The 140,462-nt window shown below is 46.3% G+C and overlaps 2 protein-coding genes across 2 annotated transcripts in view; one reads left to right on the forward strand and one right to left on the reverse strand.

The window, feature by feature from the left end:
* LOC138353186 (uncharacterized) overlaps positions 1–944 on the reverse strand; it is a 61,635-nt gene extending 60,691 nt beyond the window's left edge. Inside the window, exon 1 of the mRNA XM_069306059.1 lies at positions 870–944. Coding sequence (XP_069162160.1) covers positions 870–944 — 75 coding nt within the window. The remainder of the gene's footprint in view (positions 1–869) is intronic.
* A 16,959-nt stretch (positions 945–17,903) lies between these two features.
* Positions 17,904–120,769, forward strand: LOC123770668 (Krueppel-like factor 13). The gene is made up of 3 exons (XM_045762734.2): positions 17,904–18,780; positions 115,411–115,561; positions 117,137–120,769. The coding sequence occupies exons 1-3, from the start codon at positions 18,045–18,047 to the stop codon at positions 117,270–117,272; spliced, it is 1,023 nt and encodes a 340-aa protein (XP_045618690.2). The 5' UTR covers positions 17,904–18,044; the 3' UTR covers positions 117,273–120,769.
* The last annotated feature ends 19,693 nt before the right edge of the window (positions 120,770–140,462 follow it).

Genomic DNA, 140,462 nt, shown 5'->3' on the forward strand with positions numbered 1-140,462 from the left:
TAATGGAAACAAACACCCAAACAATAATTGCCACACTTGTATAACAACCATGTGTATGTATTCGGTGATAAACCATTAATGCTTATCCTACACACATAATTGTGTATCAGTGTACTATAGGTTGATGTAACATTATTATTTTATTACAATATGGCACACAAACGGAATCTAGAAACAACTTTATCAACATTTTCAACTTTTTTTTTTATTGCACAGGTTGTGATACACATCAAATATTCTGCTGAGTGTAGCCAAACATGAAGTGTTTTCAGCCTGTCTCACAACAGAGAATCTATTGGCAAATCAGAACTTAAAACAACTTCACCATGATCAGATGAAAATGTTGCAACAATAATCCATAGAAACAGCCTTATAACAGTACAATTTCTCAAGTTGTAAGATCATAACAGCAACAAATATTAACAATAAGACTGTGTCTGGAAATGTATTATGTTCAAGGTGTCTAGTCTGTTGAAAGAGAATTACCTCATTTAATTAAATCCAAACTTATATTTTTTTAATTAACCAGAATAAAAAAAACGACAAAACAAAAGATTTTAATATCTCAACATAAAAGGTCATTAAAATAACACACGACATCAATGATTTCCGAGAAATATGACATCCGCTTCTCAACTTTCTAAAAGGCAGCAGCCACAGCATTGTTGTCTAACCAAACTACGGTACAATTTGTAACCAGCTGTAACTCCCAGGGAGAGGTGAGTGTGCTGGTGAGAGCGGCAGGGAGAGTAAGAGTGACTGGCTGGTGAGGAAGACGAGAGTGAGAGGAAGAGAGAGAGAGGGAGAGAATAACCCCAGACCAAGCTGCTGTTGACACATAAACATGTGTCCTACTCCTCTGTACTTACCACCATCCCTTCTTTCACGATGCGACGAGATCTGATAATCGTCCCGGCAACTCTGTTCTTCATCTTGATCACCATGTGAACGGTATACGCGGGAACTCACTTAGGAATCAACAAATCACTCCACATATTTACCACACTATGACCGCCATACTTGTTGTGCTCTGACGTCACACACACATTGCCAGCAGTTTCAAATATAATATGAAATTTACCTTTATTACCGGGCTTCCTAAATCAACAAAAAGATATGTCAAAATTAATTTAAAACCCCCAACCTTAACAGGTGATCAATTGAATGCATTCCTTTACTAGGCGAACATTAAAACACAAAATAACACGTTTCGATTAGCAACTTGATGACGTCGTCGACATCCGAAGGCTGGTTGGCCTGGGAATTGATTCGCTTTAAGTCGCGATATATTGAAGCAATTCTTTGCCAACAGATGTTTATGATATTCTAATATATATTACAACTTTCTAAATACAACTCTAAATAAATTATACTCAAGCAAGAAGTAACTTTTTAAACTTATTAATAAGTGGTCGAGCCTACTTCAAAAAAAAAGGAAGCCGAATTATTTTAATTCATTGTGTCGGGGAGCAAGCGACGGTCTCGCTTTATGCAGGTCGGCGTTCAATCCCCGACCGTCCAGGTGGTTGGGCACTATTCCTTCCCCCGTCTCACCCCAAATCCTGATTGATTGATTGAGTAATGAAGATTAAGTCACACTGGATGTGGCACGGGCATTAATAGCCCGTAAGTGGTAGATTTTTTTTGGTTGAATGTATACTTTATTTATTTATTTATTTATACAAGACATTACGGGCTCACCATAGCCCGTGCTGCATGGACACTTCGTCCTGAGTAGCTAAATCTCCAACAACAACAACATTATACAAGAGTTCTTACATTCTTGTACAGCCACTAACATAGCGTTTCGGGCAGGTCCTTAATCCTATGTTCCCTGGAATACGACCCGCCAAATCGTTTAACAACCAGGTACCCATTTTACTGTTGAGTTAACCAGAGGCTACAGTTAGGGATTGACGCCCAGTAAATCCTCCCCCGGCCAGGATATGAACCCAGGACAAAGGGCGCGCGAAACGCCAGGCGAGTGTCAACCACTACACCACGGGAACTGCTAAAAAAATATACTGTGTTGAGGTCACATTGAAATTGTGAGTCTTTATTACTATGTGGCGGCTATCGCGGGGGAGGATACTGCTTGACAGTATTTATGAGGGTGTCCAGCTGCTGGACACTTCTGAGGCTGTCCAGCTGCTGGACACTTCTGAGGGTGTCCAGCTGCTGGACACTTCTGAGGGCTGTCCAGCTGCTGGACACTTCTGAGGCTGTCCAGCTGCTGGACACTTCTGAGGCTGTCCAGCTGCTGGACACTTCTGAGGCTGTCCAGCTGCTGGACACTTTTTGACCAGAAGAGTGGCAGTGTTGATGGTTACTGCAAGAATTAGGGACACTTAAAGCTCTTTTAATGTCGTTGGTTACTTCACTTTCCAGGAGATAGTGAAGTAGTGACTTGTGTGGCAGAAGATGCATTCCCAGTCTTTGTGGTGTGTGTTACTAGGCGTGTGCTACTTGTGGGTGTTAAGGAACAAGCCCGGGGGGGGGGGGGGAGGGGTAAATATTCTGGATAAAATCTAAACAATCCACCAGAGATAAATATATCTTTGATATCCCCAGAGTCAGACTAAATCTGTTCAAACACTCCATGTAAATAAAAGGACCCAGTCTATGGCACACACTCCCTGATGAATTCAAAAATTGTCCCACCTTTGCTAAGTTCAAAAGTAAAAACCAAAAAGTACCTAATTTCATCCTCATATCTTCCTACCTTGTGCTACAAACTCACACTGTGTCTTGTACTTCCCACTTACCACAATATTAGTACTTAAGATATATATCTTCGCCAGGGTAATCATCCTGTCAAAATATATATTGTAGTTATTTGTTGATATAAAACCTTGCTACAATGTATCTTTACATCTTGATATGCTAGATTAGGGGACCTGTCCCGAAACGTTGTGCGTGTTAGTGGCTTTGCATGAATGTACAAATATCAATGTTATGTATTCTCACGAACCCATTGTTCCCCCTTGTAAATAAACTATTAGTATTATTATTATTATTATTATTATTAATAGTAGTGGCACAAGTATTTTTGTTAATGTTTAATATCAATGTATCATATCAACACTTCTTATATAAATCCACTTTATATCTAAATTCAAGTATTTCAGCTGAGGCAGCCTCAAAATATACTGGATACCAAGCACGTGTCAGTCAACACCTGTTGTACATTATATCAACACCTGTGGCAACAGGTGTTGTGGTGTCTGCTCTACTCTCACCCATCCCAGGCGTAAAAATCCGAAATACTACAACATAACCGAACACATCTTCAACTATTCTACGCCACCCTAACCTAACCTTATACACATTAACCTCATGTTACTTAATGTACTCAACTTACCCTACCATAATCTACCCTAACCTATCTGAACTGCGACTACCTCCCAAACATACTTCGACTCACACACTCAGTCTCTACTAAACCTCACACTATCCATAGAACAGCAACACTTTGCTGCCACCATCAACACAACTCATCTTTGCCATCCTGAGTCCATTTCCCTCATGTTTATTTTTCTCATTACTCCTCACACAAACAGAAGCCATCGATAACTTCCAACATCTGGCCAATCATGACCATTGATGTGGCACCGTGAGTGCCTCGTCTTACAACATCACCACTCGTTTTGTTGTTGATTTTATTTAGCAAAACTTATGTATACACAGTGTGAAAAAAATTAGTTAGTAGTTAGTAACAGTTGATTGATTGACAGTTGAGAGGCGGGTCGAAAGAGAAGAGCTCAACCCCATCAAACACTAGCTAGGTGAATACAACTAGGTGAATACAGCAATGTGCTGCTTCCCTATTCTGTATAAAATATTACACAGTGTAGATCAAGAACTAGCTGTAGGTTCAACTATTATTCCCATCTCAGAGGACGGTTAGTCATACATGGAATAAGGGGAGAAGATACCAGCCTCAATACAAAAAAACTATGACCAAAAATCAGGTGAGAACATAAAACGTAATGCTGATCTCTTAGCCTCCACTAGCAAAATCTGGGAACAGCACAAGAATATCTTCCAATATTCCTGAGTGTATGAAGTAATTACAGAGCTCAAAGTACCTCATACCATTTGGTCTAAAGTCCCTTATAACAGGGCAATCACAGATATAGTGTTGGAGAGTATGTCCCAGCTCTTGTTCACATAGTTTACCATTGGAATGTTCACCATTGGGGGATTCATTACCTGCAGTCACCTGCCATAGATATCGATATCCCAGCCTAATTCTGGCAACTAAAATGGCACACTGGCTAGTAGATGTTTTATGGTGCCCGTACATATAAGTCTCAGTTCTAAACATGTCATAGCTCTTTATACTCGTGCTTTCTGGCCTCTGAGTATCAGTAGCTGCTCTTATGTCTTACCTAATTATCTGAAATATTGCGGCTTTTACAACAGATTGGAATGCTCATCTCCAACTCAATTTCAGGCTTATCACATGTAATTTTAGCTGCCTTGTCTGTGTCGTCATGCTGGACAGAACATCTGTGAGATGGTATCAGCACAAATGAGACTCTGAAACTCTTGCGCTTTGCATTAATATTATTGTTTATAATGGATGTTGCAATATTCCTAGTTTCTATTTTGCATGTTGGATTTTTAAGGTCCTGAAGAGCTGACTTTCCACCCGTGCAGTCATCGGGAGGAAACACCTTCATGCAAACGTATCGCGAAGTGTAGAAGATACAGGTCCAGGTAATGTACTTTTATTTTCTGTTTATTCTAGCTTTAATTCGTATGCAATTTGCTTATTGTTATTGTGAATACAAAGTGCTTAACTATATGTATATATATATATATATATATATATATATATATATATATATATATATATATATATATATATATATATATATATATATATATATATATATATATATATATATATATATATATATATATATATATACACACACACATATACAGGTAACTCCCCATGCAGGTGACTGTTCACCTAGCAGTAAGTATGTACCCAGGACTTAGGCAACCGTTGTGGGGTTGCATCTTGGGGAAGGCCCCACGTTAACCTTTCTTTCTATGGGTAATTCAGTAAGCCTAACAAGTTTCCTGTGCCCGTGTATGGGAAGGGAAGGGGGCTATCAAGGGGGGAACGCCAAGCCATTACGAATATATAGCACTGGGAAGGGGTCAGGATAAGGATTTGGGATGGGACGGGGGGCGGGAGGGGGAGTAGAAAGCTATATGAGATTCCAGGCTCGATTCCCGGTCTGGACAGAAATGGTTAGATAAGTTTCCTCTCACCAGTACTGCCTGAGTCCTCCTGGCAGTAAATAGGTCGCTAGGAGTGAGGCAACTTTTGTAGGGTTGCATCCTGGGGAGTCAGTAAGTCAACCTTTTGAGGACCTCGATACAGGCCTGAAGTATAAATATACAATTAAAAGTACACAGGCTTCCTGTCCCCGATAAAGCGAATTAAACGTTTAAGTATTAATGCTATTTATAATAGTTAGCCATAGTTGTTGCAGCCTGTTATGAAAGAAAATGGTTAATTTTAAACGCTAACTATAATAAATATGCAGCAAATCCACAAGGGCCGTGATGAGGGAGTTCGAACTTACGTCCAGGATGATCCCAGATGCGCCTTAGTCATCCTCTTTATTTGATGTATCACGCTATTGCGATTTCTGTGTATTGAAGTAATTGCGAAGAGGGAGAACAGCTTGTTCATAGAACCTGGATGCATGAGGGAATTGTGAAAAATCTCAGTTTGTGTCTCGGAGAGGCTGCGGTGTGAGGGCATTAGTACTCCTTGTTGCAATTCTTTTTTCATGTCGTGGCGTAATCGACTAAGGTGTGTCTGGGATCATCCTGGACGTAAGTTCGAACCCTCATCACGACCCTTATGGATTTGTTCATTTGATGTATCACGCTATTGTGATTTCTGTGTGTAGACAGCAGTTCTAATTTGAGCATTACTGAAATTTCCGATGTAAGGGACAGGAAGCCTGTATTGTTCTCTACTAGCAGCTTATTGTTTGATCAAAACTAAAATATATATGCAGGTATAGGTAAATTTAGGACTGGACTTTGGACCCATACTTTGCTGTATGTAGTTGTATTGTCTTTAGGGTGTAGGGTATAGGGTGCATTCCCGCCCACAGGATGGGTATAGGGTGCATTAACGCCCACAGGATGGGTATAGGGTGCATTCCCGCCCATAGAATGGGTATGGGATGCAAGATATAGGGTTGCTAAATAGGGTGCATAGCCAAGAAAAGCACAGGAACGTAGTATACCATACAAATTAAATAGATCGAATACTAATGACCCGAGATGGATAACAAAGGATCTGAAGAACCTTATAGGTAGAAAGAGAGCTTGGTACAAAAGGATTAAGAATGGGGAAGTCGGTTTAAAACAGGAATTTGTACAACTGGTTAGAAATGTTAAAAAAAAAAAGAGATGAGGGCAAAAAGAAACTATGAAGTTCGCATAGCAGGGTAAGCAAAGGCAAATCATTTTTTTTTTTTTAGTTATATCGAACAAAGATTAGGGAAAGGATAGGTTCATTAAAAACTGAGATAAGTCAGATAAAGGATAATGACGAAGAGATGAGTAGTATTTTTAATAGATATTTTATCTCTGTATTTACTAAAAAGGAACTTCACTCTGCCTTCAGCCGAACAAGTCTATGTGGGTGGGGACGAGGACAGGTTGGCTAGTTTAGCAGTTACCAGGGAGGATGTTATTAAACAAATAGTGAAACTCAAACTAAACAATTACCCAGGGCCTGACGAAGTATTTACCAGGGTGCTGAAGGAATGCAAAGAGGAGCTTTGCGAACCATTGTCTACCATATTTAATAAATCATTAGAGTCAGGCAGAGTGCCAGAGTCATGGAAGGTTGCTAATGTGGTACCAATTTTTAAGAAAGAAGCTAGATCACTTGCGTCAAACTATCGGCCAATTAGCCTAACGTCTATTGTGGAAAAGTTACTTGAATCGATAATTGCAAATACCATTCGTCTTCATATTGAAAAGCATAAATTCATAAATGATTCACAACATGGTTTTACAAATGGCCGTTCATGTTTAACAAATTTGCTATCATTTTACTCCAGCATAGTTGAGGGGTGTACCGTAGGGTGTACCATAGGTGGTGCAAGCACTAGGGTGTACCATAGGTGGTGCAGGCACTAGGGTGTACCATAGATGGTGCAGGCACTAGGGTGTACCATAGGTGGTGCAGGCACTAGGGTGTACCATAGATGGTGCAGGCACTAGGGTGTACCATAGATGGTGCAGGCACTAGGGTGTACCATAGGTGGTGCAGTCACTAGGGTGTACCATAGATGGTGCAGGCACTAGGGTGTACCATAGATGGTGCAGGCACTAGGGTGTACCATAGATGGTGCAGGCACTAGGGTGTACCATAGATGGTGCAGGCACTAGGGTGTACCATAGGTGGTGCAGGCACTAGGGTGTAACCTTCCACCCCCCCCCCCCCCCGGCCCACTGGTGGGTGTGGGATTAGTAAATTAAACTGAGTAACTGGACCACCTCAGATGTAACTTGCTCAACCTAAAGACTAGTGTGATCCAGTTCTTGAACCAATTGTGCGGAACAGAAGTGGTTGGGCGCATTTCTTATCACCTCATGCCATCTGTTCACCTAGTAGTAAACAGATACCCAAGAGTTACTCACCTTTTTGTCGGTTTGCATCTTGGGGAGGGTCAGTACTTCCACCTTGGAGAGACCTCGAAATAAACTTTGTTTTTTTTATTAACACATGAGGTACATCTGCATTAGTGCAGCTGCCCTAGACTATATGAAGTGGAGTACAGCGTGTCAAAAGAGCTAACTAGGTGATGCTAAAAAATCCCCATCACACAGGATGGTTAGTCATACAGAGGCATGTGATAAGCAGTCTGCACTGGCAGACTCCGGATGCATTTTGAGGATATCATCAACACAAGAGTGAATAAGGTAGCAGTGGTAATACAAGTCCCCATCTCGCAGGATTTATTTATTTATTTATGCATATACAAGAATGTACATAAGGAATGTGAGGATACAAATATGGTAATTACAGTCTTGTAAAGCCACTAGCACGCGCAGCGTTTCGGGCAGGTCCTTAATCTAAGAAAATTTTAAGGAGGTAAATACTTGCAAAATTTATAGACAAAAAAATGATAACAGTTACATGGCATAAAAAAAAAGAGAAAATTGTAGGTAGAGTATATTAAAGCACATAGGTAGCTAAGATTGATTGCAATGACAGCTTGAATGGTAGTTGACAAAAATTGGTAGGCACAATACAGCAGAAACAATATAAGATTGATTGCAATGACAGCTTGAATGGTATTTGACAAAAATTGGTAGGCACAATACAGCAGAAACAATATAAGATTGATTGCAATGACAGCTTGAATGGTAGTTGACAAAAATTGGTAGTCACAATACAGCATATGGCTAGCACATAGAAGAAGACAGCAATGAACACAATGATAAGGTTGTTTGATATTACATAAAAATTAGGAGATTGGGTAACACCAGGTACAGAGCAAATTTAAAGCTCAGTGTAGGAAACTAAGAAGATGAAGTTAGGTTAGGATGGTTAGTCATACAGGGCCATATGTTTAGTAGCCTGCACTGGCAAATTTTGGGTACACTGTGAGGATATCTTCAAGAATACGATAATGAATAAAGTAATTGCAAAGCTCCAGGTACCTTAAAATTATAGTCACTGGCTGCCAGTCCCCCGACAATATGAATTAAAATTATTACAAAGATTACTGATATATTCATTAAACTAACTAGCTAATCAAGACTAATTTATTTACCAATATGAATGGTGGACTTCAGTTCCTAAACTCATTATGTCTCTTAACATTGTGCATTCCCGCCCACAGGATGGGTATAGGGGTGCATTCCCGCCCACAGGATGGGTATAGGGGTGCATTCCCGCCCACAGGATGGGTATAGGGGTGCATTCCCGCCCACAGGATGGGTATAGGGTGCATTCCCGTCGACAGGATGGGTATGGGATGCAAAATATAAATCAATTAGCACCACCTACACCTCCATATCCTTAAGAAAGTCGGCTGGGTTGTTCATCCTGTCTTGTACCTAGACACAGCTCGAACTCAAGTGGCCAGACTTTCAAACATTTACTATTTAATTAATATTTACTAATATATTTCTCAATCCTGATATGTTATTGTGGGTACAAAGGTAATATTTTAAGGATAGTATTTATATGTGAGAATATTGTATTTTCCTAACTCAAACAATATAAGAAAAGCGAAAATGCACATATTTCTGATGTTTCTCACGTGGGTTCAGACTATGAGAATTATCGAGGGGATGTTTATCTCTCATACTGGTGATGCTGCGTCTTCACTGCTCAGCCACCAGTCACTTCCGGTAACTGAGCACAACGATACGATAACATTAGTGTTATGTATAGACGAGCAGGCACTAGCCTAGCCTTAGTGTGTTATGTATAGACAAGCAGGCACTAGCCTAGCCTTAGTGTGTTATGTATAGACGAGCAGGCACTAGCCTAGCCTTAGTGTGTTATGTATAGACAAGCAGGCACTAGCCTAGCCTTAGTGTGTTATGTATAGACAAGCAGGTACTACTAGCCTAGTCTTAGTGTGTTATGTATAGACGAGCAGGCACTAGCCTAGCCTTAGTGTGTTATGTATAGACAAGCAGGCACTAGCCTAGCCTTAGTGTGTTATGTATAGACAAGCAGGCACTAGCCTAGCCTTAGTGTGTTATGTATAGACAAGCAGGCACTAGCCTAGCCTTAGTGTGTTATGTATAGACAAGCAGGCACTAGCCTAGCCTTAGTGTGTTATGTATAGACAAGCAGGCACTAGCCTAGCCTTAGTGTGTTATGTATAGACGAGCAGGCACTAGCCTAGTCTTAGTGTGTTATGTATAGACGAGCAGGCACTAGCCTAGCCTTAGTGTGTTATGTATAGACGAGCAGGCACTAGCCTAGTCTTAGTGTGTTATGTATAGACGAGCAGGCACTAGCCTAGCCTTAGTGTGTTATGTATAGACGAGCAGGCACTAGCCTAGTCTTAGTGTGTTATGTATAGACGAGCAGGCACTAGCCTAGCCTTAGTGTGTTATGTATAGACGAGCAGGCACTAGCCTAGTCTTAGTGTGTTATGTATAGACGAGCAGGCACTAGCCTAGCCTTAGTGTGTTATGTATAGACGAGCAGGCACTAGCCTAGTCTTAGTGTGTTATGTATAGACGAGCAGGCACTAGCCTAGCCTTAGTGTGTTATGTATAGACAAGTAGGCACTAGCCTAGCCTTAGTGTGTTATGTGTAAACAAGGGGGGTACTAGCCTAGCCTTATTGTAGACAATCATGAGAGTAAAGTTTTTCCACAATATAATCAATTGTTTCAACATTCATTCGTGACTCACAAGCGTAAGACTAACCAGTCATGTGTCCGCGGATACCCTTCAAACCACGAACAATATGGATGGCGCATTTATGCGCGTACAAAGAATGTCCTCGTGCTGCAGCCCCCCTGCAGAGCGTCTCCGGGGGACCCTCCCTATACACACAGGGCTGGGCCTGCTCGGCGCGCCCCAGGGCCCGCTGGGGTCCCGCTCGGGGTGCCCCCAGAGAGTGCCCTCGCGGGAATGTATAATTTAATTCATTTACATACACCAAACTTTGTCAAATAAATAACTCACTGCACTTTTTGTAAATATTTCAATAAACAAAAAGTTCCCTTGATCCAGGTAGCTCCACCAACGCCTGAAAATTACATTAATCCTCTCTATTTACACTATAATCATACAACCTTTAGTAAATGTAAATACATATTTCCGGTAGTGTTATATACCAGAATATATTTTATTTATAAGATTTGTTCTAATTATTATAGTCGCCGCATGATTGTAATTGCTTGAGGCAAGAAAATCATCTCCCTGTCAAGTGGGCCCGTCGGGAGACCGTGACGTCATCATGGCGGACACGCGCTCCCTGGTGGATTTTAAATGCCCAGAGTGGTTACTACTCTCACCTTTTGAACCTATTCACACATTTAAAAACATAACATGAACGTACGTAATTTATTTATTTATTTATATGTACATAGAAGAAAGTACATTGGGTTTGTGAGGGTACATAGCATGATGTTTACATTCTTGTAGAGTCACGGGGGAGACATCTCCCGTCACGCAGGGTGCAGTCGCACCTCCACAGATCTCCAGTATCAGCTCTTGATACTGGTAATGGCTCAAAAGGGCCACCACTTACGGGCTATTCATGCCCGTACCACCTTTTGGGTGGCTTAATCTTTATCTATCAATCAATCAATCACAACCCCCAGAGTCATCTTGTCGTCAGTCTGCTGCAGCGACCTCACCAATTATGGGGAGGACCGTGTTTCCGGAATACCTCAAAAAGTTGGACAAGTGGATTGAAGCTCTAGAAAAGTTAGCTATGGCAAACAGATAAGGTGTAGTGGGGAGTGTATTGGGGGAGGGGGGGGGGGCATAAAGTAAGGAAGAGGATGGAGTCTCACGGATGGAAGAGTCTCAGGAAAATGAATTCTCCGGCCAGTGTGGTGGAAAATGGTGAAACAAAAGCTCAGGAAAAATGGTTTACAGTAATACAGGTTGAAGACATAGGTAAGAATAGCATTAGCTGTGACTGTATCGGGTGTACAGGAGTTGAGCAAGAAGCAGTTACAGTGTGGGGCGTCTGGGTCCAAGGCGCTAGTGCTTCTTAAGGGGGCGTCAGGTTCCAAAAATGCAATAAATGAAAACTCGTTCGATTTCAATCAAACTTTTTTGACAAGTTCTATACGAAAAGTGTTTCATCTGGTCCAAGTTTCAGCATCGTAGCATAAATAGGAAGGGAGAAAAAAAATATTGAAGTAGTTGTGAAAATTATGCCAAAATGGTCAAAATCGATTATCAATCAAAAGTGTCAACTGAAATCATAACTATCAGACAGCGGTAACTTGAACAGTCGGACAACTCCCCATGGACGGAAATGGAGGGAAAAATTACTAAATTTACATTCATTTCATGTTTGTGTTAATTGTTTCTTTGGCAATGCAATGTAGTCTTGATAGACATCATATTTTGTAACATGAGAACTTAAGGATATTATTATACTCTAACATACGTTATTCATTTCTTCCCACCTGTTGAAGTGAGAGGATTAATTCATTAGCTCCATTGCCTCTCATTAATCTAATCGCCGAAGCTTCATTTATATCTGAAATTCTATCCCCAATACTCTATCAGTTCAATCATATCCTCATTATCTCAATCATAATATTTCTTTGGCATTCCCAGATTATTCTCATGGCTTCATTTTGTACCACTGGGTACACCACTGGGGGTTTGGGGCTCGACCCAACCACAGAGGAGAGAGGGAGGGGAGCCAAGGGGAGTAGTCAGGAGGGTCAGAGGAGGAGTAAGGTCAGGAGCCCAATGCAGCGGGGGCTACAGAGCCCGGTCTTCCAACACGGTCTGATTCCGGGGGCTAGGTCGCCCACTCCACGAGCCTGAGAAGGGATTAGAACAACAGAATTCGACATAAAACTTGAGTCAGACATTCATTCACGGAATGTGCACCCATACCCACCATGGAGCCACAGTTAGAGGCAGGACTCCCAACAAGAAGCTATCGCCGATCATGTCAAGGCCCCCTAGGAGTGCGTCGTGAGTATACACCCCACGAACACTACCTTAAGAACCGTTAGTCCTTCGAGATCGGGTTCAGTGAAGAAAGGAGGATTGACAACAAAAGGGTCCCCTCGCTCTCGACGTCGTGTACTGCAATTCTACAGGTGCAAGAGTATGCCTCCTCAAACACCCGGGCGTCAAAATAGAAGAAGTCCAAAAGAATAATCAAAACTAGCAAAAGGTTGAGAGGAAGCGACAAGTAAATAGGAGAAGAGGGGAAGAGAAAAACAAAACATAAGGAAAAGAAAAAGCAATCCAGCATAATTGGAGATTTTTTTTTTGAAAGGATATTCCTGCGTGGGCCCTAAGCCTCTGACTGGCCCACTAAGTGTTGCTTGTTTCTGTTTTACTTGGGCAGTTACTGTTGTTTTACTAGGTTACAATTGGAGAAGACAGCAGCAGGAGCATAAGGCCACAAAAGGACAGAGGACTGTCCCCATGGAGCATCACACTCCGGCAGCCGACCACCAAGCCCCATCCGGCGTGGAGGGGGAGCCCCTCTGAAAGATCATTTACATATATCAGAAACTGGATAGGTCCGAGTACAGAGCCCTGTGGGACCCCACTGGTGACCACGCTAATCTGAGGTCCCACCCCTCACTGTAACTCTCTGCTTCCTATTGCTTAGGTACTCCCATATCCACTGGAGCACTTTACCTGTTGTTCCTGCCTGTTTCTTCAACTTACATACTTGCCTCTTATGGGGGACTGTGCAAAAGGCTTTCAGACAGTCCAAGAAAATGCAGTCTGTCCAACCTTCTTCTTGCTTAATCCTTTGTCACCTGATCGTAGAATTCTATTAAACCATGTGAGGCAAGATTTACCCTCCCTGAACCCATGTTGGTGGTTTGTCATGAAGTCCCTTCGCTCCAAATGTGATACTAGGTGATATTCTGTGACTAAAAGTGCTCTGCAGTCCTTAAATAACCCATCACAATGTATGTCTGAAGTAGCTTGTAATATTAAATGGAATGGGATTTTTGCCAATGATAATAACTATTGTATAATATTTGTGTGGATCCCATCCCATGTTGGAAAACATGACTTTGTAGATCGATTGGCCAATGAGGCTTGCAGGAAAGAAAACATTGATTATGACTTTGGACTATCTAATGCAAATATTAGAAACATACAAATTAAATAAATTAATTCAGATTTAGAAGAACTAAGAAATGCCCAGAGACCTGACAGCTGCAGTATTAAAAGCTCTGACAACCTTTGTAATAATAGGTATTTGTATGGTCAGCACAGTAACCGGACCAGGCAATGTGATCTAGTCAATGCGCGAATTCGCCATGGCTATAGACACATCTGGCAGGTTAGTGAGGCTGAGCCACTAAAGGAATATTCAGATTGTAAACTCTGTGATAAACCTTTAATGCACTCACCTAGAACACTATATTGTTGAATGTGAAATCCGTGAAAGATTTCAAACCTCCTGGCCTCTTGTACCACCAACTGTGTAACTATTTTATTGACTCAAGTGTACTGGACGACATCCTAACAATTTATCCAAAATTTGCTTGTCCATTTTAAAGAATGAAGAACAATTTTTATTTATATTACTTCTAAGCTGCATCACTTATGAACCCATCCCTGCCCTTGTGTGGCAGTGCACAGTAGAAAGTTGTTTTCACATATTCATACATTAAAATATTGATTGTAACCATGATATATATATATATGTGCTCCAGTCTACAGTTTAGACCTATTGTCCTGTGTTTAACGCACAGTCCTGCATGACAGTGAATACCATCATTATCCTCACTTTAATAAGACTTAATTGAAATCCTCAGATTAGGCAAAATTGTAATTTTGTCATTTTTTGTCACTTTATTTTGTCAATAAAGATATTTATAATAATAATAACTAGGTTTTTTCTCGCGATCTTCTCCATCACCTTGTATGGTATACAAGTTAAGGACACTGGCCTTAACTCCATACACAGTTTCAAATGTATATATGATAGAGCACAGTAGGCTCAGGAATCTGTACACCAGATTGATTGACAGTTGAGAGGCGGGACCAAAGAGCCAGAGCTCAACCCTCACAAGCACAGCTACGTGAGTACAACTAGGGTGAGTACACCATAAGCATTTATCTATTATAGTAAAGAGTCTCACGCTCTCTGGGTGCAACACAATCTATGAAATATTTATGTTCCTCACATTTGGGTTTTCATTGAAGCCGGCGTTGTCCCCCAACACACACCGCGCGCCACACACAGCTGTGACGCCCATACACGCTTGGCTCTGGTAGTGCAGACGAGCTAAAACCGTGACACTCCATCACAGAAGCTGGATAATTTGGGACCTGAACACCGCAGAAAAGCTGAACAAAGCCGTCGACTCAACAGGTTCACTGTCTCGCTCACTCACTCTGTAGACGCGTCGGCAGAAACTAATTTTATTCTTACTAAGAACTCCCTGGAACACCGCCCGTGAACTTGGGAGCGAGAAATAGGCAGCGTGGAAGGGTTATGGCAAAGCGTGAAGGCAATGGGAAAATATGCAACAATAGGGAGGGCCAGACCCAGGCTAATGGGTAGGTTCATCAGAGATCAACTCCTGTCATAAGCAAAGATTCGCAAGCCCTGGTGTTGCCTGCTTGTATTTGAGTAAATATTGGCACTAAAGAGGCACACAGGGTTAATATTAAACCTGTAGAGGCACACAGGGTTAATATTAAACCTGTAGAGGCACACAGGGTTAATATTAAACCTGTAGAGGCACACAGGGTTAATATTAAACCTGTAGAGGCACACAGGGTTAATATTAAACCTGTAGAGGCACACAGGGTTAATATTAAACCTGTAGAGGCACACAGGGTTAATATTAAACCTGTAGAGGCACACAGGGTTAATATTAAACCTGTAGAGGCACACATGGTTAATATTAATCCTGTAGAGGCACACAGGGTTAATATTAAACCTGTAGAGGCACACAGGGTTAATATTAAACCTGTAGAGGCACACAGGGTTAATATTAAACCTGTAGAGGCACACAGGGTTAATATTAAACCTGTAGAGGCACACATGGTTAATATTAATCCTGTAGAGGCACACAGGGTTAATATTAAACCTGTAGAGGCACACAGGGTTAATATTAAACCTGTAGAGGCACACAGGGTTAATATTAAACCTGTAGAGGCACACAGGGTTAATATTAAACCTGTAGAGGCACACATGGTTAATATTAAACCTGTAGAGGCACACAGGGTTAATATTAATCCTGTAGAGGCACACAGGGTTAATATTAATCCTGTAGAGGCACACAGGGTTAATATTAAACCTGTAGAGGCACACAGGGTTAATATTAAACCTGTAGAGGCACACAGGGTTAATATTAAACCTGTAGAGGCACACAGGGTTAATATTAAACCTTTAGAGGCACACAGGGTTAATATTAAACCTGAAGATCACCTCCTGTTAAGCCTGGGCACCTGGTCGTCCTGTATGCCCTCCTCCTGTTAAGCCTGGGCACCTGGTCGTCCTGTATGCCCTCCTCCTGTTAAGCCTGGGCACCTGGTCGTCCTGTATGCCCTCCTCCTGTTAAGCCTGGGCACCTGGTCGTCCTCGTAACATGAGTATGCAGCAGTTCGAGCTGCACCTTAGTAACATTTATACGGGTTACCTTAAGGTACTCATCGTTAACCTTGGTGCTATGCAGCTTTCAGACTGTGTGCGTGTTGCATTGCTCTCAACAAGTGCAGTCTTCACACTTGGATATCACAGTGATTCTTCTTCGCCCAAGTACCCTGGTAGTCGCTGATCCTTCGTTTAAAGTATGCCTGTTAAACCTTGGCCTTTAATCAAAGGGCACTTGGTAAATCTTGTATAAGTTATCTCAAGGTACTCTTGGTAAACCATGTATAGGTTTTTTTTGCAGCGTCCCAACACTTTTGTAGCGTCCCAACACTTTTGCAGCATCCCAACATTTTCGGAGCATCCCAACACTTTTGTAGCATCCCAACATTTTTGCAGCGTCCCAACATCTTTGCAGCATCAACATTTTCACAGCGTCCCAACATTTTCACAGCATCCCAACATTTTTGCAGCGTCAGACATTGTCTTATGGGTGGAGGGAGTGGTGGAAGAACCCGCAGATAGGTGGAGGGAGAGCCAGCTAGGTGGGTGGAGGGAGAGCCAACAGGTGGGTGGAGGGTGAGCCAGCAGATGGGTGGAGGAAGAGCCAGCAGGTGGGTGGAGGGAGAGCCAGCAGGTGGGTGGAGGGAGAGCCAGCAGGTGGGTGGAGGGAGAGCCATCAGGTGGGTGGAGGGCAGAGGAATGATGCTGGTGATGGTGGTGATGGTGGTGGTGGTGGTGGCAGGCCGTCCACTTCCTGGCCTGGGGCAGGCGTGAGATAGATGGCTACAGGCCACCGACCTGCTGTGTCCCACACTTGCATGGGGTGTCCAGCTTGGGTAACTGAGGTAAGCTTACCCACTACCTTACTAAAGATGTGAACCTCTACCCCTGACTGCATATATGACCAAGACTTCTCTCTCTGTCTCTCCTGCACGGCTTTCTCCTGGCAAATATCACGGCGGTCTTGCAACACACACCGCCTACGAGCTTTGAGGATGAAGAGGAAAGTTAGGATGCAGTTTGGAGAATCCCAAGTATAAAGGAAGTGTTGAGTGGAAATCCCGTGCGCTGTGAAGCAGGTTGGTGGTGGCAACACGTGGCCTTGCCCTGACCCTCCCACCCCGCCCGGCGCCCATCACCTCCTCCTCACAAGGACTCCTGGACCACGTTGTCCGCGCCAGGACAACCGCACTCCTTCCCCCTCTAACTATATCACTTCTCAGTCCCTATGCTTGGCAGCTGGGCCGTGGCATTTCTGCTCCTTAGACGATGATAGTATTTCATGGATAGAAGGGTAAGTTTCGTGTGCCCACGGCCTGCTTTCGTTTCACTTAGGCAAAGTACGTTGTGAAATAAAGTTCACTAGTGGGGTATTTATTATAAGTATTGTTTGCTAATTGATTGACTTAACTAATGCACAAATTTGAGAATCATGATTACGTTAAACGTGTTTACAGTGCATATTATTAATAATGGCAAAATGGTGCGAATAGTATCTGGAAAAATCATATTAAAAAGGTAGTTGGAAGGTGGAGGGAGGCGGCCACATGGTGCGTGGCGAGGAATCAGCTGATGGCGGCGAGCGGTAGCATAGCACGTGAGGAGCCAGTTCAGTGCCGACCATCAAGGAGGAAGGCCGCGCTGGTCCTCTCATACTTCCAGTGTGACCTGTAATATTTTTTCTTGTGGTGATTGCGAATTATTTGACTGACTTTGTACATTATTAGTGATCACAATGGCGAGCTTAACACTCGAGGAAGATTTAAATGCAGCAGCATGCTTAGTTGCCATGAAGGGGGGTCGTAGGCTGAACCCATGGGCGGCTCCAGACACCCACAGTCAACGCCCACGCCTTCAAGTAAAAACTAATCTACCGCTGCAGAACTCGTACCACGACCTACCACCCACCCACACCCCGGCCTCCAGCCCCGAGCACTCACCTTGCGTTGAATACACACATCACACCCTGCCCCTTTCTCCCGCCCACCATATGTATCAGCCGCCCACTCCGCCCACTCCTCCATCGCCTCCCACGTCCAACCTGGAGGACCACTCGTACTGCCCCTCCATGGACGCCACAGACCCAACACCCGACAACTCTGTGTACCTGATTGCCAGCATCCTTGCCGACCTCAAGCGCGTACCGCAAGATCGGTTCGAGGTGCGAGAGAAGGACTTTTCGCCGACGATACAGGACCTTCAGACGCCCGCACACACTCCCCCACAGACACAAGAGCTCCCACTCGACTTCAGCAGAAGAGGAGTAAGAGCACCAGAGGCAGCAACCCCAGCACGGACGTCAAAAGGCGCGGGTGGGAGGCGTGGGCGTGGTCGGGCCACCCAGCACAGAGATAAGGATGATAAGCGCGCCCATCCGTGCAACTTCCGCGCCCACCCGTGCACCTTTCCCGGCTGTGACAAGATATACGGAAAATCCTCGCATCTCAAGGCCCATCTCAGGACACACACAGGTGGGTGATAGGTGTAAGCGTTCGTATGGTTACTTGCTCTTTCTTTATTCCTTGATCGCCACTGTCTTTAAAGTTATGATAATAGCAAACCGTGATGGATTATCTTGTCGATACTAGACGACCGTGACCGAGTAAAAGTGCATAAATGATGGCACTGAAACAACTGGACCTCTGATAATGGCATACGGATGATTTAGGTGACTGCGTACACGTACACTAGAGGATTCGTATGCAGATCCGGAGCCAAACCCCAACGCATGCTAACTATTGAGACTAAGAGAAACATGAAGTCTTGCGTGGAAATGCTAAACGTTTACGAGATATAAACAAATAAAAATGAGTGGACCAAATGAGCAATGTGCGTTACTCTGGTCAAGAAACGTGTGACAGAAGGTGTTGTAACGGTACAGACCAAGAAAGTACCGGATATAGCGGGTGTAGGGTGCTACAGATTTTTAAATCCGTTTCTCAGTGATTGTGGTGGTGTTGGGAGGGTGTTCCCGGGCAGCTGGGTGACGGGCTGGTGAAAGCTGGCAGCTGCTCCCCCACCTGCCGCACCTCATACGCCACTACTCTCCTTCATGCTTCGCGCTTTGTAACTGAAGAAACACAAATTATATGTGTGTGTGTGTGTATATGTGAGTGTATGTGTGTGAGAGAGAGAGGGAGAGGGGGGGGGTTAAAATTAAGGCAACGCCTAATGTGTAAATATGTGTTAGAAATATCACGATGATCTTGCGTTATGGTTGAGCGTGTGAGGTGGTTAGCGGGATGATGGTGGAGTGACTTAGGATTTCTGGGGCTGGCTGGGCTCGTGGTCCCCCTGGATGCCTGGCCGCGACCACGCTGGGCCCTTCACCTGGTCCTGCACAACCGCACTAGTTCTCACAGCTACAATCTTTCTGTGAGGTGTGCAAATGGTGCTCCTGCGGTTATGGGTTGTGATGACCGCAGAGCTGGAGGCTTGCTGTGTCAGGTATCTCCACTACCTAGTGTGGTGGTGAGTGCAAGCTGTCACTCTGGTGTAAGGGTGGGGTGGGCGAAGTGTGGGCGTGCCAGGCGGTGGTTGCGGTGCCACGCCCACCAGCTGACGCAGCAGGCGGTGGTTAGTCGATACGGGAAGTCTTGGTTGAAGGTGCCTACGCCCGGGGCAGCCTCCCTCCCCTGGGCGGATATTGCACCTGAATCAATACTGCCTTACAGGGGAATAATATGGTGACGGGAGGCAGAGGAGGCGTGTGGGAGGTCGCCAACTTGTTGACACGGTGGAGGGCGTGTGCTGCTGGCCCCGCGCCAAGGTTGCCTGCTGCTGCTGCTGCCGCTGCGCTGCCCTGCAACTTGCAAGGCCGATCACCTGCCCGCGCCCCCACCTCTCCTCCTGACCCTCCCCACTCCGTTTATCTCGTGCGCCACGCGCAATTATGATTAAAATTGTGAATGTTTACCCTCACAGGTAGTGTGAATGGTCATATGTATGTGATGGCTGAAGCAGTATTGATCAGCAGCGTTAGTAGTGCTGGGCTGCCACTGCCCCTCGCATGTAACGTAACAGATAAAACTACCTTTTTACGAGGTAGCGAGGAAAATCCGAACAGGTTGTGTATGGCGTGATTCCTCACTGGCCCATAGGTGGCGGTGAGGCTGGTTGATGCGTGGTGAGGGGCGGGGCTGGTGGTGGTGAGGAGTGTATGCTGGTAATACCTCACACGCCCACTGTCTCCGCCACACTCATCACCCAACGCACTCTTAATGACGTATGTTGGCACAGTTTTGTGTGTGCATTGTAGCCTATAGTTATGATCCATTTTCATGAGAGCTGTTGCAAGATATACTTAGGGTTGCGCATAGGATACAATGTGATGAACATGGAGATTGTACCCCAGTACGGAATCACTTGTAGTCGCCTAACTGTGCTTGTGGAAGTTGAGCTTCGGCTCTTTGCTCCCGCCTCTCAATTGTCAACTAGTGGGAGGGGGGGAGGGGGGTTCCTGAGCCTATTGGGCTCTATCTTTGAAACTGTGTATGGAGTCTGCCTCCACTACATTACATTTTTATATACATTGTTTATACCAACAACTGTAGCGCTTCCTGAGGAAGAGGAGAATTCCTAATGCATTCCATTTAATAACTACTCTTGACACAAAGAAATCTTTCTAATGTCTCTATGGCCCCTTATATGAGAACCACCCATGCTAAATAATGTCTTTATCTTCCCTATCAATTCCACTGAGAATTTGTATGTGGTAATCATGTCTCCCCAAACTCTTTTGTCTCCTAGTGACATGAGATGCTGTGCACGGCCACTTAGGTGAGGCAGACTGGTTACTACTGATGTCTTTATTGCCAGCTATTTATTACACTGACCGCACTATTACGAGCCGAAGGTGTATTGCAAGGCTGAGTGAGGCGCGGGTCCACATGTGTGGGTGTGGCAGTGCCAAGTATTGCCTACTTTAGGTAACTACCAACACTTGAAGGAGTGTGACAAGACCGCAGTGTTGAGGTGGGAGTAGTGTATTGGTGTGTACTGGCAAGTTGCCGTGCCGGAGTTGTATATTGGAGGTGGGCGTGGTGAGGCGGTATATTGGAGGTGGGCGTGGTGAGGCAGTATATTGGAGGTGAGCGTGGTGGGGCGGTATATTGGAGGTGGGCGTGGTGGGGCGGTATATTGGAGGTGGGCGTGGTGGGGCGGTATAGTGGAGGTGAGCGTGGTGGGGCGGTATAGTGGAGGTGAGCGTGGTGGGGCGGTATACTGGAGGTGGGCGTGGTGGGGCGGTATAGTGGAGGTGGGTGTAGGTTTGTATAGTATAGGTGGTCATGGGTTGAGTAGAGAAGGTAGGCGTGGCTGAGTTGAATTCTGCGGGTGGGCGTGGCATGGGTGAAAGTGAAGGTGGGCGTGTCTGAGTTGAATATTGGAGGCTGGTTTAGCAGGGGTGGGTCTGAAGATGATGGGTGTGGCAAAGGAGTGTTGATGGTGGTGGTGGTGGGTGTGGCTTTGACTGTTCTTTAGCTATTGCCAGCGAGACGCGTGAGACCCGCATGATGCAGATGGGTGGGAGATTGAAGTGATGGATATTCTCCCAAAGTTGTTCGTGAACTCGTGTTTTCGGAGTTTTTGGGATGTATTCCGTTGTGGGGTGAGGGGCGTGGTTCGTGTAGGGTGACAGGCGTGGTTCGTGTGGGGTGACGGGCGTGGTCCGTGTGGGGTGACGGGCGTGGTCCGTGTGGGGTGACGGGCGTGGTCCGTGTGGGGTGACGGGCGTGGTCCGTGTGGGTGAAGGGGCGTGGATGGAAGTGGAGGCGGTGGTGGGTGGTCGATACCTGGCTTGCATCACAAGCACTGTTGAAACATTGACGGCGCCCTGGGGTTGGCGAGGGAGCAGGTGGCCTACAGGCAGCTGGGATCACCGAACCCTCACAACCCTATCCCCAATACCCTAGTAGGCTACCCCACGCGAAGAAATAAGTAATAAACATTGTGTCCTGCACCGCGTAAAGCATTCCGACCGATCGACCATTCTGACGTCAACAGTCATTCATGACTGCTTGTGCTACATCGGTAGCCCAATGTTTTAATTAGTTCTGGGAACGTGGCAGACTACATATATGAGCCGCTTACGGATGTTGTTGGAGGGGCGTGGCCACCTTGTCTGCTTGCTGCCTGGAGACGCATCATAAGTCTGCCGTGTGGTCTAAGTATTGATGATGTTGGTTGTCGTGGCTACCGTGTCTCACTTCCTGTGTAGCCACCTTCACCGTTGGTGTACCTGACACGTGCGAGTAGTTGAGTGATGGCACGTGCATGCAGGTGTCGCACGAAAACTTACCGGGACACTTTATACATTGTTTCTATCACGGAGACATTTGTGTGAAGTATAGATACGGACCTAAAACTCAATTGTTTTCACTTTCAAGGTAAAACAAAGCTTGGAACAATTTTTTTTTTTACCATGTCCACTTGACACAGTTGGGTCTTACTGTCGTTTTGGTACGAATAATGAGATAAACAACCCAACAAATATTCTTCCAATGAGTAGGGAGGGAACGTTGTTATACCACACGCTTTAGCAACCTGTTCATATATACGTGTGACGCTGCCCAAGAAATTAGTTACTTCGTGCAAAATTGAAGCAAATTCTAGGAAGGTCATGTGTATAAATATGGTGTGACTATATATTTGCTTTATGCTGGTGGTAAGTGTACCAGCAAGAGGGTGTGTGGAGTGGGGGAGGCTGGGAGGTGAGGTGCAGCCAACCCAGCCTCACGGTGAGGTTTCTCAAAAACTAGTCAGCAGCAGCAGCAGCGCCCTTCACCTTTCCTGGGCGGTAGCAAGGCCACACCTTGTGTCCAGGCGCCTGCATGTGCCCATTGTTATTTATGAACATCTGTTATTTACTGTTATTTATTAACATCTGTTACTTATTAACATCTATTATTTATGAAAATCTGTTATTGATTAACATCTGTTATTTATGAACATCTGTTATTTATGTAAGCAGGTAACAAGATCGGTCTATTATTTCTCTTAAGTAAAAGAGAATAAAACAGTTTTTCAAAGAGGTGAAGAAAGGTATTGCATCTTATATTTTAAACTTTGGGTGTCCGGCGCCGGATGGTCTGGGCCTGATATTCTTGCTCATGACTGTTGAAGATGGGGGAGAGCGAGGCAGGCGTGGTGGCCAGTTCCCACGGGTGGCTGTGGTGCTGGGCGGGGGATGAGTGACGACAACAAGGCCTGCACCATTACCCGGTGGCGGAGGGCCCGGATGCTTGGAGACTGGCTGGCCCTCACGGCTGCGTCCTTGTCCACACCTGCACCCGTGCTCTGCCTCAACTCTCGCTCTCTTCACCATGCACCCTCCTCTCTTCCTCTCCCTTGTATAAGAGTGATCTCACAGTTGAAAGACCTGCCTCTAGTGGGTTAGTTTAAACACTGGGCCGTAAGAAGTATCAACTATGACCTGTCCCCAAGTCTTACCATCCATAAGGAGGGGATGCATATCACAATGTGATGGCTCCTACAGGTGGTTATAGCGCTATGAGTTTGTAGTTTAGTGGGCGTATATCTGGGTGCATGTGTCCGGCAGGGACGCCCCGCCAGCTGCTCCCACAGGAAATGCTTTGTCGTCCCTCGGCCTCCATGTGGCGGCCTCCTGGGTGGGCGTGGGCGGTCCGGGAGGCAAGAGTGGTAAGGGTGGGAGGGAGGCTGGAGACCCCCTGCTGCGGAAACGGAGGCTAGGCAACTTGACTATCGTATACATATAGGCCTGGGTGAGAATTGTATCAACAAGGGAGCAGCAGTAGGCTTTCCTTGTAGTCTGGGGTCCCTTGTCACCGTCAGTACGCATGTTAGTGGGGTGTTGCATCCATCATTATTGTCAGCCTCTCATTTTAAATATCTGTATTATTGTCGTATGTTTAATCTTGCCATTGGGAACGACTACGTACTTACTTACTTATCGCTTACGTAATAAGCAATGTGTGGCTGTACCTATAGAAATGGTGTATCGTACCTAGTAAAGCTCTTATAAAGCAGTATCTTGCACTGTCGCTGAGTCCTTTCACTGCCGAGATGGGAATGGAAGGGAACATGGCGTGAGAAAAATTCCGAGAGGGAGTGAGCGCGCGCACAGGAGCCAGATACCGTGGCGGTAGATAGTCCTTCGTACATGCTTACAGACACACCACTACTCTCATAATAATACCGATTTTGTTGTGCTTGCTTTCAAGTGCAAAAAATGCCGTCTCTACTAGAGTGACACAAGGTATCTTTCCCTACACATTGTCTTCCAAATGTGTCCTAGGTATAAAGGATACATGTTGAAATATGGACTTTGGGTTCACTTAGTGACTGGAGGCAGGTGCGTATACTGAGTGGTGGGTGCCCCTCCACCCCATCCCCCTCACCACCGCTACACCCAACTCGTGCCGTCAAGGTTCCCGCATGTGCTGCTGACCCACTTAGTGCGCCGCTACTGCCGCTGCCTACTCGCTCACTCTCTCTACTGTATACCTCGCTACCTGGCCTCTCTACACCCTCTTACTGGCGAATACGGAACCAGTAGTAGTTTTTATGTTCCACTACCGGTTATATATATGCTCAGTTTCTTGTCTCCACGCCCACTCTTTGTTATATACACGCCCCACTGCTCTCCGTCTCCACGCCCATGCTGACTGACTGCAAATTACACCCGTCCACGCCCACCGTCACACGTCAGCTGCCTCTGTATAGAGCTGGAGCCGAGAAGCTTTCACTATTAATGTTTCATGAGTTAGTTGTGTGAGCATCCTTTGGTACACATGTTTCTGACGCCGCTAGCGACTGGTGTTGTGTGTTGTACCGCCCATGTTAGCCGCGCCCTCAAGCGATACCTTATCATTTTCTCTGAGTTTATTTATAGGCTTTCAAATATTTCGGTGTCCGTGTGCTATTTAGAGAACGTAATAACGATCAAGACATAAGTTGAATGCCTACCTACCCAAAAATGTATTCATACTTTAATACTAAGGGATAATACATGTTGTTTGGTGTAAAAACTATACTAAAACAAATTTATTAATAGGTGCATTTAGCCTCGCCCATTCGTTTAATTTACTGTTAGCAAGAATGGTTAAAGAAATTGACTAATATTTGGAAAGTAATTTTTCTTGGTAAACAGATGGTACAGGAACAGGCTACTCTGACTCCTGTTACCAGGCTAAAGCTCTCTGTTCTCATAGCTTATGGTGAGCCTTACTCTACTAGTTTCCCAGGAATGTCACCTGTCAATCGGTTGATAACCAGGTACCCAAGTACAGCAGGGCAAGGGCGAACGGTTACGGATTGGTGCCAAGTCAATCCTCTAGCCAGGACTCTACCCCGAACTAAATCGTTCGCGAGGTGTGAGGAGAGAAGAGTTGCTTTATAACCCAACCCATCGTTCAAACATCAGCAATATGTATGTACATACAGCAACTATTTGGTTGAACGAAACCAATCCGTACTGATGGACTAAAAAAAAAGTTCGCAGTATAGCACATATATGTACTATATTAGGCCGAGGATTGCTTGGACATGTCAGGTTAGGTATTTTATTTACATTTACATTTTTCAGAATGTGTTTGTGCCAATTCAGCAATATAAAACGTGACCTTTTTGGGGGATCAACAGTACGTATTGGCACGTTTGACCAAATAGTTGCTCTAAGTGTTATCATTTTAGGAGGATTGGAAATTAGATCTACACCAAATACGCCAACCACCACCACCGCTCCACATTTCCTTAACACTTCCTCTTTCATCACCTACCAGTACCACCTTACCTCTGCTATAACCTTCTACCGCAATCACTTGCCACATTACGGGCTATTCATGCCCGTGCCACCTCTTGGGTGGCTTAATCTTCCTCAATCAATAAATCATAAGGACACGGGAGACACACGGGTTCACTATAGCCTGTGCTACATGGACATCTTGTTCTGAGTAACTAAATCTAAAACACCACCACCACCCCAGAGACACTTAAAGATGTTACACGACCAAACATCACATTCACTCCAAACCTCGACCACCTACGGCTACCTACTCATGGTCGTGCCACCTCTAGGTGGCTTAATCTTCATCAATCACTCACCACAACCTCCATCGCTCAACACCTCCACTATCACCACCACTGCAACACCAACATTTCTGATTATATATATATATATCCTATCCTATATAATATAATATATATATATATATATATATATATATATATATATATATTATTTATATATTATTATTATATATATAAAACTCACCCCAGAAGGATTCAAACCCAGACAGCCAGGGGCTCCATGCACCTTAGGGTGTCCAGTACTTTCACCACTAAGCCACAACGACTGCTAAAAGAATTGGAAGTCGTAAGACCCTTTACCAAAGTGATACTACTGTTTTGTAAATATGCGCATCATAGTGCAAACATTGATGTACTAAGTAATTAGATAGTAGAATTTTGTACTATTCACTTTATAGTCCGAAAAAATTAAGCTAAAAAAACAAACTTAAATATTCCTAGGCCTAGTATAGCACACACACATGTACTATAATAGGCCTCAGATAGCGTGTATCACACCTAGAAAGGTCAGGTTAGGTTAGGTTAGGTCAGGTTAGATAAGTTTAGTTTGTTTTTGCAACATCGGTAGAAAACAAAATCCGGGTTGTCTAAATTTAATAGTACCAACTTCTACTTTCTAATTGCGTTGTGCGTCGGTATATGTACCATAGTCCTCATCCTTCCTATAAGTACTATCAAAACAGGAGGATGGGCTGTGTATATATACATACATTCATACATACCTACACACACACACATACACTACACACACACACACACACACACACACACACACGGGGCCTCGTAGGTGGAAGGTGGAAGGGGCCTCGTAGCCTGGTGGATAGCGCGCAGGATTCGTAATTCTGTGGCGCGGGTTCGATTCCCGCACGAGGCAGAAACAAATGGGCAAAGTTTCTTTCACCCTGAATGCCCCTGTTACCTAGCAGCAAATAGGTACCTGGGAGTTAGTCAGCTGTCACGGGCTGCTTCCTGGGGTGTGTGTGTGTGTGGTGTGGGAAAAAAAAAAAAGTAGTTAGTAAAACAGTTGATTGACAGTTGAGAGGCGGGTCGAAAGAGCAAAGCTCAACCCCCGTAAAAACACAACTAGTAAACACACACACACACATACACACACACAGATATTAGAAAACTTTGTTAGTGTTAAATTGAATGTATTAGGAAGTGATGTGGTGGAGGCAGACTCCATACACAGTTTCAAGTGTAGATATGATAAGAGCCCAGTAGGCTCAGAAACCAGTACATCAGTTGATTGACAGTTGAGAGGCGGGACCAAAGAGCCAGAGCTCAACCCCCACAAGCACAACTAGGTGAGTACACCATTCCCAGACGTCCGCTGGCCATCTGGCATAATCTGATTATTATAGTTTTTGTGTAGGTCTGTATTATAGTGGGTCGAGTAAGTAGAGATGCTCACCTTTTGGAAATTCTGCAGTAGAATGTTGCATTATTGTCGACAATTACGATAAAATTGATTGTAAGTGATGGACTGCACAATGAAATCACAATACCGTGATGTATCTATGAGAACTAACTTGCAAAAATGTGTGACGATTGTGAGAACAAACTCGGTAAAGAATTCTGGGGCGTATATCATACTGTACCTTCTGATACTTCTAAATAAAATTTTAAATCTAGTTTGTATGAAGTGTGCAATAATTTGATGATATTACATGAACACTGCATTGGGTATACAGTATTTGAGCATTTCTGTGTATGAATACGGTAGCCTAAACCCAGCCAGATTATCTCCAGGCTAGGATACGGGCTGAGGATACACCCAACAACAGTAGGCCAGAGCGTGAAGGAGGATGACTGTTGACTTCTGTGTTACTGTCATGTTTTGGCTGACCAAAACATGGTTTTGTGTGTCACCCAGAAATAGTATCTTAGCTTAAAATGCTGTGTAATGTATTCATATACGTTACTATGTGGATCAAGTTTCTGAAATCACCTGGAACGTAGGATAATAGGTTTATAACGTTCGCTTGTTGATGTGGGGTGGCTGGTCATATGAGGGATGTAGGCCAGGGTCTTGCTAGTGGCCCTCACCTCACTCCGGGCCCTCCAGTGAGCTCTCCGCCTGTCACTACATGATTGCTTGAGTCAGTGTGTCACCTTCCTCTAACATCACCAAGGGCATGACTGCCACGCCCCTTTGCCTTGGCCACGGCGTCTCCACCAAAGGACCAGCTCCTTGTTTTTCTTATAGTAACACATTTAGGTACATCTGTATTTGTGTTGCTGCCCTAGACAATATGAATGCGGAGTACATAGTGTGTCAAGAGCTAGTTACGTGATGCTAAAAGATCCCGCATCACACAAGATGATTAGTCATACAGGGTCATGTGATCAATAGTCTGCACTGGCAAACTTTGGATGCAGCGCCTTCTGTCGCCATATTTGTCCCTGTCATCTGTGACCCATCCGTGTCACTCACTAAAAGACGAAAGTCATTTTGATGTCTTAGAGATATCTTCAGTTTCATTTATGAACAATTGCTAAAGTGAATGCTTAGTAAATCTGAGATGCACAACTTCCACCAGAAATATACAACGTATTGCTAGGATACAGTTAGGTCTTCGAGAGGGAAGCCCTAGCCCTGCTGGCTGGACTAGAGTAGCCAAGTTGTAATAGTAATGTTGACTTAAGAGCGCGCCAGCAGCAACAGCTTGGCTCATCAAGGAAAAGTGGAACAGCTCGCGAATCCGGCAAGAGGAAAATCTCTGTTAGTAAATATTTGGTAGTTACCTGAAGCGTTCTCCTTTATATAGAGTTAACCTGAGCGTGTAGTGGGCTCTACCAGAGCGTAGTCTATCTACCCTGTGCTGTTATATCGCCAGGTGTAGCTGTGATAGATTATTTCATTTTCATATTGGGGCCACCTGGCTGGAGCGGCTGTGGTTGGCGCACTATACTCGGTCACAATGTTATAATGCTCTTAAGTTCCTTGTTCAACCATGGTCTGAGCCGATGAATTTGTTTTTGACGGACTTTACAGTGTATTGTATTTGTGGTAGCGAGCTGAACGGCCAACAAATTTGGCCGTTCCCTACATATTGCTGACCTTAGATGTTCAAATTTGTATTTTAAACAATTATTTTTAAACGCTGATATTTTGTTCCAAGAACTGTCCATAGGCTACAATCCATGCTCTTATCAATGTGATTTTTTTTTTTTTTGGTGCGGATAGGTTGCGGGACCAGTTTTTGTTTGAACCCTGCTTGGTTATACACTATACTGGTAGTTAGGTGGTATGCGGTTGTTACTGGGCACATTACCATAACAAGCCAGTCTCTCGGGTATTTCTGAAAGGTTTGTCGTGGAGTATTATGGAACTGGTAGCACAGTCTTGCCGGGGAAATCATGACTGATGTCACCTACTTGTAGTAATGGGTACACGGCAGCTTCTAACATAATGCACATTAATAACTTCAGTTCATAGTCTTCAACGAATGAAATATAGTAAACAAGAATTATATATCGAACTCAACGTGTCAAATAGTACTTAACACATCAGACATTGTACTCATAATTAACACTAGATAAAATAGATCAGCCATAGGCTAGTACTGATTGCTAGTATTAGATACAGTAGCCATCATAGATTATCAGTAGGTATTTAAAGGGATGAGAATGGGTGTTATCAGCCTACCAGAGGAGATGCCATGTCTGCCTGCCTGCTTGTCTAGTGGGAGGTAATAGGTAGCAGGAGGGGGTGAGGGCTCAACGCACACTTCCCCACCACCACTACCGCCAGCAGTAACACGATCGCCAGGATGGGGGGTAAGTGAGGCTAAACTGCCACTCCCCCCTCCCACAAACCCCAACCTGCTCCCACTCTTACTCATGCATTCCCTAACTCTTCCTCTCTCCCTTCCCGCCCCCTCCTCGCTCCTTCCCTAGGCCAATCCCGCCCCCTCCTCGCTCCTTCCCTAGGCCAATCCCGCCCCCTCCTCGCTCCTTCCCTAGGCCAATCCCGCCCCCTCCTCGCTCCTTCCCTAGGCCAATCCCACCCCCTCCTCGCTCCTTCCCTAGGCCAATCCCGCCCCCTCCTCGCTCCTTCCCTAGGCCAATCCCACCCCCTCCTCGCTCCTTCCCTAGGCCAATCCCACCCCCTCCTCGCTCCTTCCCTAGGCCAATCCCGCCCCCTCCTCGCTCCTTCCCTAGGCCAATCCCACCCCCTCCAAATCCCTTTCGTGCTCCCTTCCCCCCTCCTCGTCCCCCTCTCAACACCCTTTCTCCCTCCTTTGCCCCCCTACCTCTCCATTGCTCATTATGGCCCAAGCTGGAAAATAATGTAACTTCGATCCTCGTTTAAACTTTCTTGATCATCTATTTCCGCATTTCTTTATTGATTTTTTCTATTGTTCTAAGTAACGAATGTTATTTTGGGTCTGGAGGACGACGCCGTGTGACGCTCCAACTCTTCGTTACCTCGGTTTGCTTCTAACACGTCTGCTGGAAATTGGGTAACGTCTGCTGGAAATTGTAACGCGTCGGGTTACAATGTCAAGCAAACGTTACCTGTTGGAACGTTTGTTTGATTCACTTCTAACATGTTTGCCGGATGAACAAATCCACAAGGGCCGTGACGAGGATTCGAACCTGCGTCCGGGAGTATCCCAGGTTCGAATCCTCGTCACGGCCCTTGTGGATTTGTTCATTTGATGCATCACGTTAGTGTGATCTCTGTGTGATGTTTGTCGGATGTTATAACTGCATTTATTCCTCTAGCTACAAATGTCAGTTTGTTACTTAAGAGCGTGACTTACTTAAGAGCGTGACTTACTTAAGAGCGTGACTTACTTAAGAGCGTGACGTTCAGTTTACACAGTTAAAACACGGATTTTGTTTTATAAATGTCAAGGAAGTAATTTAGACAATGAAAACTCGTGGAAAAATTATCCAAATATTAGGCCACGGAAAATAGGCTCTCGTCGTAAGGGGAGGCTAAAGTCATCTTACAAAAGATAAATATGTTTTTCTCCTATTGTCTTTGCTAATGTATTCTTTATTTGGCGTGTCCACTTTCACCTTTCCAGTCTTTTCGTTGTTAACATTTGAAGAGAGATTTGTTTAAGAACTTTGTAACCTATATAATGATGATAATCTCTATTACGAAGAATGTGTGTTCAAAGGCCATAAAAGCAATGTACAAGTGTAGGAACAGGAGTTACATATACTAATGAAGCCACTATTACGCAAAGCCTTTCGGGCAAAAACATCTTTTCTTTTGGCTTTTATACTCGCCTTTCCTTCATTGTCTTCCCTCCCACCTCAATTCTTCTTGTCTCGTATCGGTAAGAATTGTCGGCGGGATTCGAACTGGGCACACATTGATGCGTGAAACTTCTCGTTATTATCAGCCAGACATCTTGATCTGATGTCTGTATGCTGGTGTATCTGGGCCGGCGTGTGGCATGTTGGGTTATCAAGTTGTGATAACATGTGTGTTTGAGGAACACTATAATAGCGTAATCTATTGATTACTGTCGAGTGTGTGCGAGTTAAAATGTATAAGCAACCCGTACGCTATACATCGTCATGTATACTGAATAATACAATCTACTTAAGCAATGTTAGCAGCAAGCTGTGCGTGTGTGTGCATCTTGAGGTAGTTGTGGTCACTCGTCCAGCCCTCGGTGATGTTTACGGGGAGAATAGATGTTCCTCGTGTGTGTTTATCAATCACTGTCAGCTCTTTAATGTTTGTGGACAGAGATCTAGCTCTTGGGCCCTGCCGCTAGCTCAGAGAACAATAATCTGGTGTTACTACCAATGATATTCTGAGAGTATTTAGATTTAGTTTTAAAACTCTGGACGTAGCTAAGATTATAATAAAACAAAGTATTGGACTTTACAGGAAGTCTGTTGACCCCTTGAGAGGCAGCTTACTGTTAGCCCTTCATATTAATCCTGTGATTGAAACTTTCCAGTGTGTGTGTTTCAGTGTTGTTGCTTGATCTTGTTCCACACATCTGCGACCGTATTTCCAAACCAGTTTTCACTTTCTTTTTCACGTTGAGACTTTCAAAATAAATCTATTGTTTAGTGTTTAACTTGAATTGTTATTTTTAGACGTTATTTACATATAAATCCTATTATCAACTTGTACACTTTAGTCGTAGTGACTGAAGAAAAAGGTGCCTTGGACTTCCTTTGTCATCCTTATCTATAATATCTAGATAATTTACATCATTCTAAAGTATATCCAAAACTGTACTGAGAAGCATAAGCTAATACAGGTGCAAGAAGCTTATTTAGCTTTTTTTTTAATTACTGCTCGCTATGAATCCTAGTGCCCTATTGATCTTATTTTGAACATTTACGCATTATCTTCTTAATTTTAATTCCTATTAGATGTAATTATGAGAGATCTTTTTCACAATTTGTTTTCGCAATTGTATTGTTGCATATCTTAGCTGATATCTGTCACGACCCTTGAGACTAAATAATGTTCTTCTCCCCACAGTGTAAAGAACAAATAAAAATCTGCCATGCCAATAGGTGTCTAGGGGTATAATTAATCACTATAAAAACGGGAGAACAATATATATTGCTAAGGGTGACAACTTAACAACAATTAAATAAATAGTAGCCAGAAATATTTATCAGCATGTAATACTATAGAATGCAAGTAATTATTTGAGACCTGAGCACTATCACCAGAATATGGAGTAAGCCATAAATACACTAAAATCGTCTATCCAGATAAATTAATATTTATATGGGCTTAAAATAACAAAAACCAAGAACTTAGCTTAAACACAACTGCACTCGACCGCAGCTGCCACTCTACTGCCCAGGACGTGGTTCGCAGGCCCAACGTCGACTAACCGTCTACCCAAACACCAATTAATGTTCGCATGAACATTGTGAACATTCTATTTACAAAGGTCAGCCCTAAACTCCAACATTATTAACTAAGAGTTGTAATTACTGGTCTCACATTCCTTGAAATATTACGGCTACCAAATATGTGAATAAATAAATATAAAACTATAGGCAATTGATTTGCCAACAATCGCCCTGGCCATTCCCAAATATTGTCAACCGCCCACACGGCTAATTTCACGTGACATCCACCACCAAAACAACCCTTACACACACTACCCAGCTATCTATGTTATATATATATATATAATGTATATATATCTATATACACAAATCTTATACAACTGACAGCAATATTTACGTAGAGAAAACAATAACATAATACGAGGTTCGGGAGAATTGGCAGAATCGTAATAAGATTCGCGACAATATCCTGCATTTGTTTTCCTAGAACCCTAATTGTGTTAAAAATCACCATGTCCTGGTCAGCAATGAACTGAATGGCCTGTCAATCAGTCTGTTTAAAATAAATGTTTAAATCCTGAAACTTACGGGCTATTCATGCCCGTGCTACCCCATGGGTAGCCTAATCTTCATCAATCAAATCCTGAAACGTTTTAGCATATTTATCTGAATTTATTACCAGCCCTATCTTAGTGTCTTAGAAATAGCCTAAGCTACTCTGTCCCTTTGAGATGTATTTTATTGTCTAAATAAACGTACTTAAACTAACATATATCAGAATCACGAATACAGTATAATGTATTGCATTGATTATTCTCTCTTGTTTCCCGCGGACACGTTCCATACTTCCTTATTGTCTTCCTTCAGTTCTTTCTTCTCTCTCCCTCAGTTCTCTACTTCCTGTATTGGAGGACTTGATATAGTTGCCGCGTTGTGGTAGCGGGTGTTTAAGGTTGAGTGCAAGAGCTGTAACTTGTCTGTGGTAGTGGGATTGTGGCGGTGTCGTAGGGAAGTTGGGAGTAGGTTGTGGGAGAAACAGCATTGTTATGTGTGTTATCGTGTGGATCTATCTACCTGTCAGTCCCACCTGACCTCCTCTAATTATTCCCAGGACGCAACCTAATGTTAGAATTAATTCATCAACACAATTGTTTCGCTATTTTATGTAACCTGGGATAGTGGTGTCTGCCTTCCACTCATATCTTTCACCATTTTAATTTCTCTGCCGTCCTCTTTTCATCAGGTATCTTAACTTCTCCCCATTTGTGTATTCTCCTCTTCAATTCTCTTGGTAGTCAAGGTAGTCACTCGTAGCCTTGATTAGGGTGTTGACGGAGGTAGTGTGGTGGGTGGAGGCCAGCTAGGCAAGGACCCGGGTGTGTAGCCAGGCGCCCCTGGGGCGGGTGTTGACGGAGGTAGTGTGGTGTGTGGAGGCCAGCTAGGCAAGGACCCGGGAGTGTAGCCAGGCGCCCTGGGACGGGTGTTGACGGAGGTAGAGTGGTGGGTGGAGGCCAGCTAGGCAAGGACCCGGGAGTGTAGCCAGGCGCCCTGGGACGGGTGTTGACGGAGGTAGAGTGGTGGGTGGAGGCCAGCTAGGCAAGGACCCGGGAGTGTAGCCAGGCGCCCTGGGACGGGTGTTGACGGAGGTAGAGTGGTGGGTGGAGGCCAGCTAGGCAAGGACCCGGGTGTGTAGCCAGGCGCCCTGGGGCGGGTGTTGACGGAGGTAGAGTGGTGGGTGGAGGCCAGCTAGGCAAGGACCCGGGTGTGTAGCCAGGCGCCCTGGGGCGGGTGTTGACGGAGGTAGAGTGGTGGGTGGAGGCCAGCTAGGCAAGGACCCGGGTGTGTAGCCAGGCGCCCTGGAGCATGCACCTTGCGGCCCGGCCCCTCTTGTCTTACCTGCTCTCTCCCCACCTACTTCATGGGCTTGTGTTTGTGTGGTGGCGTGCATGTATTGTGGACTTGTTCCAGTCATCTACGACTCTATTGTCCAACAATTGTTTCAACACTCATATCTCCATTGTTAATGCATTTTATACATTTGTATTCTTCCGTCACAGGCCTAAGTTAGAGATTAACTGACAATTTACGTTGACTTTTTAAAGAGAAGTTGCCCATTTTGTATATTGTGACAAGTGAGGTCTTACTGGCACAAGGTCAAATTGTAGGTTATGTGTGTTCCAATATGTGGCACCACGTGTGTATTGTGGGTTGGTGTGGCACCACGCGTGTATTGTGGGTTTGTGTGGCACCACGTGTGTATTGTGGGTTTGTGTGGCACCACGTGTGTATTGTGGGTTTGTGTGGCACCACGTGTGTATTGTGGGTTTGTGTGGCACCACACGTGTATTGTGGGTTTGTGTGGCACCACACGTGTATAGTGGTAGTGTAGCATAGAACCTTGTGGATGATGGTACCATTTCCTTGGCGGAATGTTCCAGTAGCGAGTCGTGGTAATGGTACCAGGAGCCAAGAGACGAGAACACTTCCGGTAGTGATGAGTGTCATGGTAATGATACCATGGTATCTGATGAGCCCGATATATAAACGGGCTTGCCAGAGGAGTGGTGGTGGTTGAGGAAGGAGGGGGACAAGGTGATAGTTGGTGGTGGTGGTGGTGGGGGGGGGGGCGGTGTTGGACACGTGGGTCGGTGGGGGTTGGTTATGGGGGTGGAGTGGTAGTGGTAGTTAAGGCTTTGTGGGATGAGGCGGGTTTAATCCGAGGTGTTCATAGCCTTGTCCCCCCCCCCACCACCTCACTCCAAGCCGTTTTGTCCTTGTTCTGTTGGGTTCAGTTGTCGAGATGTGTTGTATCGAGTACATCTTCAGAAGGACACACTCCTTCTGAAGATGTATTAATATACGAAAGTACTTAAGGAAATTCCTGTTTCAATTTTCCTCCGTGGTCTGACACTGTCACATTTTTAATCGCGTTTATTTTCGTGATATACACACATCGAGTGTGTATATAGCAGTGTGGTTGTAGCAGCGGAGGGCACGAGGTCGGCCCTGGAATACTGTAGGGGTGGGTGGGCGGAGGGGGGGGGGGGGAGGTACCACCAACTTAGTGGGCGTATTAGGTGACAGGTCGCTAACCGCCCACCAGGCCACCAGGCCACCACAAACCCGCCATCCCCAGGGAAGTTCTGGTAGTCGACTCAGGTGGTGAAGGCAGAGCTTTATTTTTATTATGATTAATGATACAAAAACCGTGCTTACTTTTAGAGTGGGTGGTGGGTGTTGGGGGGGGGGGGGCAAGGAGCGGACAGAAAGGCAGAACAAATCTTTGTATGTGGGAGTGTGTCGGGGAGGTGACCTCGCGGAGGGTGTTGGGGCTGCTGGCCGCCCTGGTGCGCCAGGAGCAGTGTTTGCCGGATCTCACTATCACCGCGGGCCTTGTTGTCCTCTGCTCCCTCCCACCTGCACATGGCCTGGCGCCCACCTTTTTGACCACAGCTTGCGTAACACCATCCCACCACCTCCCCATGGCCCACCACCTCCCCACGGCCCACCACCTTCCCATGGCCCACCACCTCCCCACGGCCCACCACCTTCCCATGGCCCACCACCTCTCCACGGCCCACCACGTTCCCATAGCCCATCACCTCCATTAGTCCATCCACGCCTGCTTGTCCACCACCTGTTCAGGACCAGTCATGGCCTGCCAACATAAAGTCTACACTTCCCTACCGCCGGGCCATACCCTCTCTTCACCCCCAAGTTGACCCCAGCTTCCCTTGCCGTACCCACCTGTGAGGTGTAATTACCGCGTCAGGTAAGAACTATGGCTAGGAGGCTGGGCCATAGTTATTTCTACAACTCTTTCTCTCATAGTCAGTGATAGGTAAGCACTCAGGAAGCAGCACATGCAACACCGGCCCCTTCAGGCAGTGTCATTGTGTTGAGGGACAAGTGGCTTGCTTGTGACACTAAACCCATTTACGTTGGCTGTGGCCAGTGTCTATCGTTTGTAGTCTTTGTGAGGCTTATTCACCACCACAACGACCTCTACCACCGCCACACTATCATTAGCCACTCCTACCACACTCCCATACACCCCTTAACGCCACCTTGCCCCGCCCACTACCCACGAAGACAAAGAACCCGTACGAATGTTCACACCTATGTTTGTATCATCTATATCCATCTTTTAGACTCCTTCGCTGCTCACTCCCTCGCCCGCTCATTCATTAGCCACAAAGAGTCAAGGGTAAGAGCAGCAGAACGGGGCAATAAAAGTTATGTTAGTGCTTGTACTGGCAGTGTGTGGTTGGCGGGAGAGTTGGGCCGAGGCTTCAGTAAAAGGCGGGAATCTCACCCCAGTTGACGTCAATAAACTCTTTACGTCTCTTTGTTTTTGTTGTTTTAGGCTCGAATTTTGGCGGTGTGCGAGTGTCTGAGGTTATGGTGGGTGTGGTGTAGGTGTGGCTGGTGTGGTGTAGGTGTGGCTAGGTGTGGTGTAGGTGTGGTTGGTGTGGTGTAGGTGTGGTTGGTGTCAGTACCAGAGCTGCCGCGGCAGGGCTAAGAGGTGTTGGGTCGGCCAGCAGCAACAGCAAGGCTAGAGCACATGGCTGATGCTTCCTCGTCAGCTGATCTCCCTTACCCCCCCCCCCTCTCCTCACCCCTTACCACCATCTCCCCTCACCCCTCACCACCATCTCCCCTCATCCCCCGCTACCACCCTTCTCCCACATCCCTCTCTCACCCCCTCCCTCAGTCTCTCCCTCTCACGTAACATTAGATACACAGGATTTTCGCTCCTGTAACAATACGCTTGACTGTTCTTGCTAAGCACAGCTAATCGTCCGGTAATCTGATTTTGATGTTTTTTTTTGAGGGGGAGGGTAAGAATATATTGATCTGGCTTTAATAATATATCTGTGGGGGGGGGGGCTTTTGTTTTGAAATCATTAGTTCCGGAGAATATATCCACAGTGTGATGCTTGATGGAGCGAGTGAATATTGGCCGTAGCGATGACGACAAAAGGCTTGGTGGTGGGAGGAAATAGGGTTGATATTAATGGGGCGAGCGACAGTGGCGGTGACGTTGGAGGCAGTGGTAATAGCTAGGTCAGTGGAGTTAGTGACAGTGATGCTGGAGGTGGGGTTGATGGAGGTACATCAGCTGTGCTGGCTGAATCTGTGATCGATATGTTGCGTGTAACATTGGTTCTTGCTTCATCCCCCTCAGTTTGATACACGCCCTTCTCTTTCCCATTCTCTCTCTCTCTCTCTCTCTCTTTAAATATTTTGCATGTCATCTTGATATTTAATCTTTTCTTTTAAGCAAACGTTGTTGGCATGGCCATTGGTCTATGTGGGCGTGGTTAATCTGTGTGTGTCATATGTGCTCTAGTCATTGGTAATGTATGTGTGCACTGAGTGATATTTAAAGACACGTACATAGATGATGATGATGATGAAGTGTACATAGTCCGCTCAGCCACCCGTCCACTGCTCTTGAGGTCTACATACATGTCAAGAGATGTGTGGGAGGTTGATCCCGATACTGGGCTGTGTATTGTTGGAACTCTTGGTATGACCTGAGGCTTGGGGGGGTGGGGGTGAGGACACCATCTGGGGGTGGGGGTCGCGGTCACCCTTACAAGCAGAACCATAAAACCGGCGCTGCTTACATAGATGGTGCGACCCACCTTAAAGGCCAGGAAAACAAAGTGCCCAGAGGTGGTGGAGCAACCAGTGCTCCTAATAGAACGTTGTATTATGACGTATACAAATCGTCGTACTAGGAAATGGTAGCGGCTCGCGGAATTGACGTATTGTCCCGTTTTCTGTGACGTGCCCAGACTTGGCTGAAGCATGTTCAAGTAGTCTTCCTTGTCTTGGGTGTCGTTGTTTATCATATCTTGGTGACAGTGGGGAAGGATTATAGTACTTATCTAACACTGACTACGGAGAAGTGAGCTCTAGTATTTTATATTCCGCAACCCAATGGAGCCGGTCGGCCGAGCTGACAGCACACTGGACTTGTGATCCTGTGGTCCTGTGTTCTATCCCAGGCGCCGGCGAGAAACAATGGGCAGAGTTTCTTTCATCCTATGCCCCTGTTACCTAGCAGTAAAATAGGTACCTGGGTGTTAGTCAGCTGTCACGGGCTGCTTCCTGGGGGTGGAGGCCTGGTCGAGGACCGGGCCGCGGGGACACTAAAGCCCCGAAATCATCTCAAGATAACCTAGGCTGGTTGGGTTGAGGTAGGAGGCCTGGTCGAGGACCGGACCGTGGGGTCGCTAAGCCCCGTAACCACCTCAAGGTAACCCATCTTTGCTGCTGAGTTTTTTTGTTTTTTGGTATATTGCCTTAAGGTGCCTTAATTGACTACTTCCTTCTGTGCATTCCACCTCTCGTACCGACCACCCGTACAGGCATCGAGTATTTCCTTACATTTCTTCACTTGCAGTTCTCATACACTTTTATCCTCGCGTCTTAATTTCTCTCAGTTTAAACAGGCTCTCAGTATCTAGTATGTTGTGATCATGTTCCCCGTTGATCTGGGGCGTGAGGTCTAGTTCTCTCCGCTCCCAGTACCAGCTGTGTTGCACCTGGCGCGCTTTATTTGGATTGTAATGGGATTCGAGTTCACTGTTGTGTTCGGCCTTGACATTGTGGAGGCGTCTTCCTCAACTTCTTCCACTACCTTAGGGAGCCGGTCGGCCGAGCGGACAGCACGCTGGACTGTGATCCTGTGGTCCCGGGTTCAATCCCGGGCGCCGGCGAGACACAATGGGCAGAGTTTCTTTCACCCTATGCCCCTGTTACCTAGCAGTAAATAGGTACCTGGGTGTTAGTCAGCTGTCACGGGCTGCTTCCTGGGGGTGGAGGCCTGGTCGAGGACCGGGCCGCGGGGACACTAAAAGCCCCGAAATCATCTCAAGATAACCTCAAGATAACCTTCCACTTGGTGTCCACGTGTACAGGGTACTGGTGTCTGGCGTTGATGGGTGCGTGGAGGAGTGTCGTGAGTGCGCGTGTGGTGGAGTGCGTGTGTGGGGGAGTGCCAGATGGTGGTGGTGGGGGGATGGGGGCTGCAGGGGAGGCGCTCTGTGAGGTACAACTTGGCCACAATAAGACCCCGTCCCCAACTGAGTGCCCCGCCTCCCTCCACCCTCGTTGCTATCCCTTCTACCCCTCCCCCCCCTTTTTCCACCTCGTCCCTAGCCCAAGACAATGAAGAATGATTGATGCAACTTGCAATTAATGGGTTGCCACGGATTGTAAGTTTCAATTCGGGCCTTAATACAATCAATACTCATCATCAGGGATGTGTATGTGTGTGCGCTGAAATCTCTGAAACCCTCATTTTGTTCAAACACACTTTGGAACTGATTATCTTGTATTTCACACATTTCTTTTTCATTCTTAGTAGTCCTGTTCCCCGTTCTCAATCTTTTGGATGTTATCCTTTACACGCAGCTGGATTTTAATGACTTTATAGAGAAGTTCAGGATCTGTTTTACATTTGTCCGCTATACCTTGTTCAAAGTTCCTTTCTGTCTCTCTTCTCACTGCTCTGTAATTGTTTCTTGCTTATTGGTAATGCTGGTGTGTGTGTGTGTGTGTGTATTCACCTAGTTGTGCTTGCGGGGGTTGAGCTCTGCTCTTTCGGCCCGCCTCTCAACTGTCAATCAACTGTTTCTAACTACTACTATTTTTTTCACGTCACACGCACACACACCAGGAAGCAGTCCGTGACAGCTGACTAACTCCCAGGTACCTATTTTACTGCTAGGTAACAGGGACATAGGATGAAAGAACCTCTGCCCAATGTTTCTCGCCGGCTCCCGGGATCGAACCCTCGACCACAGGATCATATACCCAGCGTGCTGTCAGCTCGGGGGCCGGCCCTGTGTGTGTGTGTTTACTAGTTGTGTTTTTACGGGGGTTGAGCTCTGCTCTTTCGGCCCGCCTCTCAACTGTCAATCAACTGTTTACTAACTACTATTTATTTATTTATTTTTTTTTTTCCCCACACCACACACACACACCCCCCAGGAAGCAGCCCGTGACAGCTGACTAACTCCCAGGTACCTATTTACTGCTAGGTAACAGGGGCATTCAGGGTGAGAGAAACTTTGCCCATTTGTTTCTGCCTCGTGCGGGAATCGAACCCGCGCCACAGAATTACGAATCCTGCGCGCTATCCACCAGGCTACGAGGCCCCTACGAGGTTATGTACTCACCTAGTTGTACTCACCTAGTTGTGTTTGCGGGGGTTGAGCTCTGGCTCTTTTGTCCCGCCTCTCAACCGTCAATCAACAGGTGTACAGATTCATGAGCCTATCGGGCTCTGTCATATCTACCCTTGAAACTGTGTATGGAGTCAGCCTCCATCACATCACTTCCTAATGCATTCCATTTGTCAACCACTCTGACACTAAAAAAGTTCTTTCTAATATCTCTGTGGCTCATTTGGGTACTCAGTTTCCACCTGTGTCCCCTTGTGCGTGTTCCCCTTGTGTTAAATAGACTGTCTTTATCTACCCTTGTGTGTGTGTGTGTGTGTGTGTGTGTGTGTGTGTGTGTGTGTGTGTGTGTGTGTGTGGACTAGATCGGTGCCCGAGCTTATATAGAAGGACGTAAGACTGACGTGTATCCATTACCGCCATATTCTTGGAGAGAGAGAAGTGCAGGCAGAGTGTGAGGACCCTGGCTGGGTGCCAGCATTATAGAGGCACACACACACACACACACACACACACACACACACACACACACACACACACACACACTGTACACTCACCTGTGAGTGTGTGAGGAGTAACGGCCACTCGAGGCCTCAACACTCTCCATTACCTATACACCAAGGCACCCTGCTTGTGGTTGATCTTAGGGTCATCAGTGTCTTGTCCACGTTTATACTTCACTCGGAGTATCCCGAACATTACTAATGACTTATTAAACTTACATAAATGGCTGTAGTCGTTATAAAAGGTGTTTGTGCTAGAGGATAAGTGTGTGGTGGAGCGGCCTTCTCTCTCCCTCCTCGTGCCGGCATTATACAACACAACTCTCAAGGTTTCTAATGGTTTGGGACGGGTGCGGGTTGTCTACTGCTCAGCTGGTGGGTGTTGCCCCCCGGGGGTAGTGGTCCCTCGTGGTCCCTCCCTGTTGTTTGTGTCCCCGTGGTGCTGCTGTCCTAGTGGCGCCTGTGTCCTGGACACCCTCCTACTCTTGGTGTAGTGGCACCTGTGTCCTGGACACCCTCCTACTCTTGGTGTAGTGGCACCTGTGTCCTGGACACCCTCCCACTCTTGGTGTAGTGGCGCCTGTGTCCTGGACACCCTCCCACTCTTGGTGTAGTGGCGCCTGTGTCCTGGACACCCTCCCACTCTTGGTGTAGTGGCGCCTGTGTCCTGGACACCCTCCTACTCTTGGTGTAGTGGCACCTGTGTCCTGGACACCCTCCCACTCTTGGTGTAGTGGCGCCTGTGTCCTGGACACCCTCCCACTCTTGGTGTAGTGGCGCCTGTGTCCTGGACACCCTCCCACTCTTGGTGTAGTGGCGCCTGTGTCCTGGACACCCTCCCACTCTTGTCCTAGAGAGCTTGGTACCGATGCCCAAGATAGTGTTATTGTCCAGGTGGGCGAGGGGGGGGGCTGTGCAGGTAGGTGTGGGTGGTCAGTCCGTCCTCCTAAGGTTTCCCCAACGTCAAAAAACTGTTAATATAAAGTGTCGTCTCCTAACCTGCCAGAGGACCCAAAACAGAAAACGGGTCAGTACGTCACTTTCGCCAGCCGCTTCCATTTTCTAGTACGACAATTTTTGGCTTTATGTAACGCATACGAGCGAAATGCGACGTTTAAGAGGACAGGTTGAGGTGTGTTGCCACAGTCTTCTGGCCCGCTGTCAGTTCCTCTTCTCCTTCCTCTTTTTTTCTTCCTACCTCTCTCTCTTCTTTACGAAGCAGGTGATCTGCGGGTCGTGTAGGAAGGAAGCGTGGCCTCGGGCCGGGCTTGGGGAGTAGAGGAACTCCCAGAACCCCATCCAGCAGGTATCAGGGCTTGGGGAGTAGAGGAACTCCCAGAACCCCATCCAGCAGGTATCAGGGCTTGGGGAGTAGAGGAACTCCCAGAACCCCATCCAGCAGGTATCAGGGCTTGGGGAGTAGAGGAACTCCCAGAACCCCATCCAGCAGGTATCAGGGCTTGGGGAGTAGAGGAACTCCCAGAACCCCATCCAGCAGGTATCAGGGCTTGGGGAGTAGAGGAACTCCCAGAACCCCATCCAGCAGGTATCAGGGCTTGGGGAGTAGAGGAACTCCCAGAACCCCATCCAGCAGGTATCAGGGCTTGGGGAGTAGAGGAACTCCCAGAACCCCATCCAGCAGGTATCAGGGCTTGAGGAGTAGAGGAACTCCCAGAACCCCATCCAGCAGGTATCAGGGCTTGGGGAGTAGAGGAACTCCCAGAACCCCATCCAGCAAGTATCAGGGCTTGGGGAGTAGAGGAACTCCCAGAACCCCATCCAGCAGGTATCAGGGCTTGGGGAGTAGAGGAACTCCCAGAACCCCATCCAGCAAGTATCAGGGCTTGGGGAGTAGAGGAACTCCCAGAACCCCATCCAGCAGGTATCAGGGCTTGAGGAGTAGAGGAACTCCCAGAACCCCATCCAGCAAGTATCAGGGCTTGGGGAGTAGAGGAACTCCCAGAACCCCATCCAGCAAGTATCAGGGCTTGAGGAGTAAAGGAACTCCCAGAACCCCATCCAGCAGGTATCAAGCAGGAGCAAACATGTCCATGTTTTCTCTCTGCTGCTGAAGGGCGTTATGGGTGTAATGTTGGCACCGAGAGGCTCGTCTAACTGTCCCCCGACCTCCTCGTGTCCTCTCACCTTTGGGTTTGATCCACCCTGCTGTTTGATTAGTATATTCCTGTTTGCTCCAGTAGATAACGTAGTTAAACCATTGTACATCTGTTGGAATACAGTGTCATCCACACTTCCGTGAAAATAAACATTCCATTCACCAAGACTCTTTAAGTCATAGATTCTCTCCTTATTAAGACTACTCAATAGCTCGGTCGATAGAGCTTCGGCCTCGCACACGTGGGGTCCACGGTTCGAGTCTCCTAGAGCCCAGGTCAATGGACTCTGCATATTAGAGCGTCTATATAATTATCAAATTTCATATCTGTTTGAACCAGTAGATCACTTCTCTGTAAATCATTGCACATTTACTTAGTCATGCTATGGCTGGAGTCATTCATGTTGAGTCACACTTGCCTACTTAAGTCAATCTTCTTGCTTGGGAGGAAATGTATATGTTTATCTCTCAGAATGTTTGGTAATATGTTTATTGTTTGTGATGTGTGTCTATGTATGTATTAACACGATGTACTGAATGGGGTGAGAATAGCTTCAGCTACCTCATCCCTTTGTGTGTATTTTACCTCAATAAACTTATTTCAATTTCTTGCTTGGTCCACAACACATTTGTATGTGAGGCTTGTCCCACTCGCTAACTTACAATGCCCTATCACTTTATATTGGGCGGTTTCCTTTCATAAGGCCGGATGGCGCCCTTCCCTACTAGCAAAGTCCTATTACTGAGATGAAAAGTTGCCGTCGACGTCTTCATGACGTGGCGACGACGCTGTTATCTTGTCCAGGTGATATCCTCTCCAGCAGCGATAGCGTCCCCTCATTACAGCATGAAGGATGATATCGTATAGATCCACAGCTAGTTATAAGTTCATTTAATATCCCTATCTCTCAAGAATCAAATAAAAACAGGGGGATGTAGACTAGCCTGCATTTGCAAAATTCGGTCGTGTATGAGAATATTTGTATAATATACGCGAGTGAATGAAATAATTACAAAGCTCAAAGTATCTGCCGTATCCTGCTGCACATGCGAGGCGGCTCTTAAGTTCAAGGTCTGGACGGTGGGCAGTAACTTGACACGTTGTGTGTTTATTGACGTGGCTGATGAGAGCCCTTCTGGGCTCCTCTCCGCCCGATCACAGTCTATGTGCTCCCACTCACTGTTGTCCTTCCCTGCTCCCTGGTTCCGGCTCTTTGACGGGTCCTGGCGCTGGTCTGTTCCGGCTCTTTGGCGGGTCCGGGCGTTGGTCTGTTCCGGCTCTTTGACGGGTCCGGGCGTTGGTCTGTTCCGGCTCTTTGGCGGGTCCTGGCGCTGGTCTGTTCCGGCTCTTTGGCGGGTCCGGGCGTTGGTCTGTTCCGGCTCTTTGGCGGGTCCTGGCGCTGGTCTGTTCCGGCTCTTTGGCGGGTCCGGGCGTTGGTCTGTTCTGGCTCTTTGACGGGTCCTGGCGTTGGTCTGTTCCGGCTCTTTGGCGGGTCCGGGCGTTGGTCTGTTCCGGCTCTTTGGCGGGTCCGGGCGTTGGTCTGTTCCGGCTCTTTGGCGGGTCCTGCCGTTGGTCTGTTCTGGCTCTTTGACGGGTCCTGGCGTTGATCTGTTCCGGCTCTTTGGCGGGTCCTGGCGTTGATCTGTTCCGGCTCTTTGGCGGGTCCTGGCGTTGATCTGTTCCGGCTCTTTGGCGGGTCCTGGATGTTTTGAACCTGGCGTTGTCTTGCTCTGACTATTGGACTGGTTTCGGATGCAGTTGAACGCTGGGCTGTTCCGGTTAAGTTGTCATGACTCTGTTTTGCCGGAAGTGGTGTTTATTTTGCAAGTCAAGTCAAGGTTTTCTCGTCTTCAAAAGTACAGCAATATTTTTGCCACTTAGCTATATATATACTTTTTTTAATTTTATGGGGAATTGGTGCCTTGTTGCCTCAATGATGCTGGCCGGCCACCTGTTCCACTGTGTGTGTGTGTGTGTGTGTGTGTGTGTGTGTGTGTGTGTGTGTGTGTGTGTGTGTGTGTGTGTGTGTGTGTGTGTGTGTGTGTGTGTGTGTGTGTGCTGAACTAGATGTGAGAGGTAGGGACCATTGTTGTTGTGTAGTGGTGCCGGAGACGTCTCCAGTAGCATTGTCCGCCTGTCAGCCTCTCTGGTTATCTCCTCCCGCCCGTCTCCTCCTATCACGCACTCTCCCGCTACGCTGCTCCTGCTGCCTCGTGGCTCCACCGGGTTCGTCTTGTTCTACCTTGCTTCACACCCCCGTGTCCCAAGACCAAGCATGTCGTCAGTGTTGCTGTGTAAGTCATCGCCGTGCTCCTCTTCTCTGTCTTCGGCCATTCTTCTATAACTGTATGTGCACAACGCCTCTTGAGAGCTGCTGCTACAACGGACACATTCAGAGGATATTAATTTACTTTAAATCTGAAATGAAACAGGAGGGATGGGGTGGGGGGAGGGATGGGGATAAAGAGAGATCTGAATAAATGGGAACGTTTGGTCGGGCATAACAGTGCGCAGCTCCCAGTAAAAATGTTGTTATTGTCGCTTATCTGATAGCATCCCTGTACTCACCTAGTTGTGCTTGCGGGGGCTGCGCTCTGCTCTTTCAGCCCGCCTCTCTACTGTCAATCAATCAATTGTTAACTTTTTTCCACACACACACACACACCAGAAAGCAGCCCATAACAGCTGTCTAACTCACGGGTACCAATTTACTGCTAGGTAACAGGGGCATCAGGGTGAAAGAAACTTCGCATTTTGTTTCTGCCATCACCGGGGATCGAACCCGAACCCTAGGATTACGAGTCCAGAGTGCTGTCCACTCAGCTATCAGGCCCAAGAGCCCTGTGGGGCTTTAGTTAGGTGGGAGTTGACACTTGTCCCAGCGAGTGTGGACACGTGGTTATCTTGAGATGGTTTCGGGGCTTAGCGTCCCCGCGGCCCGTTCGTCGACCAAGCCTCCTGGTTGCTGGACTGGTCAAGCAGGCTGTTGGAGGAGGCTGCTCGCAGCCTGACGTATGAGCCTGTGATGTTAGTGAGAAACACAGTTGGTTCACATTGGTGGAGGCACCGGAGATGGAGGGAGCTTCCTGTATGAGATACCTGGTTGGTTGATACCTGGTTGATGGGGTTCTGGGAGTTCTTCTACTCCCCAAGCCCGGCCCGAGGCCAGGCTCGACTTGTGAGAGTTTGGTCCACCAGGCTGTTGCTTGGAGCGGCCCGCAGGCCCACATACCCACCACAGCCCGGTTGGTCCGGCACTCCTTGGAGGAATAAATCTAGTTTCCTCTTGAAAATGTCCACTGTTGTTCCGGCAATATTTCTTATGCTTGCTGGGAGGACGTTGAACAACCGCGGACCTCTGATGTTTATACAGTGTTCTCTGATTGTGCCTATGGCACCTCTGCTCTTCATTGGTTCTATTCTACATTTTCTTCCATGTCGTTCACTCCAGTACGTTGTTATTTTACTGTGTAGATTTGGTACTTGACCCTCCAGTATCTTCCAGGTGTATATTATTTGATATCTCTCTCGTCTTCTTTCTAGTGAGTACATTTGGAGGGCTTTGAGACGATCCCAATAATTTAGGTGCTTTATTGCGTCTATGCGTGCCGTATATGTTCTCTGTATTCCCTCTATTTCAGCAATCTCTCCTGCTTTGAAGGGGGAAGTGAGTACTGAGCAGTACTCAAGACGGGACAACACAAGTGCCTTGAAGAGTACAACCATTGTGATGGGATCCCTGGATTTGAAAGTTCTCGTAATCCATCCTATCATTTTTCTGGCTGTCGCAATATTTGCTTGGTTATGCTCCTTAAACGTTAGGTCGTCCGACATTATTATTCCCAAATCCTTTACATGCTGTTTTCCTACTATGGGTACATTTGATTGTGTTTTGTACTCTGTATTATGTTTAAGGTCCTCATTTTTACCGTACCTGAGTACCTGGAATTTATCACTGTTAAACATCATGTTATTTTCTGATGCCCAGTCGAAAACTTTATTAATATCAGCTTGAAGTTTTTCAATGTCCTCAGCCGAGGTAATTTTCATACTGATTTTTGTGTCATCTGCAAAGGATGATACGAAGCTGTGACTTGTATTTTTGTCTATATCTGATATGAGAATAAGGAAAAGCAGTGGTGCAAGGACTGTACCCTGAGGTACAGAGCTTTTCACTGCAGTTGGACTAGATTTTATATGGTTGACAGTTACTCGCTGAGTCCTGTTTGACAGAAAACTGAGTATCCAGCGTCCTACTTTACCGGTTATTCCCATTGACTTCATTTTGTGTGCTATCACGCCATGGTCACATTTATCGAAGGCCTTTGCGAAGTCCGTGTATATCACATCAGCATTCTGTTTCTCTTCTAATGCCTCAGTGACTTTGTCGTAGTGCTCAAGTAGCTGTGAGAGGCACGATCTTCCCGCTCGAAATCCATGTTGGCCTGGGTTATGAAGGTCATTGGTCTCCGTGAAATTGGTGACCTGACTCCTAATCACTCTCTCAAATACTTTTATGATGTGCGATGTTAGTGCAACTGGTCTATAATTTTTTGCCAATGCTTTGCTCCCTCCCTTGTGTAGAGGGGCTATGTCTGCTACTTTAAGTGCATCTGGTATCTCCCCCGTGTCCAAGCTCTTCCTCCACACTATACTGAGTGCCTGTGCTACCGGCACTTTGCATTTCTTTATAAATATTGAATTCCATGAGTCTGGACCTGGGGCCGAGTGCATGGGCATGTTTTCAATTTCTTTTTCAAAATTTAGTGCGCTCGTGTTTATATCAGTTATATTTACCGGGGTTTGAATATCCCGCATAAAGAAAATGTCTGGATCTTCCACCTTCATGTTGTTTATTGGAGTGCTAAACATGTCCTCATACTGCTTTTTTAGGATTTCACTAATTTCTTTGTCATCCTCCGTGTATGAACCTTCACTTGTACGAATAGGTCCAATACTGGCAGTGGTTTTTGCTTTTGATTTCGCATATGAGAAGAAATATTTTGGATTTTTCTTTATTTCCTGAATTGCTTTCTGTTCTAACTGCCTTTCTTCAGTTTCATATGAGTGTTTCAATTTCCGCTCGATTTCTTCAATCTCCCTATTTAAATTATTCCTTCTTTGACGGGAAATTCGTGTCTGCATAAGCAGTTCCGTTATTTTTTTCCTGCGTTTATAGTGTCGTCTGCGTTCTCTTTCTACGTTAGATCTCTTTCTGGCTTTCCTCAAAGGAACATGTTTCAGACAGACTTGATACGCTTCTGAAGTAAGTTTTTCTATTCCTTCTGTAGGACTTGTATTATTTAGAACAGTTCCCCATGGAATGTTTGTAAGTTCCCTGTTTATTATCTCCCAGTCTATCCTTTTATTATTAAAATTGAATTTACTGAATAGCCCCTCTCGCTTTATCAACGTTTTAGGTCTATTCTGAGTATTGATGGTCGTTTGCACTTCAATGAGTTTGTGATCTGAGTATGTGGTATCTGATATCGTAATGTCAATGTCTCTCTGATGAGAGAGCCCAGAGAGACGGGCGCGTAAAAGACAACATTCCTGCCCGAGTGAATGACCTGAGGAACCACCTGAGTGGTAATCTTGGGTCAGGGGGCCGAACTGTACTTCACAGATTAGGTTCATTGCATTGCACTTTCCAATCTGTTTCATTACACTTGATCGTCATTGATGTACTGTATTTATGACGCGTTACAAATACAATGCTATGATAACAAACATTATGATAACATAGTAATAACGAGTGCTTAAGGTGGTGACCAAAAACAACAACATTGCATCTTGAATGACGTGTGAGGAGTGATCAACTGGAGTGATTTAAATCACCTCGACTCCTCCCCCTCCCCCCCTCAGTCAGCCCCTTGGGCGATAGGTTTAAATGAAGTAATGGAAGGTGTGTTTACCGGCCGGGACCACGTGTTGAGGCTGCTGGCCGGAGTCTCGCCTCTCTGGCCTCGCGCCACACGGCCCAGAATGCCGTCACTCCGTCCTCCCACACCCGCGTGACTTCGTGGAACTCGGCCAAGTTTTATTTGATTTTTTTATTATTTCATATCTTTGACGTTTCCTAATGGTATGTCATGGTTAGTTATTTGTGTAATTTGTTATTATCGCAATAGTGGCCTACAGGAACAGTTTCGTTCAGTGTTTATTTGGTGTAGATTTATGTTTGGAGCGGCCGGTGGGACAATGGTGGAGTGGACCCGCCTCCGTCACCACCACCACCACCCTTGCTGCCCGTGCTGAGGCTTGCCTGCCCCTGCTTGCCTGCCCCTGCTTACCTGCCCCTGCTTACTTGCCCCTGCTTGCCTGCCCCTGCTTACCAGCCCCTGCTTGCCTGTCCCGGCTTGCTTGCCCCTGCTTGCCTGCCCCTGCTTACTTGCCCCTGCTTACTTGCCCCTGCTTGCCTGCCCCTGCTTGCCTGTCCCGGCTTGCTTGCCCCTGCTTGCCTGCCCCTGCTTACTTGCCCCTGCTTACTTGCCCCTGCTTGCCTACCCCTGCTTACCAGCCCCTGCTTGCCTGTCCCGGCTTGCTTGCCCCTGCTTGCCTGCCTCTGCTTGCTTGCCTGCCCCCTGCTTACTTGCCCCTGCTTGCCTGCCCCTGCTTACCAGCCCCTGCTTGCCTGTCCCTGCTTGCCTGCCCCTGCTTACCTGCCACTGCTTGGCTGCCTCTGCTTGCCTGCCACTGTTTACCTATTAGTGACTACTTGAGAGTGAAATTTAACATTTTTTGACAACTTTCTCAACGCTGGAGTTGTTTGTCGTAGGGTTGATAAGTTGTAGATTAGATGGCGGTAAGTAAGTAATTATCAAAAGATTAGATGGAAGCGGCTTAAACAAGTTTCTGCAGTACATTCCACTCAATCACCCGTCCAGGTTAGGAATGTTTTCTTACATTCCTTCGCTCATTTGCGCTTCTAACTTCATTTGACGTTTTCATGTCCTATGTTTCTCTCAGTTATGATTTCCCAGAACCAGGCTTGGTGTTCCCTGCTGCAGGAGGTGGTGTAGAGCAGGGTGAGGGCTGGCCACGGGGAGGCCAGCAGGTGTTCCCTGCTGCAGGTGGTGGTGTAGAGCAGGGTGAGGGCTGGCCACGGGGAGGCCAGCAGGTGTTCCCTGCTGCAGGTGGTGGTGTAGAGCAGGGTGAGGGCTGGCCACGGGGAGGCCAGCAGGTGTTCCCTGCTGCAGGTGGTGGTGTAGAGCAGGGTGAGGGCTGGCCACGGGGAGGCCAGCAGGTGTTCCCTGCTGCAGGTGGTGGTGTAGAGCAGGGTGAGGGCTGGCCACGGGGAGGCCAGCAGGTGTTCCCTGCTGCAGGTGGTGGTGTAGAGCAGGGTGAGGGCTGGCCACGGGGAGGCCAGCAGGTGTTCCCTGCTGCAGGTGGTGGTGTAGAGCAGGGTGAGGGCTGGCCACGGGGAGGCCAGCAGGTGTTCCCTGCTGCAGGTGGTGGTGTAGAGCAGGGTGAGGGCTGGCCACGGGGAGGCCAGCAGGTGTTCCCTGCTGCAGGAGGTGGTGTAGAGCAGGGTGAGGGCTGGCCACGGGGAGGCCAGCAGGTTAGTGTAAGGGCTCTAGTGTGGCGCAGGTAGCCTAGTGACTCCTGGAAATGTTTTTATAACAGGATAGTAATTCAAGAGGGACATGAAGTAACTTGGCGTGTAAAGTAAAACTTTAATAAAGTGATATATATATACAGAGGCGTTGCCGTTAGGAGAGCAAAGGTTACTAAATGGGTTTTCGTACTATGGCTCGGCTGGTCTCGGTTATCCTTTTCTGGTGGTACATAGGTCTTCCACCTTGGTGCCTTCTTTGGATATCTTACTTCATTATCCCTTTGTTTGGTGTTAGTGCACCAGGTAGTTGTGTGTCAATGGCTTTGTTGTGGCGTCTTGTCTACACATCATCATATGAAAAGATTTTCTTTTCATATCAAATGAGAGACTATTCAAATGTTCACTGATTGAAGTTTCAATGTTTTTTAAGGCTTAAGAAGGATATACATGGGAGGGGGGATGGATCTTTGACAACTGCTTCCTATCCCCGCCAAGGCCACTAGAGATGGCGGCCCTCATGTAAAGAAGGATTTTTGCTGGTGGCGGGAGAAGCATTTCCCGAGTTGGTAGTGATAGTGGGGTGTGCTGGGGGGTGAGGGACCTACCTGTGACTGCGGGAAAGCGAGGCCTAGCTCTTTATGCTCCACCTCCAGCCTTGCTGTCAACCTCTTCCGTTATAATTTAACTTTTTCGACGTAAGAATTCGTTGTCGTATCTGGCCTTAAGTTGTGGATGGAGGTGGCTTCTGCTGTTCCAGCTTCATCTGCGGTTTCAACTGCCGCTTATGTCGTCTTGCTCTATTTTTTGTTAATATAAAGAGGCTGTCCTTGTGCACCCTGTCTGCTCTGTCCTTGTGCATCATGTCTGCTCTGTCGTTGTCCACATTGTCTGCTCCCCACAATAAAGTGTTATCATGTCCACTCCGTTCCTCCTCTGCTATAGTGTTGTTAGGTGTAGTTCCCTTGGCCAGTGTTTGTGTTGTCATGCGACTGTCCATCACACCAACCATTCTCTCTCTCGTGACCCAGATGACGGAAGCAGAGTCTAAACCCTGCTCAAAATTTTTCCGACGTATTCTTTGATGGTACATGATAGTGCTCCACTTGTCTACAACTCTTGGGAACGGTAGCTACGTATTAACTTGCAAAATCAAAATATGTCAAATCTTAGATTCTCATCCTGATCCTAAATCATGATTTGATATTTCAAATTTTTTTTTATATTATTTTGATCCGCTCTTATGTACATTTGTACATAAACAGTGTACAACAGTGTATCTTTCAGTGTTCTTAATATATCGTGATAAGTTAGCTGATGTGGGGGGTTAACTTTGATGTCCTCCTTGGTATAATTTGAAGATAATTTATGCCCATTTTGTAGTATGTGACAAAACTTTCCCACCAGAATCTGAGTAATGTCTGACGGAATACCTTACACATGCGGGGTAACCATGGGACGGCCAGTCATTACAAATTTTAGATATATAGTTGAAAAATTGGGATATCTGTAGGTGATTTCCATATTTTGTAGCCTAGTTTAATTTCGTAGTCTAATATTAGTTTTTATATTTTCATTGGGAAGTCTCTCTCCATAATTGTTTATTCTTGGTGTGTGTGTACTCACCTAGTAGTGCTTGCGGGGGTTGAGCTCTGGCTCTTTAGGCCCGCCTCTTACCTTTCAATCAATCAACACATACCCCAGGAAGCAGCCCGTAGCCGCTGTCTATCTCCCAGGTACCTATGTACTGCTAGGTTAATAGGGCCATCAGGGTGAAAGAAACTCTGCCCATTTGTTTCTGCCTCCGCCAGGGATCAATCTCCGGACCCCTAGGACTACGAATCCCGAGAGCTGTTCACCCAGCCGTCAGGCCCCGTCTGGTGTACCCTCATGTGTACTAACCTAGTTGTGTTTCCGGGAGTTGAGCTCTGGCTCTTTGGTCCCGCCTCTCAACCGTCAATCAACAGGTGTACATGTGTGTGTGGTGGGGGGGGGGGGGCTGGTGTGCGCCGTGCGGAGTGAAACAGTGAAGATGGGGAGGGGGGGGGAGGTTGAGAGGAGTGCAGCAGTATACACAGAAGGCTTCCTGGAGTGGTACACCACACACGGGGGCTTCCTGGAGTGTTACACCACATACGGGGGCTTCCTGGAGTGTTACACCACACACGGGGGGCTTCCTGGAGTGTTACACCACATACGGGGACTTCCTGGAGTGTTACACCACACACGGGGGGCTTCCTGGAGTGGTACACCACACACGGGGGCTTCCTGGAGTGGTACACCACACACGGGGGGCTTCCTGGAGTGTTACACCACACACGGGGGCTTCCTGGAGTGGTACACCACACACGGGGGCTTCCTGGAGTGTTACACCACACACGGGGGGCTTCCTGGAGTGTTACACCACACACACAGGAGGCTTCCTGGAGTGTTACACCACACACGGGGGCTTCCTGGAGTGTTACACCACACACTGGGGGCTTCCTGGAGTGCTTCCTAGAGGGTGTCGCCGTCGGGGCGACGTGAGCTGCTCTCTCACTACCAAAAAGCGTGTCGATTCAAGCAACAACTAGCGTGTACTTTCACACCACGCCCACTGTGCGTGTACAGTGGGCGTGGTGGGTGGTGGCGTGTACTGTGGGCGTGGTGGGTGGTGGCGTGTACAGTGGGCGTGGTGGGTGGTGGCGTGTACAGTGGGCGTGGTGGGTGGTAGCGTGTACTGTGGGCGTGGTGGGTGGTGGCGTGTACTGTGGGCGTGGTGGCGTGTACAGTGGGCGTGGTGGGTGGCGGCAACCTTTTTCAGTCATAAACAGGGGGTGTGGCGGGTGCATGGAATGGACTTTGGGTCTTTGTGTGGAAGACGGGCTTCAGTCAGTGTTCATTTTGGCTTCAGAAGCTTGTAACGTGAGTGATGGTTGGTGACAATATGCGATTACTGCAATGGTTATTATTGCAGTGATGGGCTACACATGTTTGTACTCTGGCCAGGTGTTGAGGCAACACATGTCTAACACCTTTGTTGGTGGCTGCACACGCGCGCGCGCGCACACACACACACACACACACACACACACACACACACACACACACACACACACACACACACACACACACACACACACACAGAGTAGTTACCAAATGGAATGCATTAGGCAGTGATGTGGTGGAGGCTGACTCCATACACAGATTCAAATGTAGATATGATAGAGCCCAGTAGGCTCAGGAATCTGTTCATCGGTAAATTGACGGTTGAGAGCCGGTTACCTTGTGATGTTTTCGGGGCTCAACGTTCCCGCGGCCCGGTCCTCGACCAGACCTCCTTTTTGTTACCCCCCCCCCCCAAGGAAAGAGCCCGTAGCAGCTGCCTAACTCCCAGATAATTGCCCATTTGTTTCCGCCTCCGCCGGGGATCGAACCCAGAACGTTAGGACTACGAGTCCCGGGCGCTGTCCACTCAGAGTATGTCAATATACTCAGCGAGGAAGTGGACTCCTGTCGCCATCTTCGCACAAGAAGGACAATTACTCAAAACAAGATGTCCAGGTGCACCATCTGGACACACCTGTACAGGAGTGTCTTTGAGATTCAGATGGTTACTCGACTTTACAGGTTCACACCAGGTAAGTGTATGGTAATGAGGAGTGAGAAGACGCCATGATGCCTCATAAGGAGGAAAAGTGTCCACTCATAACTGGGGAAGACAAGGTATACACACACACAACAATGCGAGGCTTGTCTCAGCCCCGCGGGTGAAGAGTAAACAAGGCTGGCAAACAGGAGTAACTTTCAGGAATTTAGAGAAGACATTCAGGTCTATATTACCTATGCGAACCTATTGTTTTAGGCCTATGCAGCTGTGGTATGGAGCTCCTGTGTTAAATACAACATGACCAAACTGGCAGGTCACAGATATGAGAGAAGACTGGCGTAATCTACCAGGAAAAGCCGAGTTAGATAGAGACGGGAAGTGGAGACATGATTACGACGTATTACATCCTAGGACGTATTGAAGTAGAGATAGAGACAATTCTTATGGATACAAGGAAACATTTACCGGGTAGTGACACATAGTAGTGAATAAATTGGCTTAAAGGAGACGGCAGTTCCGGTTAATACCGTAATAATAAGTCAAGAGGTATTTCATTAAAGGACAAACGGAAAGCCGGGTCCAGGAGCTGACGCTCGGTTCAACAGTCACCATTAGGTTTGTACACAGGTTTTGGCATTTGTTCACACGTCCGTCTGACTTTCTCCCTCCTCGCGTGTACTGGTGGCCTCTTGTTGAGGCCCTCCCCGCGTGTACTGGTGGCCTCTTGTGGTACCTCTCTTGTGGTGCCCTCCCCGCGTGTACTGGTGGCCTCTTGTGGTGCCCCTCTTGTGGTGCCCTCCCCGCGTGTACTGGTGGCCTCTTGTGGTGCCCCTCTTGTGGTGCCCTCCCCGCCTCTCACGCCTACACCATCTCGGCCGTGTCTCCGGCGCGGGCGGGCGCACTCGCACACGCCCGCACGTACACACAAAATAGTAGTTAGTAAACAGTTGACAGTCGAGAGGCGGGCCGAAAGAGCAAAGCTCAACCCCCGCAAACACAACTAGGTGAATACACACACACGCGCATACGCACACACGCACACACGTGTGCGAACACGTGTGGGGAACACGCACAAGGGGAACACGCACAAGGGGACACAGGTGGAAACTGAGTGCCCAAATGAGCCACAGAGATATTAGAAAGAACTTTTTTAGTGTCAGAGTGGTTGACAAATGGAATGCATTAGGAAGTGATGTGGTGGAGGCTGACTCCATACACAGTTTCAAGTGTAGATATGACAGAGCCCGATAGGCTCAGGAATCTGTACACCTGTTGATTGACGGTTGAGAGGCGGGACCAAAGAGCCAGAGCTCAACCCCCGCAAACACAACTAGGTGAGTACAACTAGGTGAGTACACGCACACGCACACACCGTTACCCTTTTGAGAGGCCCACATCAAAAGGATATGATCAGCGCCATATGCTAGACTGGCCAACACAAGAACTGCCCTTAGAAACTTGTGTAAGGAATCGTTTAGAACCTTGTATACCACTTATGTCAAACCAATCCTGGAGTCCATACCTAGTTAAGCACAAGACAAAGTTAGCGAAGAATCAAAGGTTTGCCACCAGACTAGTCCCGGAGCTGAGAGGTATAAGATACAAGGAAAGGCTAAAGGAGCTGAACCTCACATCTCCGGAAAGCAGAAGAGTAAAGGGAGACATGATAATCACCTACAAAATTCTCAGGGGAATTGACAGGGTGGACATGACAAACTCTTGTCATTCAACTTAGTTCCCAAATGAGCCACAGAGACATTAGAAATAATTTTTTTTCAGTGTCAGAGTAGTTAACAAATGGACTGCATTAATTAGTGATGTGGTGGAGGCTGACTCCATACACAGTTTCAAGTAGATATGATAGAGCCCAGTAGGCTCAGGAATCTGTACACCAGTTGATTGACAGTTGAGAAGCAAGACCAAAGAGTCAGAGCTCAACCCCCGCAAGCCCCTCAACCCCATTTGCAACCTCAAGCTCAACCCCCTCACCTAGTAACCTAGGTGACTAGGTGAGTACACACACCCCTTCCACAGTCACATCTCACCTACGCACGTAACCACACTTGTACACAGCACCCCGTTTCACGTTCACGGAACTATTAATCACGTACAGAGAGCAACGCAATTACAAACCAGTGTGACTTAAAAGAATGGTTGCTAGAATTCAGTCCCAACAATTGTAAGATAATGAAGATTATGCAGCACCGGCCTGAAATTCGCACCTTGTGAAGCACCAAAATTGAAAACAGTACAAAGGTTTGCAACAAGATTGGTGTCAGAACTAAGAGGACTAAGCTACAAGGAAACTAGATGTTATAAGAAGGAGAGGAGGGACAGAGGAGTCATTATCGCGACATACAAGATACTGAGAGGAAGCCACTTGGTGGATAACGACGCATCTTTAACATTAGAGAAAGTAAGACAGGAGAACATTCGTAGAAACTGGAACCCTGGTACCCTGTAGACGGGTGGTACAAGAGGGTACGGTACCCTGTAGACGGGTGGTACAAGAGGGTACGGTACCCTTTTGTACCACCCGTTCAGGGGTGCAATGGAAGAAGTTATGGAAGCCTCCTCCATCACATTAAGGCAACTTACGACAAAGAATTCGAACGTCAAGATAGTTCATGACAACAGATACAAGGGTAGGCTAGGCTAGGCATAGAGAACTAGCCCTTCCCTGTTGGCGCTGGCACGTAGGTACACACACACACACACCTTGTGCATGCTAGCCTTGTTCGTCAGACACTCCGCGTGTATAATACCAGAGTGTTCACACATACGGTGTACACCTCAAGGTGGAACACACGGTGCTCACCACTCAGAATTTCTTCCCTTCTCTCTCTCTCTCTCTTCTCAAAGTTGTCTTAAGGTGGTGTAACCTCTCGCTGTGGTGGTGGTGTAACCTCTCACTGTGGTGGTGGTGTAACCTCTCACTGTGGTGGTGGTGTAGCCTCTCACTGTGGTGGTGGTGTAACCTCTCACTGTGGTGGTGGTGTAACCTCTCGCTGTGGTGGTGGTGTAACCTCTCACTGTGGTGGTGGTGTAACCTCTCACTGTGGTGGTGGTGTAACCTCTCGCTGTGGTGGTGGTGTAACCTCTCGCTGTGGTGGTGGTGGTGTAGCCTCTCACTGTGGTGGTGGTGGTGTAACCTCTCACTGTGGTGGTGGTGTAACCTCTCGCTGTGGTGGTGGTGTAACCTCTCACTGTGGTGGTGGTGGTGTAACCTCTCACTGTGGTGGTGGTGTAACCTCTCACTGTGGTGGTGGTGTAACCTCTCGTTGTGGTGGTGGTGTAACCTCTCACTGTGGTGGTGGTGGTGGTGTAACCTCTCACTGTGGTGGTGGTGGTGGTGTAACCTCTCACTGTGGTGGTGGTGTAACCTCTCGCTGTGGTGGTGGTGTAACCTCTCACTGTGGTGGTGGTGGTGTAACCTCTCGTTGTGGTGGTGGTGTAACCTCTCGCTGTGGTGGTGGTGGTGTAGCCTCTCACTGTGGTGGTGGTGGTGTAACCTCTCACTGTGGTGGTGGTGTAACCTCTCGCTGTGGTGGTGGTGTAACCTCTCGCTGTGGTGGTGGTGGTGTAGCCTCTCACTGTGGTGGTGGTGGTGTAACCTCTCACTGTGGTGGTGGTGTAACCTCTCGCTGTGATGGTGGTGTAACCTCTCGCTGTGGTGGTGGTGGTGTAACCTCTCGCTGTGGTGGTGGTGTAACCTCTCGCTGTGGTGGTGGTGGTGTAACCTCTCGCTGTGGTGGTGGTGGTGTAACCTCTCACTGTGGTGGTGGTGTAACCTCTCACTGTGGTGGTGGTGTAACCTCTCACTGTGGTGGTGGTGTAACCTCTCACTGTGGTGGTGGTGTAACCTCTCACTGTGGTGGTGGTGTAACCTCTCACTGTGGTGGTGGTGTAACCTCTCACTGTGGTGGTGGTGTAACCTCTCACTGTGGTGGTGGTGTAACCTCTCACTGTGGTGGTGGTGTAACCTCTCACTGTGGTGGTGGTGTAACCTCTCACTGTGGTGGTGGTGTAACCTCTCACTGTGGTGGTGGTGTAACCTCTCACTGTGGTGGTGGTGTAACCTCTCGCTGTGGTGGTGGTGTAACCTCTCGCTGTGGTGGTGGTGGTGTAACCTCTCGCTGTGGTGGTGGTGTAACCTCTCACTGTGGTGGTGGTGTAACCTCTCACTGTGGTGGTGGTGTAACCTCTCACTGTGGTGGTGGTGTAACCTCTCGCTGTGGTGGTGGTGTAACCTCTCGCTGTGGTGGTGGTGTAACCTCTCACTGTGGTGGTGGTGTAACCTCTCACTGTGGTGGTGGTGTAACCTCTCACTGTGGTGGTGGTGTAGCCTCTCACTGTGGTGGTGGTGTAACCTCTCACTGTGGTGGTGGTGTAACCTCTCACTGTGGTGGTGTAACCTCTCGCTGTGGTGGTGGTGTAACCTCTCACTGTGGTGGTGGTGTAATCTCTCACTGTGGTGGTGGTGTAACCTCTCACTGTGGTGGTGGTGGTGTAACCTCTCACTGTGGTGGTGGTGGTGTAACCTCTCACTGTGGTGGTGGTGTAATCCCTCACTGCCCAAAATGCTATGCGTGTTAATGGATTTACATGAATGTAAAAATACTTGTCTTATGTAACCTCACCAACCCATTGAACCTTCTTGCAGTTAAATTATTATTACTAAGACGGCGGTGTAATCCCCCACTAAGACGGCGGTGTAATCCCTTACTAAGACGGCGGTGTAATCCCTTCCTAAGACGGCGGTGTAATCCCTTACTAAGACGGCGGTGTAATCCCTTCCTAAGACGGCGGTGTAATCCCCCGCTAAGACGGCGGTGTAATCCCCCACTAAGACGGCGGTGTAATCCCCCACTAAGACGGCGGTGTAATCCCCCGCTAAGACTGCGGTGTAATCCCCCACTAAGACTGCGGTGTAATCCTCCACTAAGACTGCAGTGTAATCCCCCACTAAGACGGCGGTGTAATCCCCCACTAAGACTGCGGTGTAATCCTTCACTAAGACTGCAGTGTAATCCCCCACTAAGACGGCGGTGTAATCCCTCACTAAGACGGCGGTGTAATCCCTCACTAAGATGCTCGTACAGCCTTCATGTGCAAATATAGTTAGAAGAGACCTTGGTATTACGGGTGTGGAGCGGCCGCCACAATACAGTAGTGGGTGTAGCGGTACACTGAAGGTTACAGTGAGTGTGTGCCCGCTCCGGGTGATGTTGGTCTCCCTCTCACGCTACTGTGGGGGTGCTGGGAGCAGTGTGGGGGTGCTGGGAGCAGTGTGGGGGGTGCTGGGAGCAGTGTGTGCTGGGAGCAGTGTGTGCTGGGAGCAGTGTGTGCTGGGAGCAGTGTGTGCTGGGAGCAGTGTGGGGGGTGCTGGGGGCAGTGTGGGGGTGCTGGGAGCAGTGTGGGGGTGCTGGGAGCATTGTGGGGGTGCTGGGAGCATTGTGGGGGTGCTGGGAGCAGTGTGGGGGTGCTGGGAGCAGTGTGGGGGTGCTAGGAGCAGTGTGGGGGCGCTGGGAGCAGTGTGGGGGGTGCTGGGAGCAGTGTATGGATGGCTGAAACTGTGAGGTTAGATTAACTTGAGATAATTTCGGGGCTTAGCGTCCCCGAGGCCCGGTCCTCGACCAAGCTTCTTTTTTCTTGCACATCCCCAGGAAGCAGCACGTAGCAGCTGTCTAACTCCCAGGTACCTATATACTGCTAGGTAACAGGGGCATCAGGGTGAAAGAAACTGCCCATTTGTTTCCGCCTCCACCGGGGATCGAACCCGGAACCTCAGGATTACGAATCGCAAGCGCTGTCCACCCAGCTGTCAGTCCCCTCTAGATAGATAGACCAGTATGAAGTAGACATTTGTATTATTGAATTTAAACAATCCGGAGAGGTTATATATATATATATATATATATATATATATATATATATATATATATATATATATATATATATATATATTTATGTGTGTGTGGTGTGTGTGTGGTGTGTGTGTGTGTGTGTGTGTGTGTGTGTGTGTGTGTGTGTGTGTGTGTGTGTGTGTGTGTGTGTGTGGTGTGTGTGTGTGGTGTGTGTGTGTGTGTGTGTGTGTGTGGTGTGTGTGTGTGTGTGTGTGGTGTGTGTGTGTGTGTGTGTGTGTGTGGTGTGTGTGTGTGTGTGTGGTGTGTGTGTGTGGTGTGTGTGTGTGTGTGTGTGTGTGTGTGTGTGTGTGTGTGTGTGTGTGTGTGTGTGTGGTGTGTGTGTGTGGTGTGTGTGTGGTGTGTGTGTGTGGTGTGTGTGTGGTGTGTGTGTGTGGTGTGTGTGTGTGGTGTGTGTGTGGTGTGTGTGTGTGTGGTGTGTGTGTGGTGTGTGTGTGTGGTGTGTGTGTGTGGTGTGTGTGTGGTGTGTGTGTGTGTGGGGGGGGGGGGATATGACTGACCTGGTCAGAATGGTACTTGACCTTTACTTACTGTGGGACGATTAGAATTGACCTGATTGATGGCGTGGTTCTTGTACCATGGTTCACCCTTCACTCTTGTGTTGTGACACACCTGGGGGAGTGGTACAGTGTTGTGACACACCTGGGGGAGTGGTGGACCTTCACTCTTGTGTTGTGACACACCTGGGGGAGTGGTACAGTGTTGTGACACACCTGGGGAGTGGTACAGTGTTGTGACACACCTGGGGGAGTGGTGGACCTTCACTCTTGTGTTGTGACACACCTGGGGGAGTGGTACAGTGTTGTGACACACCTGGGGGAGTGGTACAGTGTTGTGACACACCTGGGGGAGTGGTACAGTGTTGTGACACACCTGGGGGAGTGGTACAGTGTTGTGACACACCTGGGGGAGTGGTACAGTGTTGTGACACACCTGGGGGAGTGGTACAGTGTTGTGACACACCTGGGGGAGTGGTACAGTGTTGTGACACACCTGGGGGAGTGGTACAGTGTTGTGACACACCTGGGGGAGTGGTACAGTGTTGTGACACACCTGGGGGAGTGGTACAGTGTTGTGACACACCTGGGGGAGTGGTGGACCTTCACTCTTGTGTTGTGACACACCTGGGGAACTGGTACAGTGTTGTGACACACCTGGGGGAGTGGTACAGTGTTGTGACACACCTGGGGGAGTGGTACAGTGTTGTGACACACCTGGGGGAGTGGTACAGTGTTGTGACACACCTGGGGGAGTGGTACAGTGTTGTGACACACCTGGGGGAGTGGTACAGTGTTGTGACACACCTGGGGGAGTGGTACAGTGTTGTGACACACCTGGGGGAGTGGTACAGTGTTGTGACACACCTGGGGGAGTGGTACAGTGTTGTGACACACCTGGGGGAGTGGTACAGTGTTGTGACACACCTGGGGGAGTGGTACAGTGTTGTGACACACCTGGGGGAGTGGTACAGTGTTGTGACACACCTGGGGGAGTGGTACAGTGTTGTGACACACCTGGGGGAGTGGTACAGTGTTGTGACACACCTGGGGGAGTGGTACAGTGTTGTGACACACCTGGGGGAGTGGTACAGTGTTGTGACACACCTGGGGGAGTGGTACAGTGTTGTGACACACCTGGGGGAGTGGTACAGTGTTGTGACACACCTGGGGGAGTGGTACAGTGTTGTGACACACCTGGGGGAGTGGTACAGTGTTGTGACACACCTGGGGGAGTGGTACAGTGTTGTGACACACCTGGGGAGTGGTACAGTGTTGTGACACACCTGGGGGGTGGTACAGTGTTGTGACACACCTGGGGAGTGGTACAGTGTTGTGACACACCTGGGGAGTGGTACAGTGTTGTGACACACCTGGGGGAGTGGTACAGTGTTGTGACACACCTGGGGAGTGGTACAGTGTTGACACCCGTTTTTATTACTTTGTATTTGGACTTTGGTTTGTACAGCCACTGATAGATCCTTCAGGTTGTGAAGGTGTTCTGTACGCGTACTGTAGCTTCCTTGTGCTTCACCGTGTCGTGTTGTGACGAGCGGAAGGGAATGGAACTCTCTCAGGGGAAAGCGTCATGCCATTACCACTATATAAGCACTTGGAAAGGATTTGGAGAAGGTTTTGAGAGGGGACTTAGGAGTGGTGCCCAACCACTTGGGGACGGTCGGGTGATTGAACGCCGACCTGCCTGACGCGAGATTGTCGCTCTACCGTCCAGCCCAAGTGCCGAGAGGAAGAGACGGCGGAAAAAACACTATTGAGTGTGATCGTGGCTGTGTGCCACCGTTTAGGAGGTTAGGGTCAAGGTGTGTGGGTGTAGGAGGAGTGGGGGAGTAGTGGCAGTGGGGCAAGGCCACACGCGCGCACACACACACACACACACACACACACACACACACACACACACACACACACACACACACACACCTACCTGGGCCTGGTAGGCTGGTGGATAACGTGCAGGACTCGTAATTCTGTGGCGCGGGTTCGATTCTTGCACCTGGCAGAAACAAATGGGCAAAGTTTCTTTCACCCTGAATGCCCCTGTTACCTAGCAGTAAATAGGTACCTGGGAGTTAGTCAGCTGTCACGGGCTGCTTCCTGGGGTGTGTGTTGTGTGGAAAAAAGTAATTAGTAAACAGTTGATTGACAGTTGAGAGGCGGGCCGAAAGAGCAAAGCTCAACCCCCGCAAACAACTAGGTGAATACACACACACACACACACACACACACACACACACACACACACACACACACACACACACACACACACACACACACACACACACACACACACCATTATCTGGCCAGTGTTTACCCTTCACCCCTGCCACAACTCACTGTTTACGTCCACTCCTGGCTTACTGCTTCCTCTTCTCCCTGCCTTGACCCCCCTGCTTTGGCACCCCCCTGCCTTGACCCCCCCCTGCCTTGGCACCCCCCTGCTTTGGCACCCCCCTGCCTTGGCACCCCCCCCCCTGCCTCACTGTTGTGTCTGCTCCACCAATTACATATTTTCACTATATCTCGTGTACAGGTGTGGTGGAGGATTGGCAGGTGTGGCTGGAGTGTACTCACCTAGTTGTGCTTACGGGGGTTGAACTCTGCTCTTTCGGCCCGCCTCTCAACTTTCAATCAACCGTTCCTAACTACCATTACATTTTTTTCTTTTCACCACACCACACACACACACCCCAGGAAGCAGCCCATGACAGCTGACTAACTCCCAGGTACCTATTTACTGCTAGGCAACAGGGACATTAGGGGTGAAAGAAACTCTGCCCATTGTTTCTCGCCGGCGCCCGGAATCGAACCCGGGACCACAGGATCACGCGTCCAGCGTGCTGACCACTCAGCCACCGGGCCGAGCATGGACGACACAGGAGCATGGGTGCTGGTCGTGACACCCTTGAGGTCTCAGAGCATCAATATACCATATCTTGCAATGTTTATAAATACATTCCTGGTTGTAGATCTGTGTGTCAGGTAGTGAACAGGTTAATATCTAACCTGGTAGGCCTAAGTACCGAGGGCAGCATACCGTATGGTGTTGCCAGTATGTTGTACACTTTCTTCACCTTCCTTCAGGCTCAAGTTCAAGTCCGTTTATTGAGACGATAAAATACATCTGCAAGGTATAGAGTAGCTTAGGTTACTTCTTCCCTCCTCCTTGAGGCTTCCCTTTAATATCTGGAGACGCGTTTATGGTCCACTCACAGCCTCGCCAAGTCCACTACGGGCTCACCATAGCCCGTGCTACTTGTAAATTATTGTTCCCAGTAGCTGGATCTAAAACAACAGCAGCCGCCTTTATGGTGTTTGAGCTGAAACGTGAAATACTTAAAGTTTGTGACGAGAAGTGAGCGCCGGGAACCAAAATATTTGGTGAGGAACAACAGGCTGGAACTTACTTATTTATATATACAAAATATCTTACATTCTTGTACAGCCACTGACACACACATGAGCAACAGAGATATTAGAAAGAACTTTTTCAGTGTCAGAGTGGTTGACAAATGGAATGCATTAGGCAGTGATGTGGTGGAGGCTGACTCCATACACAGTTTCAGGTGTAGATATGATAGAGCCCAATAGGCTCAGGAACCTGTACACCTGTTGATTGACGGTTGAGAGGCGGGACCAAAGAGCCAGAGCTCAACCCCCGCAAGCACAACTAGGTGAGTACTAGGTGAGTACATAGCGTTTTGGGCAGGTTCTTAATTCTAATTATCCCCTGGAATACGACCCGCCAAATCGTTTTAACAACCAGGTGCCCATTCACTGCTGGGTGAACAGCGGCGTACAGGTAAGGATTGGTGTCCAGTCAATCCCCCTCGACCAGGATACGAACCCAGGTCAAAGTGCTGGTGAAGCGTCGGGGGAGTGTTTTTACCAGTGCGCCACGGGGGACTGCAGAGAGCTTATGAACTGATGCTCAACCTTGGCTTGGTAACTCGATGAGTACACAGTTCCTTCAAGTGTGCATCGAGGCTGTGTAAAAAGTTGAGGGGAGCAAGTGTTGAGCAGCTCAAGGGCACGGTGGGTGGGTGGGGGAGGCGGCTCCAAGGTGAGGGCGGCCTAGCCACACTACCACACGGTACAAGAGGGTGAGGGGCGGCCTAGCCACACTACTACATGGTACAAGAGGGTGAGGGGCGGCCTAGCCACACTACCACACGGTACAAGAGGGTGAGGGGCGGCCTAGCCACACCACAACATGGTACAAGAGGGTGAGGGGCGGCCTAGCCACACTACAACATGGTACAAGAGGGCGAGGGGCGGCCTAGCCACACTACCACATGGTGCAAGAGGGCGAGGGGCGGCCTAGCCACACTACAACATGGTACAAGAGGGCGAGGGGCGGCCTAGCCACACTACAACACGGTACAAGAGGGTGAGGGGCGGCCTAGCCACACTACAACACGGTACAAGAGGGTGAGGGGCGGCCTAGCCACACTACAACACGGTACAAGAGGGTGAGGGGCGGCCTAGCCACACTACAACATGGTACAAGGGGGTGAGGGGCGGCCTAGCCACACTACAACACGGTACAAGAGGGTGAGGGGCGGCCTAGCCTCGCCTGGCTAGGCCCGTCGGCATTTGACGAGGTGAGCAGTGAGTGTTGGTGGGAGAGAGAGAGGAGGAGGTGCACCTGTAAACGTCTCTGCCTCACCCTTCCATCACCTCTACCCTCAACTGTCATTCCTCACCCCTTCCCTTCACCTGCACCCCCAGAGTATACCTGCACTTGAGCGCCTGCTCTACACCCCAGAGTATACCTGCACTAGAGCGCTTGCTCTACACCCCAGAGTATACCTGCACTAGAGCGCTTGCTCTACACCCCAGAGTATACCTGCACTTGAGCGCCTGCTCTACACAAAGCAACACTTACACACATGGAGGCTTGCGAGTAACTAAAAGTTTACCTCCTGCACAAACGAGAGACTATAATATTGGTACACAAACGAGAGACTATAATATTGGTACACGAACGAGAGACTATAATATTGGTACACAAACGAGAGACTATAATATTGGTACACAAACGAGAGACTATAATATTGGAGCACAAACGAGAGACTATAATATTGGAGCACAAACGAGAGACTATAATATTGGTACACAAACGAGAGACTATAATATTGGAGCACAAAACAGCAGGTGACGACGTATACCATTACTATGGGCAGGTGTGGAGTCTTGAGACGAGGGGGGGGGGTGAGGTAAGATAACAGAGGTTTAGTGTGAGGCTGGAAGACAAGAGATGCGCCCCAGCTATCTCCGGGTCAGCTGGTGGGGTTCCCACCTAACCCACTGATATCCTCACTGGTTATCTCTCCCGCCATCACGCCGCTCAACATTGTCTCTCTTGTTTTTTTTATGTCAGAAACGAAATCTCTTTTATGCAAGCATTTCAACATGTAATTATATCATCCGGGTTCGTCTGTACTTATAGAGTTTTTCCATTGCAGGTGAGATTGACCGAGAGCTGCAGCGTGAACCTGGTAGGTAATACAAATTGTGTATGAATACAGTGTATATGTACGTATATATATATACATACATGTGGACATATAAAAGTGAGGAGATGGAGGAAAGGAAGGTCAGACAGTATAGTTTTGGGTGAGAAAAGGAGGGTTAGTGTGAGGGGGGGTGGGGTGGCCTTAATCCTCCTGAGGTAGTGAGCGTCCTCTTGAGAGGGGACTGTTAGGTGTAGGGGGAGTAGTGCCATGTTCAGGGGGGCAGTGCCATGTTCAGGGGGCCGTGCCAGGTGCAGGGGGGGGCAGTGCCACGTGCTGGGGACAGGCAGCAGGATCAATCTTCGTCCTCGTCCTCTGCTAATATTCATGTTGGTTTTGGGTTTTGTGACGGGATAGATTGTATAAGCGGGGGGGGGGGGGATGGCCTCCTGATACGGGGGGGGGGGAATTGAGTTGTTTACCCCCCCCCCCCCCCATGTGGGCTTCAATATCACTACGCCGTCACAGGCCTACTGCCAAAGTGACGTGTGACAGGAAGGTGGTGTAGGTGTGGTGGTGGTCACGTTGGTACAACGTCACCAACTTGTTACGTTGTCTTCCGACGTCACTTGGTTGTCACATTGTGTTCCCTTGCAGGGCTAACAACCTCTCAAGTGCGTGGTGCCCACACCCACTTAACAATCTGCCTTACTGCCAATCATCGTGTGTTATTCAAACACTTAGAAGACGTAATTAATTATGCACCTTGCAGTAAGTCACAAGGAACCCGGAGATAGCAGTAACGCGGCACGCACCCACCTTGTAGAACCAGGCACCAAGCGTGTAGACGTAGCCTCACATTGTTGTCCTGCCATATACTATTGCCAATTATACATAATTGCCATATACAATTGCCCGGCCAGAAACTTGTCTAAACAACTGAAAAATGCCCACGAGCATAATTTTAATTTTTGTTTTTCCTCGTTGGTGATATTATATATATATATATATATATATATATATATATATATATATATATATATATATATATATATATATATATATATATATGCATGTCTCATTGAATATGACAGCATATTCCGTATTTACTATTTTCTGATTAATGGCGTCTATCCCTCTTACTAATGAGTAAGAGTTCCTCTTACGTCTATCCCTCTTACTTACAACCCTCTTCTTGCATCAGGGTTGAGCTGGAAGAGGAGTTCCCCAAAAGTCATGTTGTTTTCAGGGTGAAGAAAAGAATTGAATAACTGAAGAATATATTACACTTATTATAAGTTCGTACAACGTTTCGAACCTCTATGGTTCATTCTCAAGTGAAAAGACATTACAGAAATCATTAAATTTATACCAGTGCGAGGTCTGGTGATAAAACAAGTGGAATAAAGGAACATGCAAGGGGATAAGGCCCTCTTGTGACTAGTAGATATAATATTGTGACATTGTTTACATGCCAACCTTAAGACATCAGTAGAAACAATATAAGCACAAGTATTGACCACTGTGGTCAATATATTGTGGTCACAACACTCCCCAGCTGACCCGTCTGGGGAGTGTTGTGACCACAACAAGGAGTGGAAAATAATAATAATGTTGTGAGAGAGTGTGTGAGGGAGGTTATTTGTTGTGGTTGTTAAGGTAAGTGTGTGGTGCTTCTGCTCACTGATTGTAGGTCTGCTTCCTCCACACCTGCCACGGTAACCACACCCACCATACCTGCTCCTCCACGCCTGCCACGGTAGCCACACCCACCACACCTGCTCCTCCACACCACTCACGGTAACCACCACACCTGCCTCAACTGACTTTCCCTTGCACACACTTGGCAGTGTGAGAGGTGGGGAGGGAACGGATAGGATGAAAGTGGGGAGGGGGTAGAGGGACCAACAAAGGGGGGAGGGTAGGGGGGGAGATGGGCAACACCCCAGAGCACGTGTACAACGCGTACAGTGTACACACACCATATGTAGCTATGAGACCATGTGTGTGTATACTTACTCTCGGCTGTCAGATCCATAGACTCCCAACTCTACTGTAGAAAGTTTAGTCACTAGTGTGAGTATGAGGGGGGGGGGGTCATCAAGACGCCCCCCCCCCCCTTCCTATCCTGGCCACACTAACCTGCAGAGTGCCAAATGTGAACACAGCAGATGCACCCAGACAGGCACTGTACCTTGGGAAGAATGTGTCCCTCCCTCCAGCACTCTCCCCCCCCCTCCACCCTCCCTCCAGCACGCCCCCCCCCTCCACTCTCCCTCCAGCACGCCCCCCCCCTTCCACTCACCCTCCAGCACTCTCCCACCCTCCAGCACGCCCCCTGCACCCCAGCAGCATTGTGATACAACACCTCAGGTGGAGGGCCACTACACGGCTAACACAGCGCGCCAATCTCCCTCTCGCCCCTCCACCACCACAACCACCCACCACGCCCTCTCCACCACGCCCGCCCGCACCACTCTCCACTACGCACGCCCACATAGTCGGGCGCCACAAAGCACGCCTGTGCTTGGCACGACACACTCTTGTGGAGGGGGCGAGGTATGGAGTAGGTGGAGTGGGCGGAAGGGGGCGGGGATGCGAGTGTAAGAGGAGCTGCCCTGGGTGGTTGTGGGGGTTCACCACACCCACCCCCGCCCTTTGTCACGCTCCTGCCCGCCCATGTGGGCCCTCGTCGGGGCTCGTGCCTTGTGCAGTGCCTTGGTGCTGGGGGGGGGGAGGTGTCTGGCCCCGGGGTGTGTTGTTGATAATTGTAGCCTTGCTGGGGTGTCTGTGGGGGGCGGCAGACACACGCGGGGTGTCTGTGGGGGGCGGCAGACACACGCGGGGTGTCTGTGGGGGGCGGCAGACACACGCGGGGTGTCTGTGGGGGGCGGCAGACACACGCGGGGTGTCTGTGGGGGGCGGCAGACACACGCGGGGTGTCTGTGGGGGGCGGCAGACACACGCGGGGTGTCTGTGGGGGGCGGCAGACACACGCGGGGTGTCCCACAGCTGTTCTGCCTCACAACCAACGTCCTCACTGTGAAAGGCGGGGCCCAGGAACTGAACCTCTGTTCTCTAAACTCTATTAGGATGTTGAAACCACCTTGGGCGGCAACAATCACATTAGGCAAGCACAGTGCCCCCCCCCCCCCCATCTTGCCTGTGCTTGCTCCAGTACTTTTTCTCATCCTCATGTCGAACATAGACAAGGACACAACCTATAGTACTGTATCATCCTTTGCAGATGACACTAGGATTTTTAATCCAGTTCTCTCTTGAACACTGTGAGGGGTCGGCCAGTTATGCCCCTTATGTGTAGTGGAAGCGTGTTGAACAGTCTCGGGCCTCTGGTGTTGATAGAGTTCTCTCTCAGAGTACCTGTTGCACCTCTGTTCTTCAACGGGGGTATTCTGCACATCCTGCCATGTCTTCTGGTCTCATGTGGTGTTATTTCTGTGTGCAGGTTTGGGACCAGCCCCTCTACTATTTTCCACGTGTAAATTATTATGTATCTCTCCCGCCTGCGCTCAAGAGAATACAGATTTAGGCTCTTTAGTCGGTCCCAGTAGTTTAGATGTTTTACTGTCCCTATGGCGACATATTCACTCACAATGAGTGAAGATACTCAGTACATTAACACTACGAGTCAAAATGAAAATAAAATTGGGAACAATTGACACTGGCGACGTAAAAAGGAGATTAAGGAGCTGGTACTGCAACCCGTCCTCGTGGATGATAGCAACCCGTCCTCGTGGATGATAGCAACCCGTCCTCGTGGATGATAGTGCGGTACTGGTTGTGTGTGTGTGTGGGGGGGGGGGGGAGTACCACTATGTAGTGATGGACCTCCAGTAACAACCTATCATTAATTAACCACTATTCATTTCATAGTCCTGAAAAATATAGCTAAAAATGTAACTTAAATATTCCTAGGCCTAGTATAGCACATATATATATGCTATATTAGGCCTAGGATTGCTAGGAGAGGTTTAGTTTTGTCTTATATTATTTAGGTTACTTTTAAATAAGTTTCCGGTTTGTCCAAATACAGTAACGCAACGCTGCAACAGTTCACATGGACCTGTGATACTGAGCGTGCAACACCCACATGCATTGCAAGAACGCAAAAGGAGTCAGAGGGCGGTGTTGTGATGGCCGAGGAAGCTGCCGGCATGGCTGTCCACTCATTATTACCTCTCACGTGTCCTGAATTGTTTGGTATTGTTGTGCGTCCCTTTACTAGCTGCCCTGGCCCACTCTCTGCCCTGGGGGTCCTCACGCCTCGTGGGGCCGGGGGGTACAGGGTTGCTGCCTCCACCTGTACCCTGTGGTGCGTCCCTTTACTAGCTGCCCTGGCCCACTCTCTGCCCTGGGGGTCCTCACGCCTCGTGGGGCCGGGGGGTACAGGGTTGCTGCCTCCACCTGTACCCTGTGGTGCGTCCCTTTACTAGTTGCCCTGGCCCACTCTCTGCCCTGGGGGTCCTCACACCTCGTGGGGCCGGGGGGTACAGGGTTGCTGCCTCCACCTGTACCCTGCTGCATGCAAAATTAATGTAACTAGTTCACTACAAATGTACATTTCTTGGCTTAAAGATCATCGGGATCTGAATATGTAATGGGTTCCTGAACCCATTGTGTGACCCTGTAACCTTTGCTCCACCGCCGACAGGGAGACTATCTACCGTGTGTCTTCCTGGAGTGGAGCAAGTGAGTTATGAGTTACATCATAAACTAACCCAACCCAACACAGCTGTACAGTCTCCCGTGAGACTCATGCTCGACGGTTTAGGGAAGAAATTATCAAACAGTTTCCAGAATGAAAGTTGCATGTTGACCAGTGAGTGAAAATATGCACACAGAGATATTGTGGTGAGTGAAGGTGTGTACTTACCTAATTGTGCTTGCGGGGGTTGAGCTCTGGCTCTTTGGTCCCGCCTCTCAACCGTCAATCAACTGGTGTACAGATTCCTGAGCCTATTGGGCTCTATCATATCTACATTTGAAACTGTGAATGGAGTCAGCCTCCACCACATCACTTCCTAATGCATTCCATTTGCTAACTACTCTGACACTGAAAAAGTTCTTTCTAACGTCTCTGTGGCTCATTTGGGTACTCAGCTTCCACCTGTGTCCCCTTGTTCGCGTCCCACCAGTGTTGAAAAGTTCGTCCTTGTTTACCCGGTCGATTCCCCTGAGGATTTTGTAGGTTGTGATCATGTCCCCCCTTACTCTTCTGTCTTCCAGTGTCGTGAGGTGCATTTCCCGCAGCCTTTCCTCATAACTCATGCCTCTTAGTTCTGGGACTAGTCTAGTAGCATACCTTTGGACATACCAAAGTAGCATACCATCTAGTAGCATACCTTTGGACACTCATGCCTCTTAGTTCTGGGACTAGTCTAGTAGCATACCTTTGTGTGTGTGTGTGTGTGTGTGTGTGTGTGTGTGTGTGTGTGTACCTAGTTGTGTTTGCGGGGGTTGAGCTTTGCTCTCTCAACTGTCAATCAACTGTTTACCAACTACTTTTTTTCCAACACCACACACACACACACACACACACACACACACACACACACACACACACACACACACATACACACACACACACACCAGGAAGCGGCCCGTAACAGCTGACTAACTCCCAGGTACCTATTTACTGCTAGGTAACAGGGGCATTAGGGTGAAAGAAACTTTGCCCATTTGTTTCTGCCTCGTGCGGGAATCGAACCCGCGCCACAGAATTACGAGTACTGCGCGCTATCCACCAGGCTACGAGGTCCCTGTGTGTATGTATGTGTGTGTGTATGTGTGTGCGTGCGGGGAATGTTGTGTGCGTAAATCAACTGTGTAAGGATGACTGGGCGAGAGTGTGTACGGGAAGTAGAGCAGCACCGAGGGTGGGGGAGGGGGGAGGAGCCCCCCCACATGGTCGTCACGTCCTTGTCACACTAGTCACGCTGCCCCTCGTCTTAACTGCGTGAGGGGAGAGGGGGGGGGTGATTATTAGGGGAAAACGCCAAGCCATTACGACTATATAGCACTTGGAAGGAGCGAGGCTAAGGATTTGGGATGGGACGGAGGGGGGGATGAAAGGAATGGTGCCCAACCACTTGGACGGCCGGGTATTGAACGCCGACCTGCATGAAGCGAGACCAGCGTGCCTTCAATCATAGCTTAGTGTATCACAACATTTGGTTCTATGTAGACTAAAAAATACATTGAATATATCTGTCTGGATTGTACTCTAATATAATTTTTGGCCTTGAAGACTCATTACAATCCGTGTCATTAATGCAGGCCTGTCTGCGTCTGCGTGTGCTACCACTGACTGTTTTCTGTCCACGTGTGTGTACAACAATTTGTTGCATATGATTTATTATATAAAATTGTAATTGACAGATTTCTTTTAGTTCTTATATTGACATATAACCTAATAAACAGCAATATTCAGACATCTTAAATATTGGCTAGGATGGGGACGACAAAGTAATCAGTGAAACTCTTAAAAAAAATAGCATTATAAGGACATGCTTAGCGCCCCAATATACAGCATGAAGTTGGAAGATCCGGATAGCTTCTTTATACATGTTATCCAAACTCCTGACGATATAACTGATATCAACACAAACTCGCCAGACTTTGAGAGAAAAAATTGACAACATGTCCATGTACTCAGGCCCGGGTCCAGATTCATGGAATTCGGTATTCATGAAGAAATGCTGAGTGCCAGTAGCACAGGCACTTAGTGTAGTGGGATGAAAAAGCTTGAGCACGGGGGAGATACTAGTAGCGCTTAAATCAGCAGATATAGGGTCAGAGGAAAGAGAAAACTGGACTGTTCCGGATCAGCCGGGCTGTGGTGGGTATGTGGGCCTGCGGGCCGCTCCAAGCAACAGCCTGGTGGACCAAGCTCTCACAAGTCGAGCCTGGCCTCGGGCCGGGCTTGGGGAGAAGAACTCCCAGAACCCCATCAAGCAGGTATCAAGCAGATATAGCTTCCTTACACAAGGGAGGGAGCAAAGCCTTGGCTAAAAATAACAAACCAGTCACTCTAGCGTCCCACAATAAAAGTTTTTGAGAGTGTGATCAGGAGTCAGTGCTCCAGTTTTATGGAATCCAATATCCTTCACGACCCAGGCCAACGTGGATTTCAAGTGGGGAGATCGTGCCTTTCACAAGTACTCGACCACTATGACAAAACCACTGATGCACTAGGAGAAAATAATAATTCAAATGTGTTACACACAGACAAAGGCATTTACTAAATGTGGCCATGGAGTGATGCCTCACAAAATGAGGTCAATGGGTATAACTGGTAAAGTGGGACGCTGGATACTCCATTTTCTGTCAAACAGAACGCAAAGAGTAACGGTCAAATATAAGTCCAAGCGCAGTTAAAAGCTCTGTACCTCAGGGTACAGTCCTTGAACCACTGCTTATCATTATTCTCGTATCAGATATAGACAGAAATACAGGTCACAGCTTCATGCCATCTTTTGCAGATGGCGTAAAGATCAGTATAAAAATTACTTCTTTTGAAGACAATGGAAAATTACAAGCCTATATTAATAAAGTTTTCGATTGGGGGAACAGAAAATAACATGATGTTTAACAGTGATAAATTCCAGGTACTCAGATACGGTCAAAATGAGGACCTTAAACATAATATAGGGTATAAAACACAATTAAATCTGCTCATAGTAGGAAAGGCAGGATGTCAAGGCCCTGGGAATACTGATCTCTGACATTATAACGTTTAGGGAGCATAACCAAGCAAATTGACCCATGACGCAGGTGGTCAAGGTCAGGGTGCGTGTATTGACCCCCATGACGCAGGTGATCAAGGTCAGGGTGTGTGTATTGACCCCATGACGCAGGTGGTCAAGGTCAGGGTGCGTGTATTGACCCCCATGACGCAGGTGATCAAGGTCAGGGTGTGTGTATTGACCCCCATGACGCAGGTGAACAAGGTCAGGGTGCGTGTATTGACCCCCATGACGCAGGTGAACAAGGTCAGGGTGTGTGTATTGACCCCCATGACGCAGGTGAACAAGGTCAGGGTGTGTGTATTGACCCCCATGACGCAGGTGAACAAGGTCAGGGTGCGTGTATTGACCCCCATGACGCAGGTGAACAAGGTCAGGGTGTGTGTATTGACCCCCATGACGCAGGTGAACAAGGTCAGGGTGTGTGTATTGACCCCCATGACGCAGGTGAACAAGGTCAGGGTGCGTGTATTGACCCCCATGACGCAGGTGAACAAGGTCAGGGTGCGTGTATTGACCCCATGACGCAGGTGAACAAGGTCAGGGTGCGTGTATTGACCCCATGACGCAGGTGAACAAGGTCAGGGTGCGTGTATTGACCCCATGACGCAGGTGGTCAAGGTCAGGGTGTGTGCATTGACCCCCATGACGCAGGTGGTCAAGGTCAGGGTGCGTGTATTGACCCCCATGACGCAGGAAGGTGTCCAGGAGGGCGGTGACCACTACCAGAACCAACGCTCAAGTGGGAGTTTAGTCAACCTTAAGGGCGGTGGGTCGAGTGCTGGGTTACAGTATCTGTATAGCTTAGTGGGCCGTTTAATATGGTCAATATAGGCATGGATAATAAGACGCAGTTTAAACACCTGCCGCTTCACGAGGGTCAATAAACTTGTCATCACTGTCACGTGTGTTGGGGCTCCCCCCTCCCCCCTCCCCCGCGAGGCTGGGAGCTTCCTCCTCTTCCCACAAACATTTTTTTCCTTCTGCGTGAGTGTGCGGGGAGGAGAGGTCGTGGACCCCAGGTGGCGGTGGTGAGGGCCCCCAGGTGGTGGTGGTGAGGCGAGGAGTGCCAGGGGTGGTGGTGAGGCGAGGAGTGCCAGGGGTGGTGGTGAGGCGAGGAGTGCCAGGGGTGGTGGTGAGGCGAGGAGTGCCAGGGGTGGTGGTGAGGCGAGGAGTGCCAGGGGTGGTGGTGAGGCGAGGAGTGCCAGGGGTGGTGGTGAGGCGAGGAGTGCCAGGGGGTGGTGGTGAGGCGAGGTGTGCCAGGGGGTGGTGGTGAGGCGAGGAGTGCCAGGGAGGGGCCAACTAGGCGGTATGGAAGAAAGTGACGGTAGAGGGAGACAGACATGAAGAGAGAGGAGGAGGAGGAGGAAGAGCAGTGAGGCAGGTAGTGGTAGAGGGAGGGAGGGAGGTGGTGGGTGCGTGTGTGTGGTTACGTCACTGAGTGAAGAGATGAGTCCCGTCACTGCTCCAGGGTTGCCACGCCACGCACACTACTCATTGTTGAGACACTCGCCAGGTGGCGCAACCTCCCCCCACCTCCGCGGGGGTCAAGGCGCGAGCGCCACGCATATACTGACGTCGCGGGTCCGCACACCTTGTGTGGAAGTGTTCCAATGGTGTGCAATGGTGGAATAACAGTGGAGCGCTTGCGGCGTGAGTATATGGGCACAGGAAGTGGGACACGTGGAGGAGGAGGTGCACAGGTAGTGGGGGAGCGCGGGCACTAGCGCCGGCAGAGGGGGTCAAGGCTAGTGGAACACCGCATCAAGCAACATTAGCGGGTCAAGAATAAAATCAATTTCAGAGGAACGGATGGGTAGGCAGTGGGTCAGCAGGGCGCCTCAGCAGTGTGGGTGGGTCAGCAGGGAGCCTCAGCGGTGTGGGTGGGTCAGCAGGGAGCCTCAGCGGTGTGGGTGGGTCAGCAGGGAGCCTCAGCAGTGAGGGTGGGTCAGCAGGGAGCCTCAGCGGTGTGGGTGGCTCAGCAGGGAGCCTCAGCAGTGTGGGTGGGTCAGCAGGGCACCTCAGCAGTGAGGGTGGGTCAGCAGGGCGCCTCAGCAGTGAGGGTGGGTCAGTAGGGAGCCTCAGCAGTGAGGGTGGGTCAGCAGGGCGCCTCAGCAGTGAGGGTGGGTCAGCAGGGCGCCTCAGCAGTGTGGGTGGGTCAGCAGGGAGCCTCAGCAGTGAGGGTGGGTCAGCAGGGCGCCTCAGCAGTGTGGGTGGGTCAGCAGGGAGCCTCCGCGGTGTGGGTGGGTCAGCAGGGAGCCTCCGCGGTGTGGGTGGGTCAGCAGGGAGCCTCAGCAGTGAGGGTGGGTCAGCAGGGCGCCTCAGCAGTGAGGGTGGGTCAGCAGGGCGCCTCAGCAGTGTGGGTGGGTCAGCAGGGTGCCTCAGCAGTGTGGGTGGGTCAGCAGGGAGCCTCAGCAGTGAGGGTGGGTCAGCAGGGCGCCTCAGCAGTGTGGGTGGGTCAGCAGGGAGCCTCCGCGGTGTGGGTGGGTCAGCAGGGAGCCTCCGCGGTGTGGGTGGGTCAGCAGGGAGCCTCAGCAGTGAGGGTGGGTCAGCAGGGCGCCTCAGCAGTGAGGGTGGGTCAGCAGGGCGCCTCAGCAGTGTGGGTGGGTCAGCAGGGTGCCTCAGCAGTGTGGGTGGGTCAGCAGGGAGCCTCAGCAGTGAGGGTGGGTCAGCAGGGCGCCTCAGCAGTGTGGGTGGGTCAGCAGGGTGCCTCAGCAGTGTGGGTGGGTCAGCAGCCGTGGGAGCCGTGAAGTAGGGCGAGCATGATAGGTAGAGCAGCGCCACCCGGGCTGTGCGGATAGAAAACTAGGTGGTGGTGTGACCTAGTTGTGTCCACGGGGGCGAAATGTAGCTCCTGGGCCACGCCTTATCGCTATTGTACCTTGTACACTTATATTGAGAAGACTGGAGGCTTATCTGCTTCTAGTTGATGGCGTTTATTTACTGCATACTGCTATTATCTCATTTTTCTGGGTTAGGTATTTTTCCGGCTTACTCCTCTGTGCACTTCTGTTGTTCACTTAAAACTATTCTCCTCGGTATTTTGTATGCTGCGGTCATGTCAACTCTTGTTCTCACTTCTAATATCGGTGGTTTATTTCAATTAGATTGTCCTCGGTAACTAATTTCTCTGCTACCTGTCTTGCTGTTAATACCTGGGACTTCCTAACTTTATTCTTGTCCTTCAAGACTTATGCTTACTAGGTCAAGGACTTGAGTGTGTGTGTGTGTGTGTGTGTGTGTGTGTGTGTGTGTGTGTGTGTGTGTGTGTGTGTGTGTGTGTGTGTGTGTACTCACCTAATTGTACTCGCCTAATTGTGCTTGCGGGGGTTGAGCTTTGGCTCTTTGGTCCCGCCTCTCAACCGTCAATCAACTGGTGTACAGATTCCTGAGCCTACTGGGCTCTATCATATCTACATTTGAAACTGTGTATGGAGTCAGCCTCCACCACATCACTTCCTAGTGCATTCCATTTACTAACTACTCTGACACTGAAAAAGTTCTTTGTAACGTCTCTGTGGCTCATTTGGGTACTCAGCTTCCACCTGTGTCCCCTTGTTCGCGTCCCACCGTTCGTGTGTGTGTGTGTGTGTGTGTGTGTGTGTGTGTGTGTGTGTGTGTGTGTGTGTGTGTGTGTGTGTGTGTGTGTGTGTGTGTAATTACCTAAGTGTAATTACCTAAGTGTAATTACAGGATGAGAGCTACGCTCGTGGTGTCCCGTCTTCCCAGCACTCTTTTGTCATATAACGCTTTGAAACTACTGACGGTCTTGGCCTCCACCACATTCTCACTTAACTTGTTCCAACCGTCTACCACTCTATTTGCGAAGGTGAATTTTCTTATATTTCTTCGGCATCTGTGTTTAGCTAGTTTAAATCTATGACCTCTTGTTCTTGAAATTCCAGGTCTCAGGAAGTCTTCCCTGTCGATTTTATCAATTCCTGTTACTATTTTGTATGTAGTGATCATATCACCTCTTTTTCTTCTGTCTTCTAGTTTTGGCATATTTAATGCTTCTAACCTCTCCTCGTAGCTCTTGCCCTTCAGTTCTGGGAGCCACTTAGTAGCATATCTTTGCACCTTTTCCAGTTTGTTGATGTGCTTCTTAAGATATGGGCACCACACAACAGCTGCATATTCTAGCTTTGGCCTAACAAAAGTCATGAACAATTTCTTTAGTATATCGCCATCCATGTATTTAAATGCAATTCTGAAGTTAGAAAGCATAGCATAGGCTCCTTGCACAATATTCTTTATGTGGTCCTCAGGTGATAGTTTTCTATCTAGAACCACTCCTAGATCTCTTTCTTTATCAGAATTCTTTAAAGATTTCTCACATAATATATAGGTTGTGTGGGGTCTATGTTCTCCTATTCCACATTCCATAACATGACATTTATTAACATTAAATTCCATTTGCCAAGTGGTGCTCCATATACTTATTTTGTCCAGGTCTTCTTGAAGGGCATGACAGTCATCTAAATTTCTTATCCTTCCTATTATCTTAGCATCATCAGCAAACATGTTCATATAATTCTGTATACCAACTGGTAGATCATTTATGTACACAATAAACATCACTGGTGCAAGAACTGAACCCTGTGGTACTCCACTTGTGACATTTCTCCATTCCGATACATTGCCTCTGATTACTGCCCTCATTTTTCTATCAGTCAGAAAATTTTTCATCCATGATAGAAGCTTACCTGTCACCCCTCCAATATTTTCCAGTTTCCAGAACAACCTCTTATGTGGAACTCTGTCGAAAGCCTTTTTTAGGTCCAGATAGATGCAGTCAACCCAACCATCTCTTTCCTGTAATATCTCTGTGGCTGTGTGTGTGTGTGTGTGTGTACTCACCTAATTGTACTCACCTAATTGTGCTTGCGGGGGTTGAGCTCTGGCTCTTTGGTCCCGCCTCTCAACCGTCAATCAACTGGTGTACAGATTCCTGAGCCTATTGGGCTCTATCATATCTACATTTGAAACTGTGAATGGAGTCAGCCTCCACCACATCACTTCCTAATGCATTCCATTTGCTAACTACTCTGACACACACACACATGTGTGTGTGTGTCTGTGCGTGTGTGTGTGTGTGTGTGTCTGTGCGTGTGTGTGTGTGTGTGTGTGTGTGTGTGTGTGTGTCTGTGTGTCTGTGTGTGTCTGTGTGTGTCTGTGTGTGTGTGTGTGTGTGTGTGTGTGTGTGTGTGTGTGTGTGTGTGTGTGTGTGTGTGTGTGTGTGTGTGTGCGCGTGCGTGTGCGTGCGCGTGTGCGCGCGTGCGCGCGTTCGTGCTTATTTATGTAAGCGCACACGCACGCACCTCTTATGTTTACCTCTTGGTGTCTACGATAAGCAGGCTGTAGCTCTTGTGTCCCACCTCTAAACTCTGCAGCGCATGGTGTATTTATACCTCCCAAAAGTGTAGTGATTTATCGTGCTTGTAGTTAAATCTGCGGGTGACTGAGGCTTCCTCTAGTCTTCAACTGGCTGACCACACTGGGTGCCGCGGACCACTTCCTCACCCTCCCACCACGGCTGACATTACCTTTCACCTCTTACCCAGTTTGATTTGGATTTGCTGCGTGCGCGGGCCATTCCTAATGTTTCTTATTTCTATCTTTCTCGCTCTCTCTCCATCTCTCCCTCCCTCCCTCCCCTCTCTCTCTCTCCCTCCCCTCTCTCTCTCTCCTAGTGAGGGTGTCCTCTCCCTCCTCTCCCTCTCTCCTAGTTACCCAAAATTGTTGTGTCACTTTTTGTAATCGAATTGTTAATTATTAAGAAATAACGTGTAGTCAAGAGAAGGGCTCGAGGCTGGTGCAGATGTGGGCCGCGGTCACCCTGCACGCCACGCCCACCACCACCACCACCACCACCTGCACGCCACGCCCTCCACCACCACCACCACCACTACCTGCACGCCACGCCCTCCACCACCACCACGTGTAAATTATTATGTATCTCTCCCTCCTGCGCTCAAGAGAATACAGATTTAGACTCTTTAGTCGGTCCCAATAGTTTAGATGTTTTACTGAGTGGATTCTAGCAGTAAAGGATCTCTGCACGCTCTCCAGGTCAGCAATTTCTCCAGTTTTGAAAGTGGCTGTCATTGTGCAGCAGTACTCCACTCTAGAAAGCACTAGCGTCTTGAAAAGTATCATCATCGGTATAGCATCTCTAGTGAGAAAGGTTGGATAACAAGAACCTGTCATTTTTCTTGCAGTTGTGACGGCTACTTTACTGTGTTCTTTAAAGGTAAGGTCTTCCGATATGAGTACACCCAGATCCTTAACATAGAACGAAAAAAATATAATGATTTGACTGCGTTTTATACGTAGTTTCCGTTTTTATATTTTCATTTTTTCCGTGGCACAGGAGCTGGAACTTATCTTTGTTAAACACCATATTATTTTCTGTAGCCCATAGAAAGACCTGATTTACGTCTGATAGGAGGTTTGCCGTGTCCTCTATGTTGTCTACTCTCATAAAAATCCTAGTGTCATCTACAAAGGATGATACAGTGCTATAGGTTGTCTATGTCCGATATGAGGATGAGAAAAAGTACTGGAGCAAGCACGAGAAAAATTTCAAGAGAAAACTAGACTGTTCAAGTATGTTTATTGAGACAAGAAAAAATACATCTCAAAGAGATAGAATAGCTCAGGCTATTTCTACCCCCCCCCCCCCCAAACTAGACTGTTTTCTCCAAGGAGTGCTGGACCAACCGGGCTGTGGTGGATGTGTGTGGGCCTGCGGGCCACTCCAAGCAACAGCCTGGTGGACCAAACTCTCACAAGTCAAGCCTGGCCTCGGGCCGGGCTTGGAGAGTAGAACAACTCCCAGAACCCCATCAACCAGGTATCAGGTTTCCTTTGGAGGAGTTTATCAAGTTCTATTGAACACTGAGGGGTCGGCCAGTAATGCCCCTTAGTGAGTCTTCAAGAAGGTACTTTATAAACACCACCAAAGGGCACCTGATCATCCTGCCACCACGCCTGCACGCTGCACGCGCCAGTAGTGTGATTAAGTCACAGTCAACCGCAGTGTAGCGACAACTCACTACTGTTCTCAAGCTGCCATTACAACATATCCTCCCCCCTCCCCCTCCACTACACCACACAACTCTCGCTACCTCCAATAATCACAACTTTCACCGTTTAAACACAGTCACTTTCACTATTCTGTTGATACCATCAGCAACAATGCATCCCGCTTTGCCTGTGGCTTACCTGTGTTTGATTTCCAGTTGAAAAATAGCAGCGTGGCCCAGGGTGTGGCTTCCCTGGTGGCTGCTAGGGCCGTGAGGCTGCCTGTCTTCCTAACCCATATAGGCTTTACAGCCAGGCTGACGAGATAAGCCTTCACTAGAAAAGTTCTCTCTTGAAAGGTTGGCCCCGGACTCCCATTGGGGTTGTTCCATTTACCGGCCCACTCTGCGGTCTGGTAGAAAATTACAAACGAATCTCCGCACTTTATCTATTATTTCCTTAGCCTTCATTTGTTGGGTTATCACTCCGTGCTCCAAATCATTGTGTCCTTTTCAGAAACCTTTGTATACCTCGTCCGGGTTGAATTCATTCGTGATTTTATTGCGATGATCAGTTGTGAAGGATGAGGTCTATGTGCTCTACGGCCGTGGTGTATAGCAGAGTTTTGTCCGTAAACCTAATTTGGTTTCTTAGCACCCTCTCTGATGTTAGTGGTAGTGATGTGCAGCCGCTGCTTTACTCTCACATTTGTGAAGTGTAGTGATATGAGCAGCTTGTATTACCTGCTTGATGGGGTTCTGGGAGTTCTTCTACTCCCCAAGCCCGGCCCGAGGCCAGGCTTGGGGAGTACCACCTCCTTCCCCAGCACGCCGGCCACCCGGTCTTACCATTATTCAACTCTAACGTTACTGTGTACCAAGCTTACCCCCCCCCCCAACCCCTGGGTGTAGCAGAAGGGCGGAGAGATACCTACTTGATGGGGTTCTGGGTGTTCTACTCCCCAAGCCCGGCCCGAGGCCAGGCTTGACTTGTGAGAGTTTGGTCCACCAGGCTGTTGCTTATTAGCTGTGGGGTATCACTTGGGTGTGGGCTGGTTCTTCATATTATACCGCCTTCACTCCCCACTGCATGTGAGTGCCACTCTCACACTAGAAAATATCAACATACTGGAGAGAATGATTTGGCAAGACATACAAAACAGAGCCATTAAAGAGAAGAGGTGTCGTAGGCACAGTCAGAGAGCACTGTCTGAACATCAGAGGTCGGCGGCAAATATAAAAAATATTCCCAGAACAAAAGTGGACTTAAAAAAAAATTAGACAACTTGCTGAAATAAGTAGTGGACTAAACAAAGTTGTAGTTGATATGTGGGCTACTGCAAGGACTAGTCTTGGAGCAAGACTTTTCCTTGGGGTAGTCTGGGGTAGGACCAAGCTCTCATAAGTCAAGCCTGGCACCAAGCCGGGCTTGGTGATTAGAAGAATTCAGAACCTCTCTCAGGCACCATTCAGGTGCCCCTGACCACTGCCAGTAACTGGCACTAACCACCCACGGTCACTGCCGGTGATCGGCACTAACCACAAAGCGTCATGCTAACCGCTGGCAGGTGTTGGGGTGTGGGACGCCAGGTGGGTGTAAGCCACCGGCTAGACTCACCTGTCCCCCTGGAGTAACGCCAGGCGTGGTAGACTGGTGGCACTTGACGGCACTCCTGGCACCTGCCTCTCCTCCCCCCCCCCACCCCACCCTCATGGTGGTACCTACACCCCCCCTCCCCCACCCTAATCATGGTACCTACAACCCCCCCCCCCCCCCCCACCACCACCCTCATGGTGGTACCTGCACCTCCCACCCTCATCATGGTACCTGCACCCCCCCCCCTCGCCTTCTTCCACCGGATGAAGGCGCTGTGATGGGCTTGGGAACTTTGTTTCATTATGGGTTCTCATCTGCTTTGCCTGCAGCCTTTTACCTTGAACACACACCTGCACGCCATGCCTTGATTGCACGCCTGCTCTACTCACACCTGCCTGTTGGGTACATGTTCGTGCCCTGTGTGCTCCGTCAGTGCCCACACCTGCCTTGCCAACATCTGCCCACACACACTGTGCTAAAACCTTCACCTGCCTCGCCTCCAGCTGGTTGCCTAACATTTGTCATGCCAAATATGTCATAATTGTGGGTTCGTGTCTTTGTGTATTCTACACACCTTTGTGACGGTTGCGTCCTGCGGGGAGGCTGAGCGAGGCCTGGCAAGGTGTGGCCCCCTGGTGGTGCCAGGGGTCAGTGCCTCTGTGGCACTGGCCCCCTTAGGACCACCGGGTGGTCACTGCATACTATGGTAGGGTTGACTCCTCAAACTGGTCATTAGTGCGTGCAGCTCACAGTCTCCCGTATCATTAGGGACCACAAGTCGGGGTCTTATCCACCCTCAGCTGACTAATTGCACCCATTTTTTTAATGGGGATATTGAATATTTTTCGATACCACTGTGTCTCTTAAGGCAATATTTCTATTAACAGATTTAGAGCTATTCGCTGTAATATTGCTAAGATATAAATGAAGATATCTCTTATCAGGGGTTCTTATCAGGGGTGTACATACCTAAAATGGCGCCGAAAACGGAAGACTGTGGCAAATACAGTTATATATGAGACTTCTTCATTTAGACCCGGGAAGAAGTCTTAAAGTGAAGTCGCACATAAATGACTTCTTACGGATTTGTGAAAGATTTATCTTAGATTATAAGTGAAGTAGGTACAGGTAGATGAAAAAATAGTACAAATAGAGGGAAATAGAAAGCAATCCATATTATTATTTTTCCTATGCAAAATCTAGAACAAAAACTACATGTTGGGCAAGGGTGAAGGAACTTTCACAGATGAGAACAAAGGACTCAAATACTGAGACAACAGTACGATTCTGTTTCCAGTGAACCCTCCTAAACACGTTGAAGGTCATTGACCCAAACTACTGCTATATGAATGAGGCACCAACATCGAGCCATACATCACATTGTCATCCCAACCCCCACTATTTTGGTTTGTTTTTAGATTCAGCTACTGGGAACAAAAAGTTCTAAGTAGCACGGGCTATGGTGAGCCCGTAGTGCACGTGCCTGGCACAGGAACGGGGCAAGTAGCACGGGCTATGGTGAGCCCGTTGTGGACTTACCTGGAACAGGAGCGGGGCAAGTAGCACGGGCTATGGTGAGCCCGTTGTGGGCTTACCTGGAACAGGAGCGGGGCTGTAACTGGTAACCCCACTGGACTTTGAAACGGTCATAGACAGCATACCCATGCACTCTGCAACCCGTTCTTGCAAATTCGTAAAGTCAATATTGACTTATTAACTACGTGCATAGGTGATATACTAAACATAATAGATACCCTTTAAAAGATTCATAGAAAACACCGACCTTACCTAACCTTGTTAGTATCTTAAGATAAGCATCTTATTGCTTCGTAATTACAATTATTACTTAACCTATACCTATTATAGGTTAGGTAATAATTGTAATTACGAAGCAATAAGATGCTTATCTTAAGATACTAACAAGGTTAGGTAAGGTCGGTGTTTTCTATGAATCTTTTAAAGGGTATCTATTATGTTTAGTATATCACCTATGCACGTAGTTAATAAGTCAATATTGACTTATTAAATTTGCGAGAACCACTCTGCACCAGACTTAGACTCCTGGAATTCAATATTTAAGTTCGAGCAACTTTATTGAGATAATAAAATACCTCTCAAAATGGTAGCTAAGGTTAAATCTAGCCTCATGTCTATATCGATCATCAAGTGTTGATCGATATAGACATGATCGATATAGATATCGATCAACATCAAAGGGTTAGGATAACACCCTTTGATGATTTGATGTTGTCACCACATTCAGTCGTGACGGCTTCTTTACTGTGTTCCTTAAATTTAATGATTACTTTCGGGCATTTTCCGCCTCCACCGGGGATCGAACCCCGGTGGAGGCGGAAACAAATGGGCAGTTTCTTTCACCCTGATGCGCCTGTTCACCTAGCAGTAAATAGGCACCTTGAAGTTAGGCAGCTGCTACGGGCTGGTGTGTGGGGTATATGTGTGGGGATGTGTAACAAAAAGGTGGCCCTGGCCGAGGACCGGGCCACGTGGACGCTAAGTCCCGAAATGATACCTGGTTGATACCTGGTTGATGGGGTTCTGTGAGTTCTACTCCCCAAGCCCGGCCCGAGGCCAGGCTTGACTTGTGAGAGTTTGGTCCACCAGGCTGGTCCACCAGGCTGGTCCACTAGGCTGGTCCACCAGGCTGGTCCACTAGGCTGGTCCACCAGGCTGGTCCACCAGGCTGGTCCACCAGGCTGGTCCACCAGGCTGGTCCACTAGGCTGGTCCACTAGGCTGGTCCACTAAGCTGATCTCAAGATAACCTCAAGATAACCTCAAGATAACCTCAAGATAACCACGGGGGACAGAGCTTTACATGAGGGAGCCTCAAGACTTTACTTTGCTGGTTATTACTCCTTGTGTTTGACTTGTTAGTACTGTGAAGATCCTTGTTTGTAGTTAGTGTTGGTGCGGCGGTGCGGTACTAGCCGGCACCGAGGCTTGAGAATGGGGGCGGCAGCAGTCTCCAGGTGCGAGGGTGGGAACGAGTCCCTGAGTGTGGCGGGGGTGGAGGGGGTGTGGAAGCTGAAGGTGCGGCGTTCCTGACCTGGAGGGGGATGCTGCGGGTGGCTGACTCACACACCCACCCTCAGCACCTGTCCTCAGCACCCACCCTGGCTCACCCCGTCCTCAACTGAGCACCACTTCCTACACCTCCGTTTCTTGTTTCCGGCCACGCAGGAAGGGGTGGGGTGGGGGGGGGCGAGGAGGGGAAGGCGGTGCTCCAGCGGCCGGCGTCACTGACCTCCTCCAACACCACCACCACCACTGACCTCCACCACGGTCACCACCTGAGCAACCTCATGCAACACGCACCCTCACGCCTCACGTGAAGCAACTTGATGCAACACTATACATCACGGCTTATTGATACAACACCTTCACAGGTGACGAAGCTCCTGGTGGATGTCCTAATTTTGTATCGTCCAGGACCACTGGCCATATCTTCGGCCAGATTTTTGTCATATGGTCATATTACTGATCCTTGCGGTGCCTCCACTATGACTCTTTGTCTCCTGGTGGAACACTCACGGTGAGACCAAGTACACTCCTAACACTTCACTGGGTGATGTACACTCGCTACTGACCTGAGGTCACGTCACGTTGAAGAGCAGGGGCGCCATAGGCACAATCACAGAACACTGTATTCAGCGGTTGTTCAACATCCTCCCTGCGAGCATAAAAAAATATTGCAGTGGACATCTTCAAGACAAAACTAGATAATTTTCTTCAGGAGTGCCGGACCAACCGGGCTGTGGTGGGTATGTGGGCCTGCGGGCCGCTCCAAGCAACAGTCTGGTGGACCAAACTCTCACAAGTCAGGCCGGGCTTGGGGAGTAGAACACCTCCCAGAACCTTATCAAGCAGGTATCTCTCCGCCCTTCTGCTACACCCAGGGGTTGGGGGGGGGGTAAGCTTAGTACACAGTAACGTTAGAGTTGAATGATGGTAAGACCGGGTGGCCGGCGTGCTGGGGGAGGAGGTGGTGGCGGCTTCACACTGCTCATATTTACATCCACGTGATCGATGTGAAGGTGGGCGTGGAGCCTAGGCGAGGCGAGGCACCTGCCTCGTATGGAGGGCCCAAATGAAACCACACAAGAGGACTAAACTTGTGTTCTTGGCGTTACCAGAGAAGCCAACTGCGTGGTGAGCTGGCAGGGTCGGCCTGGTACATGACCCAACAGTCATGACCTCTCACCGCTGCCACGACCCGTCCACCCGGTGGTGTACTGCACTACAGTAACGTTAGTGCCAGGTTGGGAACAGACCGGGACACAACCAGGGAAGTGTGCGACCGTGGGAAAGAGAACTTAGGTCACCAGGTACGGAAGAGAGTACGAAAAGAGAAGAGCGGGTGGGTGGGGCTGGGAGCGAGCTCATCACAGCTGGCGGGGGGGGAGGGGGGGGGGCTCGAATATAGGAAGAGAGGGGGAGGGGCACTGCTGGCAAGGGCATGTTTGTTGTGTGGTGGTGGTGGTGGTGGTGGTGGTGGTGGTGGTGGTGGTGGTGGTGAAGGCCAATGTGGTTGGCAAGGTCCGCGTATCACTTGTGACTCGTGCTTCTGGCCTCCATCTCTCCACCACAGGAGTTTTAGGTGGTGTGTGAGGCTGGGGAGCCAGGCTGGCCAGTGTACCGCAAACTCCAGGGTAGAGCAGGTCAATTACCTCCCGGTGCTCGTCCACACCCACGGCCCGCAGGCCAACCTTATCCTGTCTCACTCGTACACCAACCATGCTTACTCTCACATGCATTAGGCTACCAGAGGCACTCAATGTTCCATGTTACTGGATATGATACGTAGCAGATCCACTCAGCTTCACCCATATTGAACCTGCTATAATGTTTGGGACAGCAGGAGTTAGGTCGAGGCCAGTAATCTCAAGAGATAAGGGCTGGATTCAGGGTAATGGGAGCCGACTTCTGGGGAATTGGGGGTTGGGATCTGAAAGGGGGAAAAGGATTACATTCCAGTGATCCCATCTGTATGTCCTCGGCCTATAATATAAGTTTTGAATATTGTTATTGTTACCAAGTGGTCCATATAATGATTAATTTTAGCACCTGGGTCTCCCAAGTGACCGATCAACTTCCGGATTTACCATATTTATGCTGTTTTATTTACAATGTTAACTAAAACTATTACCATGAGAAATATTGTACCTTTTTGTGGAGTAAGTCCCCAGCAGAGGTCCCCAGAGCACTGCACCCATACAGTACACTGACCAGAATTGTTTACCACTAAGCCCTTGAGGAGTGTGGAGGCTCACCACCCAGAGAGAGGAAAGGTGTCTCCCATATCTGGATGGATATCTGTGAACCAGTTGGACTTTACGGCATATCGTTTGGGATATGATTATACTCCGGGAACTGTTGGGTGGGACATGGTTATACTTTGGGAACTGTTGGGTGGGACATGGTTATACTTTGGGAACTGTTGGGTGGGTAATGGTTATATTTTGGGAACTGTTGGGTGGGACATGGTTATACTTTGGGAACTGTTGGGTGGGACGTGATTATACTCCGGGAACTGTGGGGTGGGACATGGTTATACTCCGGGAACTGTGGGGTGGGACATGGTTATACTCCGGGAACTGTGGGGTGGGACATGGTTATACTCCGGGAACTGTGGGGTGGGACATGACTATTCTCGGGAAACTAGCTTAAACTGAATTTGAAACAACTGTCTCCTTAACGAGAGTTACTCAGAACTCGTAGCTTGCTAGGACTGTGTTATAAGCCTTCCCACTCCTCAGCTTTGTTACAGCTAAGTCATATGTTTATACATGAACATATATAAACATATGACATATGTGGCGTGTGTTTTAGTGCTATGATAAAGGGTATGTTAGCGAGTTGGGCAGTTTAGCTAGCCTACTTAGTCAAAACTAAGCCTACCTGATCAAACCTTAGACTAAATTGCTATTCTTGACCAGTAAGCAATATTTGCAGCATCGTAGCCAAGCTGGGTTTATTGAAAATGGTGTTGTAACATTAGGGGAAACTGCAAAGGGGGTTTAATATTGTAACAATCCCATCTTTAGTAAAGACCAACACAAAGGCAGGAGAAAATGGTTAGGAGGACGTGGAGGTGTGGAGGCTGGAGCTAGGCTGCCGGGGGAAGGGTGGCGGGGCCAGGGCCCTCACTTACCCACCACCTGCCATAGGGGCAGGTGGTGACACATGTGGGGGTCGCCCCTCTCGCAGCTGTGCGCCACGGCAAGTGTTCCTACTAGGGGCATGTGTAGAGCGCCGGCTTGTCTTCAGGTCAATGCTTCCATATTCAGCTTATTATGTACTTATATTAATTCACTTGCGTGATTAATAGCAGTGGACTTCGACGGAGTTTTAATAAGAGAAATGTCGATTAAATTGGAAGTTGGGTAGCACCTAGCCACTTGCTTCACTGTAGCTAGGTGTGCTGGCTTTACTGTAGCTAGGTGTGCTGGCTTCACTGTAGCTAGGTGTGCTGGCTTCACTGTAGCTAGGTGTGCTGGCTTCACTGTGGCTAGGTGTGCTGGCTTCACTGTGGCTAGGTGTGCTGGCTTCACTGTGGCTAGGTGTGCTGGCTTCACTGTGGCTAGGTGTGCTGGCTTCACTGTGGCTAGGTGTGCTGGCTTCACTGTGGCTAGGTGTGCTGGCTTCACTGTGGCTAGGTGTGCTGGCTTCACAGTGGCTAGGTGTGCTGGCTTCACAGTGGCTAGGTGTGCTGGCTTCACAGTGGCTAGGTGTGCTGGCTTCACTGTAGCTAGGTGTGCTGGCTTCACTGTAGCTAGGTGTGCTGGCTTCACTGTAGCTAGGTGTGCTGGCTTCACTGTAGCTAGGTGTGCTGGCTTCACTGTAGCTAGGTGTGCTGGCTTCACTGTAGCTAGGTGTGCTGGCTTCACTGTAGCTAGGTGTGCTGGCTTCACTGTAGCTAGGTGTGCTGGCTTCACTGTAGCTAGGTGTGCTGGCTTCACTGTAGCTAGGTGTGCTGGCTTCACTGTAGCTAGGTGTGCTGGCTTCACTGTAGCTAGGTGTGCTGGCTTCACTGTAGCTAGGTGTGCTGGCTTCACTGTAGCTAGGTGTGCTGGCTTCACTGTAGCTAGGTGTGCTGGCTTCACTGTAGCTAGGTGTGCTGGCTTCACTGTAGCTAGGTGTGCTGGCTTCACTGTAGCTAGGTGTGCTGGCTTTCACTGTAGCTAGGTGTGCTGGCTTCACTGTAAGCTTGTTAATTGTGAGCGTGTTAACCGTCTAGTTAACACCTGTTGGTCTTCTATAATTGTATATTTTCCCATATTTGTTTGACTCACACGTGTACTTATTGCTGTGCATTACAGCTGTCCGCACTGTTGCTTTGTAACGCCCTGCTGACCCAAAATGTCAATGGAAGAATGTGTGTAGAAGAAGAATGGAACGCCGTGAATTAAATACGACTTGCATTCCGTGTTTAGGTTGAGAGCATTGAAGTGACGTACTGTGTAACTGCCTTGTTCCTTCCTGCACGGAGGAAGAGCAACAGGAACACGGCCTCATTAGCTAACGTACCTACCGATAATAGCTTTCCACGTCCGCTGTGATGGTAGTTCGTAACTATGAATGTCAGCGCAAACGCTCGCGCGCACACAGTCGTTAACGCACGCATTCTCAAATGCCAGAAGCACATATTACCTGAATAACGTCAGCGGCATATTCCTTATTGGCCACTGTTCAACTGTCCACTACCCACAGGGGTAGTCTTCAAAAACTTGGACAAAAGAGCCTTTGGGTCCCTATAGATATGTTGTGTGAGACCTTGAATATTCTCTAAAGAGTTCTCAAAGAACTCTTGAATATTCAGCCACGTCGTGGAACCCCTCACCTGAAACAAGACTATTGAAAATTGTCTTGATCCAAGATATAAAAGATCTAAAAATATGCGACATGGTTCATCCAGGAGGCCTGGTCATAGGTCCGTCTAATTACCCAAAGCTGCTCAAAGCTTCCTAATATTACGTAAGTAATAAAGAAATGTGATGTATTATTTGCTGAATGTAGAACATTAAAAAACATATTTTTACTCTGAAATAATATAATTTTATAACGAAATTAGAGGAAACTAAGTGGCAGACCGCATCTACGATCCAAGCGACAATGTTGTGGCTTTGAGTAAATAGATGAACCCAATTTCGTTATAAAATTAGATTATTTCAGTAAAAATGTGTTGTTTAAATCAAAGAACGTTGAGAAAGCGGGGCCAAGAGCCGAGTTCGTCTGTGCAAGAACATGTAGCCGAGTGCACACATACATGGAGTGTGCTGATCCTAGGATCAGTTGCAGAGTGCTCCTGGCAGTATGGGTTCGAGTCACTTCTGGGGTGTGAGTTTTCAGTTGCATATGTGTCTGGAGACCGTTCAGGCTTGTGCTGCCTTGCCTGCACGTTGATGTCTTCATGGCGATATTTTTTTTTATTGTTGAGGCCAAATATGTGTTTCCCGAGACGAGTCCCGCCTCGCCCTACCCTCTCCAGTGTCACTTAAAGGACCGACTCTCCCCTTGACCGCCAGAGGTCACAGGGCGCTCAGGTGATACTTCCTGCCGGACTATCAAGGAACATCTGGTGGACAAGGGGCGAGGGTGACCTCTTGGGTTGACCTCAGTGGTGGTGGGTGAAGGTTGTGGGGCGAGTGAGAGATGGTGGGATGGTTGATGTAGGAGGCTAGGGGGGGTGGGGGTGCTGAGACTAATTGGACCAACCCAGTTATAGTGGATACGTGGTTTTGTGGCCCGCTCCAAGCAACAGTCTACTGGATCAAGTGATGAAGATTAAAGCACCCCAGATGTGGCAGGGGCATCATGAAGTAGCACGTAATGGATCAAGTTAACACAAGTCAAGCCTGGCTCCAGGCCAGGCTTGGGGAGTTGAACTCTCAGAACCCATTACAGGTATGATCCAGGTAGCTGTTTATGCCCCGTCTACTAGCTTTGTACCCGTTGAGTTATAATTGAACTTTATTGTGGTTCGAGATCTTTGTAATATCTGACCCTACATTTCTTTGACTCATTTGCGTTCAGCTCCACCTGGGTCCTATTCCTATTATCTCTCAATGTAAAGTGGCTGTCACTGGCCACCTTGCATATTTCCCTCACAATATTGTATGTCGTGATCATGTCCCTTCTGTTTCTTCTCTCTTAGATTTGTGAGGTCCAGTTTCCTTAACAAATCCTCGTAGCTGAACACTTTTAGTTCTAATCGTGTTGCAAATCACTTCAGATTTTTACATTTTTGTTTTATACTTCACAAGGTGCGGGTTCCAGGCAGGTGCTGCACATTCCAGTATTGGTCTAACGTTGGCTGTTTAGATTCCCTTGCAAGAGTTTTTATTTAGGTTTTTAAATGCAGTTCTAATGCTTGCCAGCTTCTCATATGCTTCCGATGTTACCTTGTTTATGTGTGCCTCTGATGTTAGTGTTGGAATTATGCCCACTCCCAAATATACAGTAATAAAAATATAATAAATATTATTACAATATAATAAAAATAAACTCCCCACTCCCACTCCTCAATGTTCTTTGGGTTGGGAAATATCAGGGGAACTGGTTTCACAACTGCACACGGAAATAACACGACGTGAGACCAGGAGGTTATCTTGAGATGATTTCGGGGCTTTAGTGTCCCCGCTGCCCGGTCCTCGACCAGGCCTCCACCCCCAGGAAGCAGCCCGTGACAGCTGACTAACACCCTTAAAAATTAAGAATATGTATCTCCCTACTTGACTCGACCTGACGACCGTCCGGGCACAGGCGGCAGACCCCAGTCTGAGGCCGTGACTCTTCCTCTCTCGTGACTCGTGGTATGGACGTGACTCGTGGTATGGGAGTAAGTGAAAATTAAAAGCAGAGATGCAATAGGAACGGCGTGAGAACTACCAACATCGAGGGACCGAGACTGTCCAACACTCCCGCTACATATAAGGGGCATAACTTCCCGACCCCTCTCTGTGTTCAAGAGAACTTGATAAAACCCTCCAAAGGATAATTGATCAACCAGACTGTGATTCAATACGTCATGCTGCATGCAGCTGCGTCTAATTAAATGGAACGATATTAATTGACCTGATATTGCCGGAACAAACGTGGACGTATTTAAGAGAAAACTGGTTAGTTTTCTTCAAGAAGTGCTGAACCACCCAGCCTGGGTGGTCCAGACCCGGGTATTGCTGGGTGTGTCAGGGGCTTTGGGCCTCTCCAAACAACAGCCTGTTGGACCAAGTTATCACAAGTCGAGCCTGTCCTCCGGCCGGGATCGGGGAGTAGAAGAACTCCCGAAACACTGTTCAGGTATGTTCCAGGTATACTAGCCTCTTATTACATGAGCCTTCTCCCCAAGCAGGCGAGGGCTGGGGGCTGTGGTGTCCTCGGTGGCCACCAAGGACCAGCCTGTAGCTTCCACCACGCTCCTGCACCACAGCTGGCAGTGGCTGGGTGTGTCAGGGGCTCAGAACATGGTGTGAACAGTTGCTGGGTGTGTCAGGGGCTCAGAACATGGTGTGAACAGTTGCTGGGTGTGTCAGGGGCTCAGAACATGGTGTGAACAGTTGCTGGGTGTGTCAGGGGCTCAGAACATGGTGTGAACAGTTGCTGGGTGTGTCAGGGGCTCAGAACATGACATGAACAGTTGCTGGGTGTGTCAGGGGCTCAGAACATGGCATGAACAGTTGCTGGGTGTGTCAGGGGCTCAGAACATGGCATGAACAGTTGCTGGGTGTGTCAGGGGCTCAGAACATGGTGTGAACAGTTGCTGGGTGTGTCAGGGGCTCAGAACATGACATGAACAGTTGCTGGGTGTGTCAGGGGCTCAGAACATGACATGAACAGTTGCTGGGTGTGTCAGGGGCTCAGAACATGGTGTGAACAGTTGCTGGGTGTGTCAGGGGCTCAGAACATGGTGTGAAACATGACATGAACAGTTGCTGGGTGTGTCAGGGGCTCAGAACATGGTGTGAACAGTTGCTGGGTGTGTCAGGGGCTCAGAACATGGTGTGAACAGTTGCTGGGTGTGTCAGGGGCTCAGAACATGACATGAACAGTTGCTGGGTGTGTCAGGGGCTCAGAACATGACATGAACAGTTGCTGGGTGTGTCAGGGGCTCAGAACATGGCATGAACAGTTGCTGGGTGTGTCAGGGGCTCAGAACATGACATGAACAGTTGCTGGGTGTGTCAGGGGCTCAGAACATGGCATGAACAGTTGCTGGGTGTGTCAGGGGCTCAGAACATGGCATGAACAGTTGCTGGGTGTGTCAGGGGCTCAGAACATGGCATGAACAGTTGCTGGGTGTGTCAGGGGCTCAGAACATGACATGAACAGTTGCTGGGTGTGTCAGGGGCTCAGAACATGACATGAACAGTTGCTGGGTGTGTCAGGGGCTCAGAACATGACATGAACAGTTGCTGGGTGTGTCAGGGGCTCAGAACATGACGAACAAAGGAAACTGCTGAAGGCCACTTGGACAATGAGAAACATCCTATTTATACCTATCCAAACTCTTATTCTATATTTATATATTTATATAGTTGAAAGAATCTAGCGATCCCACGTCTTTCATATTACCTGGTAATTTGTTGCATAAATCTACAATAATATTACCTAAGCTGTATTTACCCAGACATTTTCTGATTGTAAACTTATCTAAATTGTAATTTTTTGTTCCGTGTTTTGTGTTGGTATATTAAGCACTATTAATATCGCCCCGATTCATCCATTTGTATATTTTAATGGCCTCACTTTTTAAGCTCTTAATCTCTTTCATGAAGGAGGTTGTTAATTCCTGAGATAAATTTGTTCATCCTTCCCTGAAGGCGTCTCAGTGAGTTTATATCCGTCCTGTAGTTCGGGGACCAGAACTGAACTACATAATCTAAATGGGGCTAAAGACGTTCCGGACCAACCGGGCTGTGGTGGGTATGTGGGCCGCTTCAAGCAACAGCCTGGTGGACCAAACTCTCACAAGTCAAGCCTGGCCTCGGGCCGGGCTTGGGGAGTAGAACAACTCCCAGAACCCCATCAACCAGGGGCCTATAACAACGCCAAGATAAAGTTGAAGGAAAACAGTAGCAATTATATCGCTAATGTTTCTAAGATATAAATTCCAGAACACGAAATGCATTATTTCAAACATTTATACATGGATTGTTGTTGAAAATCCCCACTAACGATGACTGGCAGAACTTCCCCCATGACGCCAGGCGGGCTCCCTGAGGGGCGGCGGAGGAGCACTGATAGTTCCCGATTGATTGATGGTTGATGAAGATTAAGCCACCCAAGAGGTGGCACGGGCATGAATAGCCCGTAAGATAGTTCCCGCTTATCTCTTGCTGATAGACCGCTGGCAACGGCTAGACCCGGGCGCCGGCGGCGTACGGGGGTTGTGTGGGTGTGAAGCATGTGGCTGGGTGACCAGCTCTTACTCTCTGTCAAGGTGGGTGGTGGTGGTGGTGGGTGGAACTTGTGTTAAGGGTGAAGGGCGTAGTGTTGGAGTAAGTAGCGTAACTAATGGTGACAGGTGGGGGGAGGGGGGGAGTACCCGAGGGTGAGTGGAGGGAATAAGGGTAAGGAAAGTGTGGCTGTGTGAGAGGGGGGGCGTGGCTGTGTGAGAGGGGGGCGTGGCTGTGTGAGAGGGGGGCGTGGCTGTGTGAGGGGGGCGTGGCTATGTGAGAGGGGGAATTGGCTGTGTGAGAGGGGGCGTGGCTGTGTGAGAGGGGGGGCGTGGCTGTGTGAGAGGGGGGACGTGGCTGTGTGAGAGGGGGCGTGGCTGTGTGAGAGGGGGGGCGTGGCTGTGTGAGAGGGGGGGCGTGGCTGTGTGAGAGGGGGGCGTGGCTGTGTGAGAGGGGGGCGTGGCTGTGTGAGAGGGGGGCGTGGCTGTGTGAGAGGGGGCGTGGCTGTGTGAGAGGGGGGCGTGGCTGTGTGAGAGGGGCGTGGCTGTGTGAGAGGGGGCGTGGCTGTGTGAGAAGGGGGCGTGGCTGTGTGAGAGGGGGGCGTGGCTGTGTGAGAGGGGGGCGTGGCTGTGTGAGAGGGGGGCGTGGCTGTGTGAGAGGGGGCGTGGCTGTGTGAGAGGGGGCGTGGCTGTGAGAGGGGGGCGTGGCTGTGTGACGTGGGCACGTGAACAGAGCGTGCAGGAGGACGGAGCGAGGCGGGAGAGTGGTGGGCGGGAGGCCCTACTATACCATGCTTGGTGCACACCGTGTGTGTACACCCTCAACATGGTGTGTGTGTGTGTACACTCACGGTGTGGGTGTGTGTGTACACCCTCTACACGGTGTGGGTGTGTGTGTACACCCTCTACACGGTGTGGGTGTGTGTGTACACCCTCAACATGGTGTGTGTGTGTGTGTACACTCACGGTGTGGGTGTGTGTGTACACCCTCTACACGGTGTGGGTGTGTGTGTACACCCTCAACATGGTGTGTGTGTGTGTACACTCACGGTGTGGGTGTGTGTGTACACCCTCTACACGGTGTGGGTGTGTGTGTACACCCTCTCACGGTGTACCGTGGGAGGGTACGAGTGGTTGAGTGGTTGCTGGACGTTATGTACCTGGAGCATACCATGGAGATGGTTCCAGGAGTTCTACTCCCCGAGCCCGGCCCATCGCTTGTGAGAGCTTGGGCCACCAGGCTGTTGCTTGGAGCGGCCCGCAGGCTCCCATGACCACTACAGCTTGGTTGGTCCGGCACTTCTTGCACAAAACTGTACAGTTTTTTCCTAAGAGACTTTCAATGTTTCGACAATATTTCTTACACTTGTTGGGAGGGTGTTGAACAACCGCGGACCTCTGATGTTTATACAGTGTTCTCTGATTGTGCCTATGGCACCTCTGCTCTTCACTGCTTCTATTCTGCATTTTCTTCCATATCATTCACTCCAGTACATTGTTATTTTACTGTGTAGATTTGGGACCTCTAGTATTTTCCATGTATATATTATCTTATACCTCTCCTTTCTAGAGAGTACATTTTGATAGCTTTGAGACGATCCTAATAGTTCAAGTGCTCTATCGTGTCTGTGTGCCGTATATGTGTTCTGTGTTCCCTCTATTTCATAAAGCATGTTCTGAAGGGGGAAGTGACTATCGAGCAATCCTCAAGACGGGACAGCACAAGTGAATAGTTTGAGCACTGACGGAATCCCTGGATTTGAAGGTTCTCGTAATCCATTATATTATTTTTCTGGCTGACGCAATATTTGCTTGGTTATGTTCCCTAAACGTTAGGTCGTCGGACATCATTATTCCCAGATCGTTTACATGCTACTTTCCTACTAACCTTAGGAGGACGGACTGGTTTGTACCCTGTATTTTGTTTATGCTCCTCATTTTTACCATCTTGAGGTTATCTTGAGATGATTTCGGGGCTTAGCGTCCCCGCGGCCCGGTCTTCGACCCAGAATCCGATTCCAGAAATCCACCCAGAATCCGAAGCGCTGTCCACCCAGCTGTCAGGCGCCTAAGTACCATGTCTACCTTGACGTGGCTGTCCGGTGCTGATGGTTGAGGTGGTGTGGCTGGTATGGGTGGTTAACGTTGCGATGGGGCTTCACAACCACAATAAAATAAGCTATTATTTAAAGTACTCTGGAGTTCATGAGAGGTGTGGAGTAGCCTGAGTGTGTAGTGGAGTTGATCACGGCATACATACTCTGGTGTCTGATGACACACTAATGCACAGGTTCTCTACCAGGGGAGAATCCCCCTCCAGGGTATGGGGGGGGGGAGATTTTAGGGTTTCAGAGGGGATTAAAACTTAAGACTTAAGACTTAGAAAATTAAGACTTAAACTGTTGGAATATTGATCTTTCCGCACCACAACGCTGTACATAACCTACACGACATCACACTTTAATTTAATTTGATTTTTGACATACAATAAAGAGACCAATATTTCACTTTTTATCTGTCGAAGTACTGGAATGCAACTTTTGGGTCTGACAATCTTGGAAAGGTGGGAATGACATTCCAACATATAGTGAAAAGGGTGCGAGGGATGCGAATGCAATGCGATGCACCGCACTAGAGACTGTCGACAGTCACAGCCATGTGGCCGCTACTTCTGTATACACACAAACAGCAAAACGACGCCTCGGAAAAGTAAGACGAAGTAATGGTACTGTGGCGGCCGGTGGAAAGATGTGTGACGTCACGTAGAGGCGTGGCAGGGATGACGTCAGAGTAAGCATGGTGAGGCGTATGAATCGTGAGCGACGTCAGAGCGCGGGCGGCGTGGCGGGAGTGACTCCAGGCCCCTGGGCGGTGTTTGGGGGCGTGTGGGTGCTGGCGGCGTGGTGTGTGAGGACGTGGGCGCCCTGGCGTGTGAAGGGCGGCATGTTGAGAGCATGCGGCCAGTAGCGCCCTGCCCCTCCTGAGCCGTGCGCAGCTGGTGGTGGTGGGTGGGGCCCGGCGGCCGACCCGCACACTCCTCCATGCAGGTACTGTCCGCTCCTGCTACACCCTTACTTTAACACGTACACACCCAGATGCTGCTCCCTGGCAACCTCGGGCGGGAGGGGAGATATGAGAGAGTAAGAGAGAGTAAAAGAGAGAGAGAGAGAAAGAGAAAGAGAGAGAGAGAGAGGGGGAGGGGAGGGGAAGGAGGGGGGGGTGAGGAGAGACGTATGGAGAACCCATTTGGTTTTGGGATTTATTATCCGCCAAACATTTGAGCTAGTATTGAACAGTGTATCTTGGTCACTTTTTGTGTTGCAATGGGTGGATACGATTGTCTTGTCCCCTTTAGTATGTTTTGTGATTCTTGTGATGTCGGTGGCGGGTCCCAGGAGCCAGTCCGCCAACCTCTACCCCTTCTCACCAAACTGGTTGCAACCATCCCGTTCATTGCTAGACTGCTCGTACATTTATACCCTGGCGTTACCCCGACTTGCGTATAGACCGAGCATGATGTGGGGAGCCTACCACGGAACTCTGGTAGTGACAGAGATCCCCGTTGGGTTTGTGTTGGCAAGTGTTCGCCTTCACTTCTCTCACTGAGTGTACCCGGCCCTTGTAGTGACCAAGGACCCCTGGCGGGCGTCTTGCTGCGTAGGCCGTCACGCCCTCGGAGCAGTATACGGGGAGTACACGCCCGCAACCAGTCACACACTGACTTCCTTGCCCTAACATTGTGAGAGCATACAATGCTACACGTACAAGTAACAAGGGCGATTTACCATTATAGTTGCATACACCCGGTGCTCTTGACGACTTCCGTCCACCCTTTGCGTATTATTAATGGTGGTGTGTGAGGGTGTGGTTTAGGGTGGTGGGTGTGGCGGTGATCGGGCGGTGGTTGTGGTAGCCGAGGGGCGGGTGGCAGCTGGGCTTCATCACTGTATTCCCATAGCTATAGTTACAGTTCTTGAGCTTCAGCTCCTGGGTCCAAGGTTGTTCAATATCCTCCCAGCAAGTATAATAAATATTGCCGGAACAAAAGCAGAGTTCAAGAAAAAACTGGACAATTTTCTGCAAGACTAACCTGGCTGTAGTGGATATGCGGGCTGCTCCAAGCAACAGCCTGTTGGACCAAGCTCTCACAAGTCAAGCCTGGCCTCGGGCCGGTCTTTGGGACAATAAAAACTCCTAGAACCTCATCCAGGTTCAGATGTTATATACATGTTGAACTCTACTAAATCTCCCTAACTCGTCACATTTTCCCGCTGCCCTTTTCATGAAAAAGTCCCTTATGTACTTGTGGCTCATTTGAGCATTTAATTTATATTTGAACCCTCATCTTCAAGCCTGCTTACCTCGTACTTTTTCTGTTCTGTTCTCACTTTCACCTCCCCAACTACCTCTGTTACACTCCCACCTTACCTGCCAACAGTCACCTACGCCCACCTTGGCCGCTAGCAGTCACCTGGACCGGACCCACCTATTGTACACCTACACCCCACCGTTCCCGCTCCCCTGCTGTTATCTTGAGATGATTTCGGGGCTTTAGTGTCCCCGCGGCCCGGTCCTCGACCAGGCCTCCACCCCCAGGAAGCAGCCCGTGACAGCTGATTAACACCCAGGTACCTATTTACTGCTAGGTAACAGGGGCATAGGGTGAAAGAAACTTTGCCCATTGTTTCTCGCCGGCGCCTGGGATCGAACCCAGGACCACAGGATCACAAGTCCAGTGTGCTGTCCGCTCGGCCGACCGGCTCCCCCTCAGTGCCTAAAAATCACTTACACCCACCTGATCAACTAGGCTGTGGTATCGTTGGACTGTTGGACTGCGAGCTGCGGGTACCGACAGTCTGGCTGAAGTATCCACACGAAGGACGTATAATGAGTGGTGTTATGGTTGAAGCGTACAGATGGATGCGAGTCGTAGACTGACCAGGGATTTGATTGAATGCAATTTCCAGAAATTTATTATTTAATACATTTAAATGTAAAGGTGTAAAGGTAATTAATGGTTTGTATGGATGGTTGTGGATAAGTGGAGCTGCCAATTAGCGTTAATGGGGCAACGTTTTGAAAGTCGTTTTTACAAGAGTAAAAATAATTGGGTGTAAATAGGACTTGGTTTGATGGATCTTTAGGTCTACTGTAGTTTGTTTTTTGTCCCGTTAATGAGATGCAGAATACACGTGATGTGCATTATAACCTTGTCCAGAATATCCATAAATGTTTGGAGGTATGCTGTAGCTAGGAAGAACTACCATGTACCCGTGTGCAGCCTATCATGTAGCCTGAGGAGTGGGATACCGTTCCACGTTAAGAGGACTGCTGATGGGGGAGGTGATTTCGGCGTGAGGCTGCGGGTGGCAGATTGACTGTCACACTCCGCAGGCCCCACATCTATCTTCTCTCGTCAAATGCAATTAATGTTACAATTGTCACGGAACTTTTATGATTTATTCTTAATAGGTCTATTGCGATTAACTAAGATTGCATGCTAATATTCGTTGTGTGAACACAAAGCTTGATAACTGTCAAGAAACTTATAAGCGCTGACTCTGTGGAAAATGTTCGCGTGTTATAATTGACTTCGGTATGGAGAAGCGCACAAGCAGCCTCGGGCCCCATTTAAAGGTATGGTGGGACGAGGGTGTGGGGGTTTTAAACGGTGGCCGGTGTATGCTGGTAACGGTCGGCCAGATGGCAACAAAGACAAGACCCCCACCATTGGCGGGAGTTTGGCATCCTCTCGCAAACCCTCATATCCGCCTCTTTCTACATTACTTTACAATTTATAACTATCTTGTTATACGTTATGTCTTGTCCACTTGTCTATTATGAACTTCACAAGCTAGAAATGTTTAGTATTATAAACACAAATACATTTAATCCTCGTATATGTGTGGTGTGGCTACGGCATCATGTTTTGGTGAAGTCATCCCACGACACTTCAGGCCGCGCGTGGCACCGTTTTCTATGTTCGTGAATATATATATATATAGCATGGAAAAGGGAAGTTTGATAAATAATTATTTGTTCAATAATTACAAAGTATTGCCGTTCCCTCAGCCTTTTAGAATCTATTGTCCCTAGTTGATGTTACATACGCGGGCCTTTTTTTAGTAATATAATCCAGTTCAGAAACCTGCCGTTGACTTTCAGACAAGTCTCTATATGCTCAGCTATTTTTCATAAGTTAACTTTGGATAACCTCTCCTCCGCTCTCACGCTATATTACGGCTACTGCTGCTCTCACCTTCCAAGACCATACGTGGGAGTCTCGGGATAGGGACATGAACCAGAAGTAATGGACGTTTTATCACTGATCAATGTCATTGGGTCGTAGTGGACTTATCTGGTGCAGGAGCGGGGCTGTAACTCTGTGATCATGTAAAGCTCCCGTTTCCTAAGTGATAATATAAAAGGTTAGAGTAGGGCCATGACCTTGGGACCTGAGGAGGAGGTCCCCGCCGCTGTGGACGGCCTCCCTGCTCCTACTATGAACTATACCGCCCAAGTGTGTTATGTTAGTATTCAATCAACTTCTTCCAATTCTGGGAATGTTAGCGTTGTTCCCGTTATTGAAAAACTGCATTCTAAAAACAATGTGTGTTGTTAGTTTATGTTAGGTACGTTTGGTTTCTGTTAGTTTTAACTAATTAATTTTTTCAATCATAATAAATTAAAAGCTTTTATCATTTCAGAAGGAAAAAATTAGAAAAATATATAACTAGGAAAACTCTGTTTATTAGGTAAACCGGGCTTTGCATAGTTAGCCAAGTAGTGCATTCTGGCTATTAGGTACACACACACATTCAATTCAGGAACTGAACCCAGGAGTCCGTTTAGCTAAGCAAGTGACACTCTTGTGAAGTTCGTTACACAATTGTTAATGTTATATATACATGTGTATGTATATTATAATCATTTGCACAAATACATATTGATAATCTTTCTGTGTCACAAGTGATTCAACAAGAGGCTCACATCACTATGCAAGTCACTTTACATCTATGGTCACACAGTTACTAGTCTTGCTCCACACCCACCCAACTGGACGGCAGCTCTACAGTCATGTGCAGGCTGCACCTGCACATGACAGTAAGCTAATTTTGGATACTTCGTTAAGATTCCCGGCAGTACATCATTATGAATGAAGTACTTACACATTTTTTGGCCTCCATTGATGGTGTTATCTCTGAATTTCGCGATTTTCTCACATTCCAGTATATAATGACGCAAAGTGTGCTAATAGTTTCCGCCGAGTTTACACTTAGTCAGATCTACATCAGCAGATGATACAAACTCCCAGAAGTATTTCGTTTTTCATGGTATTGGGGTGCTATATTAAGCTGGATTAGGGCATGGCTATAAAAAAGGAAACAGTTAGTATAAATGGGGTAAAGTTGTAAGCGGAGTATCTCAAGGCTCTGTCCTGGGACCTCTGTTGTTTATAATATATAAATGATTTAGATTCAAGTTTGAGTAGCAACATTTGCCGATGATACAAAAATCGGTAGGGAAATAAACACGGAAGACGACTCGGTGTCACCTCAAGTCGATCTAAATAGGGTTTTGAAATGGTCAAAAGATTGGCAGATGCAGTTTAGTGCTGATAAATGTAAAGTTTTGAGGCTAGGTAGAGAGATCCCTCCCAGTGGTCCAACAGCCTGGTTGATCATCAGGGGTCATCAGGGGTCCGCGGTTGTTCAACGTCCTCCCAGCGAGCATAAGAAATATTGCCGGAACAACCGTGGACATCTTCAAGAGAAAACTGGACGATTTTCTAAGAGAAGTTCCGGATCAGCCGGGCTGTGGTGGGTACGTGGCCCTGCGGGCCGCTCCAAGCAACAGTCTGGTGGACCAAACTCTCACAAGTCGAGCCTGGCCTCGGGCCGGGCTTGGGGAGTAGAAGAACTCCCAGAACCCCATCAACCAGATCAACCAACCAGATCAGTCCAGCAACCAGGAGCCCGGTCGACGACCGGGCCGAGGGGACGCTAAGCCCCGGAAGCACCTCAAGGTAACTTCAAGGTAGGTAATGATGATAGGGTTACAAGATACGAGCTGCATGGTGTTGAGATTGCGAAGTCGGATTGCGAAAGTGATCTGGGAGTTATGATTAGTAAGAATTTAAAACCAAAGGATCAATGCATGAATGTTCGTAATAAGGCAAATAGGACACTGGGATTTATTAATCGAAGCGTTAGTAACAAGACACCTGGTGTGGTTCTCAAGCTATATCTTGCTCTAGTTAGGCCCCATTTAGATCATGCAGTTCAGTTTTGGTCGCCGTATTATAGAATGGATATAAATTCACTTGAACGTGTCCAGCGTAGGATGACTAAGTTAATTCCCCAAATTAGAAATCTTTCATATAAAGAAAGATTAACAAAGCTTAAACTGCATTCACTGGAAAGGCGAAGAATTAGGGGTGACATGATAGAGGCTTACAAGTGGATGAATGGCCATAACAAAAGGTATATTTATAGGGTATTAAAAGTATCAACACAAGACAGAACACGAAACAATGGGTATAAATTGGATGTCTAGATTTAGGAAAGACTTGGGTAAATACTGGTTCGTTAACAGGGTTGTTGATTTGTGGAACCAATTACCACGTAACGTGGTGGTGGGGTCCCTCGATTGTTTCAAGCGTGGGTTGGACATGTATATGAGTGGGATTGTGTGGTTATAGATAGGAGCTGCCTCGTATGGGCCAATAGGCCTTCTGCAGTTACCTTTGTTCTTATGTTGTTAATTCGAGATCTATAATTATGAGACAAGAATGAAGCCAACTGCATTACGAGATTCTTATTCCTTCTTGCCCCTTTTCTTAACTTTAGCTGCGAGTGTCAACACTTTGTCATGTTTAAAGTGAGGAGAAACTGATACAATGTGTTTACCTCCGTGGCCGGCTCATCACCAGCCCCTCCCCGCACCGTGCCCCGCTCCTCGGCCGCCTCGCAACGTGATCACCAGTCCAGGAAACAAGAAGCATAAATTACACGACAGTTGCCCTTGATTCCCCTTCCTCCCACTCCCCTGCCCCCGCCTGCTCTCTCTCACCCACCCCCTACCTGCCCCCTGCCCACTGACCGTCACTCACCCGGTAATTTCCAGGGCTGCTCTTCCCCCTCCTCCTCCTCTGCCTCCCCTTGCTCCTCGGGGGCTGGAGAAATGTGTTTATGGCATAATAAGGGCCACGTGAGGCGACGAGTGACTCCTCAAGGTCGTCCTTGAGACAACACTCGCCCCTTTATTGCTTTATTATTTAGCGATATCCTTATTTATATTTGCTTTCTTTGCTTTCCTCGTGAATATTGGTTTGTAGTGTTTTATTAAGAGTTTGGTCAACTTGATGTGTGTTAATATCTTGCCTGGCAACTGTGTGTGTGGCGGTAGAAACACTGTTCATTTATCACATGATTTAATTATATGTTAAACTTAATAATATTGCATTTTAATTAAACTAATTTTTGTAGTACGAAGGAGAGAGAACGGTGTGATGGGGAGGGAACGTGAGGGGTGTGGAGTGATGGGGAGCTAACGTGAGGGGTGTGGAGTGATGGGGAGCTAACGTGAGGGGTGTGGAGTGATGGGGAACTAACATGAGGGGTGTGGAGTGATGGGGAACTAACATGAGGGGTGTGGAGTGATGTGGAGCTAACGTGAGGGATGGGGAGTGATGGGGAGCTAACGTGAGGGGTGTGGAGTAAGATGTGACGGAAGAGTAAGGTGAGGGGAATATTTAAGGGAAGATAGCGGTAGGGAAGCTGTAGGCGTCTCAGGTGGTGAGTATGGGTGAGGGCGGCGTACTGAGGGCGTCTGGGTGGGCGTCGGCCCTCGTTGGGGGGGGGGGGGGGTGTGAAGGTGACACGAGACGTCGACTTTCGTTAAAGGTTACGTTACTTTGTGGAGGTTCCGGAGATTAACGTGCCCGCGGCCCGGTCTCTGACCACCAAGCCTCATGGTTGGTGGTCTGGTTATCCAGGCTGTTAGACGCAGCTGCTCCCACCCGGAAGTGTGGATCTCAGACTGGTTGATCACGTAACCTCTGGAGATGTTTATTGTGTTCTTTTGAACACCGTGAAATAGTATAGACGCATGCGAGCGGATATATTCTTAGGGATATATGGTGTTCGTGGGATATATTCTAGATATATTATTCGATATGTTAGATATGTTATGTGATAGATATCATCGAGCCTCTACAGTGCCGGACCAACCAGGCTGTGGTGGGTATGTGGGCCTGCGGGCCGCTCCTAAGCAACAGCCTGGTGGACCAAACTCTCACAAGTCAAGCCTGGCCTCGGGCCGGGCTTGGGGAGTAGAAGAACTCCCAGAACCCCATCAACCAGGTATCACCCAGGTACAAACAACAGCTTTTTAAATAACATTATCACAAGAAAACCTTTGGTCCAGATTTGTCCTGACTGAGAACAACTCCCTAAAACATGAAATATACAGGTAAACCTCAGTACTCTTTTACATGTTAGTTAACCGTGCTGGGTAGCCGTCAGTAACGACAGTGATTGATTGATTGATAAAGATTAAGCCACCCAAAAGGTGGTACGGGCATGAATAGCCCATAAGTGGAGGCCCTTTGGAGCCTTTATCAGTATCAATAGCTGAATAAAGGAGATTAATTTTTTTTATTCAGGTAAAGGTACATACATTGATGATGAGTTACAAACGTAATATTGTAATTTAAAGATAGAGCTAGTACACACAATACCTAAAGCCAGTAGTACGCATAGCGTTTCGGGCAAGAACTGTGGATGGGAACGAGGGTGTGAAGTGTTGCATATGTAGGGAGTTGGTGCACGCATGGAGCGCACGCACGTACACGCACGCATGGGAACACCCAGGTATGAGAGTACTGGCGTTATGGGAGGGAGTAAGATGGTGCACTAAAGGGGCGGCCCTTCGCTAGGTATCACGGCCGTAAATCGTGGGTGTGTGTGGAGCGTGAGAAGCTGCCTTATAATCCCCGCCCGTGTCCCTGCCAGCTGCCTCTCTCACTCCTCAACACTTTACTAACTCATTTAATTCTCCGCAGTGCGCTAAAGTGGCGCCGTTATGCACCATGCGTCTCTAACGCCAGAGTTGGGCACAGTGCGCCTGCATTGGTGGAATCATCTCCTGGAGAGCTTCATAGCCGCACCATATCTTGTAGCAAAGGTAACTGAAGTGCTGCTTGCTGGCACGTGTGGGGGTGCTGGTGTGGGGGGGGCACGTGTGGGGGTGCTGGTGTGGGGTAAACGTGTGGAAGGGATGGTGTGGGTGGTAGGCAAGGATGAAGGGTTAGGCAAGACAGGGTGTGGGGTGCTAGGTAAGGCAGGGTGTGGGGTGCTAGGTAAGGCAGGGTGTGTGGGGGTAGGCAAGACAGGGTGTGGGGTGCTAGGCAAGGCAGGGTGTGTGGGGGGAGGGTAGGTAAGGCAGGGTGTGGCACTCCTCCGGCCCTGCCTGCCGCTCATCTCTGCATTGGTTATGGCCCAGTGTAACCTTGTTGTTTTGCTTTACTGATTTCCCAATAGTTTTGTTTTCATTCAACCTGTCTTGAAGGGGGCGCGGGATGTTTTTCTGTGGGGTTTGAACATTTCTGTACTTCCTGAAACATATAGTATGCCATCTAGGCACCCACAGATTTCTGTAATAGTCAGGATTGTCTTTAAGAAGCGGGAGATAGAGTGACTTGTGTAAAGGGTAAGAGAAATGACGTGTGTCACACTGCGACATGAGGCAACTCCACCCAGCCAGTCGTGTAAAGTGCAGGCCACCTCTCACCTGGTGCGACATGCAGGAACAAAAGGCGCCAAACAATTCCGCGAGTCAGCGCTAGAAGGCATCATCTACCTCGTTTGTAATAAGGATGACTTTATTGTATGACTTGATGGGTAAGCTCACCCGTATAGCCGCTCTGACTGCCAAGTATTGTAGTGCGCGGTAAGACCGGCGGGGGTTGGGGGAGGGGGTTACACTTGGCGGGTGGTAATACTCTCCAACACTCAAACTATCATAAAAACTACCATTAGTACTACCCACACCCACCCCCGCCGTCACCCCCGCCGTCGCCGTCACCACCACCGTCACCGTCACCCCCGCCGTCACCCCCGCCGTCGCCGTCACCCCCGCCGCCGTCACCCCCGCCGCCGTCACCACCACCGTCACCCCCGCCGTCGCCACCACCGTCATTACTGTATTTTTCTTCTCCCTGGAGAAGGGAGAAGAATCCCACCCCTCCTCCTCTGAAGGGGTGGGAGGGGCCCCACGGTCACAACATGTAGGACACTGAGGGAACTTAAAGAGGTTGCCTTTATCCATCTTCTTAAGGTGAGGGAAAATAGGACAACAGGAACAGCAAGGCAGTAAGCGGGGCGTAAGAAGTTAAACCTCACTTCCCGGTAGGCATTGATAGGTAAGTACCATTACCATCATCGCCGCCACTGCCACCACCACCACCACAACCACCATAGCAGCCATCCCCTCCCATTACAACCATTCCAGCGCCGCCACTTTCTCCGTCACGCCCATCGCCCCCAGAGAGGCTGGGACGCGAGCACGCCCATGAGATGACTCCCACAAAAACACAAGAAAGCTGGAAGACAGCTAAAGTAGTCTCAATATGCAAAAAGGGTGACAGGCAAAAGGCACTGAACAATACAAGTTAGGGCCAGTTCTCTAATTTGTATACCATGCAAGGTGATGGAGAAGGATTGTGAAGAAAAGGCCCGTAAAACATCTGGAGGGAAATAGCTTTGTAACACACCCCCAGCATGGGTTCAGGGATGGTAAATCGTGCCTCACAAGTTTAATAGAATTCTATGACTAAGCAACAAAAATTAGGCATGAAAGAGAAGGGTGGGCAGACTGCATTTTGTCAGAAAATGCAGAAAGACCGACTGTCAGAAAGCCTTTCACACAGTACCCCATAAAAGGCTGTTACAAAAGTTGGAGCAACAGACAGAAGTAAAAGGTAAGGTGCTCCAGTGGATAAGAGCGTATCTAAGCAACAGGAAACAGCGAGTAACTGTGAGGAGGAGACATCAGAGTGGCGAGATGTCACCAGCGGAGTCCCACAGGGCTCTGTACTTGGACATTCTGTTTCTGAAATATGTACACGATCTTCCAGAGTTTATAGACTCATTCCTCTCAATGTTTGCTGATGGAAAAATTATGAGAAGAATCACGACAGATGAAGATAGACAGAGATTACAGGATGACCTGGACAAACAGGAGGAATGGTCTAGAAAATGGCTTCTAAAGTTTAACTCGGGAAAGTGTAAATAATTAAATTAGGCGAAGGTGCCATCTGCGAGGTGAAATCCTGCAAGGGTTAAATAGAGAAAGATCTGGGGTCAGCAGCATATGCTAGATTGCCCGATATAAGAACTGCCTTTAGAAACTTGTGTAAGAAATAGTTCAGGTTCTTGTATTCAACCTATGTCAGACCAATCCTGGAATGTGCAGCTACGTATGTACTCCATCCTGGAGTCCATATCTAGTTAAACACACGACAAAGTTAGAGAAGATTCAGAAGTATGCCACCAGACCAGTCCCAGAACCGAGAGGTATGAGCTACAAGGAAAGGTTACAGGAGCTAAACCTCATGTCCCTGGAAGACAGTAGAGTAAGGGGAGACATGATAACCACATACAAAATTAAGACGAAACGTCTTCCAATTCTTTTGTACAGTGTGGCCAGTAGGGGGCCCCCCTGACAGCTGAGTGGACAGCGCTTCGGATTCGTAGTTCCGAGGTTCCTGGTTCGATCCCCGGTGGAGGCGGAAACGATCGGGCAGAGTTTCTTTCACCCTGATGTGCCTGTTCACCTAGCAGTAAATAGGTAACGGAGTTAGACAGCTGCTACGGGCTGCTTCCTGGAGATTCTTCTTCTATCATGAGATGATTTCGGGGCTTAGCGTTCCCGCGGCCCGGTCCTCTACCAAGACTACTTTTTGTTACACCCCCCTAGGAAGCAGCCCGTGGCAGCTGTCTTAACTCCCAGGTACCTATTTACTACTAGGTAACAGGGGCATCAGGGTGAAAGAAACATGTTGCCCAATTGTCTCCGCCTCCACCAGGGATGTGTAACAAAAAGGAGGCCTGGTCGAGGACCGGGCCGCGGGGACGCTAAGCCCCGAAATCATCTCAAGATAACCAAGATAGCGGTAACAGTACTGGACACGCCAAGGGGCATGTAGGGGCAAGGGGCTGTCCAGGTTCGAATCCTTCAGAGGTCAAGAGTTTTCCGAGATATATATATATATATATATATATATATATATATATATATATATATATATATATATATATATATATATATATATATATATATATATATATTCTGTTTATATAGTTGCTAATAACTCAGTGTAAGGGTATGCAAGGCGCATTTTTGGCATTCACTTTACTCTGTTCTGGCCGGGAGTGACATGCCACCCATTCGCTTCACCATGGCTTGACACCCATGACATGGATGGCACCTGTGGCACCTCACCATCCGCACAGTGATCCACCTGTAGAACCTCGTGTGATGTTGGCACTTTACCTGATCTGGTTGTAATGTTGGGACACCTGTACTTCCCTGAACATATTGTCCTGAGGCTGGAGGGGGAGGGTAAGATAAAGATTGAGACGTAAGATCTTTTATGATGTTGATCACATATTAGGAGTCAATTGTGTTTATATGTTGTTTGTGACCGCTCCTTCCCTGCCCGTCTTTGTTTGTATTCGTTTGTATTCGTATATTTGTTTGTATTCGTTTTGATCAGATGGTCCAAATACAGGATCAGGAAAAGTTATCAGGTTGCAAGTGCCTGTGTTACGTTGAAGAACATGTGCAACATTCTTAACAATTTTAATGAAATACAAGTCACAATTTGCGGATTCTGAGAAAAGAATGAAACGTATTGCAAAAATAGTGGATAATATTTCTTTCCGCCGTGAATGACAAGGCGACGTTTAAATTTTGGCGCCATGCTGCCAATAGCCTAACCACCGCCTGTCACATCATTCATATCCAGATTTGGGCAAGCTGTTACATCATCAGTCACCTGAAAGTGTGTTTTAATGGCAGAGTTGCCTACTGGTATGTTACTAGGTTATATATATAGACTTTATTGGTAACAATATGTGTGAGTATGTACTCACCTATTTCTGCTTGCGAGGGATGAGCTCTGGCTCTTTGGTCCCGCCTCTCAAGTGTCAATCAACTGGTGTACAGGTTCCTGAGCCTATTGGACTATCATATCTACACTTGAAATTGTCTATGGAGTCGGCCTCCACCACATCACTGCCTAATGCATTCCATTTGTCAACTTGTGTGTGCGTGTGTGTGTGCGTGTGTGTGTGTGTGTTTGTGTGTGTGTGGGGGGGGGGGGTATATTATAATTATATTATAATAATATTAACAGCAAATTATAATGGCTGTTAATATTATTATGCAGCGTGTGGGGGGATGTGTGAAACAAGTATTTGTATTGCTTGTGTGATATTAATACGAGACATGCACGTACAGTATCTACAGTGTATGGGTTAAACTGATAATAAACTACACACATTTGGTGCCAGGGATGGTGTTAGTGGCATGTTTGCAAGGCAATCTTCTGAATTTGGAAACTGAGGTGATAATGCATCGTTACTTAAAATATGTTATTTTTTCAACATTAAAACTACTATCATTTGTCAGAAAATCTTCAATGCATCGTCGTTTAGTATAAGTCTTAAGTTTTTGTTTTTTAGTTTTTTTTTCGTGACAAGCACAGATACAATAATATACAGAGCCACACGTGAGGGTAACAGGAGTTAGTTCACATGGAGAAAGGGACCGTGGCAACACCCTGGACCCCGGTAATCCCACCAATTGGCTACATGGAGAACGATTGGCGGATTGTACGGGGGAAAATTTAATGATCTAGCCGGTTCCAGTACTTGGCCCGAGGTCTAAATAATATACATTAATAAATGTGGAGATGTACACCTGAGAAGTACACAAGGGGACACATTGTACATGGAAAGGCAGACGAGAGAGAGATGGGAGGTGGAGAGTTAGAGGTAGGAAGCACACACTGGGAGAAACAGGAGGACCCGTAAGGGGAGGCTGGGCCCCGGACACCACCAGGATCAATATATAAGTTCCGGTGCTGAGGCAAGGCCTCTCAAGGGAGGCGGCCAGTCTCCACCCCGCCCTCCTCTACCTGCTGCACGGGATGCTCCCGCACCTCACTTGCTACCACTTTTTATCACGCTAATACATGTCTTAAATATTGATTTGTTTAACGGCGGTATTGAGGTTATTACAGATGGGGGTAATTAGTGATGGGTTATTACCAATGGGTTTTTATAAAGCGAATGAAAAGGTATAATTTAACAAAAAGAAATTATTATAAGATAATCCTGTGATAAAAGTTTGTAATTTAATTACCGATATAAAAGGTAATTACTAATTAATTATTAATATTAACCATAATAACCATTATTATATTACTAATAAGCAATGTGTGTCAGTTATTTCATATAAGTATGGAAACAATTTGTAATTCGCTGCAGCTGATGAAAATACCTGTCTAGTAATATAAAATGTAACCAATGCCGTGGGAGGGAGTTCAGATTTCCCGTACTTGGTATCATGATCAATAATTGGTAGAGGTAGCCTAGTGAGCGGCAATGTAGTGCAACGGCTGCTTGAAATTTGGCAATAACTGGGAAAACTTTATTGAATGTAGGCGACCAACAACGAGCTCACGAAGCCCATATTACTGTTACTACATAGAAATTAGGTCAGTATGTTGCGTATGGTTGTAAGAGAGCTTGAGAAGGGTGAGATGGGTGAAGGTGTCAATGTGGAGGTTCAGTCAAGAGAACTGGTCTTGAGGACACGTCGGCTGCAGGAATCACTACCACCGGTAAAACCAATGACTGGCCAAGATTCCTGAGTCACCTCCCAAGCATAACTTAGTGAACCCGCTACACCATTAGCATGGATATGGCAATCAACAGTCGGTGGGCGCTGTCATGTTTGTTCATCGTTGTTGAGCCATAATGATAAGAGAATAGAAACATCATATACAAATCTTTAAGAAGGATTTGCAACAATCGAGAAATTAGGTAAACATAAGGAATAACTGTAGGTGCCTTCAACTTCCTAAATACTAGCAGTCTATATCAGGCACCTCAGATCTGAGCCTTTCGACTTTATATGAAACAAGTAAACTTTGTTCATAGTGGCAATATTTAGGAGTCTTATAATGTAGGACGATTGGACCGTTAAGTACGTTATTTCGTGAAATTTTATTTAATGATTTCAGTACTGTACCTATAATTTCATATATGTAGGCTGCACCATTTTACTATTCGATACAATTGATTATGCCATGAAAACAATATTTGCAACATTTGCCATGACAGAAAGCATGTGTCACGACCCTTGAGACTAAATAATGTTCTTCTCCCCACAGTGTAAAGAACAAATAAAAATCTGCCATGCCAATAGGTGTCTAGGGGTATAATTAATCACTATAAAAACGGGAGAACAATATATTTTGCTAAGGGTGACAACTTAACAACAATTAAATAAATAGTAGCCAGAAATATTTATCAGCATGTAATACTATAGAATGCAAGTAATTATTTGAGACCTGAGCACTATCACCAGAATATGGAGTAAGCCATAAATACACTAAAATCGTCTATCCAGATAAATTAATATTTATATGGGCTTAAAATAACAAAAACCAAGAACTTAGCTTAAACACAACTGCACTCGACCGCAGCTGCCACTCTACTGCCCAGGACGTGGTTCGCAGGCCCAACGTCGACTAACCGTCTACCCAAACACCAATTAATGTTCGCATGAACATTGTGAACATTCTATTTACAAAGGTCAGCTCTAAACTCCAACATTATTAACTAAGAGTTGTAATTACTGGTCTCACATTCCTTGAGATATTACGGCTACCACATATGGGAATAAATAAATATAAAACTATAGGCAATTGATTTGGCAACAATCGCCCTGGCCATTCCCAAATATTGTCAACCGCCCACACGGCTAATTTCACGTGACATCCACCACCAAAACAAACCTTACACACACTACCCAGCTATCTATGTTATATATATATAATGTATATATATCTATATACAAAAATCTTATACAACTGACAGCAATATTTACGTAGAGAAAACAATAACATAATACGAGGTTCGGGAGAATTGGCAGAATCGTAATAAGATTCGTGACAGCATGTTAAAAACATGAAAGTTGAGAAAGGGATTATCATAAGTTTAGAATACACTGAATTACAGTTGTTATGCTCTCGTGCTTTCTGGTCGATATGTAAAAACCTTCTAAAACCACGAAATTGGTACAAACCCACAGGCCAGTCAGGGTGTATGAGCAGACAGCATCAAGACTGGCCGCCTCTCGGCAAACTCAGCTGTCACTTTCCAGTGTGGTAATCAGAACGCGACACGGGCGGGAGCCTCACACCTCTCCTGCCACCAACCCTTTCATTCTTCTTGTCACAGCGTCACCACCTCTTATTTCCTAACAACTTTTCCACCGCCACCATTGCTCTTAAAATAATATGCAACGCGTTCCATGGCTTTGATTTTTGTGTTTTGTAGTTTACTATTTAAGTATTCCATGAAGGGATTCTTATAATTTTCACATTTATTTGTATTTAATTTTTTATTTTGGGGCCGTGCGATATCTGCAGTACGCTTTCCGTTTAGTCCAGCAGGGAAGATACGTATTTTTACTGGACCATGTAGCCCCCTCCTAATATTAAAACCATTTTAAAAAATAATCCGAGAGAGGTGTGGGGGTAGGGGGGGGGGGGGAAGAGAAGCGATCTTACTTGCTGGTTGTTGAGGGATTTGGCTTCTGTAGAATGTTAACACTCATCCCCATGATCCAAGTAGCATAGTCTTAGTTAAACATGATACAAGGCTTTATCCAATATAGTCCGTTATGTATTTTTTCTTTTAGCAAGGACGGTTGAAGATATTGAATTTATACTTCGTATGTCTGTCTTAGAAAGGTCTCATATCTTATGCAAGTTTCCATAATAGTAACTACAAAAGTTTTAGTTTTTTCATAATTTCAGTGATTGGGTGCGCTTTCTGCATCAGATCAAAATACGATTTCAAAGAATTCTTTCAAAACTGTAATAACTTTTACTCACTGATTGTACTGTATAATTAGGTATAAATATATCAAGAGTTTAAGTTTCTTCGTTGGCTTGACAAGCAGGCCAACCAGTCATTAGCCTGTGTTCCAATATACAGTACAAGGGCATGTGTTCGTTACACCATCTTGTAGTTATTACAGCAGTTTGTGCTCATTACAGCAGGTTGTACGGTACTCTTGATAACAGGTTATAATTTTTTTTCCTTATTCTAGACCGTACATTTTAAACCACTCTGTTCGTATTTTGAGGAAAGGCAACCTGGGGATGCCTGTCTTATTGGCCCTCCACCAGTTGAACCATATCTCATTAGCAAAATATATTGTTTTGTGAATATATGTAAGCACCGAAAATTTATTTAGGTATTTATTTCAGGAGAGCGGCCTTTTGAGTGCACATGGACAACTTGCTGTAAAAGATTTGCCCGCAGTGATGAATTGGCAAGACACACCAGAACTCACACAGGGGAGAAGAACTTTGTCTGCCCAGTATGTCAAAAACGATTCATGCGATCAGATCATCTCAGGTAATTTGTTTTTTAGCATTGTTCTTAATTTTTTAATTAATTATTAAGGTATTGAGTTAGATTTGAACATTTCCTTCATATCTTGCTAAACACATACAGTACAATACAGTACTACAATATTAAGCTCTTGATTTAATTTTAAAATATTAGTCAACTATTTTTTAATTAACATTGGAGTGAACAAGAAATGAACATGACATGAATGAAAAAATTTAAAAATTACCATTATAGTACAAGAACTTACTGGAACAGTATAGTATATGTATATTTTTTTTAATTGAGTGTCATTTGATTGGAAAGGGCCAAAACCAACAAATTTCAACACCATGTATAATAAAGTTGATTGGACACCACAATCAACCACATTGTAACTATAAATAGGCAAGATCAATGAGGTGAAATATCTAGACCGAATAAGATTTCTGACCCAGCATGGCTTTTGTATAGATAAATCACACTTAATGAATGCGCTGGAGTTTAATGACAAGTTGAAGACAATAAGACAAGGCAGAGAAGGATGGGCAGACTGCATACTTATAGACTGCCTAAAAGTCTCTGGTACAGTTCCACAAGAGATTTTATAAGAACTTGAGAAACAAGCAGGAGGAACTGGGAGAACACTGAACTGCATACAAGTTTTGTACCCACCAGACAGAAGGCAAAAAACTGCATGGGGAAGGACAACTTACACTAATAGGGTAGTGAGAGGAATCCCTCAGACATCTGCCTGAGAACCCATAATATTTCTGATATACTCTTATGTCAGTGATCTAACAATGGTGGTAATGTCATTCACAAACAATGAGAAGTATGACACAAAATTAATGAGAAGGGTCAGTACAGACTGCAGTATACAGCAGGAAGGCCAAGACAGGTTGCAAAGTAGGTCCAAGAAATGGCTACAGTATTAGAATTCAATACCCTGAAGGTGATGAAAATTGTGATAGATGACAAAACTAGTAGGACAATAACACAAAGGAGAACCACCACCTAGGAATTACTTAAAAAAAAAATGCATTCATAATACCAAGTCACATCCCAGAGGCATACATACTGTACTGTAAACATTATAACCTCAGCAGCAAATGCAAACCTTCCGAACATCAGAATAGCCTTCAGGACCCTTAATACAACACACTGCGGTGTATTAGTGTAATGTATTGGATAACGCCATTAATTTACGGTGCTGTTCTGCACGTTCTACTATGTTACTGGTCAAGTAAAGAATTTTTTCAGCTTGTAGATTTGGAACCAGTTACAGTATTCTAATATTTTTTTACATGTAGATTAATGAGTGAATTTGGAACAAAGTTCTCTATGTTCTCCAGGTCAGGAATTTTCCAGCTTTAAGTGAAACATTTAAAATGTAAATTTAGACAAGAACTTTCATTTTTTGTAATCCTTAGAGTTAAAGCAATAACTAGTCTCTGAATCTGTTTTTCAGCTCTATTAATGTATTTAAACTTGCCTATTCTGAGCAATATATCATACATAAAACATCTCATGACTCAAGCTCTGACATACTTGCATGTGCATTATTTGTTTATTCTTTTAATGGTTCATTTTTCTTTCCAGTAAACATGCTCGTCGTCACCCTGATTTTGATCCCTCACTTCTTCGGCAACGGCGTCATGCCCTTCCAGCACAGACCACCACCACCACCACCTCTCCTATTGTTACATCAGACAGTGAAGAACCAAGTTCACCTTGAGGTCTGTCTACCATAGGATGTGTACTCAAGCTGCTGCCGTCTCTGTGCCAGAAGCGGACCTTTTGCCGCACAGTACAAAGTGGCGTTATTTTTTCAGCGCTACAACCTCATGAGGGGTGTTGAGGCGTTTAAGTGGTGCAAGAGAGGACCAATATAGGATTGTTTTAAGTGATTTTGTGGTGTGATGTACGTTGAATCCACCCACTAAACGTTCAATCCACCCATTTTCATATTTGTAAATATTGTTTTTTCTTCAAAAGTTAATAGGCTCTACCCACTCAGGTCTGTGAGGCATACCACACAATACCTACAATTGCTCAGCATTACGTATTGAAGTGCAACATAATGTAATGGTGATGAGTGTCATGTATCATCTGTGCACATGCTTTCATCAGCTCAAAACAGATGTGATGTATATATATTTTACATGAAACAGTGAATGATGCTCTTTTTGATATATAATGTATTTTTAATTGTTCCATGACTTATGGGAGTGTATCACAGCTGTGTCTTGTAACTCAGATTCATATACATATCTTATAAATAGGTTCAAATTGTAATCATATGCACATGTATATGTATACCTATAATATCTATGTATTCCTCATGTATGAGTGTGTGTGTGTGTGTGTGTGATCCTCTATATCCATTTGAAGCACCACAGAAGGCCATTTGAGGATAAACCAGAGTCACTTTAGAGAAAGTGGTCCTGGTCAGAAATTTCTCACCTGGTCTCCAGAGAATACAGGGTTATTAGAGTATCAGAGGATGTCCTACCCTACCATGTACAAGATGTCTGTGTGATTTAGCCAACTAAACAGCCCATGGAGTTTATGCCAGTAAGTTGTATGCTTTAGGTATACATACTGGATATATTCAAGGTATGCAAATGCTGACTATCACATGTTTCCTTTCCCAGGTCATATCAGTACATACAAGTTAATGTCAATATTCCATATACAATTTTATGAACAAAGTATTATGAACACTGCACAAAGTATTACAAATCTTGTTGGACTAACATTCATTCAAGTGTGTTCTTTACTGTGGCTGATTTTAAGGAAAATATTTTAGAATTTTTGTTTATAGAAAATAAATTGTTTTTGTGACACTTTGATATACTGATTATGACAGGTTGTAGTACTTTACCTGGTGCTATAAAGTGCCTTAGATGGTTGGAGCACCAATGTTCCCAGACTCAGCATCATCCCTGTGTGTAAGATGTTCAGTCAGTATCCTCTCTACATCAACTCACTTATTTCATCCTTTTCATCCGCTTTCCTTGTGTTAGTTAATGTAGTATCACCTTAATATGTGCATACTACCCAAGTATTCATATGTTTAATGTTAGGCATTATTTATCCATATATACTGTACTTCATGTATTCATGTTGTATCGCACATTAATATTATTTACATACCTCTCACTGCGTTCCTGTGATGGCACGCCACTTTTGAGATGTCGGACTGGAATGCTAATAAATTTCATGGGCAGCATTAAAGTGGCCAGTTTTCTTAGTAACTATTATGGCATTAGTTACTTGCCCATAAAGCACAATTGTCAGCTCTGCTCTTACCTTATATTTGAGGCCTTGGGAGGTAACTTAAGAAAAGCCCAGTACTATACTAAGATGAACTTTCCTGACTACAGATAAAATGTTGACAGCTTTTTGTATTAGAAATGGTATATTTTCTATTAAAACCTGTTATTGACTATACTATAGAGTGTTTACATAAATGAATGTGCAAACAGTATTTATATGTTTTATGATGATGGTGAAGTTTGATTGCTTTGATGTACTGTACCTCATTACATGTCAGCCATTTCCTTATACAGTTACCATGAAATAGTATTTTTGTTATTTACTAAAAGCTGTCACTTAACTGTTTACAAATTTATGCTCATTATTGCAATGTCCTATCTCAAACTTGAAGACAGCATGTGTGTGTGTGTCTAGTCACTACAGGGCCTACCATAAAAAACGTAAAGCAGAAAGCAAATGACTTTGTGATGCGTGTACTTAGTCACATGACATTTGGAATATTCCTTTACTCTTTAATTTGTTATAAACAGCTAAAGATACTTGCCTTTGTTTTATGGAATTTATGGATGTGAAGCCAGCGCAGTGTTTAACGATACAACCTCAACTGTAGTGCCATATAATAAAAAGTAAGGAGAGGGTTTACATGGCTAATGGCCAACTAGCTGAAGTTATCCTCACATGTATTAAAAAGTCTTGCCTACTACTGAAATTATCAAGAGTGGTTGGCTTAGAGCAATAGTTACTCTCATGATAAATTCCATAAATGTATCTGGTGCAATGACTGAGGATCATCCTAAAGAATATCTCAAAATTGTAGTTTTTCATAAAAATGACTTATAATAATGATATTTATTTCAAGGCAGCCATACATTAGGAACCTGAACAGTTCCACTTTTCCTCCATCTAGCACCTTCAGGATGAGCTATGCCAGACTTGAACAACCATATGTGATTTTCTGTATACCCTAAACAGATTTAGAGTACTTATTTTCAGTACTTAAATAATATTTAACATCAGTATAGTCAAACCTTTTTACACTAGTTCATATTTATACTGTACTACATGACTGGTAAAATATAATTAAGACAAATTAGACTAATGGTAACATTATAATGTTGCCATTGCTCTCATATGTATGTATGTTAATGAATTAAAATGTGGCCCAGTGCAGACGAGGGGACAAAAATGCTGGATTACTGAATGGCTTCTTTTACCTGCCCTGTGTTCCAAGGGTCTCAATTTAGTGTTATTTTTAATTTAATTTGTACAAAAGACATATTAGTGATTTTAATGCATTCATCTTTAATAATGGTTGTTCATTTATATTATGTGTTCAAAAATCAGGAAATTAAAAACAATAAAATTTCCTAATACTCTTATTCATTGACTTCGAGATATATATTTTATTCTGTACAGTCCATTGCAGTTCCTTCCAGTTGCTCTTCATATTCTATTCTTTATACTGTATTAGATTATCAGTTGATGAAATTTTTTACATTTTTTAAGACAAAATCTATTCCCACTACAGTCTACATAGTGATAAAGCAGTCATTGGTGACAACTGGAATGGTCTGAATGGTTGGTGGGCAACTGGAGTTATACATAGCAATGTCACTTGAAATATTTACAAATCACCAAAATACAAATATTTATTTACCACAAAAGGTGTTCCTTTTGTACTGTATTTTGCATGTAGCTGTTTAATGTAAAGCCAGTGATATATTACATTGACAAGTACACATCTCAAGGGAAATGTTGTGAATATATCAAGCGACTTGTTTATCTCCAGAACATAACCCCATCCCAATATTATCCTAAAAGTCTTTCATAATTCACTTTCCAGAGCGAATATTTTTGAGGGAAACTAATTGTGTCATCACGCCAAAAAATGGTTTGTTTCTTAACCCTGAAGATAATGTTGAAACAGTTGTGTAAATAAAGAGACATTATGTATTTATTGACTTTTAATCATCATGTCAAGTGTTGGTAGTATTAATTAGGTATCTCAAAAGGAGAATTTATTGGTTAATTTTTTTAAATTTGTTGTTGTATATCCTATCAAAATTGTTTTGCATGTTGGCTTAAACCTTTCAAGACGTGTGAGTGTTGGTGAAAGAAAGATTTCCAATGCTATTGATCATTTAGCCCCTTGGCGGCACATTTTAGACTATTTTAAAAATCATTGGGATTGGGAGACCATAAGTGATTAGAAAATGAGCTCAATAAGTGTAACTGCTCCAAAATTTCTTCACATATGTCCTGATATAAGTGTAAACAATATTTATGAAGGTTTGCATTCATGTTTTATTTTTTAATTTTGTTAAGATTGGATATTCTTAAGAACATATTAAATTATTTGAAATATAAATGTCCCGAGACCACAAAGTTTTATCACAATTCCGATAGTTTTAATGTAATTTTTTAATTTCCAATAGTGACCAAGACAGTCTTCATAATTGCAATGAGCTGAGAAACCATATTTGCCAAACCATTTTTTAGCAATGAGATGAGCTCTGGAACAAGCGATTACCTCAGAATTGTTAGCAGTGTCACTCAGTGTTGTATAAATAAACACATTAAATCTTATACACGCAGAAATCACAATAGCACGATATATCAAAAGAATAAATCCACAAGGGCCATGATGAGGGTTCGAACTTACATCCAGGATGATCCCAGACATGCCTTAATCATGGGTTCATGGAGGAATTGTGTAAAACCCCAGTTTGTGTCTTTGAGAGACTGCGGGATCCGTGGGAGAGCCGTAGCAATCCCGGTTGCAATTCTTATACCATGTCGTCGCGCAGTCGATTAAGGCGCATCTGGGATCATCCTGGACGCAAGTTCAAACCCTCATCATGGCCCATGCGGATTTATACATTAAACCTTCAAACTTTGCCTAGCCCTTCGGCTTTGCATCATATCATATAATGGGTTACTTAAGTATGTTCAGACTGTGCATCAGATCATATGATGTAGTAGGGAACTGCCTAAGATTTGAAAGTCTTACACATGTATGGGGCTCACAGTTGCTTCCTCAGGCCTCCAGTAATAATCCCCCATTTTGAAAAAAAATCCAGAGTCCACTTTCCACTTTCCTTCTAGGGTCAAGAGGACCATATCTGGCATCACCACCATCCAGTGTGTGAATGTTCAGGGTGGCCATACTAGGAGCCACTCAACTTTTATCAATAGCAAATGAGTTATTACCATTATATATTTCAGGCAACATGTGTACTATGTACAATTTATACATATTCGTATGTATATGTAATAAATAGTCTTATATTATTATGAATACATGGTGTGTGTATATTTATACATATATATCTATACATCTGAACATACCTATATTTTAAAATGGATACATAACGAACCCCATCTTTGACATCAGTACAACTTGTCAGAACCAAAAAAATATATAAATAAAATGAGAAACAATGAAAATAAATCAATAAAAGTTATTCCCGTGTGGCACCATCTCATTTCTACTGAAAAACTTCTCCAATTAAACCACAAGAGATAAAGACTTTTCTTTCCTGAATGCTAATTAACAATGTCAGAAGAACAAATGATTTTTTCAGATCAGTTTATTTTTTCCGCACCTAAATGTTGCATGCTAAAATCGCTTGAACAGCTGAAGGGCTAGACTGTGATACTAATTTTTTAAATGTTGTCATACAATATACATATCTGCTTTGTGGTTGAACTTCCACAAAGTTCAACTACTGAACATAATTGTAAACCATGGTTGTTTAATAAGCCTACCAATCCCCTCCTTCCAACCACCTGTTTCCTTCCCCCCTCCCACCACCACTACTTTTAAGTATGTACAGTTTACTTGAATATAATTAAGTTTTCTTTAATACACTACTGGGAACTTGACATGCCTTCGTTAGCAGATTCTTCCATGCCAGAATACAGTATATACAGTACAGTATTATACATATATTTAGGGGGCCTGATGGCTGAGTGGACAGAGCTCGGGGTTTGCAATCCTAAGGGTCCAGGTTCGATCCCCTGTGGAGGCAGAAACGAATGGGTAGAGTATCCTTCACCCTGATGAAGGTTAACCTAACAGTAAATTGGTACCTGGGAGTTAGACAGCTGCTACGGGCTGCTTCCTGGGTTTGTGTGTGTGTGAACTCAAATAGTTGTGCTTGCGGGGGTTGAGCTTCGGCTCTTTGGTTCCGTCTCTCAACTGGTGTACAGATTCCTGAGCCTACTGGGCTCTATCATATCTACATTTGAAACTGTGTATGGAATTAGCCTCCACCACATCACTGTCTAATACATTCCTATATGCATCATGCATTTTGAATGCATTGAAGAATGCAAAAACTTCTTTGACATCACTTTTTTTGTCGAGAGAGAGAGTGAGAGAGTGAGTGTGAGTGTGTGTGTGTGTGAAAATTAGGATTAAAGACTTGCTCAAAACACTATGCGTGCTAGTGGGTGTACAAGAATGTAAAAACTATTGTACAGTATATATATAAAAGAAAAACTACTTTGTGTATCTAACTCATATTAAATGTGTATTTTATGAAAAGACAATTAACAGAGCAAGTTATTATATAAATATTTGCTAAATAAATATTAACTGCTAATCACTTAACTAATTGAAGCCAATCAATTCTATGTCCATCACTCCAGCACCTTCGTTGCATAATTCCTTATGAAAACTTTATATACCTTTTGTGTCTAACTTGTACTAAATATGCAAAAAATGAAATGGGAATAAATATGCATTTTATGAAACGACAAATAATAATTAACATAGCTATTATATAAATACTTAAGTAAATATTAAATGCCATTAATTTAAACTAGGGGATGTGAATAGTTGCTGTGTTTTTCCATACCAAATTTTTTGCCAGTAGTAACTAAATATTGAAGATTTTGGCAATGATTTCTAATCTGCACTATATTGGAATATAGTGCAGATTTGAATGTAGTATAATACCTTCAGTATTTTTTATAAAGTACATTATTGTACCTAAAGTAATTAATATTTAGTAGATCCTACATTTACCAATAATATTTATACCTTGACAATATTATAAACAATTGTAAGCCTGAATTACTAATTTAATAAGGATGCTGCTGGTAAAATAATAATCATAATAATCATTATTGCAGACGATGGGTCACAATAACGTGGCTGAAGATATGAAGACTACACCACACACCAGATGATGAAATGATGTTTTGTCCGTCCTGGACCATTATCAAGTCAATTGTGATGGGAGCAAGGGAGGCATGGGCATTAAGCCAAGAGAAGGGTGAGGAGGAGGAAATTCCTAGAGAAAGATGCACCAGCAGCATTAGAAGTTCCTCCTGCCTCTAATGACAGACTTAAAAGAACATGAAGTGTTAAGCCTGCAGACAAACAAAGCTCTTTTCTATCATGTTAGGGATTCTAATCATCCTATTGATTGGTCTTCTTCTAAAATAATATTTCCAGTCTACTCTTCACAGATGCCATCTTGTTGAATTGGCTCTGATACACAACACCTCAACATGAACTTTAGTCCTGGCTTTATTGCTGTTGACTCTTCCCTTTCACAGTACATACTCAAATGATCTAGCCTTTCTAACAAATGTGACCTAACATAAGCCTACCCATCTTTTTCTCTTTCTTTTTCTTTCTCCTCTGATTCTTACATTCTCATTCCTATACCAATTATTGCCCCTTCTTACACCTCTATTATACACACCCCATCTGTACCTTTTGCCTTGCTCTTACTTTCCTCTAGGAATTTCTAAATCTCTTTTGGCTTACTTAATGCCCGTGCCTCCCTCGCTACCATCACAATTGACTTGACAATGGGCCAGGACAGACTGAAATGTCATCGTTTCCTCATCTTCTGGTGTGTGATGTAGTCTTCATTATAATCATTGTTATTTATATAATACAATTAGAACATGTTACAGTGATTAATTTATGGTTTCATTAGTTTTATAAAGTATTATAAAATCCATGAAAAAAGTTAAAGCTTGGCTTTACCCATATTCTTTAAATGTATAGTTATTTTGGTTATTAATTTTATGTCCTAGATATGTTAAAAATTTAAATGTTTTTGTATCAAGAAAGATTGAAATACAAGCTCCAATTTCAATACTTTATTCTTAAAGTAAGTAATTATCAAAAGGCACCAAACCGGGAAGGCTATGTAGCACCATCAAACGTGCGGAATAATCAGAGGGCACTAAATTTCACCAAGCATGTCAAGCAGGAAGGGCAGAAACCAGGGAGTGCACCTCAGCAAGGGCAGCAACCGAGAGGGAAGCAGGGGGGGGGGGGGGGGGCAAAGAGACCTCCATAGCAGGAACAGGGGGCGGAACCACCAAAACGGGTGGGGATGGAGCGAGAGTAGGGGGCGATGAAGAAAGCGAAGCCTTCTTACCTGCCAGGGAAGAAGAAAGGAGAGGAGCCAGGCTTATACTTCTGACTCAAAGAGACAGGCGTCCCAGCAACAATGTACTGGGCAACAGATTCTAGCGTCTCAACAGGAGAAGTGGAACGAGAGCAAACACGGGAGGGAGAGCCGTTGGGAGAGCAATGGAAGGAGGATCGGAGGGAGACGAAGAAGACACAGGAGACACAACAGACTGGGAAGAAAGAAGGGGAACCCCAGACAGAGGCAGGAGGGGGGATCCTCCGGGACAGAACGCAAAGGAACAGAGGAGGCGGTGGAAGTGTCTGGGTCTAAGGCCTGGAAAGAGTTGTGAGACTGAGGAAGTCAGGAAGGACGAGGAGAGGAAGAGCGCACCATGCGAACATAAGAGATGCTAGCATAACGGGGGAGACGGCAAACTTGGCGCCTCACCTCAGGAAAAGACAAACGTTCCCGGTGCTTCAGCATGAGGATGGCTGCCTCAAGCTTGTAATGTATACACACGCGGGAGAAGGTAGGGTGGGCCTCACCACAATTAAGGCAGCGAGCCTGGGGAGAAGTGCACTCCGACTTAGAGTGACCTTCGTCCCCACACACAGGACAGAGAGAAAGAGTACTGAAGCATCGGAGGGCTCCATGCCCAAACCTCCAGCACTTATTACAGAGCTGAGGAGAGGGAATGTACTCCTGGACGGAGCACCTGGCATCAGCAAGAATGACAGAGGGCAGAAGGGTCGTACCATCAAAGGTAATCTTCCCAACCCGAAGGGGTTGACAGCGACGACCTCGAGGGGGATGAGTAAACGAGTCCACCTGGAAGACAGAATGGCCTTGGGCTTCGAGGACATGCCGAATATATTTATGGCAGTCCTGCAGATTCCGAACACCGGTCGCAACATGGGGCGGAAGGAGAATAGTGCCAACACTGGCATTCAACCGAGCGTTCTTGGAGACCCGAACAGGGGTCTCGCCAAGGCAGGATAAGGCAGCCAAGCGGGAGGCTGCATCCTGAGGAGCAGCAGCAACGACACGTGTACCGAGACGGGTGGGGTTGAAGGTAACAGAGGCATCTACTGAATCAACAAGCTGCCTATGGAGGGAGAAATTGTCAGGAGTAGAATCAAGAGGGAGGAGAGGAAAGTATTTGGCCCACGAAGCGGGACCAAACAAGGCTTGAAACGCATTAGTACAGAAAGGAATCAAGTGAGCGCGGCCGTGGCGAGGACGGTATTGAGAACCTCCAGAGAGAGGGGGTTAAAAGGTGCAGTAGTCACTACTAGAGACTACAGCCGTGCCAGGGGACGAGGGGGACGAGGTGGTCACCACTGGGGGCTTGGGGCTCGACCCAACCGCAGAGGAGGGAGGGGAGCCGAGGGGAGTTGTCAGGAGGGTCAGATGAGGAGTAAGGTCGGGTCCCAATGCAGCGGGGGCTACAGAGCCGTCTTTTTTTTTTTTTTTTTTTTTTTTTGAGATATATACAAGAGTTGTTACATTCTTGAACGCGTAGCGTTTCGGGCAGGTCCTTGGAATACGATCCCCTGCCGCGAAGAATCGTTTTTTCATCCAAGTACACATTTTACTGTTTGGTTAAACAGAGACTACAGTTAAGGAATTGCGCCCAGTAAATCCTCCCCGGCCAGGATACGAACCCATGACATAGCGCTCGCGGAACGCCAGGCGAGTGTCTTACCACTACACCATGGAGACTGTCTTCCAACACGGTTCGAATCAGGGGCTTGGTCGCCCACCCCATGAGCCTGAGAAGGTAGAAAAGGAACAGAATTTGAAATAACGACGAGAGGTCAGACTTTCATTCACGAATGTGCCCCCATACCCACATGGAGCCACAATTAGAGGCAGGACATCCAACAAGCTATCGCCGATCATGCCGAGGCCCCCTAGGGGTGCGTCGTGAGTATACGCCCCACAAACACTACCTTATGAACCGTCAGTCTGTCGAGATCGGGTTCAGTGACGAAAGAAGGACCGACAATAAAAGGTTCCCCTCGCTCTCGACGTCGCACCATTTGGTCACCACTTGGTCCGGGAGACATCTCCCGTCACGCAGGGTGCAGTTGCGCCTCCACAGATCTCCAGTATCATCTTTTGATACTGGTAATGGCTCGAAAGGGCCACCACTTACGGGCTATTCATGCCCGTGCCACCTCTTGGGTGGCTTAATCTTCATCAATCAATCAATCTCGACGTCGTGTACTACAGTTCTACGAATGCAAGAGTATGCCTCCTCAAACACCCGGGCGTCAAAATAGAAGAAGTTCAAAAGAATAATCAAAACAGGCAAAAGGTTGGCAGGAAAGGACAATTAGAAAGGAGAAGAGGGAGAAAATGAGACATAAGGAAAAGGAAAAGCGATCCGGCAAAATTGGAGAAGACAGCAGCAGGAACATAAGACAACAAAAAGACAGAGGACTGTCCCATGGAGCATCACACTCCGGCAGCCGCCCACCAAGCCCCCTCACGGCAACAGCGGGCCAGACAGGGAGAGGGCACAGCTGTTCAGTTTAAAGAAAAATTAACAATCTGTATAAATTTGTTACAATAATCTTCTGATTCTGACCCTTAGTTAGAACATGAACATCAATAGAAATACTATTTCATCTGGAAACATTAGCATTATTACAATTTTTATGATGCTAACAAAAAAGGCATCAAACATTAAAGTATTAATTAGTTAGTTAAATCAAACATTAAATTATGATTTAATTGCTAAATCGCAAATCATGCCTCAATTACTTTTATCTAAGACTTCCCAATATTAATAAAAATAGGTTTGACCGATTATATTTGTGTATTATACCTGCTGCCTTCGTTTCCTTGCCAGGGGTGGATTGAATTGGTGCCCCTTGAATTGGTGCCCCTTGAATTGGTGCCCCTTGAATTGGTGCCCCTTGAATTGGTGCCAACTGGTAAGTTGTGTTCCAGGGAAAACTTAACAAGGTAAGACTTAACATTAGCTATGGGAAGAGTGAACTATAAGCCTGTAAATCAGAAGTCGTCTATTCTTGTATCCACTTGTGTGAAAACTGACACCTTCAATCTTCAAAATGCATATAAATCTACCTGTAACTTACGGCCAGGCGAACCCCGTCTCCTGCATCACCAGTCCATTAAGATACACCCTGTATATAGCCTTTGTTATCAAGATGTTTGTTAATCTCTTAGTATTATGATTAGCATGTTGGACAATTTTCACCAAAATAAACGAAAATACTGTAGATGTTATGTTTAATTAAGGATGAAACGTTGATTGTTATCATGTCTAATGATAAAATGTTGCTTCAGTATCATGTTTAATGGTGAAAGGTTGGTATTATGGTTATTAATGACGCACTGACTGTATCGTGGTTAATAATGAAGCACTGTTTGATTGTCAACCATATGGCATCCTTGGCGGTACCTATGGTCAGACTGGACGGCTATACAATCTGTTTAATACAACGCAACCCATGCCGGGGTATTTGTACCGACGTCTGCTATGTTTGACAGAAATATGAATCAGCTTGTGCGAAGTGCTCTTAAAACATTAAAATATATTTTAAGATGTCCTTAGTCCACCTTCAGCAAAATATTACTATGCTGTTCATCGCCCGTACTTTTTAACGATAAACCAACTCGAATGAAATTTACGGTACAAAGTTGAGATTGAGACCAGCACCACAGAGCTAGTGACAACAGGGCGTCTGTGTGATCCTGCTTCTGAGGTTTCCCAGGAAGTAACAGGAAGAGCTAACAAACATCATTTAATTATGTGTCTGACATCATTACAGTATCTCTGGAGTGTGGTATCGTTGGCTAAAATGCACTTTTCTGTACTACATTTTTTCATTTCAGCCAACTGTAACGATTTGCACAGTTACGAATAAATCTTCCAATTCAGATGGTGCGAGTTGTCCAACTGTTTGATTTGTTGCTGGGCTTAAGACCTATATCAACCTCTGGAGGGTTACTAAGACAACCGCAAGTGCTTATTGACAAACTAAAATGTATAACTTACTTCTAATGTAATATATTTAATGAAGAATTATTAAACAAATTAGCATTCAGAGCTGAAGTGAGGCGAGTACCGTGGCCGAGGTGAGGGACCGTACACTCACTGGTCATGTCTTCAGAATATTTCATAATGCAAATCTAAGTCATTAAACGCAGGGCTGGCAGTAAGGTCAGCTGGGTCCAGTACGGAGTGTGAGGTCCAGTCCAGTGTATAGAGCCAATTAAGTAGGGAGTGTGGGGTCCAGTAGGGTCTGTTGGGTCCAGCACTGTATGGGGCCAAGTACGGAGTACTGGGTCCAGCAGAGAGTATACTGGGTCCAGTAGAAAGTACTGGGTCCAGTAGAAAGTACTGGGTCCAGTATAGAGTATAGGGTCCAGTATAGAGTATAGGGTTCAGTGCGATGCAGGAAGTGGAGCCCCCTGGAGACATTAATCAGTATACCGCATCATAAGACATTTGTATGAATCATACAAGGTGATGTGTGGAAATTATTCAATGCGTTACATAGAAATCATACACTGACTTATGGGAATCATACAATGCGACGTATTAGACATACAGTGCAAAGAATTACAATCATATAATGTGTATCACTCATGTTACGTGAGAATCATCCAGTGTAGAGAAGCATAACCAGCCAGCTCGTCCTCCTAAGGTTTCCCAACGTTAAGAAACTGTCGTAATGAAGTGTCATCCTAACCTACCAGAAAACCCAAAACAGAAAACGGGACAGTATGTCAATTTCGCGAGCCGCTATATTTTACGACAATCTTTGGCCTTCGATACATCAAAATGCGACGTTCTATTTATTAGGAGGATGGGGTTCTGCAACCCAAGTATCATTATATAATGTTGTATTATAAATTAATGCATTATGCACAATACAATAACGACCTTAACTGTATAACAGGTAGAACATTTGGTTGACAGCCCAAAGGTTGGTTGACAAGACTTGTGAAACTCCGATTAGGCTTCGGAGAAGCTTCGGGATTCTAGTGAGATTGTTGTTGTTAAAGATTCGCTACCTGGAACAAAAAGTTCCAAGTAACACGGGCTATGTTGAGCCCATAGATAGTTATAATTCTAGTGAGCAGTAGCACTTCAAGTTGCAGTTCTTTTGACAATGTTGTGGTACAGTTGACTAAGGTGCATCTGGGAACATCCCATGCGTAGGTTCGAACCCTCATCACGGCCCTGGTGGATTTGTTCATTGTATATCAGGGTTTACACTGTCAATATCGGAAAGTATAACTGTTCAACCATCTTCCTGCTTAGATAGTACTTTTTGTAAATATGTGCACCGTAGTACAAACATTGAGGTACTAAGCAATTAGATAGTAGAACTTTGTACTAATCACCTTAAAGTCCGAAAAAATTAAGCTAAAAAACTTAAATATTCCTAGGCTTAGTATAGCCCACATATGTACTAATTAGACCTCAGCGTGTGTTAGGCCTAGGAAGGTTATGTTGCAAAGACAAACTAACCCAAGTAGAAAATCTTCTTCCGGTTTGTCCAAACTCAATAGTGCAGATTTCTACTTTCTAATTGTACTGTACGTCGGTATATGTACTATGGTCCTCACCCTTCTGTAAGTACCACCAAAACAGGATTATGGGCTGAACTGTTATCATACTCGGTATTACGTCCCTAACCTCACCATTACAGTCACATGCACATCATCTGGCCTCGCCAAGATGCTCCCTACAGCGCCCCCTCCAAGGTCCCAAACACACCCACTACAGGAAATGCCAAGACAGGCTATGCATAAGACGTCTCCAAGATTAAGTCATACAAATTGGTGTCAGACAATGTCTATCAAATAAATACCAAGTTGGAATAATTAACAAATACGAAATTAAAAATATATAATATCAAATTTGAAGAAATACTAAACTAAATTTTTTTTTGATGAGGCTGTAGATCATAAAAACTAAAGTACCGTAACAGTACACACTTCTAGAACAAATGTTTGTTATGACTCACTGAAATTACATAATAGGCTACGATAATGACCACTGAACTTGACCTATAAGGGAACACTACCGGAGCGCCACGGCCTCTAAGTACTCAGTCCGTCCTCCTAAGGTCTCCCAACGTCAAGAAACTCAGCAGATGCACCCCAGTCCCATCACGATGTGTCAATTAACAGCATCAAAGAATTCATATATAACATTCAGAATATAACCATGATGCTCACATTTGTTGGACAAAAATTGACAAAAATGGGAGCTAATTAAGAGACAGGAAGAAAAATTCAATAAAATGGATCCAGAAAACTGGGGACTCTTTTTGAAAATAAAGAAGTGCAACAGGGATACATAAAAGAGTAATCGGGAATATTACACAGTATTGGGCAAATGGTAAATGGATACGAGATTAGAAGTAGGTGGAGACATTTTGTTTCAAATTGTTATGAATGGAGGTGATGAAAGAGGTAGAATGAGAACATGACTAGATTTGATGGAGTGAGAAAAGTGCAAAATCGACGACTGGTATATCAGTGGAAGAGGCAAGTAGGTCATTGAGACTGAAATGTTGGAAATCACCAGGTTTGCCAGCACAATTCTCCTACCTTTCAAATCACTTGTGTTATCCCACTTGAAATACTGCTCAGTGCTCTTATCTCCGTTTATAACAGAAGAGATTTATGAAACAGCACGCAGAGACAGTAAAAGTCCTTTTACCACGCAGATAGTAAAACTCCTTTTACATTAGATAATAGTAGAACACGAATAAATCATTATTCGTATAATAATTGTGTGAAAACGGGTTTGTCAAATTACTTACACAATAAATTATACCGTGGTATTAGGTCAAGCAATAACTAAGTGTAATCACAGCAAAGCTATGATTCAAAACAAAGAATTGAGAAAGCGAAGAGCAAGGTACTATAGGCACAACAAAAGGCTGTATGAACATCAGATGCCCACACGACTTTTCAAGCTCATTCCACGAAATATCCAAAATATTGTCGAAACAAAGAATGGCATTTTCGAAAGGGAACTCTTGAGATTCTTCCAGGAAGGGCCGGATCATTCGGGCTGTGATTGATTCATGGGCCTGCGTGCCACTGACAGCAACAGCCTGTAACAATGTTAGTGTTACAACAGCCTATTAACGATATCACTAATAATAGTGTGGCTGAGATCAAGAGTAGTGTCATGAGACCACGTTAACAGCGATAACAAGACCAAGCTGGTATTGCCTCCCATGGCCTGCAAACCTTACTCTTATTATATGCAGAAGACGTTTTTATCCTCGATCTTTGGCCTTCCATTAACTAAGTATGTATTGCCCGTACAAACTTCACAGGTGCGCCCGACTCGAAGCCTATACAGAAGTCTAATTGTTCCTTGCATTTAGCGTATCACATCCTTCGCTATGGCGTATTAGAAATAGTAATGGGCTGGTAACACCTGATGTCCAACCACTAGGATTGGCTGGTACAGCGATGGCCTTGATTCTTGCAGGTTGGCGTTCGATCCCAATGATCTAAGTCGTAGGGGAACCATTCCTTCACATGCTGTATATGTATTATCTACTTTATGCTACAATATGTTAGTGTTGTATTCACAACAGCCTCAGAAAGTATACATTTCAATAAGAGCAGGACACTCAAACACGCCTGCACTCATCACAACTGTCATCCGTTGAATCTGGTGGACGGTTATGTCTCCACACAACCATGGAGCCTCTGTCGCATTTGTCCGCTATACCTTTCTCAAAGTTCCTTTCTACCTCTCTCCTCACTGCTGTGTAATTGTTTCTTGCTTGCTTGTAATGCTGGTATATTTGCGCGCGCGTGCGTGCGTCGCTTTCCTCTGTGTGCCGTATCATCATTACAATGTGAGTTATCCAATACTGGTTGTTGTGGTTTGTGGTAAAGTGCTTCATTACTGTAGATGACGCCGTAGGTAATCGTAAGCAATAATAGAAGAATTTAGCCTTGCTAACAGTTTACATGTAGATAACAAACCTATTACCATCTATAGCTCTTTTGAATGTTCCACAGTAGACTCGGGATAGTCGTAAGTAATAAAAGAATCTCTATGCCGAACGTTTAGGTAACTCATCATTGTGGGAGAAAATGTTTGGTCTCTATTTAACAGACTTGACCAAGGCTGCTCCCACACCACACCAATTTCCGTGTGTGGGTGCTGATGGCCGACCTGGCAAACACTTCCCTATGTTGACTCACTAACACACAACTATACCAAAAAATGTTGCAGATGTCTTGTAATATTTGTGATCTCGATAGACAGGACAAATTTGACTGACTGTGTGACCAGGAAAGATGTTAGAACAAAGTGACAATGAGGAGCACGTTACAATTGGTTGATAAAGCTTTGAGAACTTCTTGAGGATTTTCATTATTTGAATACGCTGATAGCATGATTTTTTTTAGAACAAAGAGCAATACTAATAAAACAGAAGTAAATATTTTACAAGACTCAAGCAGTGCCTATGAAAATCAAGTCCCGAGGAGAACACTTGGTGGGAATATAAACGAACTATTGAGTGAAAATCACTTTAGCATTCACCAGTGAGGTGAGTAATGCTCACAACTCTCATTCTTGGTATGGTAGTGTGCGGGGGGGGGGGGGAGGCTTCTTGGACCAATGTTTACCAGTCCAAGAAGTGTCCAAATTGAGTTGCTTTAATCCCATTAGACTACCATGAGCGCTGTTGTACTCAGCGTCCTCACAGGTGTATTCCGTGAGAACGGGAGGATAGCCTGATGATAATGAACCTGACGAGTTTTGAGTAATTTGTACATTTCATCCCATCCTCTTGAAATGATATTACTTACACTAACCTTTTGGTAGAAAGTACCAATATGTAGCCATGGACTACCAGTAAACCACGTTTTGTATCATGAATTGTAGTTGGAAAAAATAATTCTAAAAAACTAATTTAAATATATCGAAGACTAGTATAGCATATATCTGCACTATATAAGGCCTAAGATAGCGTGTTATCTTAGCCTAGGATTGCTAAGCGAGATTAGGTTAAGTCTTATATTTATGTTGTGTAGAAAAAAAATATTGTTTGTCCAAATTAAATAACAAAAGTAAACTTTACACAGAGAAATCACAATTGCGTGATGCATCAAATGAATAAATCCACAAGGATTCGAACCTGCGTTCGAATCACAATTCACTATTCAGCCCATCCTCCTGTTAAGATAGTACTTGTAGTAACGATGTGCACCATCGTACATATATTGACGTCGTGGACAATTAGAAAAGTATAATTTGTTACTAATGAATTCGGCCTAACAGGGAAAGGTTTTGTATTTGTTGCTAATAAAACCTAACCTAACCTAGGCCTAATACACGGTATCTGAGCAGCCCGTCCTCCTAAGGTTTCCCAACGTCAAGAAAATGGTCAATTTTAAAGTGTCCTCTCCTAACCTGCCAGAGAACCCAAAACAGAAAACGTGACAGTACGTCACTTTCGCCAGCCGCTTCCATTTTCTAGTACGACAATTTTTGGCCTTATGTAACGCATACGAGCGAAAAACGACGTTCTTTCTAGGAGGACAGGTTGATCTGAAGCCTAATACACTACATACATGTGCTATACTAGGCCTAGGAATATTTAAGTTTGATTTTTAGCTTTATTTTTTACGGACTCAATAAAGTGAATAGTATCAAAATTCTTCTAATTGTCCATTACTTCATTATATGTACGATGGTACGCAGTTACAAAACGTATTATCTAAACAGGAGGATGGGTTGCTTTATTTGCCACTGTAACAAAGTCCACTTCCTGCCCTAAGCAGAAATGTACGAACCCAACCAACTGAATCCGTGGGATAGAAAACGGAAATACTTGAGAGCACGGCGTCGTACAACACAAACAAGCACGTCGTCGTACAATACACAAGACACGCACAACACACACACATCGTCGCACAACACAGACACGCACGTCGTCGTACAACACAGACACGCACGTCGTCGTACAACACAAACATCCTATAAAGCTTGTCCATGACAGCTGCCTGCGGTGCACTAATTTCTTGATATATGCGTCGCTAGGCTAGCCCACATTTCATTGCCACGCGAGAACAAATCGTTATATTATTTAAAGTTTAATGTTTATTTGCAACATGCTGCTGCAGACGACGTCTCTGAAGGTGGAGTAGCGGACCGGAGGAGGAGAGAGAAAATGCGGAAGTGGGATTAGAAAATAATTGTCGAAGGTCCACGTTAGGGATTTCCCTGTAAGCTCTTCCTCTTCCCTCTCTTGCTCAGAATTCTATGATTTAATCACTATCAGGCGGTATTAGTCAGAGGAAATTACTGAATATCCAAGTCGAGGTTATCTTCCACAACATCTACGGTCAACCCATCCACAACCCGTCCTCATCAACAAATCATTATTCGTTCTCATCAACAAACGCCAAATGCTTGTTAATCCAGCCACCAAACTCCCTGTTTATGAATGATAAACACTACTCAACTTTTAACGGATGACATGTTATTTTCAGCCCGTCCTCATAAACAAAGGGCAAAGTCCATTCCATGTACCCGCCAAACCCCCTGTTTCAACCCGTCCTCAGACAAAGTTCATTCCATCCAGCGGTCGAACCCACAGACGCATTCATAAATTTGTACATGCTGTTCATTCAAAACGGGATTTTTCTTAAATATAAATTAATATTATAATATATTAGCATATTGTGCATATATAGGCATAGAACTTAAACACCTAAGTTCTGTTGGCGATTATTTTTATTTGTAGTACGTGGGTGAAGCATTTACAGCGTTGTGGTTCGAACAAAATTCGTCAGTGAAGCACTTGTTCCGGATATGTTCGAACGTCAGCAGTTGTGAGTCGTGTGTAAACCGCTTTTCATTCATAAACATGGGGTTTGGCGGGTGCATGGAATCACTTTTGGATCTTTGTTTGGAGGACGGGCTGTTTACAGTGTTGTGGTCTCAACAAAAGTCGTCAGCACACGGAACACTTGTTCCGGAAGTGTTCGGACGTCATCAGTTGTGAGTCGTATGTAAACCGTTTCTCATTCATAAACACCTGGGGGTTTGGCGGGTGTATGGAATGGTCTTTGGGTCTTTGTTTATGAGGACGGGCTGGTTTATGAACGAACATCTGCTTACACCGACTCACAACTGATGACGTTTGAACACTTCCGGAATAAATGCCTCGTTGACTACTTTTGTTCAAACTCAACGCTGTAAATGCTTCACCCACGTACTACAAATATAAATAATCACCAACAGAACCTAAACACCTAACCTAATCTAACCAATGCCTAAATATACACAATATGCTAATATATAACTATTAATTTACATTTGAGAAAATTCCTATTTTGAATGAACAATGTGATGAATGCGTCTTTCGAGTCGACCGCAGGATGGAATGGACTTTGTCTAAGGACGGTTTGCAAATACCAGTAATTGCTAACAAAACCTAACCACCGTAGTTAGGCGTAACTCTTCACCATATTATAGTATGTTATAATATTACCTCATTTTAGAAAAAATGTAGAATACACAGTACACTAAAATTGACGAATGCGTCTTTCGGGTCGACTGCTGCTTGGACGAGCCTAGCGTGATGACAGGTTGACCCAAACAACTTCAAAAAAATGAATATGTATTAATTTACTTGTGCAAAGGAGGAAATGTATATGTTTATCTCTCAGAATGTTCGGTAATATATTTATTGCTTGTGATGTGTGTCTATGTATATATTAACACGTTGTACTAAACAGGGTGAGAATAGCTTGAGCTACCTTATCCCTTTGTGTGTATTTTACCTCAATAAACTTATTTCAATTTCAATGTATTAATTTGAGTTTCCGATGTCTGAGTGCATATCTCGTTAAATCTTGTTAAATAAATATCGTTAAATATTTATTAAAAATAAATAAAGGTGCGATATATCTAGTCTGACACCGTCTTACGGGCTCACCATAGCCCGTGCTACATGGACACTTCGTTCTGAGTAGTTAAATCTAAAACAACAAAGTCTGACACCTGTCTTTAGGGAGATCCCCTGGAGGTAATGAATTCAAAACCACTATGTAATTATTGTTATTATGTACTCTCTATTCATGGTTAGGTTAGATTCAGGTTACTTAGGTTAACATTTGGTTAGGTTTCATTATATTTAGTCGCATTAATGCGGTGTATTAACAAAAATATGAAATATGGAATTTGAAAACTAGTTGGATGTACCCGTTAATTTCGATTACAGAAAAAACAAATTCTTCAGACCGTTTCAAAGAAAACGGTGATCAACAGACATTTTATATTTTAAACCAATGATATACAATACAATAAAGTTGTAACTTTATGATATTCTGTTTAGGACAAAGGTTCATTTCCCAGTTTACATGTTGACTATTGCTGGAGCCGTAATATGCTTTCAAGTCATCACAGATATCTAGATAACCATCCAGGTGGTTTGAAGGGGGGGGGGGGGGTTGGACTCTCATAGATTTGCTCTGAGAAACGCTGCTCCACCTACTACTATCTGCTTTGTTGTGTGTTGAATGGACGAATGAACTAAGTCTCCAGCTCGGTTATGTTTGTCAACACAGTCCAGGAAAGTTATGTCCCTTCGAAACCTAGCTGGTGGGGGACATGGTTATACTCGGAAATCAATTTAAATAAAAAAATAAACAAAACTGTCTCATTAGCGCCAATCAACTCTTGGACCACTTAATTCATGAGCCAGTAAAATAACCACTAGCAATTGTGGTTTGTCGAACAGGCCGAACAGGCCAGGTGGTCTAAAGATGCCTGGGTAAATAATGGGTAGCCTAGTCTTTGCCTAGCCTAACTTTGGATAGGAGCGAGTGAGCTTAGTATGAGTATATACGTCGCTAAGTGTACGACAAGTGGGGTGTCCTGGGCTGCTCAACCTTTCAAGTTAACCACAAAAAAACTGGAGGACGTCCATGTGGAGAGACCTTCGCTTTTGCTAATACTTTGTGTTTACGTTTTCTTAAGGATGGCCAAAACGTTCGAGCTAGGATTGGGAAAAGAATGTAAATAACCCATGGTTGATGCATCATGTTGGCAATACTTGAGGCGTATGTGACCTTGAGCTATGACGAGAGGACTTGTCTCCGGCTAATGAAACATCACTTAATTATGTGTGTGACCTCAAGCGCAGTGATCTGTTGAATCTCGCAGGGTCTTGACTGTTGGCACAAAATCTAGGCAATATGCATTTCATATATAAATATCAGAGTTTGTGACTGTTTGTCCCTAATTCATTTATTCATTCATTGTTCATTAAATTCATCATTATTCATCAAAACGTAAAACTCGTAGTCTGGGAGGACCCTGGGGACCCAGGTCGTCGAGGGGTTTTCAAAGCCCAAGAGTTTTGTATCAAGTAACATCCCCCTCCCCCCCGCCTCGTGTATAGTGAGGATCATATAAAGTAAGCATTGTATGTATTAAAGTGTAACAAACTCTCCTAATCGTGCTTGCTGGGGGGGGGGGGTTAGCTTCAGTTTTTTAGTCCCGCCTCTCAACCTTCAGTCGACCAGTGTACAGGTTCCCGAACCAATTATAAATGGTTCTATAATTTCTACACTTTAATACGTGTATGCCGTTTTCCTCCACTACATTTCCTTGTATTTACATTTACAAATGAATTTATTTGTAAATATAACTGGTCAGTATATCACTATCAGTTATTTTTTAAGCCGGCACGGTTAAAATTATCCTATGCATGAAGTTATATACTTTATGGCAAACATACATCACACATACTCGCCTCAAAAATAACACAATAATATTAAAAATACATGCAATACTTACGTTTATAAGCCTCCTAAAGCCTCACAACAATTCCAGATATATTGGTGCACGCTGCTGTGTACAACTTATGGGACTTGTGGGGTTATGAGGATAATTTAATTACTTTGTTTTAATTTGTAGTGTGCTGTATAACCTGGGTAACTTTCTACACAATTACCACAGTGGTGGGATACTTTAATAATGAATAGAATTCAGACAGCAGGATTTATAATTCAATGTTAAATTTGAATTCAATGTTAAATTTGAATTCAATTATTTAATTTCACTGCACTATTTGAACTGTGGTTAGTAAATACTAAATACTACGATTCTTAGCTGTTCAGATGTCTTCTTAAACAGCGTAAACTTAAGGACGGTGACCCGTAGCCTCACATCTGACGCAGTAATGTTCACTCCAATTCTCCTGCCGGTAAATTGCTTATTAATATTGAAACATAAAACTGGTTATTATTCATTAAATAATAACAAACAAGCAAGAACTCTGAATAAGCTTGTGGTCTTACTAGAGATTGTGGGATTATCCCACCTTTTAACCGTACTCACTGACATGACTTATTACCATTAATGGCCAAGAACTAATAAATTAACGCGGCACTGATCGCAAATGCGAGACGGAGATTTTTTTATTAATATATTAGGTACATCTGCATTTGTGCAGCTACCCTACACTATATGATGGGGAGTATAGTGTGTCAAAAAGTGTGCGTGATGCTTAATTAATGCTAAAAACTTGATGCTAAAATATCCCCATCACACAGGATGGTTAGTATACAGTGGCATGTGATTAGTAGTCTGCTCTGGCAGACTCTGGGTGCATTATGAGGATATCATCAACACAAGAGTGAATAAGGCAGCAGTGGTAATACAAGTCCCCATCTCGCAGGATGGTTAGTCATACAGGGCCATGTGTTTAGTAGCCTGCACTGGCAAATTTTGGGTGTATTATGAGGATATCCTCAAGAACACGAGTGAATACAGTAATTGCAAAGCTCTAGGTACATCATGCCAACGGGTCTGAATGGTATAATAACCGGGAATTTGGTGATGTAGTATGGGAGATCATGCCCCAGTTCTTGCTCACAGAGTTTGCACCTGGATTGCTCAGGATTGGGAGATCCGTCACCTGCAGCCACCTGCCACAGGTAACGGTAACCCAACCTGATCCTGGCAACCACTGTGTCGCACAGTCTGGTCGACGTTTTGTGCTGCCCATAGATATAGGTTTCAGATCTGAACAAATCATAGCTTTTTATACTGGTGCTTTCAGGTCGTTGGGAGTCATTAATTTCTTTCCTATCAGACCTGGGGGGTTTGGAACAATATAGTTTTGACAGCAGAGATGGGGATACCTAGATCTAATTCAACTTCATCTTTGTTACACGCTAATTTGGCTGCAATGTCTGTCTCATTATGATGGGTTATA

Source organism: Procambarus clarkii, chromosome 56, assembly GCF_040958095.1.
Source record: "Procambarus clarkii isolate CNS0578487 chromosome 56, FALCON_Pclarkii_2.0, whole genome shotgun sequence".
Taxonomy (NCBI): Eukaryota; Metazoa; Arthropoda; class Malacostraca; order Decapoda; family Cambaridae; genus Procambarus; species Procambarus clarkii.

What these genes read in the sequence shown, in the direction of transcription:
- LOC123770668 (XM_045762734.2), top strand. Translation starts at nt 18,045, where the DNA reads ATGGCGAGCTTAACACTCGAGGAAGATTTAAATGCAGCAGCATGCTTA. An exon ending in CCATCTCAGGACACACACAG is followed by an intron (nt 18,781 to 115,410) that starts GTGGGTGATAGG and finishes TATTTATTTCAG; the next exon opens with GAGAGCGGCCTTTTGAGTGC. An exon ending in ATGCGATCAGATCATCTCAG is followed by an intron (nt 115,562 to 117,136) that starts GTAATTTGTTTT and finishes TTTTCTTTCCAG; the next exon opens with TAAACATGCTCGTCGTCACC.